Below are 140,568 nucleotides of genomic sequence, written 5' to 3'. Positions count from 1 at the left end.
GGTTAACATATTGTAAAGCTAAAAAATCCATAATGATACCAAAAAAAAAAAAGGTAACATCATGTAGTCTAAAATGAAAGTGAATAGAACGTATTTCCGCTAAACCTTATTATTCAATCATATTTTTTTAAATAAAGAAATAAATTTATTTATTTTTGGCTGCATTGCTTCTTTGTTGCTACGCGGGCTTTCTCTAGCTGCTGCAAGCGGGGCTACTCTTCATTGCAGTGAGTGGGCTTCTCATTGAGGTGGCTTCTCTTGTTGTGGAGCACGGGCTCTAGAGTGCAGGCTCAGTAGTTGTGGCACATGGGCTTCAGTAGTTGTGGCTCGCAGGCTCTAGAGCACAGGCTCAGTAGTTGAAGCCCGGCACTGTTGTTTGTTGACTGCTCCTCCCTTGTCTCTGCATCTCTTCCCTTCCCTGATTAACAAGTGTTTGAACCTGACCTCTAGTACTCAGGGAAAGTCAAGAAACGGGGGACACAGAAAGGCTTTCATGCTCAGGGGCCCCATAGGGTCCTGCTCAGTTTCAGTCCCACAGATTAAAGGCTCAGTCTCACAAGACTGTCTCCACGTCAGCTGCCAATTGAAAGTCTGAGTTGTTACTTGTGCTTCCGAATGACTGGCTGTAAATTGGAGGTTCCTATCACCCGTTTCCTGGGTTCAATCAATGTGCCATACTGGCTCACAGAATTCAGAGAATGTTTACTTACATTTACCAGTTAATTACACAGGATATTATGAAGTATTCAGATGAAGAGTGTCACCTGCAAATTGGCACTCGCCATCTACCTCTAGAAGGATCAAATTATGAGCTGCTGCAGGTGCTGACATTTAACAGCCCCCTGAAAGGAGTTCAGGGTGGAGAGCAGAAATGAGGCACTCTGTGCTCTGGGAAGAAAACTGGCAGAACAGGCCTTCAGATAGTTAGATATTTTCAGGAGCCGATTTTATGAGCCCAATTCTTGCATCTCCTCATACCTAGAAAAGCACTAAAATCCTTCATGGTGACGTCTGCTCCTCGTGACTAGCAGAAACCTTCTGCCAAAAAATACGTGCTGGATTGCATGTACTTACACTTCACCAAAATCACATATATACTGACCTTCCCCCTCACCTCTTTGGAGCAGTTTCTCAGAGCTATCTGAAATGCTGTCTCCCGGGCTATAGTCCTCATTTTGCCCCAAATCAAACTTAACTCACAACTCTCACCTTGTGCATTTTTTTTTCTGTCAACAAGAGGTACATAGATAGGGCAAGGTCTGGAAAGATCCTAAGAGCAGAAACCTCTGTCTGCATGGAACTGGGAGGCACCACACTCTCCAAATACGGAAATGATCATCAACCTGGAAACTCATCAAATCTCTTTGTTCCAGAGTTTTGTTTTGCTTTTTTTTTTTTTTTTTTGGCTGCATTGGGTCTCCGTTGCTGCACCCGGGCTTTCTCTAGTTGCGGCGAGCGGGGTCTGCTCTTTGTTGTGGTGCACGGGCTTCTCATTGCAGTGGCTTCTCTTGTTGCGGAGCACGGGCTCTAGGTGCACGGGCTTCAGTAGTTGCAGCTTGTGGGCTCTAGAGCGCAGACTCAGTAGTTGCGGCATGCGGGCTCAGTAGTTGTGGCGCACGGGCTTAGTTGCTCTGCAGCATGCAGGATCTTCCCAGACCAGGGCTCGAACCCGTGTCCCCTGCATTGGCAGGTAGGTTCTTAACCACTGCGCCACCGGGGAAATCCCTGTTCCAGAGTTTTTGTACAGTTTAACCTGTAGCTCCTCCTTGCCCCAACCTAGAGGTCAGTGGGTAGTGCTAAAAGTGTTAACCCTCTAATCGTTTGGTCTGTCTGGTGACCAGCCCCATCTTTAGGCTATCCGGGGGCCGCACCCTGAATCACTTCACTGGCATAAATTTAGGTGTGTCCCAACGGGCTCCTTATGAATAACAGACATTCCTACCAGTCAGGAAATTCCAAGGGTTTTAGGAGATTTTATGCCAGTCTTGGAGACAGAGACCAAGTAGATTTCTTATTAAATCACCCAGCCTTAGAAAACAAATACAAATGGTTATTTAAAAATTTATAAGTAGTTAGGTATAGTTGAAACATAAAGGTATATGTGGGAGAATAGCAGAAAAAAGACTGACTCTTAGGGAAGGGAATATATGTGGTTTCTAAGAGCAAAGACTTCAGAGCCAGAGTGCCTAGTTATAAATCTGGTCGATATCACTTACCAGCTACGTGTCAGCCTAGGCAAGTTATTTTCTCATTTAATAAAATGGGTTCTTTGTGTCTATCAGACTCGTTAGTAGTTAATGCATGTTAACTGGTAGGGTAGTCGTTTTCCTTAAGCGGCTCAGTTTAACACAGTGTTTAATAAATGTGTATTAAATAAATTGTATAGTATAGATGAAAAGAATCTGAAATCTTTCTAAAAATTAGTAATGTTAAAACTTCAATTCTGACAGCCACAGGTCCCTTTTTATTTTATAGTAGCCGTAACTTCAAGGCCTTGAACTTTTTGAGATTCTAAGAAAGATAACTTTAAAGACTCCTGGCCCTGCTAGAATTTTTCATATTCTCAGGGATGTACACTTTCTAAGAATACTTAAAATTACATCCACTTAAATTTAGGGTATTACCTTTGCCTTTGACTTGAGGCTATATTTCGAAAATCATTCTACCAACATTCTCCTTGAGTCAGAAAATGCCTTCTAACTGGTACATTTATGTTTAGTTGTTTTTGTATTGTTCATGAATAAAATATATGAGTAAATATGATTGAATAGGGACTTCCCTGGTGGCGCAGTGGTTAGAATCTGCCTGCCAGTGCAGGGGACACGGGTTCGAGCCCTGGTCCGGGAAGATCCCACATGCCGCAGAGCAACTAAGCCGGTGTGCCACAACTACTGAGCCTGCGCTCTAGAGCCCATGAGCCACAACTACTGAGCGTGCGTGCTGCAACTACTGAAGCCCGTGCACCGCAACGAAGGGTATCCCCCACTCGCCGCAACTAGAGAAAGCCCGTGCACAGCGACAAAGACTCAATGCAGCCAAAAAAATAAATCAATACAATAAATAAATTAAAAAAAAAATAAAGAAACAACAGTGTTGCCTTGGGACAGGATCCTGGCTCCGCCTCAAGGGGTACACGTAACAATATCTTTGAGCTCTTCTGAAAACCCCAACAAATGGAAGATGTTAACTACTTGACGAAGTAGTCTTCATTCCAGAGAGGAGGTCACAGTTTTATATCCTCGAGAACCACAGGTCATCAGGAGACAATCTGAGGCCAGATTAAGGGATGCAGGCCCTGCACACACCCTGATCCTTTATCAGCAACTCCACCCTTGAAGCATTGCTATAAAACTCCTCACCAAATCCCCCTAGGCTGGGACACACAGTTTTTGAGGCACAAGCCCGCTGTGGCCCCCTTTGCCTGGCAAAGCAGCAAAGCTACTCTTTTCTACTTCACCCAAAAGTCTGTCTCCGAGATTCCATTCGGCACTGGTGCACAAGAGGCCAAGTTTTCGGCACCAGGATCTGATGCTAGGATCAGGTAGACAGTGCGGGACACTGTCTACAAACAAGTAGACAGTGCGGGACAGTTAAACTGGTAGGGTAACCAGTTTGTGTCAGCTGAGAATTGGAGAATTGCTTGGTGGTGTGGAAAAACACACATCAGAGGTTGCCATAACATTACACCAGACTGGGTGGCTCAAACAACAGAAATGTATTTTCTTGCAGTTCTGGAGGCTGGAAGTTCAAGATCAAGGTGTTGACAGGTTTGGCTTCTCCAGAGGCCTCTCTCCTTGACTTGGAGATGCCAGCCTCTTGCTGTGTCCTCATACAGCCTTTTTCCCTGTGTGCATGCATCCTTGGTTAACTCTTTTTGAGGGTCTAAATTTCCTCTTATGAGGACATCAGTCAAACTGGATTGGGGCTCACCCTAAGACTCTCATTTTAACTCCATAACCTCTTTAAAGGCTGTTTCTCCTAATACAATCATATTCTGAGGTACTGGGAGTTAAGACTTCAACATGAATTTTGGAGAGACAATCGAGTTCATTATGTCATGCTTCTATTGGAGACTCATTCTTTTGTGCTCTTCTATCTTGAATATCCTTGCCAACTGGCTAACTCCTGGTCAAGATCTAAGTAGATATAATTTCCTTTGTGCTATAACCTATCTCAAAAATACCTATGTGTATCCTTAGGACTGCTGAATATCTAAACAAGCTATAACCTAATTAGCAAATTACATAACATGATTATAGAAAAGATAAAGGTAGTGATTCATAGAAGTCTCAAAAGAAGGTCCCTTAGATAAGAAAATTATTTTAGGGATGTAGGTGGGTGGGACTTCATAAAATGGATTTTAGGTGATCCAAGTTCCTTTATTTCCCGAGAATCATTTCTTAAAATATTCAAAGATCACAACTATACTAGCATCCTTGAAGCTTTTTAAATGATAAAGCATAAAGTCAATATAAAAAATGTAAAATCAGTTTTTTGTCTGTTTAGATGACACCATCCATCTCTGAATCTGTCTAATCAGTCAACCAGCTCTCTCTGTTTGACATTAAAACACGAACAAACAAACAAAAACTCTAGTAATAGTCTAGGCTAGTCTGCTTTATTGGTAAGCACCTACTGTTGAGGATTTGTTACTCTTACTCGTTAATGTTACAGCCTATACTCCTAATCTAAATAGGTGTCTTGAAATGTATGCTTTTGGTCAATATTTTATGTCTTAGAACATCTCTGTTTATATGTCTAGGTCTGTTGTTAATGTTAAACTGGGTATAGTAATCCCCCTTATCTGTGGGAGATATGTTCCAAGACATCTAGTGAATGCTTAAAACTGTGAATAGTACCAATCCCTCTGTATACTGTGCTCTTTCATATACATACATATGAGTATACAGTGTGCATACGATAGACAAAGGCCTGATTCACTCCCTGGGTGGGACGGAGGTGGACAGCACAAGATTTCATCATGCTACTCAGAACAGCACACAATTTTAAACTTACAAACTGTTTATTTTTGGAATTTTCTATTTAATACCTTCAGGCTGCAGTTGACCGTGGGTAACTGAAACCTCAGAAAGCAAATAAAGCAAAAAACAGCAAATAAAGCAAAAAAGCAAATAAAGCTAAGTGTATTTAGCATATACAAGTCTATTACCATACCATACCAGATTATTGTGTGTATTACTTAATATATTCTGAACATCTGAAAAAGTGATGAATAAATGTTTTTGAGAGAGTTGAATAAATAAATGGTAATTTCTAGAGAGTAATTTCTCAGGATTTGACTAGGACTGAGCATAGTTTTAATTGTATTTATAGCCTGACTGTCTCTAAAAAGGATATGTTAACAAACAAAAGAAGAGTGGCCTGTATAGCTGATTCACTTTGCTGTACAGCAGAAACAAACACATTATAAAGCAACTACACTCCAATAAAAATTAGTAAAAAAAAGAATAGTGGTCCTGTATTTCTTAAACACAAAATACTCATTTGATGATGGAAACAGGTGGTTAAAGTTTGATATTACTCACCACTAAGATGATTAATTCCCTCCAGACTCATTCTATAAGTCCAGCATTACCCTACCAAAACTAGATAAGGACATTACAAGAAAAGACAGCTAGCAAACCAGTATTTCTCATGAACATAGATACTAAAATCCTTAAAAAAAATTACCAAAATTTCATAAAACAATGAATAGAAATAATCATACATCATGACCACCTGGGATTTATCCCAGGTATGCAAAGCTGCTCAGTATTTGAAAATCAATGTACTCCATCACATGAACAGGCTAAAAAAGAAAAATCACATGATCATATCAATAGATACAGAAAAAGTACTTGACAAAATCCAAAGCCTATCATGATAAAAACTCTAAGTGAAGTAGGAACAGAGGAGAACTTTCTTAACTTGATAAAGAACATCTACAAAAAAAACCAAATCAAAACAAAAAAACCATGTAGCTAACAACATACTTAAATGGTTGAGAAACTCAGAGCTTTCCCACTAAGATCAGGAACAAGGTAAAGTTGTCTCCCCTCACAACTACTATTCAACATTGTTCTAGAAGTACTAGCTAATGTAATAAGACAAGAAAAGGAAATAAAATGTATATAGATTGAGAAGGATGAAATAAAACTGCCTTTGCTTGAACGTGACATGATCGTCCATGCAGAAAATCCAAAAGAATTCACAAAAAAATTTCTATAACTAATAGACAATTATTGCAAGGTTGCAAGATACAAGGTTAATATACAAAAGCCAATCACATTCTTATATACGAGAGATAAAAAGGTGGAATTTGAAATTTAAAAAGCAATATCATTTATATTAGCATCCATAAAAGTAAATAACTAGATAAAAATCTAACAAAATATGTACCAGACCTATATGAGGAAAACTACAAAACTCTGATGAATGAAATCATAGAACTAAATAAATGGAGAGGCAGTATACGTTCATGGATAGGAAGAATCAATATTACCAAGATGTCTGTTCTTATCAACTTGATCTATAGATTCAGTGCAATCCCAATCAATATCCCAGCAAGTTAATTTTTGGATATTGAAAAAGTGATTCTAAAGTTTATATGGGGCTTCCCTGGTGGTGCAGTGGTTAAGAATCCGCCTGCCAAACGTGCAGGCGACACGGGTTTGAGCCCTGGTCCGGGAAGATTCCACGTGCCATGGAGCAACTAAGCCTGTGCACCACAATTACTGAGCCTGCCCTCTAGAGCCAGCAAGCCACAACTACTGAGCCTGCATGCCACACCTACTGAAGCCTGTGCACCTAGAGCCCATGCTCCACAACAAGAGAAGCCACTGCAATGTGAAGCCCACACACTGCAGCAAAGAGTAGCCACTCGCAACTAGAGAAAGCCCGTGTGCAGCAACAAAGACCCAATGCAACCAAAAATAAATAAAAAGAAAAAAAATCCTAAAGTTTATATGAAGAGGCAAAAGACCCAGAATAGACAACACAGTACTGAAAAAGAAGAAAAAAGTTGGAGGACTGACACTACCTACCCAACTTCAAGACTTACTGTAAAGCTTCAATAATCAAGACATTGTGGTACTGGTGAAGGAATAGACAAATAGATCAATGGAACAGAACAGAGAGCCCAGAAATAGAACCACATGAATATATAGAGTCAAATGATTTTTGACAAAGAAACAAAGGCAACAAAATGGAGCAGAGACAGTCTCCTCAACAAATGGTGCTAGAACAGCAGGACATACACACACACACAAATTAATCTAGACACAGACCTTACCTTTCACAAAAATTAACTCAAAATGGATCATAGGTCTAAATATAAAACAGAAAACTATAAAACTCTTAGAAGATAGCAGAGAAGAAAATCCAGATGACCTTGGATATAGAGATACATTTTTAGGTACAGAACCAAAGGCACAATCCATGAAAGCAATAATTGATAAGTTGGGCTTTATTAAATTAAAAATTTCTGCTTTCCAAAAACACTGTCAAGAGAATGAGAAGATAAGCCACAGATTGAGAGAAAATATTTGCAAAAGACACATCTAATAAAGGACCATTATCCAAAATATACAAAGAACTCTTAAAACTCAACAAGAACACAACTAAATGTTCTTTAATCATAAAAAAACCCTCAACGATAATAAAACAAACAACCTGATTAAAAAATATGCCAGGGCTTCCCCGGTGGCGCAGTGGTTAAGAATCCACTTGCCAATGCAGGGGACATGGGTTCGAGCCCTGGTCCAGGAAGATCCCACATGCCGTGGAGCAACTAAGCCCGTGTGCCACAACTACTAAGCCTGCGATCTAGAGCCCGAGTGCCACAACTACTGAGTCCACGCACCAAAACTACTGAAGCCTGCGTGCCTAGAGCCCATGCTGTGCAACAAGAGAAGCCACCACAATGAGAAGCCCGCACACCGCAACAAAGAGTAGACCCCGCTCGCCGCAACTAGACAAAGCCCGCACACAGCAACGGAGACCCAACGCAGCCAAAAATAAATTAATTAAATAAATTAATTAAAAAAATAGGCCGAAGACCTTAACAGACACCCCACCAAAGAAGATATGTTGATGGCAAATAAGCATTTGAAAAGATGCTGCACTCATATGTCATAAGGGAAATGCAAATTAAAACAATGATGAGATACCACTACACACCGATTAGAATGGTCATTGAAACACTGACAATACCAATTGCTGGCAAGGATGCGGTGCAATAGGAACTCTCATTCATTGCTGGTGGGAATGCAAAATGGTGCAGCCACTTTGGAAGACAGTTTGGTAGTTTCTTACAAAACTAAACATACTCTTACCATATAATCCAGCAATCTCACTCCTTGGTATGTACCCAAAGAAGTTGAAACTTATGTCCACACAAAAACTTGCACACAGATGTTTATAGCAGCTTTACTCATAATTGCCAAAACTTGGAGGCAACCAAGGTATCCTCCAATAGGTGAATGTATAAGCAAACTGTGGTACATCCAGACAATGGAATGTTATTCAGCACTAGAAGGAAATGAGCTATCAAACCAGGAAAAGACATGAAGGATCTAAGGATCCTTCCCTAATGCATCCCTAATGCATGTTAATAAAATAAAGACGCCAATCTGAAAAGGCTACATACTGTATAATTCCAACTCTATGACTTTCTGCAAAATGCAAAACCATGGAGACAGTAAAAAGATCACTGATTGCCGGTGGTTGAGAGTGGGTGATGAGAGGAGGGATGAATAGTTGCAGCACAGAGGTTTTTAAGGGCAGTGGAAATATTCTATATGATACTGTAATGATGGATATACATGTCATTACCATTTGCCCAAATCCATAGAACGTACAAGACCAAGAATGAACCCTAATGTGAAGTCTGGATCTTGGGTGATTGTGATGTGGCAATGTACACTCATCAATTGTAACAAGTGTACCACTCTGGTGGGAGATGTTTTTAATGGGGGAGGCTATGCATTTGTGGGGGAAGAGGGTGTATGGAAAAAAAATCTCTGTACCTTCCTTTTAATTTTGCTTTAAACCTCAAACTGCTCTAAAAAAAAAAAACCTTAAAAAAAAATTACCAATTCCCTATACAAGCAATTTTCTCCAATCTTGAAAGCAGAAGCTGTGCTCATTTCATTTCGTATCTCTTCCTCCAACACCATTTCCATCACCCTCTCAATACTTGGCACAGTTCATTATTTAGAGTATTTTGGAGGAATTAAATAATTTCACTTTGGAGGAAGACAGTTCTGTATGGAAGAGAATGTACTGATTGGACATAAACTCTTATTGGTAAACCACAATGGCAACTAAAAGTTTATAATCTGTCTCTTGTCAATTTCACCAACACAACTCACCTTTTAAGCCCTACCTAATCAGTTAACTAGGCTTGCTCCTTGTCAATTTTTAAATGAAATTCAATTATTAATTTCTATTGAACAATTAATTCATAAGAATGTCTTATGAAAACAACAATGAACTTTGCTGTTTAATACCATACCCCAAAGTTCTTTGAACATATGCCCTTATTTAGTACTGTCTCTTCAGAAACTTCATTTCATGCTTTTAAGTCTGTCGTCAATGCGAAGCAATTTTTTTTGGATCAAGTACTTTTTTTTTTCTTTTGGCCACACCCCACGGCTTGCGGGATCCTAGTTTCCCAACCAGAGATTTAACCTGGGCCCACAGCAGTGAAAGCGCGGAGTCCTAACCACTGAACCACCAGGAAACTCCTTGGATCAAGTACTTTTGAATACTTGCAGAAATTAAATTGATTCTACCACACCATAGCATCATGTTTATTATACTTATTGCTAATAATCAATAATAAGTCAGAATATGCTCTAAACAATAGCTAGGAAGATAAATAGGTCATTATAGTTGACAAAGGCAGAGCTGAAGAAAAAGGAAGAACCAGGTTACTAAGAGGGGGAAGTGAGTGTCTATGTCACAATTCAAACCAAGGAAAAAAAAACAACAACCCACTACCTTATACAACAACTGCCCACAATTCAGCCCCAAACTCTCTCCAGTGCCAACAGACACCCCACCAAAGATATTAAATGGAAAGTTCCAGGAATAACTCATAAGTTTAAAACTGCATGCTGCTTTGAGTAGCATGATGAAACCTTGTGTCATCCCGCTCCGTCCCACCTGGGGAGTGACATGCTAGACTAATTCTGAAAGTAAGCAGCACAGAGAAAAACCTCTGGGTTTATATAGAGAGACCCTCTCCAGTGTTTTCATAACTGGGCTTCTTCCAGGATTAGAGCCAAAAGAGACTCTCTCTCCTTGCTGAGCATCTTAGTGCTCCCCTGAAATGATCACCCACCACTGAAGCAGAAGCTCCTCTCTGACACCTCCCCTTACTGTGCTGCCTTCGGCAGGAACACAAATATCCTCCTCACTCACTGTTTACCTTTTTTTTTTTTTTTTGCGGTACGCGGGCCTCTCACTGTTGTGGCGTCTCCCGTTGCGGAGCACAGGCTCCGGACGTGCAGGCTCAGCGGCCATGGCTCACGGGCCCAGCCGCTCCATGGCATGTGGGATCTTCCCAGACCGGGGCACCAACCCGTGTCCCCTGCATCGGCAGGTGGACCCTCAACCACTGTGCCACCAGGGAAGCCCTGTTTACCCTTTTTTAACACCCAGCAGAGACTTGGCACTATTAAGCTACCTATTTCCTCTTATTATCAACACTAGGACGAATAGGTAAGGTGAGAGAATAATTACAGTGTAGTGTAGTTGACTGGGCAGAGGATTAGAAGTCAAAAGAGTGAAATCTGAGTCCCACCTCTGGAACATGAAGCATTTAGACATTTGAACTGGTCATTTAACTTCTCTATATCTCAATTTCAGTATTTAACTGGAGGTCATAATATCCAGCTCAAAGAATTTTTGGGATAAAGAAATCAGATAATGCAAGTGGAAAGAAACCTGATAAACTCTAAAGCCCTAGCAAACAGTCATTTAGTCAGTCATTTATGCATTTTTCATCAACTGTTTATTGAATACCTACTGCATGCTAGCTACAGTTCTAGGCACAAGCTATATGAACGTCGCTAAGACAATGTCCCTCTCCTCATAGGGCTTAAAATTTAATGCAGAAGGCCTGTGAGAGGTTAATTTTATGAGCCAGCCTGGCTGGGCCACCATACCTAGATATTTGGTCAAGCATTATTCTGGATGTTTCTGTGAGGGTGTTTTGTTGTTGTTGTTTTGTTTTGTTTTTCCCCCCGGCTGACAGGTTTATTGCTGTGGGGAAGGGGACAGATGGCTCAGGAGCTCTTGGTGGGATGGGTCCGCTTCCTCGGCACCATCACAGGCTTCTGGCTGCGCAGGACGTTGCTGGCTCTGCAGAGGGCGGCCGTGCGCAAATCCGGGCGCTACTTGTTTCGGATTATGTGCCAGATGCTGGTGAGGGTGGCCCGGGCCTTCTTGTTGATGCTGGTCCGCACGTAGGAGGTGGCCAGCTTTCGCGGGCTGGATCTCTGCTTCGTGACCGCCACGACCCCTTTGCCGGCCTCCGCCGGCTCCACGCCCACAGTCTTGCGGTGAATGAGCTCATTGTAGCGGAAGGAGTTGCGGCCCTTCAGGTTATTGGGCTCGGTTGGCACATCTGCCTCTTCCTCTTGATCAAGAAGCTGGAGCAGTTCTGCACGACCATCCGTTGCAGATGCGCGGACATGGCGGCACCTCCTCTCGTTGCGACGGCCGGAGATGGAAAGAGCGGGGTGTTTGGGGATGAGATTTACATTGAAGTGATGGATTTCGAGTACAGCTGGTTGTCTTCCATAATGTGGGTAGGCCTTGTCTAATCAGTTGAAGACCTAACAAGAACAAAGGAGGGACACCTTCCTCCCCATCCCAACCCGGTCCCCCGCAAGAAGAATTCTACCAGCAGACTGTTTTGGACTTCAGCTGCAACGCCGGCTTTCCTGAGGCTCTAGCTTGATGGCCTTTGTACTTGAACTGCAGCAATGGCTCTTCCTCGGTCTCCAGCCTGCCAGCCCACCCTGCAGATTTTGGACTTGCCAACTTCTATAATCACATGAATAAATCCCTCAAAAAAAATCTTTTTCTACCTACAAGTGTCCCCTGCTTTTCGAAAGTACACTTTATGCCACTTCGCTTTCATGAAAGATACACAAACATTAGTACCTGTTTTCAGTAACCAAAAGAAATCGGAAGAGGATTTGCACTTTCAGGGAAAAAGGTGAAAAGTGAAAACAGCATTAAGTAAGCATTTGTTTTGCAAGAGCCATTATAGAGGCAGCAGCCAGCCCCAGCTTTGAGAGCGGCGCTGCAAGTTCCTTCCCCAGGATTTACACTCAGCATTGCAGCGTCAAGCTGCCATAGTTTTGAACTACGATTCTGAGCATCTCTGCTTTATCTTGATTTACTCTGTGCACCCGTCAGCAAGATGTGTCCTAAGGTAATTGCCTCTTTGTTTTATGCCATTTCAGCTTAAGAAAGGTTTCATACGAAGGCTGTACTTCCGGATAACTGGGAAAAAAACCTGTATTTGCACATTCTGTTGGTTCTGTTTCTTTGCAGAACCGTGACTAATACAGATCTGGGTACCAAGAAGTGGGGTGCTGCTATAACAAATACCTAAAAATGTGGGTAGAGGCTGGAGGAGTTTTGAGACACACGCTAGAAAAAGCCTAGATCACCAGGAAGAAATGGTTGGTAGGAATATGAATGATAAAGGTGATTCTGGTGAAGTCTCAGATGGAAATGAGGAACATGTTATTGAAAGTTTGGGGAAAGTTGATCCTTGTTATCAAGTACCAAAGAACTTGGTGGAATTGTGTTTTGTGGAAAGTAAACTTTGTGATAAAATAGGATATTTAGCTGAGGAGATTTCTAAGCAAACTGTTAAAGGTATGATTTCCCCTTGCTGCTTATAGTAATGTGAGAGGAGAGAAATAAATTGAAGGAGGAATTGTTAGGCAAAAAGGAACCAGAAATTGAGGATTTGGAAAATTCTCAGCCTATCCATATGGCAAAAAACAAGAAAGCTTGCTCCGGAGAGGACACCGTGGGTATAGCTGGAAAATCATTTGATAAAGGGATTAGGAGTGAAATTCCTGGGTTTAATCAGCCATCTCAGCGGATCTAGCAATAGAGCTGGTGTTACACCAGCAGAAACACTGCCAGACTAGACTAAAAGGTGAAGAGATAAGACAAATTGAAGGAAGGCTATCAGACCTCTGAGATTCCACAGGATAGGGCAATCGATCTATCAACATGTGTTTTCCTTTAAGGGAAGAGTGACCCTGATTCATGATGGTATCATGGGAATGATATCAGAGAGCTGCCACTCCCACCACAGACCCAGAGCACACAGGCCATTAGGGCAAGGCTCTCTCCTCCTCAGTTTCAGTGGGTTCAGGCCAGTGGCCAGGGCGGAGGGAGCAACAGGGCCACCTCAGTGGGCCTGGAGGTCAGAGCACTGAGCCAATGAGAATTATTTTTGAGACTTAAAATTTAATGGAATATTGATTTCATGGATATGACAACAAAAGCACAGGCAACAAAACCAAAAATAAACAAATGGGACCACATCAAACTTAAAACTTTTGCTCATCAAAGGACACAATAACAGAGTGAAAAGGCAACATATGGAATGGGAGAAAATATTTGCAAATCATATATCTGATAAGGGTTAATATCCAGATTATATAAAGAACTCATCAACAAAATAATCAAATAAACTGATTAGAAAATGGGCCAAGGACACGAACAGGCATTTCTTCAAAGATGATATAAAAATGGCCAACAAGCATATGAAAAGATGTTAAACATCATTAATCATCAGAGGAATGCAAATTAAAACCACAATGAGATATCTCTCTTCAAAAAAAGAGAGAGAGAAAAAAAAGAAAAGCTACCATCAAAAAAAAAGAAAAGGAAAGCTACCATCAAGAAAAAGAAAGAAGGGGCTTCCCTGGTGGCGCAGTGGTTGAGAGTCCGCCTGCCGATGCAGGCGACACGGGTTCGTGCCCCGGTCCCAGAGGATCCCACATGCCGCAGAGCGGCTGGGCCCGTGAGCCATGGCCGCTGGGCCTGTGCGTCCAGAGCCTGTACTCCGCAACGGAAGAGGCCACAACGGTGAGAGGCTCGCGTACCATACCACAAAAAAAAAAAAAAAAGAAAGAAAGAAAACCAGAAAATAACAAGTGTTGGTGAGGATGTGGAAAAATTGGAACTATTGTGCACCATTGGTGGAATTATAAAATAGTGCAACTGCTATGGAAAACAGTACGTCAGTTCCTCAAAAAATTAAAAACTTCTAGGTACTGAAAGTATTGAAAGCAAGGGCTCATAGAGGTATCTGCACACCCATGTTCACAGCAGCACTATTCACAATAGCCAAAGGTGAAGCAACCCAAATGTCCATCAGTGGTTGCATGGATAAATGAACTGTGGTGTATACACACAATGGAATAGTATTCAGTCTTAAAAAAGAAGGAAATCTTGTCACATCCTACAACAGGATGAACCTTGAGGGTATTATGCTAACTGAACTAAATTAGTCAAAAAACACACTGTATGATTCCACTTAAATGAGGTGTCTAAAGTCATCAAACTCATAGAAACAGAAAGTTGCATGGTGGTTGCCTCTAGCTGGTGCCAGGAAGAAAAGGGGACCTGTGGTTTAATGGGTACAGAGTTTCAGGTTTTTGTTTTTGTTTTTGTTTAATTTTGTTGAAGTATAGTTGACTAACAACGGTGTGTTAGTTTCAGGTGCAGAGTTTCAGTTTTGCAAGATGAAAAAGTTCTGGAGATCTGTTTCACAACAATATGAATATACTTAACATTACTGAACTGTACAATTAAAAGTGGTTAGGATGGTGAATTTTATGTTATGTGTTTGTTACCACAATAAGAAACAGAAGGGAAAAAAATCTAATGGAATTTACCTTGCCAAGTTTTGGATTTGTTTGGGCCTCTTCACCCCTTCCTTCTTTCCGATTTCTCCCATTTTGGAAAGGGACTGTCTATCCTATGTCTGTCCTACCACCGCATTTTGGAAGGACATAAGGTGTCTGCTTTCAGAGGTTCACAGCTGGAGAGGAATTTTGCCTCAGGTTGAATCATACCTCAAGTCTCACTCACACCTGATTTGGATGACATTCAGGTGAGACTGTAGTTGGAATGGATACTGGAATGGGTTAAGCCTTTGGGGACTGTTAGGGTGGAGGTAATTGTACTTTACATGTGAGAAGGACATGAATAGGGGGGCCAGAGGGTGGGGTGTTACAGACCGAACTGTGTCCTCCTAAAATTCACATGTTGAACCCCTAACCTCCAGTACCTTAGAATGTGACTGTCTTTGGAGACAGGGCCTTTGAGGAAGTGATTAAGTTTAAGCGAAGTCATAAGAATGTGATGTAATCCAATGTGACTAGTGTTTTTATAAGAAGAGAAAGAGACACCAGGGGTGTGCACACAAAGGACAGGCCTTTTAAGGACACAGCAAGGAGGCAGCCACCTGCACGGAGACAGGTCTCAGGAGAAAACAGCCCTGATCTTGGTCTTCCAGCCTCTAGACCTATGAGAACATAAATTTCTGCTATTTAGGCCACCCAGGGACTTCCTGGAGGTCAAGTGGTTAAGACTCCACACTCCCAAAGCAGGGGGCACAGGTTCAATCCCTGGTCGGGGAACCAAGATTCCTGCATGCTGCTGTGCGGAGTGGCCAAAAAAAAAAAAAAAGCCACCCAGTCTGTGGTATTTTGTTATGGTAGCCTTAGCAGACTACTACAACAGACAACAAACAAACAAACAAATACATAATGTCAAGTAATGATAAGGGAGCACCTGGAAGAATATATGAGCAAGGTACGGTAATAAAGAGCTGGGGAGGAGGGTTATTTAAGGCAGGGTGCTGAGGGTAGATCTCAGCAGAGATGACGTTTGAACAGAAACCTGAATGACGTGAGGGAGCAATTCTTGGGAGCGTTTGTGAGAAGACTGTTCCAAACGGAAGGCATTCCAAACACAAAGACGCCAAGCGAAGGATGTGCTCTTGGCCTGGTCCCAAAAGACTGAGGCGCAGGAGTGCAGTGAACCAGGGGCAGAGAGGATGGAAAAACTGTTGGAGAGAGAAGTAGGAGTCTGATCACGCAGGGGCATGGTAAGTGATGGCTTGGATCCTGGATTGTACTTTAAATGCGACGAATCCAGGAAGCTGCAAAGCCATTTTAGGTTTGGGGGTGAAGGAGTAACCTTAGTTGATTTATGTTTTTAAAAGGGTATTTGCTGTTGAATGGAGAAGATGAGAGAGGACAGCAAGAGTGGAAACAGAGACCAACTAGGAGGCCACCGGTCCAGGTGAGAAATGATGAGGGCTTGGACGACGGTGGTAGTAGTGGCAGTAGTGAGTCGTTGTATTTGAAATATATTTTCGAGATACAACCAACAGGAGTAACTAACTGGATGTTGGGCATGAGGAAAAAAAAAAAGGAGTCAAGAATGATCCTAAGGGTTTTGGCCTGGGTAACTGGAGTTGCCATTTACTTCAGTCAGGAGAACAGAGAGAGGAGGGGTCAAATCAAGAGTTTTGTTTTAGACATGTGAAGTCTGAGATATTGTTAGGATACTCACTAATAATAGTACACTAATAATAGAACACTCTCCTTGTTTTCCCCGGATTCTGGCAATATACAGGTACAAAAGATATGGTTCCTGCCTTTACGGTCTCATGGAAGGGGGTGGAGAGTGTCATATAAACCAATTTTTTTTAATTAATAGGTTTTATTTGGGGGGAGCAGTTTCATGTTTACAGAAAAATTGCTTAGAAAGTACCCATATACTTCCTCACCTACCGTATTATTAACATCTTGCATTAGTATGTACATTTGTTACAACTGATGAACATTAATTGACATAGCTTAGTCACCCGAAGTCCATAGTTTACATTAGGGTTCACTCTTGGTCTTGAACATTTTACAAATTTGGACCAGTCACCCATCATTACAGTATCATATGGAATAGTTCCACTGCCCTAAAAAAACTCCAGCTGTTCATCCCTCCCCGCCTCATCCCCCACCTCCAATTCCCGGCAACTAGAGATCATTTTACTCTCTACACAGTTTCGCCTTTTGCAGAACGTCATATAGTTGGAATCATACAGCATGTCGCCTTTTCAGACGGGCTACTTTCACTTACTAATGTGCATTTTAGGGTCCTCTATGCCTTTTCATGGCTTGATAGCTCATTTCTTTTTAGTGCTGAATAATATTCCATTGTCCGGGTATACCATATTTTATCTCTTCACCCACTGAAGGACATCTCGGTTGCTTCCAAGTTTGGGCAGCTATGAATAAAGCTGTTACCAATACTCATGTGCAGGTTTTTGTGTAGATGCAGCTTTTCAACTCATTTGGATAAATACCAAGGAATGTGATTGCTGGATTGTAAGCAAGTATTTTAAATGTCAATTTCTATACAAGGGCCAACAGGGAACACAGACTATTGCTTGCAGGAAGCAAAGAGCTTTCTTTGAGGTCCTTAAGTTTACTCTAGCAATGCTCTAAAACTATAAATGTCCTTCCTTCTCTGTATTACTATTAGTCTGACACTATCACCAGGATACCCCTGCCCGGCTCATTTACAGGAAGGCAGCCACTGAATAGCGATAACTGAAGGGCTCATGCTGACTCACATCCACCTTTTCAAAAAACCGTAAGCAAGTGCCAATCTATTGATGACGGAGGAAGCAAAGCCACTTTTCAGTACGTTTCATAATTAAATGTCTATGTTCTTTAAGCAGTGGTCTTCCCTAACTTTGGTGAGCCCAACTCCGCCGAAAAAAATCCATCAAGTTCTATACGAAGAAAAAAGCTACTGAAGCTCTAGGGTGGTGTTTATTCATATGGGGTCTAAGATGGACCAGGCAGGTATACAGACCCCCTAAAAGTAAATGCAGATATTGTATTTCAGTGTACTTTTCTGAGGGGTAGGGGGACCATAATGAGCTCTTATCACAGTCCCCAAAAAGTGCAAGATCAGAAAACAGCCAAAGGAGCTGCCAAACCTTGGGTGTGTACGAAGGGGGAGGAGAAGAATCTGACCTCCCCTGGGTCATCAGATGAACAATAGTGTGGAGACCTCCGGCATTGTCTGCTTTCTCAGTGGTTCACCGCCCACTCTTAGAGAAGGTCTGGGCTCTAATTCCCTCCTAGCAGGGGGGAGGGCAAGAGTCCAATGCCCTCCTGGAGTGCAGGAATAGTGCTCCCTATTACTAAGGTACCTTAGCAAGAAGTAAAACCAATCCTCAGAACAGGGCGTAGTCTGAACAGGCTAAAAATCTTCACCTTCACGCATACACTTGGTCATGGTAATATTTTAGCATTGCCTTTAGCAACTCAAAGAGGAAGAGCTGTGAAACAGTAAAGGCAAAGGTCTCTCGAGCTAAACTTTGAATCGTGAGATCTCCTCATTAAAACTGTCCACACTATATGCAGACGACAGATTTTGTCCAGTGCCAAGCAGGTGCCACATAGGGTTCTGGCCACTGTCCTTGTAACCATTCTATGTCTCCCACATATGCTTCCTTTACAAGCGCCATGTGGTCTTTCTGTGTAGTGAAAAATCGGCTTCCCTAATTTACACAGCTTTCTTACGAATAATTGAGGCCATTCGGACTTCTTGTTTTCAGCCTCAAATTGAATCAGGCAGTCACAGAAATATTTGGATGAGGCGGGCCCAGAAACCCAAGAATCTCTTCTGGTCTGTGTCTACCCAGTAGGTTAGCCCCGCCTGCCCGCGTTTTTTTTAGGAGGCTGCTACGTAAGAGAGTGCAGACGTGCTTCATAGACCGTAGACCGTCAGGCAAATCTCTGTGGCAACCAGTTCCATCACTCAAAGCTGACCAAAGTCTCCCCACCCTTTATACTTCTGCTTCTCCCCTCCTCCAACGGAATTTATTTCGTGCTAATGCTACCCAGGGATGCAGGCAGTATCTTTATCTCCCCTGTTGTGCTGTTTTTCCTCATCCTCTTTGCCTCTCCTTCTCCATTGGACATGAATCTGCACGATCCCGTGGTGTAAAGCCCTGAGTACTTCTTCCATGGTGGGATGCAGATTTATTGAATGAATGTGTACTTATTTCAAAAATGTGTGCAACGAACGAGTGTTTACTTTGATGGCGTGACCCTATAATCTTATAACTGTTTAAGTGTTCAAATCGGGGGGAAGTTACTTTGATTACAATCACAGTCTAAATTCTTTAAATATTAAGTTCCAGGTGGACTTTTTAATCCAACTTAATTCCAATTACACATAAATGGCTGTTTTAAGCTACTTGTAAATAAACAAGTTTATACATGCTTTTACAAAATTAAGAGGAGCAAGATAATCCATTAAATTTCATACTCTTGACAAGTGGCCCTTTAAGAGCTTTGAGTCTTAGCTTGATATTCTCGGGCCAGCTTCCTCTGGATACTATTAATAAGCAGAAACAGATCAACATACTGATAGCGAGAAAAGAGGAAGAAAGACAAATGGCCTGAAAAGCCCACAATGGGATATAGATCTGGGTTAATTCATTTATGCATTTGTTTACCTCTGCTATGTTGCCAGGCCCAGTTTCAGATACTGGGGATATTGTGGTGGTAAGAGAATGCCAGTCCCTGCTCTCGTGGAGCTTAAATTCAAGTGGATTGGGGTCATGTACACGTTTTTACTTTCTTTAAAAAATTTATTTTTGACTGCGTTGCGTCTTCGTTGCTGCATGTGAGCTTTCTCTAGTTGTGAGGAGTGGGGGCTACTCTTCGTTGTGGTGCGCGGGCTTCTCATTGCAGTGGCTTCTATTGTTGTGGTACACGGGCTCTAGGTGCGCGGGCTTCAGTAGTTGTGGCTCGCGGGCTCTAGAGCACAGGCTCAGTAGTTGTGGCGCACGGGCTTAGTTGCTCTGTGGCATGTGGGATCTTCCTAGACCAGGGCTCCAACCTGTGTCCCCTTCATTGGCAGGTGGATTCTTAACCACAGAGCCACCAGGGAAGCCCAGTTTTTACTTTTTATTTCTATTAAAAAATTTTTGGCGGGGGTGGGTTCCCTGGTTAGGATTCAGCGCTTTCAAGGCTGTGACCCAGGTTCAATCCCTGGTCGGAAAACTGAAATCTCACAAGCTGCTCAGGGCAGCCAAAAAAAACAAAAAACAAAAAAAACAAAATTCCTTTAAAGCAAGTGTAGCTAAGAGCATGGATTCCGGAGCCAGGCATCCTGGGTTTCAATCCTAGCTCTGACACTTGCATTGTGTGATTTGGGGAAGGTCATTCAGCCTCACTGTGCTTCTATTTCCTCACCTGTAAAATGAAGGTAATAATAGAGTCTACTTCATAAGATTCATTATGAGAATGAAATCATTTAATATGAGTAAAGTACTTAGAATAGTGCCAGTATATATTGTGTCACCTAAGTGTTTGTCAAATTAAAAAAAAAAAAAAAAGAAACAAATGTATCTATTTAATTTCATAGCAGAATACATATGCTCAGAGCTACAGAAGCTACTGCAGGTCATGAATTCAAGCCTAGATCCCCATTTTTTTCCAAGAACCTAAAGACTTTCCAAAGATTCTCCAGTTACATGGGAGAAGTTCAAACAAATCATCACAGAACTATTCTCCCCTATAGTAGGAGTAAGAGGTTCTTGATAAACTGAAGATGTTTTTATTACATGCCTGGTTCTTATCAGGTTACGTCACTTACAGTTCACAACAATAGTTTAAATTTATTATTATCATCCTCATTTGCCATGAGAAATCTATAAGTAATTTGTTCAAGGACCCACGATTTGGGGCAGAACTAGCTGTCTGACTGTACTATAGTATATTCCTGTAGATTAAGAGACAGATACAGCCAATGTAGGTTCAGAAAAAACTATCTAGGATAGCCAGTGTTTTCCTGTTCTCACCCCCTACCCTTGTCCTCCTAGAAATGGGGCCTATTCTTCCTCCCTTCTTAAGCAGCTGATCATAAACAGGAAGCATAGCTGGGTGCAGTAAGTCTGTGGCTGGGGATAAGTGGCTGTAGACAGACATCCTCCTAGGTGGAGCCTACCTGAGGGAAGAAGCACTCCTGCTACTTATAGGGTTGTCTTTGTCAACAAGAAACATCAAAAGGAAAAAAAAAAAAGAGGGGTATCCTTCAGGAATAATGGATTTGGGGAGCCCAGTGCCTGCTTTTGCACCACCCATAAACTAAGAACATTTTTACATTTTTGGAAAAAAATAAAAATAACAACTATATTTCGTTGACTTGTAAAAACTATATAAAATTCAAATTTCAGTGTCCATAGGTAAAGTTTTACTGTACACAGCCATGCTCATTCATTTATACAAGGGCAGAGCTGAGTAGTTATGACAGAGACTCTATGGCCTGCAAAGCCTAAGATATTTAGTATCCCATGCTTTACAGTGAAGTTTGCCAACTTCCGAGTTAGGCAGTTGATGAATCAAGTGGAATAGGGCCATAAAGTTGTAAAAACCCACAGTATAGGGTTATACTAGGCCCAAGTCAGGGGAAAGAATGGGATGGGGCAGTGCAGCAGGAGGAGAGGGTGAAGAGAGAGAGAATGGAATACATCTGGGTGGGATACAGACATCCCGAGAAGTCAAAAACCTCTGAGGACTTCCTGTTAGAGAATGCAACAAAGTGGCCCACCAAGATGGAGATGCAAAAGGCCGGAGACTAAGCAATAGGAAATTCTCCAAATTTCTCTCACACCACATAATAGGGACTGGGAAAAACACTTACCAAGGTTGACTGTGACGTCCCAAACTGGCTCCCTAGGTTCACCCAGGGTTGATCTTTTTACTTATCTATATAGAAGCACAGTATAGATATTATTGGGCTGGCAAAAAACTTTGCTCGGGATTTTTCATAAGAGCTTATGGAAAAACCGGAACAAACTTTTTGGCCAACGCAGTATCACACCTAAATCCCTAAGCAGCTACTCTGAACATGGCACTGCCCTCCAAATATTTTTTCCATTTTATCGAGATATAAGTGACATACTGCCCTGTATAAGTTTAAGGTGTACGGCATAATGATTTGACTTGTGTACATCATGAAATGATTATCACAGTAGGTTTTGTGAACATTGATCATCTCAAATAGGCATAATGATTTGACTAGTATACATTATGAAATGATTATCGCAGTAAGTTTTGTGAGCATCGATCATCTCAAATAGACAAAAAAAATTTTAAATAGAAAAAAAAATTTTTTGTGATGAGAAGGCTTAGGATTTAGTCTTGTATAACATACAGCAGTGTTAATTATATTTATCATGTTGTACATTACGTCCTGGTGCTTATTTATCTTATAACTGGGAGTTTGTACCTTTTGACCGCCTTCATCCAGGTCCTCCTCCCTTCACTCCCCGCCTCTGGTAACCACAAATCTCTTTTTCTATAATTTGTTTGTTTTTGAAATATAATTGACTTAGACTGCCCTCTTTTAAGGAGGGGAAAACTCAGGACTGGATTAAAGAAGTGGCTAATCGAGTGGCTAACTTAGTGGACTGATGGATGATCTCCAAATGCAGTCTTCCTATCTTCCTTAGCTACATGTCATTTTCTGTGACCCCCAAAAAGGTGGCAGTCACACTGCATTTTATATCAGTGCTGAAGATGGTATAGGGAAGAGGGCTGGAAGGATGGCTGAAGTGTACAGTGATGCACTGTGAGACTGTTGCCAGGGATTTCTGTGTCTTCTAATATTCCTTTCTACAGTTGGTAAGTGGAAGTCACAAAAGTTGGAAACTGGAGCCAAAATGTTACCACCTCCATCACCCATTTACCTAATGAAATCATGTGTGAAGAAATGGGATGCGGAGACTAGTAGAGAACAAGGACCTTAGTGGAATCAGGTCCCTCGATAAATCATTACAAATAGAACACATTATTAAACCTAGATCATTAATTTGCTTATTCTACACTTACTGATTTCTATCACTGCTTGCTGCTGAGTCGTATTTTAAAACACACTATGGGAGCCTGTTTTAAAAAATAAAGTCAATCTCTACATAATTTTTTAAAATCCTGCAAATTCTATAATATCAATATAAATGATTGTTCTAATTAATTTCTTCGCAAATTCAAGATTTTAATGTGGCACAATAGGTGTGTTTAAAGTAGAACACGTTGAATTTTCTAATGATTAACTTTCTACAATATGTCGGATGCTGTTTTGAAGACACATATATTATTGGCTGATTACCCAAAGTCCTAAAAAGTTTACATGAAGGGGCACTACCAAGTTCATAACTAAAATATAATGCACAAACAGAATGTCATGATACATAAATCGCCTCGTTTTTTAAAACGGGGCGCTGGCTTATTTTTCTCCATGGTACAAAAAGAGAAAGATAAACACCAATAGAGGAATGTATTTACATCTCAACTGAAGGGAAAATGAATGAGGCAGGAAAAGAAGAGTCCCAGAATTAGAGTTTTTTCCACTTTCCTGGTTTCTCCTCTCAAGCACTTCTTCAGCCATGGTAGCGCGCCAAACAACTCCCCATTTGCCTGCAACCTGCTTTTTTTTTTTTTTTTTTTTTTTGCGGTACGCGGGCCTCTCACTGCCGTGGCCTCTCCCGTGGCTCCGGACGCGCAGGCTCAGCGGCCATGGCTCACGGGCCCAGCCTCTCCGCGGCATGTGGGATCTTCCCGGACCGGGGCACGAACCCCTGTCCCCAGCATCGGCAGGCGGACTCTCAACCACTGCGTCACCAGGGAAGCCCCCTCCGTTAATTCTTAACTGCTCTTCCCCTCCCAATCTTGAAGCGTCTTTCTCAGCGACTTATTCGTTCTAAATCACCTCTTCTCTCGGTACCAGCTCTCTCCCTCTCCTGCACTCACATCCCCCCATCCAGTTTCCAAGCCCCCTTTCCCCTCACTTGCTCTCTACTCTCCTTCTTCTAAGCCCACCACTCCGCCCCCGCCGGCCTCGCCCCTGCCAACTGGTATCTCTCCCTCCTTGGCCAAAATTGGCCCGACGAAGAGATCAAGAACAGACACACACGGAAAACACACGTGCGTGCAGTGACCGTCTGGGGCGGGGACGCACGGCCGGGGGCTGGGCAGGATGCTGCACCGGGGGCGCTGTGCCTTCTCGCACGTCCGCGCCTGCTCCCCGCCCCCGGCCAGATGCTGAGGAGGCCCGGCAGGCGCGCCAGCCCCGGTCCTCGGAGAAAGCTGTAATTTCCTGAATCTGAAGCATCTCTAGGGAGATGCAAAATGTTCCACAAGGGTTCTGCCTCTAGGGCAGGTTTTTGTTCTAGGCAACTAATCCCAAACCGCCCTTTCAGCGCCACTCGGCAGTGTCCGTCTTCATCCCCCCTGCTCCTCGACCTTACCCCGACTGTTTAGCCTCGGGTCTGGTCTGGTCTTGTTTTCTGTTCTTTGCTCTCCCCTTCTGCCTCCCTTCTCCCCTCTTCTCTTTTCTGTGCATATTGCACATTTCACATTACCACACGGACTCGGATCTTTACAAAATCGTCCCGTTCTTTACGTACCTGCAGCGCCCTGACTCTTTTTTTGAAGTCAATTTCATTTACATGCTGGGTGTCCAGGGCGACGACTTTTGACAGATATACGCGCCCATGCATCCACCGCCGGACAGATTTGCATCTTACAAAGTGTCCTCAGCACCCTGATTCCTGCTGCACTTCCTGTCATTTTTTAATCATACTGTATAGTTTTAGTCTCACGCATTCACCTTTTTCATATATCGGCAAATATTTATTAAGTACCTTCTATGAAACAAACACCGATGTTACAGAGATTAAAAACTACAACTACTCAATTTAAAAGGGAAGGCAGTATAATGCGACTCATGCTTTCTGCTCTACTTCCACTTATGTATTTCTGATCATCCCCCCACCCCCTGTTTAGATCCTCAGACAACTTGGTCAGCTGTCTAATCCTTCCTGAGAAATAAATGACTTCTTTCTTCCTAAGTTTTCTCTTTTCCTGAGGAAGGCTGAAGGTGAAGGAAGCGCACTAGACCCGGAACAGCTGCTGAGGAGAAAGCAGGGTGGGAAAGCACTAAAATGGGGAGAATGCCCTGGAGGTGTGGATGGAAGGCTTAATTAGAGTGGGAATTGTCACAGGCACTGTTCCCAAACAAATAAAGTCTGAGAATGCAGCTGTAAAGGCTACTGGAAGGCTCTTTGGGCAGGGGGACAGGATGTAAGTCCCTGGGATAGACTCATAAAAGAAAATGTCAGCATATACCATTGAGTTTAATCAGACACATTTAGAAAAGATGGGAAAGTAGGCTACTGACCAGAGATGAAGAAAATTTGAAGACCGCCCCCGTCCCTAAAGGGTATGCTATTTGGCGGGGAGGGTGAAAAATCAATCTAAGAAAAGTAGGCATGGGAATTCCTTGGTGGTCCAGTGGTTAGGACTCCACGCTCCCACTGCGGAGGGCCCAGGTTCAATCCCTGGTCGGGGAACTAAGATCCCATAAGATGCGCAGCCACAGAAAGAAAGAAAGAAAGAAAAAAAAATACGGAAAGAAAGAAAAGCAGGCATAAGGACACAAAGGTGAAAACTAAGAAAAAAAGGAAGGAAAAACAACAAGAAGATTGGTTGCAATGTTGATGTAAACATAGCCCTCTTCCTGAACCAGTGACACAGGGCTTCCACTTCCCTTTACTGTCACATGTTGCTCAAGTCTAGAAACGGAGATGTCTGACCACCAACTTCAAGCGAGGGGATAACCTCTAGATTCATATAGTAGATGTTCAAATTACAAAACCGAGCCTCTTAACAGTGCTGAGCTGTTGGAGTTGAAACATTTAAAAAAAAAAAAAAGAATTTGCCCTCTAGTGGTGTTAGAAGTGAGGGTGAGTTCTTTCTTCCTTTTATGTCTTTTTCTTTCTTTTTTCTGCTTTACTTAAGTATAAAACACAAACAGGAAAGCAGGTAAAAATGGGTTAATGTTAAGTATACAGCTGGGTGGGCAGGTAAAAATGGGTTAATGTTAAGTATACAGCTGGGTGGGCAGGTAAAAATGTCTTAGTGTTAAGTATACAGCTGGGTGAATATTTACATCCATATTCACCTGTACAGTACAACCACCACCCAGATTAAGATCCAAATTCTAAAACACTTCTAGCTCCCTAGAAGGTTTCCTTGTGCCTGTCTATAGCCTCCCTCCCCAGAGGAACCCACTATACTGACTTCTATCATCATTAATTTTGTTGTTCTTGATCTTTATGTAAATGAAATCATATAGTATGCACTCTTCTGTGCTAGGATTTTTTTCTTTTTCACTTAACATAGTGTCTATGAGTATTACGTGGTGTGAATCAGCAATTCATTCCTTGTTACTGCTGAGTAGTATTCCATTTGTGGACATACCAACTTTTATGTATCCAGTCTCCTGTTGATGTACACATTCACACTACTCCATTATTGTTTTTAGTTTTGAGCTATTATAAAACATCCCTGTCATTTGCCATACATATGAATTCTTTTCTCTTGGGTGTATACTTAGGAATTGGGTTGCTGTGTTGCTATTTTTTGGCAATAAATAATAAATGCTAAATAAAAACAAGTGAGTGACATCTCTGTCTTAATATGTGTATGGTATTTTCATAAAAATCTTTTATATACATTGTTTTAATTGATCTTCAAAAATTTTTTTTGTGAAGTAAGAAGGGTAGGTAATGCTGTCTCCATTTTACAGGTAGAAACTGAAACAGGGAGATTTAAATGCCCAATTTAAAGTCATAAAATTAATAAGTTATGAATTAGGACTGAAAACCACATTTCTAGTCCTAATTTATGACTCAAATTCATTTTTCCTTTTCTCAGATATAGAAAACTGCTGTTTCTTATTGTTTTTATTAGATGTTATCCAGCCTCACGTGAATGGAGAGGTCACCCAGATGTCCGGGTTTCCTGAACTGTCCCAGTTCAGCACAGAAAGGCCCTGGGCAAACTGGGATGGTTGGTCACTCTACAGAAGAAAGAAAGGAGTCCAATGGGTATCACAGCTTGCAGCTGGGCACAAAAAACCAAAACCTATCTGAGTTAGCTCGTTCACACTCCTCCATTCCCAAAGAAAAAGATACTTTTAATCAAAGAGCAATGCAGTATCCACACATTTATGTACCATGAATGTCAGTTGTGTTCCCTGACTCTCGGAATCATCAGACTCGTGTTACTCAAGTTGTGGACCAGCAGCGTCAGCATCTCCAGGGAGTCCGTTAGAAATGCAAATAAAAACCCTCTACCCCCTCTTACACTCCCCTCTCTCCTGACCTAAGAATCCCAATTTCTAAGGGGTGGAGTTCAGGAATTTGTGTTTAACAAGCTCTCCAGTGGGGGGTCAAGGGAAGCAATGGGAAAGGGAGCTCAGGTTTGAGAAGTACTTATCTAGCCCATTTCCTTTACAGAGACATGGATTCTATCTGGTTTTAAAGGTATCTCTGGGCAGAATAATTCCATTATCTCACTGAGTAAACTTTCCTTATGTAAAACAAATCCCATTGTTGGTAAAATCTTCTTTCTTGCTTATTAAATCTCTTATCTACCATTCTGGTCCTAATGAGAATGTACAATATCATTTCACAGTTGACTTTTGTTGTCCTTTTCTAAGGCCATTCCAATTGTTCTCCACTATCCCTTAAATTATAGTGTCCAGGGCATTCCCCGGCAGTCCAGTGGTTAGGACTCCACGTTTTCACTGCCGAGGGCCTGGTTTTCATCCCTGATTGGGGAAGTAAGATCCTGCAAGCCTCCCAGCATGGCCAAAAAAAAAAAAAAAAAAAAATTAAGGTGTCCAGAAGGAATCCTAGTGAAAAACCCTAGTACATCTAAAGAAAGACCTCGTGGTTCCAACGTGAATATTCATGAATCTTTAAGAAAATCACTTTTCAAGGTACAATACACTCCAAACCACACAGGTATAAAAATCATAAAGCTTATAAACAGAAAGAAAGAGTTAATCTGGATCACAAGAGAGGGAATAAAAGATGACAAGCCTGGCAGAATGAAAAACAGGACGAATTTACTAGCTGGGGCTGGATTTGGGCACCCAGTATATGTTCCAGTAGGAGTTTGTGTAGTTTGGCTGGCATCCACCTACATAGTTTGTCTGTACTCTGTTTCAGGACTCAATCCAAAAGGTCACCCTCCAACTCCAACCCAGCTTCTCCCTGTCCATCTGATTCTAGGCTCTCTCTTCTTTCCCTTTCCCCTCATTCCTCCCCAGAGAGGGGTTGCTATGGGGATGGGACCACAGTAAGCCAACTGGTAAAGAAAAGCAGTGACAGAAGCAGAGTGGGAGAGTACAGAGAGAAAAATAAAAGACTAAGGCAAAAGGAAAAGGCACAGACATAGATGAGACTTCAGACAGTCAAAAGAGGAACTGCAGGGACTCCCCTGGTGGCACAGTGGTTAAGAATCTGCCTGCCAATGCAGTGGACACATGGGCTTGAGCCTTGGTCCAGGAAAATCCCACATTCCGTGGAGCAACTAAGCCCGCGAGCCACAACTACCGAGCCTGTGAGCCACAACTACTGAGCCCACATTGCCACAACTACTGAAGCCCGCGTGCCTAGAGCCCATGCTCTGCAACAAGAGAAGCCACCACAATGAGAAGCCCGCGCACCACAACGAAGAGTAGCCCCTGCTCACTGCAACTAGAGAAAGCCTGCGGGCAGCAACGAAGACCAACGCAGCCAAAATAAATAAATAAATAATAAATAAATAAATAATTAAGAGGAACTGCACAAGTGATAAGATACCATAAACAACTTACAGAAATGGATGGAGACATACAGCCCACAGTTAGAGGAACAGAACAGAGGCATTAAGGCAATAGACATAAGCAAACCCAGGGACCTGAAATATATGTAGAGACACAGAGGGGAAAGACACAGTCATGTCTTGAACCAGATCATACAGGATTCTGGAGGAAACAGCTGCAGACAGAACCTTGCTAAGAACAGAGACCGTTCCTGGGAAGTGTTTATTTATTCTCATATGCCTCCATGAGTCATTTCAATTTCCAAGGAAGGGACCAGCAGGAGGTTATAAAGAGGATATGGTTACTTGCTTACTTCTGTATTGTTTTCCATTTCCTTTTCTGACATGTATGAAAAGGAACCTCCCAAAGACAAGCAAAAGCTAAGGTCTTTCCCTTTGACATAACCCTTTTAGTCTCTTGACTGTTCCTCCATCCATCTCAATATTTGTATCTCAAAATTTCTACAGTTCCTTCTCTTTCTGGCTCCTTTGTCTTTTCTTTCCATTTCCCCAGGTTATAAGCCACCATCTTCAGGCTCCTTTTGTCTCTCTGATTCTCTTTTCCAATATCTCCCTGTACCTGAAGTCATACTTGTCCCCATATCTTAGCCAGAAACTTTGCTTCTTCCAAATCCAGTCTCTATTTCTGCCCCTTAGCTGCATTCTTGGACCTCTCAATCTTTGGAGAAGATAACATCTAATAAAAACAACAGTTTTCTAACTCTGAGAAGATTTTAATTTTTTTTTAAAGGCAATTTTTAGAAAAATTATAATATATACATACATATATGCCGAGAGAGCCTACAAAACCGCACAGTACTCTGCTGAACAGTGCAGAGCCCCCCACGTTCCTGCCGTCGGCTTGATTACAATTTGGCCCATGGAGGGCACCGGAAAAGAAAGTGCTGAAGGAAGTCAGAGAATTGAGAGACTTTATTCATGTGGAAACAATCCAGAAAGGCTTCTGAAGTTAGAATCTTCCAGAAGTTAGAATTTGGAATAGCTCTTGAAAGATGGGTAAGATAAGAGGTAGGCAGAGATTAGAGAAGAGCATCTCAGGAAGATGGGATGGCCTGGGCAAAGGAACGGTGCTAGGAAGTCTGTGCAGAGGATTGGGGAAGAGTGCTTTGTCCAATTTTGCTGAAGAGTAGGGTCCTTACAGGAATCTAGTAAGAGAGAACACTTTTCTAAAACCAAGTTCAGGCTCTGCTGCAGCAGTCTTTGAATACTGGACATGCTACTTTGTTTGTTTGTTTTTGCGTTATGCCGGCCTTTCACTGTTGTGGCCTCTCCCGTTGCGGAGCACAGGCTCCGGACGCGCAGGCTCAGCGGCCATGGCTCACGGGCCTAGCTGCTCCGCGGCATGTGGGATCTTCCCGGACCGGGGCACGAACCCGTGTCCCCTGCATCGGCAGGCGGACTCTCAATCACTGCGCCACCAGGGAAGCCCTGACATGCTACTTTGAGTGTAAGCCCTTAGTTGAAGAATAAAGCAAAATCTTACCGCATTTTTTCCCTTTTTTACAGCACCAACATACCACTTGTACTCCAGAGACACCAAATGCATCACTTTTATCTTACATGCTTTGCCACAGCTAAAATATAGTCTCCCCACTCTGTGCTTCTTCTAATTTCCCCTCTCCATTTCATCCCTCCACCCCAGCTCTCAACCCCAAACTCTGTTGCTTCATTTCATTATCCTATCCATTGTTTCAGCCAGAAGGCTTTCTAGATAGAAACCAACTTGGTACAGTGGCAGAGAGCGTTTTCTGCAAACAATCTTCTCTCACGTATATTTTTAGAACAATGACAAGGTTGGAAGTTAGAAGACCCAGGTAGCTGCTCAGACTATGGCATTAACTTGCTGTGCTATACACTATGCTAATATTAGTTAAGTAGTTAAATCTGTGTCTCAATTCTCTAATCCTAACAGGTAGTCTTAAGGCTGAAGGGGAAGGAGCCCAGCTGATTTACTCTCTGCCATCTCAAACACACTGTCTGTACAAATACTTGGGGATTCATGCATGCAGAGCAATTATTACCCCATGGAAGAAAGGAGATCAATTATGTAGATATTTTGACTACGAATTAGGTATGCACTCATCATTTCTCTCTCAAACACACACTTGAAATTTCCAAATGTTTAGAAGTTTCCCTGGTTCATTTTTGTGCCTGGTACATGTAGACATACTCAATGAATATCTGAATGAATGAATGAATCTCTAGCTCTAGAACACAAAGGTATTGGGGAAGGCTTATTTTTTGCCACTAGATTCTGAGTGGTATCACAGTTGTAATTTGAAAACTTAGAAGCATCTGAAAAGAGCTACCTAGTTGTTGTTTCTGGGTATGGCTAAAGAAAGAATTTATTGCTCCCCTTGCACTTCAGAGTTTCCATCAGCCTTTGCTCCTTTCAGGTACCCTGAGAGTGAAGCTATTTACCCCTGTCTCACTAGTCCCTCTTTGATCTTGACAGCTGCCATCAATACCAAGAAACAAAACGGCCCCAGGAAAAGACTGGAGCTGCTCCCAGCATGGAGCACATGCAGTAAAAAGCATTCCTCTTGGTGCCCACACCTTGGCCTCTAAGTACAGCCAGTGACAGGACAGTGACTCCGCCTCCGCCTGTCTCACTAATAGCAAACTAGTGAACATGTCTGCACAGCCACGTCCCAGAATAGCCACATGCCTCATTGGGGCACCTGAAAGATAAGGAGAACAGAGCTTCTGGTTTAAGTTGTGTTGTATTTATCTAGTAGAAAAGCAGGATTGTTCCTCTTCTCAAGAAACATGACCTTACAGATGGAAAGAATGAGCAAAATATGGGGAAGAGAAAGGAAAGGCCAGAAAGGTCAGTGAGATAAATGAGACCGCGATTTTACTCTATTTATAGTATTTATTTATTTATTTTGGCCACGCCTCGAGGCTTGCGGGATCTCAATTCCCCAACCAGGGACTGAACCCGGGCCCTTGGCAGTGAAAGCACTGAATCCTAATCACTAGATCACCAGGGAACTCCCTGATTTTGCTTTAAATGAGAGCATATGAAAATAATGTCCAAATGTGATCACTGAACATTGTTAATATTCTAAACAGGATGGAGACTGAGAGCGGTGACAGAAAATTGGGGCTCTGAAAACATTTTCTTAGGTGAAAAAAAGTTGTGCTTCAATATTGTCCCATTAAATTATAGAAAGATTGTTAACAGATGGTTGGCATGAGATAAAGGGAGAGTGCAGTGATTAGTTGGAAGCAGAATTAATTCATTAAGTTTAAATTGTGTCGATTTTTTTCATGTAGGTTTTATTAACCTTTTTTTTTCAATGAGGTTAGTAAACACCATCAGGGAGATACCATGGTCCAGGGTTTGTAAATCTAGGTACTACTGGCATTTGGGGCCAGATAACTCTTTGTTACTGGGGCCTGTCCTGTGCATTGTGGGATGTTTTGCAGCATCCCTGGACCCTACCCACTAGATGTAGGTGGCATTCTCTTTGCCACAAGTCATAGCAATGAAATAAGTCTGCAGAAATTACCAAATGGCCCTGGGGAGCAAAATCACCGCAAGTTGAGAACCAGTGCCCTAGACTGAGAAAATCTCTAAGAAGTTCCTTTCGTAAAGGACTGAAATACCTTACCCATCTGGAAATCAACTATTTGAAAAACTCACTTAGTTTGAATATAGATTAGAAAAACAAAGTAAGGAAAAAAAAATTTCTCACTAGAGTTCAAAGCTTTACTCACAGAATGGCTCAGGTGGCCCCTCTCAGAAAGCACATACTCTCTCTCCATTTTAAGCTATTATAAAATATTCCAAACATACAAAGCAAACTGTTAATATCTGATACAAAGCATAAGTTGGTTATTTGATTTTCAAATCAACAACAGATTAGGAGAAAATTAGAAGAAATGTCGCATGCCTCAGGCAGGGACCCTAACACATGAATGACAAGACAGAACACAGACAAATTATAAAAAGTGAACATATTTCTGAAAGAATAACAAATCAGAGGGAAAACAGTCCCACATTTTGGGTGTGTTATTCAGGTCACTTTAGTCCTTGGCATCCTACTTTAAAAAGGATGTGACCAGGATGTTGAAGAATCTGGAAACAAGGTCCTGCAGAGCAGCTGGGGAAACTAGGATTATTAGCGTAGAGAATAAAAGACATTAGGAGAGAGCACACTAATTTCCTTCAGACATTTGCTGTGTTTCCAAAAATATGTATTTTTCAGTAACCTCAGATGGAAATGGGCATCATATTTATACTACACTTATAATCATCTCAATGTAATAGAAAGAACTTGCTGGTAATTAGAGCTATCCAATACATAATAGGCTACCTTGAAAGGTAGTAAGTTTCTCACTGCTGACTTACTTCCTGATTTCCAGAGTCATAGATCTATAGCCTGTCTGATATCTGCATCTGAATGGCCAAAAGGCATCTCAAACCAAGCCTAGCCAGACAGAAGTACCGGTTTCTCTTCCAACCCCCCAAATCTTTTCCTTCCTTACTCTCCTCCATCTAGTAAACATTATTACTATTCACCCCTTTGCCAAAGCCAAAATGCTAGGAGCTATGCAGGATTTCTCTCCCACCTCCCACATCTAATCCAACAGCAAGAACTGTCAGCTTTACGTCCAGAATCTACCCAGATTCCTTCCACTCTCCTACCTCCACCGCAGCACCCTTGTCAAAACCATCAAAATCTGTCATTTGATCTGCTGCAGTACTCTCTTAATCAGTCTTACTGATTTCATTCCTATTCTTCTATAACTCATTTTTCACAGAAGTGTCAAAACTGTACCTGGCCTCTACCTCTTTTTCCTGCCTTACTATCTACCACTATTCCCTTGATTCATTAAGCTCTAGCCATAGGAGGGTTGTTTAGTTTAGTTTTGTTTTGTTTTCCTGTCTTTCTATTATATCAAGTTCACTTCTGGCACAGGACTGCCTGGAGATGTCTTCACAAGGTCTTCAAATGTCTGAGCTTCTTGTCATTTAAGTCTGAGCTCAAAGCCTCTTCCTCAAAAAGGTCTCCTTCACCAGGCTATCTACGTTGTCCTTCGACCCACTCACCATTTATCACATTTCTGTTTTAATTTTTTTCATAGGTCTTATCACTATCTGGAAATATTTCTTTGGTTATTATCTGACCCCATTACAACAGGGACCTTGTCTATCAACATTATTTGTCCCATATACTTAACATCTAGAAGGAGCCTGTACATACTAGACACTCAATTAGTATTTGTTGAATAAATGGATAAGCAAATAATAATATAGATAAACTGGATTATTGTTCCTCAATTTGGTAAAAACTTGGATTAGATGATTACAGATTGCTGAACATTATTAATATCTCAGTGAGATGGGTGACTATGAATTTATAATGGTACCATCCTCTTCCAGGTTGTGTTTATTTTTTTTAGCATCCTGGGGGTAGTATCAAAGAAGGCTAAACCAATTCTGGGGATTTTTCAGGTGGGTAAAACACAAGGACTGTTAGGCAAGGGACTCATTCAACCAAAAGCATTTACCTTTGGAGGGTTAAGTACAGGAAATGACATCTCTCTGCAGAAGCACTGCTCAAGGTGTTAGGGTATGGAGAAAATATTGCATTCAGAGAAATAAACCTTTTCCCAGCCTCTTCAAACCCTTGTTTTCCCCATTTACCCAGATGACCAGACTCCATGCTTTTTCAGAAAATGTATTTTGCTAATTTTCATTCCTTACCCTCACTTTACCTTTAATCCATTCCTTCTAGAATCCTGCCTATTTTAGAGGTTTCCATCCTCCTCTCCATATTTTATCCCACCCATGCTTCAAGACACTGTTCTGTCCATTATTCCTGTTTCTGCCTTAAGTTTCTCACTTCCTGCTTATCTATCCCTGCTGCCAAGGGATTCTAAAGTACCACCATCCTGAAGCACTCCCATTCTTTCTATACCTCTGCTTCCCATAAGGTACTCTGTCCTTCACTGTCAAAATCCTCCAAGGAGTGACCTACACTCTGTTTCTTTTTCTTTCCCTCCCATTCAACATCAAGTTATTTCAGAATGTCTAGTGGTCTCACAGACGTTCAGCCCTCTATATGAAATTACGTACCTGTTACTAACAATATTTTTGGTGTGACTGGAATTCTTATTTATTTTATTGAAATAATGATTAATCCTATGGCACACCTTTGTGAGAAGGTAGCTTCTCCCTGAAAAAAGTGGACATTCCCATATCTAGAGAAAAGAGGTGGGTCCACAAAAAGAAAACCAGAACTCTTACACGTATGTATAAGGAAACTTGACCTTGCTCCCTTAGACTTTGAGTTTAGAGGTGTTTGAGAACCCTCCCAAGAGGTACAAGGTGACGCCGGCCTCTGACAAATGGAACTAGGCCAGGAGCTTCTCAGGAAGATAGCTCTGTAATGAATCACCTCGCTAAAAGTAAAACATCTATTACTCATAACTCTTGTAGTATTCTTTTTCTCTTCTTTTATCTCCTAGTCTTTAGAAAGTTTTGCTACAACATTCCAGGCTTATCTCAGCTGTGTTAAGTACTGGAGTATGCAGCCACAATCAAAGGAAAAGAGAAGCATTCGGCCTTCCTCGTGCTCCTTCCCTTAGGCTACCAAGATGGTAGTTATAGTCTTTAGCAATAATTTCCAAGGCACACATGTACTTTTTGCTTGAAGGTTCAAGCACTCTTCCCCACATTCCATTGCAACATCTCTGTTGAAGCTTCTTCAGCTGCAAAAAACAGGAATGACCTAACTGCAGAGCCAGTGACCTCCTTGGCTATTATCCTAATCAAATTCTCTTCAACATTTAAATTGCTAATGAGCTCCCCAACCTCCCTCAGCACCCACACCATTCTCTAGGTAGCCTTCTCAACGTCTCTCATTCCTAATTCTACTTCTTTTTCATTGATTCTTCCCCCTCAGTGATTCTTAAACGTCAGGTTTATCTCTGACCAGATTCTCGGTTATCTCAACTTTTCCCACAGAAGAAGGGGACTTCCAAATCTATGGTTTTTCACTCCATTCTTTTGAATTCCAAGCCAAATGTACAATGGCCTGTCATGAATCTGCACATGAACATCCTGTAAGTATCTCAAGCTCAACATGCCTCAAACCAATCTTCCAAAGCTGCTTCTGCTCTTCCTCCTCTAGTTGATTTGCCCACACTGGTTAATGGCATTACTAGTTATCTAGCTCCCAAACAAAAATTTTTCACTCTTGTATCTCCTTCACCTTCCAGTTGTCAAGTCCTTTCAAGTCTGCTTTCAAAAAATGTCCCTCAATCCCTGAATAGTTATTGACAAAATCAAATCTTGTTTTGAAAAGATGCTGTTAACAATTGGCTATCCACAAGCATAAGAATGAAGTCGGATCCCTTCCTCACACCATAAATAAAAATTAACTCAAAATGGATAACAGATCTGAACATAAACCTTTCCGACTTGAGTTAGAAAGAGCTTTTGTGATATGACATCATAAGTACAAGTAACAAGAGGAAAATTAGATTAATTGGACTTCATCAACATAAAGATTTTTGTGCTTCAAAGAATACCACCAAAAAAAGTGAAAAGACAACCTATACAACATGAGCAAACATAACTCATATACCCGATCAAGGGCACATCCAGAATATGTAAGAATTTACAACTGAACAAAAAGACAATACAATTAAAAAATGGACAAAGGACTTGAACAGACATGTCTCCAAAGAAGGTATACAAATGACCAATAAGCAAAGAACACATTCAACATCTTTAGTCAATGAGGAAATGAAAGTCAAACTCATAATGAGATAGCACTTTATAGCCACTAGAATGCTGTAATAAAAAAAAGATACATAATAACAATTGTTGGTGAGGATATGAAGAAATTAGAACCCTCGTACATTGCTTGTGGGTATGTAAGATGGTACAGTGCTTTGGAAAATAGTTCGGTAGTTCCTCATAAAGTTAAACAGAGTTACCATATGACCTGGCAGTTTCACTCCAATATATATACCCAAGGGAACTGGAAGCCTATATCCACATAAAAACTTGAACAAGAATGTTCGTAACAGCATTATTCATAATAGCCAAAAATGGAAAAAACCCAAATGTCCATCAACTGGTCAATGGATAAACAAATGCAGTAATAATCATCATACAATGAAATATTATTTGTTCATAGAAAGAAATGAAGTATTAATACATGCTACAACATGGATGAACCTTGAAACATCATGCTAAGTGACAGAAGCCAGTCACATTAGGTCACATATTTTATGATTCCATCCATGAAATGTCCACAACAGGCAAATCTATAGACAGAAGTAGTTTACTGGTTACCAGAGGCTGGAAGCAGTTAAAGAGGAATGCAGAATGACTGCTAATGGTTATGGGGCTTCTCGTGGGGGTGATAAAATGTTTTAAAATTGATTAATGGTTGCACATGTCTGTGAATATACTTAAAAACCCTTGAACTGTAACACTTTAAGTAGGTGAACTGTATATGTAAACTATATCTCAGTAAAGGTGTTATATTAAAAAAAAAATCCCTCAAATCTGTCTTCTATTCCCCATGCTCATAGCCACTGCCTCAGTTTACAGTGAATAACTAAATGGTCTCATTCTCTTAAATTTCCTCAACATCTCCTCCCCACCCACCTATCATATACCTCCATATAACTATAGTTGTCTTTTTAATACAGATCTGTTTTAAGCAAAGTATATGTGAATTATAAAGGATAAAACTTATACTTCTAACCACATAAAATTAAAACTTTCTATTGTGATAAAACATCATCAAAACCTTTTTTAAAGAAAAACTGGCAAAAATGTGTGAAAGCCATGACAAAGTCTTCGTTTTCATAATATACAAAGAGAAAGGAACAATAAAATAAGAACCATACAGGGCTTCCCTGGTGGCACAGTGGTTAAGAATCCGCCTGCCAATGCAGGGATAGGGGTTTGAGCCCTGGCCTGGGAAGATCCTACATGCTGTGGAGCAGCTAAGCCCGTGCGCCACAACTACTGAGCCTGCACTCTAGAGCCCGTGAGCCACAACTACTGAAGCCCGCGCGCCTAGAGCCCGTGCTTCGCAACAAAAGAAGCCACTGCAATGAGTAGTCCCCCGCACCGCAACTAGAGAAAGCCCGCATGCAGCAATGAAGACCCAACGCAGCCAAAAAAAAAAAAAAGTTGTATTTTTATCACTGTAGCATGTTCACTACTGAGAAGGCCTTTCCTAGTCATCCTTCCTATGAAGCTCCTTCTCTTGCAGTTGCTGGGGTTTTTTTGGCCGCTTGCAGGACCTTAGTTCCCTGACCAGTGATTGAATCCTCGACCTCGGCAGTGAGAGCTCAGAGTCCAGACGCCAGGGAATTCTCTGTTAATTTCTATTTTAAGTGTTCGCTGCTTCCTTCAATGCTCAGCCTGAGATCTGCAGGAGAGTGGACTCTCCATAACTGTAGAATAAATCAATGGTGTAGCTATTGATGAAATACTATGTAGTTGTTAAAAAGAATGAAATATAACTATATATATTGACTCGAAAATATGTCTAGGTATATATTTTAACAATAATACATATGTTCATTATTAAAAAAAATTTAAATACACAAATCTAAAAAGTAAAAAGTTAAAGACATACACTGCATTCCTATTAAATTTCAAGATTAACCATTATTAAAAACTTTGGGGGTGTGTATACACACATATGAACACACATGTTATATATGTATGCACATTATAGAATACATATGCATGCTCTGTTTGTATACATGTATAATTTTTTGTTTATTTATTTATTTTTATAAGTCCTTGTCTACATTAAAAATTTTTTTTAAATTTATTTTTGGCTGCGTTGGGTCTTCATTGCTACACGAGGGCTTTCTCTACTTGCGGCGAGCGGGGGTTACTCTTCGTTGAGGTGCACGGGCTGTTCATTGCGGTGGCTTCTCTTGTTGCAGAGCACGGGCTCTAGGTGCGGGGGCTTCAGTAGTTGCAACACGTGGGCTTAGTAGTTGTGGCACATAGGCCCTAGAGCACGCGGGCTTCAGTAGTTGCGGCGCATAGGCTCAGTAGTTGCAGTGCATGGGCTGGGCTCTAGGGTGCCTGGGCTTCAGTAGTTGTGGCTCGCAGGCTCTAGAGCACAGGCTCAGTAGTTGTGGAGCACAGGCTTAGCTGCTCTGTGGCATGTGGGATTTTCCCAGACCAGGGATCGAACCGGTGTCCCATGCATCGGCAGGCGGATTCTTAACCACTGCGCCACAAGGGAAGCCCCCAAAACAGAATATTGATCACTCTTTTTAATTTGTCGCATCTCCTAGGTAAAATAAGATATAATTTCTATGTGCATTAATATTGAAGTAGTAAAAATATGAGTACACATGCCTCACATTTTTGGTGTAGTTGATAATGTTGTGTGATCTGCCACCCCATAGAATATACACAACATTACTTCAAAAAAGGTAGTGGTCAAAAGTATGGTTAGAATGATGTCATTCCTTATAAACAAACGAGTTATACATAAACACATAAACAAACGCACATGTGCACAGGAAAAAACACGGAGCATTACACCAAATGATTAACTCTGGTGAGTAAGATTATAGAGACCTTTCACTTTATCTGATATCTATTTTTCTGGAATAAGCTTAAAAAAAAGAAAAAAGAATAAGTATACATTGTTTTCAGTGAAAAATACTTTTAAACACAGATCTGATTATATCACTGCTGTGCTCCAAACTCTTCAATGATTTGTTGCCTGCAGAAGAAAATTCACATTGATACAGGAAGCACTCAAGGCCTTACCCAATTTCATTCACTCCTATCTAATCTGATCACACAAAACACATCTGTACTCTTTTTATTGTGATTTTCTCTGCCTGAAATATGGTTATTTACCTTTTCTGCCTGTTGCCATACCTCTGAGGCCCAGCTCAAATGTCCCTCCACTTGCGTTCTCTCCAGTCCTCAGGAACAATTAATTATGCCCTCCTGCGTGCTTACACAGTATCCCCCCCTTATTTTTTTTGCAGTTCTATTATAGGACTAACCATAATCTTATGTACTATAGTTGAGTGCACATATGAATTCCTTTAGAGTCCCTTTGTTTTCTTCCGGCGCTCAGAACAGGGCCTAGATTACCAGGATTGCAGTTCCGAGGGGGAGAACAATAGGCAATGTCACTACAGAATATTAGACTTATGGGACTCATAAACTCCCATGGTGACACCACATAAGATTGTGCCAATTGTGTCTGCACACCCAGACTACTATTCACGTCACGGTTTATGCCAATAGCGCCTTCCTTCCCCCAGCCCAGCCGTGCCTGATTTCCAGTCTTGCATGGAGGACCTGAGGGAGAAATAAAAAATGCACAGGAGGAAGGGGTGTGGTATTGTCCAGAAGGCTTCCCCTTTGAGAAGGTAGGTTGAGAAAGACCTGAAGGCTCCGTGGTAGTTGCCCTGACAAAGTAGGAGGTAGGGAGATAGGAGAAAATTGTGTTCTAGGTTGAGGGGACAGAGTGAGAATGGGCTGGAAGGTTGGACTATGGTGTGTTTGTGATCCTGCAAAAATGTCCACATGGCTGACCTGTAGGGGGCCAAGGGATGAGAAGAAGCTGGGAAGTAAGCAGGGATCGTATCACAAATGGCCTGATATGCCAGGTGAAAGAGTCTGGACTTTAGTCTGAGGACCACAGAGAGCCAGTAGGTTAAGTACAGTAAAAACATGAACACAGATTTTAGAAAGATTACTGATTGTACTAAAACTAATTAGGAGCTTTCTATAATAGATGACAATGGCTTGAACTGAGGTACTGGCAGGGGGCTCAGAATATCAGGTATCAAAAGGACTTAAAAAGTACTTTTAATGCAAACCTCTGCTCTCAAGGAAATTTCCTTGAGAGGCAGATCTTATGATTTTCTGTTTGATTTTATTTTTCTGAAAATACAGATGGGAAAATAAGGCATAGAAATAGTTGTGACAAAGCAGGAAAAAAAATACAAAACCTGTCGGTGGGGTATTCATTCAGTAAACGTCTACTGATCAGCTACTACATATTGGGTCCTAGGCACAATTCTCCGTATACCATAGAAAGACATATCGAGGCTTAAAGCGACTGCTAAGCTTCAAGATATGTGCTATCTGATCATGGAGAAAGAACATTTCTGAGTGCTGGGGGCCCTCCTTGTAGGATAAAATCTTTTAGAAAATATTTCAGCTATTTCTCAGTTTGTTTCTCTAGAACAGAGGCAAGGTTACATACTCATTAGATGATCAGGTGATCTTCCTTAGCATTCCTCACGTTGAATCGGGTTTGGAAGGATAACCTTAAGTTTATCCACTGTAAGAAGGCTGTGTGGATTGACCTTCCCTTCTCTTTCTCCTGTGTTGGAAAGAACTATTCCTCCTCCGACTCGCCACAGGTTTTTTTTTTTTTCAACTTGCCACAGTTTTTACCAGGGGGACTTCCCCACGTTGGGGGCACGTTTATTTTCATCTTGAACGGTTGCATTTCACTTTCCCTCTCCTGCTTGCCTTTTATCACCAACCCCGTGGAGCCATAGATAACACTTTATAATTTGAGAACGAAAGATATTTGGAATGTTAGGTACTCAGACAAGGAGAGATGTCTGGGACAGAGCATAAGCAGGAAAAGGGGAAATGTGAGGTAGGTTGACATCTCCTGGCAGTAGGTGCGGGAGTTCCCATCTCCAAAGACCTCTCATTGCCTGGAGACACTGGTTCTTGCTTAGGATTAAGTTAGGTTCTAGAAACTCTAAGAATTAGATCATCTCTAAGGTCCCTTCCAGTTTTAAAATTTTACAATTCTCGTAAGATTTCCACAACATATCTTTTCACAAGGTCAATTTGTAAAGAGAACGAGATAATTCTTAATTAATTAAAAGAATTAATTAATTCTTAATTAAAATTAGGATTGAGGACCTGAGACTCATAGATAAATCTGGAAATAGAAGTTACATTTCTGGGATCTCCTACAGTTCCTTCAGTGGATTCCTACAAAAGTTATCCAAAACATTAACAACCTTTTGCCTTTAACTTTTGGCCCCTCTTACAATCCAAACACCAGTAAAATAAGGAGTATTAGCTAGGGAATTTGTTTAAGTTGTGCAATGTGTTTTGAAGAAAGTAATTTATTTTTAATACGTGGGATAAAAGAAACAGGTAGAGTTGTCAGATCTAGCAAAAACAAAAAAATAAACTAATAGAATGCCATTAAATTTGAATTTCAGGTAAACAATGAATAATTCTTTTAGTATAAATATGTCCCATGAAATGTTTGGGACATACCTATACCACAGAACTATTTCATGTGGCAACTCTCAACAGGGAGCTAAAGTTCTGTTCCATCCCATGGGTTGTTAGGAGGATTAAATCAGAAAAAGTGGAGGAAGTGCCTAACACAATAAATAAAAGTTCTTTTTGCTTTCCCCTTAGGCTGAGGAATATGATATTGATAATTTTCAATCATCCATGCATAGACTGAAAAAAAGTTCAACTCCAGTCACCCTGCATACTTCTGGTTCATTTTTCCCTGCTGTCCATCTGTCTTAGCCACAGAAATGAAAAAAAAAATACTCAGTATTGGATAAAACATATTTAGAAAAGTAAATCTGCTAGTGGCTATTAAAAAGTCATAAATTGGGCTTCCCTGGTGGCGTAGTGGTTGAGAATCCGCCTGCCGATGTAGGGGACACGGGTTCGTGCCCCTGTCCGGGAAGATCCCACATGCCGTGGAGCAGCTGGGCCCGTGAGCCGTGGCCGCTGAGCCTGTGCATCCGGAGCCTGTGCTCCGCAACGGGAGGCCCGGTGCCGCAAAAAAAAAAAAAAAAAATGTGTGTGTGTGTGAGGTGGGGGGTACATAGTTTTCCAAAATTATTTTCTGAGTAAACAAGCCAAAAGGGAGATCACTGCTTCTTTCTTTCTGTGTTGCTCTGGCACCCACCTTCCACCCTAAATCTCTTCCTTTCTCTGTGGTTCTATTTCTTATACCCCATCAAAGCCTATTGTATGGAGACTTCCCTGGTGGCACAGTGGTTAAGAATCCAGTTCTTCCTTGGGGCTTCCCTGGTGGCGCAGTGGTTAAGAATCCGCCTGCTAATGCAGGGGACACAGGTTCGAGCCCTGGTCCAGGAAGATCCCACATGCCACGGAGCAACTAAGCCCGTGCACCACAACTACTGAGCCTGCACTCTAGAGCCCGCGAGCCACAACTGCTGAGCCCTTGCAGCACAACTACTGAAGCCCGCGCCCTAGAGCCCATGCTCTGCAACAAGAGAAGTCAGCGCAATGAGAAGCCAGCGCACCGCATGAAGAGTAGCCCCCGCTCGCCGCAACTACAGAAAGCCTGCACAGCAACAAAGACCCAACGCAGCCAAAAAAAAAAAAAAAAAGGCTTATCATGAACAGCTTCCTTTCCTTTTACCTTCTCCCTGACCTTTTGCCTAAATGTTCTCAAGTTTACTCTTCTTTTGCCGATTCATTGCTAGGACAGCACTCTCAGGCCTAACTAGATACACCAACCCATCACTAGCTCACCTCATCTGGACTCAGCTGGATTCTCATTTCCAGCCCCTGTAAACCCACAGGACCAGGAAGGGAGCCCCAAAGGCACACATCGCCACCTGGCGGCCGATTGCTAACCAGACGTGGTGACACCAGGACGCTCCCGGTGACACGGGGACAGGCCTGAAGGCAGATTGGCAAGAAGCACCAGTCGCCGATGGAACTGCCAGGGTTGGCTCCCTCTGCTTGGGTAACAGCATCTTCTCTGGCTGGAAACATCCTTCCAAATCTGTTTCTCTCAAAATTCATTTCATCTTTCATAGTCCAGTGTAAATGCCGTGATCCCTTTTTCTGACCTTTCGAGTTAGAGGATCTCACTCCTCTACAAGTCCCAGAGTGGGGTCAGCATTTCATTATAAGTCAGGAAGCTCCACATTGCCTAATCCGAACTATTTCTCCTCCTCTAGTGCCTCAAAGACTCAGGTCCTTTGAAGTACATGCCATCAGGATATTGCAATCTGCTGATCTCCTGGGCCACTTCCCCTCATTCCCTGGAAATTTAAAAACCTGACTCATCCTCTTGGTTACACAACTCCTGCTGTCCTCATTTCTAGTGACTTCGTCATCCTTGGACACAATTCATCCCATGAGCTGGCCTCAGTGTCTTATCCGCTCATTTCCAATCATCTTGTTTTCCAGCCCACCTTAGTCACTTATTCTCATGGTGACACCCTAGCCCTGGTTATTAGTAATAAATGCACTCCTTCCGAAACTTCTGTTTCTTGCATCTCACACTGATCGTTATCACCTCTTCAACAATTTCTGGACTGAAGTAGGATTTTTAAGCTATTGACTCTATCAAGTTTTCACTGCCATCATCCTTCTATTTTTACTTTCCATACCTCCCAACTGAAATTGTTTGATTCATCACTTTAAACGCTCCTTTGCATAAACCTGCGACTCCCTAGCACTTCTCTCCCTCCTGCTGTATTCCTTGGTAAAATCCCAACCCTTGTTAAGTCCAGTTCTAATTACTCTACTTGCTTGCATTCACTAACTAAGTAAACATAACTGGAGAAAGATCCACAACCGTGCTAATTGGTCTCACATTAAATTAGATGATAATCTCAAGTGGGCTCTCCCGTTTTATTTTCCCAAATCGATTCACTCCCTGTTGTCCAAGAAAACAGTTTCACACCTTTTCCTCTCGACTCAAATTTCCAGGATCCCCTGTCCTTTTTCACACTTAGCTGATAATCTCATTTCTTATTTCTTTGAAAACTAAAGAAATTTCTCATCTTCCTACTTCCCTACCAAATCGAATTTAACTGAATCAGTATCCACACACTCAGTTTGCTTCTTGTTTAAATAGACTGATTGTCTAACATCTCCTAAGGCTAGCCCATCCACCACAGAACTGGATCCCTTTACCTCTGACCTTACTCAAGAATTTTGTCCTAAAAGCATTCCCCTTATATCATCAAATTTTCCTTTTCTACCAGATCCATATCATAATGTCTCTTAACAACACTCTCCCTTAGATAAAGACAAACTTCAGAAAAGTAGATACTTCTGGCATGGCAAGAAGCTAGAGGAGAATCTTACAATACGTACAAGATTTGATTTCTTAAGCAGGGTGGGTATCAAGGTGTTCATCTGCGAAATTCTTGCCTTGTTCACAGAGACGATGCTGAAGGCGAAGGAAGCAGCGCTGAAAGGCATCCACACGCTGCGCCTCTGAAGGCAACCCAATATCCCTGGAAGGGCGCCCCCCGGGAGAAACGAGCTTGACCACTATGCCATCATCAAGCCCCCCGACCTGGGTCAGCCATGAAGAAGACAGAAGACAACAACATACTTGTGTTCATTGTGGAGGCCAAGGCCAACAAGCACCAGATCAAACAGGCTGTGAAGAAGCTCTGTGACACCTACATGGCCCAAGGTCAACTCCCTGATCAGGCCTGATGGACAGAAGAAGGCCTGTGTCCGACTGGCTACTGACTATGATGCTTTAGAGGTTGCCAACAAAATTAGGATCATCTAACCTGAGTCCAGCTGATTAATTCTAAATATAAAATTTTTCACCATAAAAAATTCTTATAATACATCCATTCCTTCAGAGTAATGAAAGAAATAGTTCTTCTCTTGACCTCAAGTCCCTTCTCAAGGTAAGCGCCCCTTTAATGTAAATTCCTCCAATTCCTCAAACCATTCTCTATTAAACCTATTCCAATTAGGCTTTTGTCCCTCCTGCTCTGTTTGAAAGAATCCTATCAAGGTCCTCAGCAAACTCCATCTTATCAAATCCAAGGGTCAATTCTCTATCATTCTAACCTGACCACTCCAAAACATCTGACAAAACTCATCACTCTCTCCTTGTTCGAGTAAATTTCTTCCCTTGGCTTTTCATACACCAATTTGCTCTGGTTTCTCATTTATCTTACCGCCTTTTATCAGCATTTCTAAATGCTGGAATGTTCCCAAAGTTCAATCCTTAAGACACTTTTCTACACTCACTCACTCCCCGGGTTCCCTCCTCCAGGCCCATGGCTTTAAATACCATTTACATCAAATCTCAGACTCCAGTTGGACCTGGCCTTTAGGTGGTGGGCTAATGAGAATCTCAAAGCCAGGAGTGCCCCAGGCTCCTGGTCTCTCCTCTCCTAACTTGTTCTTCCTCCAATTTCCTACCTCAATTGCTTAAGCTAAAAAATCAAGGAACTAATATTGACTTCCGTATTACTCTTGAACCCCATGCCCAATTCATTAGCAAGTCCTGCCTGTTGAATCTAGCAGTTTTTACTACCCCTTACTACCACCGTTGTCCAAGTCACCGTTATCTCTACCAATACAACAGCAAATAACTGATCTCTCTGCTTCTACGTTTGCCCCCTACAGTCCATTCTCCCACTCACAGAAACAGTGATCTTAAAAACATAAATCTGCACTTACTTGTCCCCTGGTCGGAATCCTTCCAGTGGCCTTCCAACATATTCAGAAAAAAAAAAAAGGTAAGCATCTCATCATGGACTACCGGGCACTACGTGATCTGCTCTGGGCTGTCTCCCCACCTCACTTCCTGCCACTCTTCTCCGGATGCACCACACTCCTTCCCTGCTGTTCTTTGAATGCATGGGCCAAATGCACCCTACCCCGGTTTTGGTTTTCGTTAATTTTTTTTTCCTTAACTTTTTGAGATAATTATAGATTCACAGGTAGCTAGAAATAATACAGAAATCCCGTTATGTTCCTCACCCAGTTTCCCCTAATGGCAACATCTTGCATAACACAGTCACAATATCACAACCAGGGAACTGATACTGATAAGTCTACTCACCTTATTCAGATTTTGCCAGTTTTACATACACTCACTTATGTGTGTCTGTTTAGTTCTACGTAATTTTTTTTTTTTTTCGGTACGCGGGCCTCTCACTGCTGTGGCCTCTCCCGTTGCGGAGCACAGGCTCCGGACGCGCAGGCTCAGTGGCCATGGCTCACGGGCCCAGCCGCTCCACGGCATGTGGGATCTTCCCCGACCGGGGCACGAACCCGTGTCCCCTGCATCGGCAGGCGGACTCTCAACCACTGCGCCACCAGGGAAGCCCAGTTCTACGTAATTTCATCACTTGTGTAAGTTCTTATGACCACCATCCCGGTCAAGATACAAAATATCAGTAGCTCTATCAGAAGGATACCTCCGAGGAGGAGGAGAAGGCAGAGGAGGAGGAGGAGGTATGCGGGTCTCTCACTGTTGTGGCCTCTCCTGTTGTGGAGCACAGGCTCCGGACGCGCCGGCTCAGCGGCCATGGCTCACGGGCCCAGCCGCTCCGCGGCATGTGGGATCTTCCCGGACCAGGGCACGAACCCGTGTCCCCTGCATCGGCAGGCGAACTCTCAACCACTGCGCCACCAGGGAAGCCCCCTCGTGCTTCTTTTTATAGCCGGTCATCTCTGGCCCCGAGTCCCAACCGGTGGCAACCCTTAATCTGTCCTCCATCTCTATAATTTTGCCATTTAAAAATGTATATATAAAGAAAAACAAAAGAAAAAAATGTATATAAATGGGACCTATTTTAGTTTGGGCTGCCATAACAGAGTAGTATAGACCGGGTGACTTAAACCACATTTATTGCTCACAGTTCTGAAGGCTGGAAGTCCAGGATCAAGGTGCTAGCATGGTTGGGTTCTAGTTAAGGTCCTTTTCCTGGTTTTCAGACAGGCATCTTCTCACTGTGTCCTCACACAGCAGAGGAAGACTGAGTTAGTTCTCTGGCTTCTTATTTATTTATTTATTTATTTTTGGCTGCGTTGGGTCTTCGTTGCTGCGCGCGGGCTTTCTCTAGTTGCGGTGAGCGGGGGCTACTCTTCATTGCGGTGCGTGGGCTTCTCATTGCGGTGGCTTCTCTTGTTGCAGAGCACGGGCTCTAGGTGCGTGGGCTTCAGTAGTTGTGGCTCGCGGGCTCTAGAGCGCAGGCTCAGTAGTTGTGGTGCACGGGCTTAGTTGCTCCGCGGCATGTGTGATCTTCCCGGACCAGGGCTCGAGCTCATGTCCCCTGCACTGGCAGGCGGATTCTTAACCACTGTGTCACCAGGGAAGTCTGTCTGGCTTCTTTTTTTTTTTTTTTTTTTTGCGGTATGCATACCTCTCACTGCTGTGGCCTCTCCCGTTGTGGAGCACAGGCTCCAGACGCTCAGGCTCAGCGGCCATGGCTCACGGGCCCAGCCGCTCCACGGCATGTGGGATCTTCCCCGACCGGGGCACGAACCCGTGTCCCCTGCATCGGCAGGCGGACTCTCAACCACTGCGCCACCAGGGAAGCCCTGGCTTCTTTTATAAAGACACTCATCCCATCCATAAAGGCTCCATCCTCATGACCTAATTACCTACCAAAGTCCCCATCTTCAAATACCATCACATTTGGGATTAGATTTCAACTTACGAATTTTGAGGGAACACAAACATACAGTCCATAACAAGATCACATAACATGTAACCTTTTGAGGTTGCTTCTTTTCACTTAGCATAATTTCCTTGAGACCCATCCAAGTTGTTGTATGTATCAGTAGTTTGTTCCTTTTTATTGCTGAGTAGTATTCTATGGTAGGAATGTACCATAGTCTGTTAACCTTTCATCAACCTAAGGACAATTAGGTTGTTTCTAGATTTTGGCTCTGACAAATAAAGCTGCTATAAACCTTCAAGTACAGGTTTTTTATGATTACGTTTTTATTTCTCTGGGATAAATGCCCAAGGCTGCAATTGCTGGGTGATATGGTAAGTGCATGTTTAGTTTTGTAAGAAACTGTCATATTCTATACCAGAGTCGTTGCACGATTTTATACTTTCACCAGTAATGTATGAAGGATCCAGCTCTTCTGCATGCTTGCCAGAAAATGGGGTTATTATTTTTCATTTTAGCCATTCTGAAAGGCACGTGGTTATACCTATTGTGGCCTTAATTTACATTTCCCTAGTGGCTAACGATGCTGAGCATCCTTTCATGTGCTTGTCATCTGTATAATTTCTTCATTGAAATGTCTGCTCAATGTCTTTTGCCCATTTTATTAACTGTTGATTTTTTTTAGTAACAGCTTTATTGAGATATAACTCACATATTATACAATTCACCATTTAAAGTGTACAATTCAGTGGTTTTTAGTATATTCACAGGGTTGTGCAACAACCACCATCATAATTAACTGTAGACACTTTCATCACGCCCAAAAGAAAATCCTTACCCGTTAGCAGTCACCCTCCGATTTCCCCCAAACTCCCAGGCTTAGACAACCACTAGTCTACTCTTTACCTTCATAGATTTGCCTACTCTAGACATGTCATATAAATGAAATCAAATAATATGTGGTCTTTTGTGACTGGCTTCTTCTACTTAGTACAATATAATGTTTTCAAGATTCATCCACGTTGTAGCATGTATCGGTACTTTATCTCTTTCTATTGTTAAATAATATTCCATTTTAGGGAATTCCCTGGTGGTCCAGTGGTCAGGACTCTGCGCTTCCACTGCTGACGGCTGGAGTTTGTTCCCTGGTTGGTGAACTAAGATCCCGCAAGCCACGTGGTGCAGCCAAAAAAAAAAAAAAAAAACTTCCATTTTATTGGACATACCACATTTCATTTATCCGAGCATCAGTGGATAGACATTTGGGTTGGGTTGTTTCCACTATTATGAATAATGCTGCTATGAGCACTCAAGTCAAGTTTTTGTGTGGACATATGTTTTCATTTCTCTTGGGTACACCTAGGAGTGGAATTTCTGGGTTGTAGGGTAATTCTATGTTTAACTTTTTGAGAAACTGCCATCTGTACCATTTTACATTCCTACCAGCACTGTATCAGGGTTTCGATTTCTCCACACCCTCACCAAAGCATTCCAGTATCTGTATTTTCAATTATAGACAACCTAGTGAGTGTGAGGTAATATTTCATTGTGATTTCCGATGTGCATTTCTCTAATGGCTAATGGTACTGGGCATCATTTCATGTGCTTATTGGCCACTTTTATATCTTCTTCTGAGAAATGTCTACACAGATCCTTTGTCCATTTAAAAAATTGGGTTATTTGTCTTTTTATTACTGAATTGTAATAGTCTTTATATATTCTAGATACAAGTCCCTTATCATATACATGATTTGCCCAAATTATCTCCCATTCTGTGCCTTTTCATTTTTTTTTAATTAATTAACTTATTTACTTATCTTTGGCTGCACTGGGTCTTCGTTGCTGCGCGCAGGCTTTCTCTGGTTTCGGAGAGCAGGGGCTACTCTTCGTTGCGGTGCACGGGCTTCTCATTGCGGTGGCTTCTCTTGTTGCGGAGCATGGTCTCTAGAGCGCAGGCTCAGTAGTTGTGGTGCACGGGCTTAGTTGCTCTGCGGCATGTGGGAACTTCCTGGACCAGGAATTGAACCCATGTCCCCTGCATTGGCACGCAGATTCCCAACCACTGCGCCACCAGGGAAGCCTCTCTTTTCACTTTCTTGATGGTGTCCTTTGACGTCCAAAAGTTTTTAACCTTGATTATGTCCAACATATCTATTTTTTTCATTTGTTACTCACACTTTTGGTGTCATATCTAAGAAACTGTTGCCTAATCCAAGACCATAAATGTTTATATCTATGTGTTCTTCTAAGAGTTCTATGGTTTTAGCTCTTAAACTTAGGTCTTTGATCCATTTTGAGTTCCTTTTTGTATATGGTATGAGGTAAGGGTCTAACTTCACTCTTCTGCAGGTGGCTATCCAGTTGACCCTGTAACATTTGTTGAAAACACTATTCTCCCCCATTGAATGGTCTTGCCATCCTTGTTGAAAAATCAGTTGAACACGGATGCATGGGATTTATTTGAGTACTCTCAATTCTATTCCATTGATCTATATGTCTAACCTTATGCTAATACCACACTGTCTTGATTATAGTTTACTGTTGAGTTTTGTTGAAAGGGCTTTTTATTTTCTAGATGCAAGTCCTTTGTCAATATGTGCTTTGCAAATATTGTTTCTGTGGCCTATCTTTTCACTCTCTTTATAGGGTCTTTTGCAAAGCAAAAGCTTTTAATTTTAGTGAGGCCCTATCTGTCTATCTATCTATCTATCTATCTATCTATCTATCTATCTATCTATCTAGGCCTGTGCTTTTGATGTCAAGCCTCTGCCTGTTTCTGTAAATAAAATGTCATTGTAACACACCATGCCTACCTCCTTACATAATGTCTGTGGCTGCTTTAGTAGCCATGTTGAATAGTTGTAACAGAGACCACATGGCCCACAAAGCCTAACACAGTTACTATCTGGCTCTTTACAGAAGAGGTTCTTGACCCGCTGCTCTAATCTGCTAAACCTTTACACTCCAGGGCCCTTACACACTCCCTCTGTCTGAAACACTCTTTCCTTGGATCTCCTTCTCACGGCTGGCTCTCCAGTGTTATTCTGGCTTCTGCTCAAATTTACCTTAGAGAGGCCTTCCATGACCATATTATTTAGAATACGCAACCCTCCCCATCGTTCCACCATCAACTCCCTTACTTTATTTTTCTTCATAGAATTTATCACTTCCTTCACTAGAATAAGCTCCATGAGGGCAGTCTCAGGCACCAACAGTGCCTGTCATATAATATCACTCAAGAAATACTTGAATAAATAAGTGAGTCACAGAGAACTATGTGGAAACCACCTCTTTCCAGGAAAAATAACTCTATTGATATTTATTATCCCATAAACTATTTTGTCAGAGGAACAATACTTGAATGAAAGAACAATAGGTCTGATTCCCTTCATGAACTGTATAATGATGTTTATGTGTCATTTTACCTCCATGGCATTCCCTAACATATCGAGCTAAAGAGTTACCTACGGCTGGAGAGCAAGGATGCTTGAAAGTCTTTACATTTGGTTTCTAACTCTGTATTCCTTCCTGATCTCTTGAGCCTGAACTGAAATTCAATGGGTCGATAATAACGTAGGTTATCTGTTTCACACTACAATTGATTTCTCCTGATTGCTCTTGAATTCTGAACCTCTTGATCTGTCTGTAGGGGAACAATGTAGAACAGAGGAAAGGAAAGAGAGCTTCGGCATAAAGATACTGGTCACAGGCCAGCTCTAGCACTAGTTATGTGACCTTAAAAACATATCTCAAGATCTTAAACCTTGTTTTCAGATAGTAACATCTGCCTCACGAATAAATGTATGTAAATAATAATTAATTCCCAATTATTTAACATCTTCTATATGCCAATGTGAGATTATATATATATCTGTCCCCGGTTCCTGGCATAGAGCTCTTAAAACCCTTGTAATTTCCTGAGTCATAAGAACACTGGGAACATCTCTCATTCTAATAATTGTCTTTGACCAGGTCCCTGACACAGGGCTCCTGAAACGCTTGTAAATTCCTAATTGATAAGAGCACTAGGAACATCTTTTGTTCTGATGAGGTGAGTGTCGATGGGCTCCTGGATGGGGGCTGGTCACCAGCAAGACCAAGCTGTGATTAGAAGCTTGGAATTATCAGCCCACTCCTCGTCCTCCAGAATGGGGAGAGGGGCTGGAAATGGAGTTAATAATTGATCATGTCTGTGTGAGGAGGCCTCCATAAAATCCCAATAGTAGGAGGTTTGGAAAGTTTCCAGGTTGGGAAACACATCACACCGGGAGGGTGACGCACCTCAACTCCATGGGGACGGAAGCTCCTATGCTCAGGACCCTCCCAGACCCTGCCCTATGTATTTCTTTATCTGGTTGTTCATCTGTACCCTTTATCATATCTTTTAATAAACTGGTAGACATAAGTGTTTCCCTGGGGTCTGTGATCCATTTTAGCAAATTAATGGAACGCAAGGAGGGGGTCATTGTAACCTCTGATCTATAGCTGGTTGGTCAGAAGCACAGGTGATAACCTGGGCTTGCAACCAGCGTCTGAAGTATGTGTGTATGGGGGTCGGGACAGCAGCGGTCCTGTGGGACTGAGACCTTTACTTCTGGGACCTGGTTAGACAGTGTCAGAATTGAGTTAAATTTTAGGACATCCAGTTGGAGCCACAGAGAATTGCTTGGTGTGCAGAAAAACTGAGATTTTTTTCCTTTATAGCCAAATACTTTGCTAAGTGCTGAGAATATATTATCTAATTTAATTGTCACAATAATCAGCAAAGATCGATGTCATCCAAAGAGTTAATTATAGTGTCTGGCTAATAGGTATAAAATACGACAAAGTTTCACAGCCATTTGCATCTGGCTGGGTCAAAATGGCCTTGTCAAAAGTAAAATGACTGTTTTTTTGTTTTTCGTCTTTGTTGGGGTACAGTTGATGGAAAATCACTGTTTTTAATGCCAGTAACAACAGCAACAACTATCTTAAACCTTTGCTTATCCTTAATTCCCACTAAAATTCTGGGGACTCTGTCGTTTAATTTCTCTATTATTGAGATGTTTCGCAGGCACGTACTTCTTTTTTAATAAAACCACCACCACGACGGCGATATACGATATCTTAATAATGATAAGGTTGGCATAATTAGGAAGCCCACAAATAAGAGAGGTAGACTACCCTATGATTTTTGAAATGGAAAAACACAGTAGTATACAATCTTAAGTAGTCAAATCTAATTATTAAATAATTATGCAGCAGGGGGAGCTCGGTGGGAGCTGGGGTGGACAGGAGGCACAGTGGCTTTGCTCACCATTGGTAAAGCGTTGAACACATTTTAAAAAAGGATCACTCCTTGATTTCTGTGTCTCACACCTTGTCCTCACAGTGTTTCCACCAATGTCTTTCCAAAATAGCCTTAACAACTATCATGTAGACCTACCATCTTTAAAAATGTATTGACTTTTAAGATTTTCCAAAAGATGCGATGTTTTGGAAAATGTGCTAAGGAAGAGCAATTGCCCGCCTTGTTCTTCCCCCAGCTCTGCTTTCCTTAGTTTGACCAATAAAAAAATTGGGAAAGAATCTGGCAGTCTGATAAGACCGCCATTCAAGATCCCAGTGAATTCCCTGAGAACGAGCTTATTTAAAGTCTTTCTGGATAGATCACATGGGCTAAACCCTTGGCTTCAGGCAATATGTGATTTAGTCACCAGGTGAAGCCTACCCTGTCCCCATCCCAGGCCAAAGGGTCATAAATTCTTTAGTATCTTTTTGTGACTCTTCATCACAGTGCTTTGCAAGGAATATGACTCAGTAACACTTTAGAGTCGGCTCTATAAGAAGAGTTCTTATCATGGTGCAAATTCAGCTATGATTCTTCACACCTATATAGTCATGGCAGTTTTTAAGGTAATTCCCTCTCGTCCAGTTGTGTATAATTTTACCGAGGCCTGTTTGCAATTACAATGCTGAACATGGATATTTTATCATTTTTATTATTCTTGATGTTAAAGCACAAAATGCCACACATGGCAAATACTAATTAATTGTGAATAAAAATAATATGGGAATGTACCGAGTCTACTGGCTGCAATAGTCTCTCCCACCACCACTTATGTAGGTCTGCATTAATAAGACAACGAAAGTTTAGGGAAACGACAGGTATTGAGATTACTAACATAACCATGACAAAACAAGCTGATACCAATCTGACATAAATTCTTAATACTCACATCCTGTTTGTTGCTCTCCATCTCTCTGCTATACTAAGAATTGACTCGCCCTCCAATTCTTCTTTAAGGTACTGCTTCCTGTAAATTGTAATTGGCTAGTTATTTATTTGCTTTATCTACTTAAGCTCCTTGAGAGATGAGGCTGTGTCAGCCCCCCGACCCACTGGCACACCAATAAGTACTTGTGGAAGTAGGTGAAACCTCATATAATTCTAGTGTCTTAGATTAACTCAATTCTGGGGTCCTCAACAAAGCTCTTTCCACTTGTTCAGTAGCCAGTGGGAAGAATTTTATCAAGTAAAGGGAGAGAAAACGGAAAGAGCTGAACATGGTGCAAAATGGAACCTCTATATTTTGAGTCATTGCTCTTCACCAACTAGCACTGTTTCCCCATCAGCAAAAGGAGCAGGGATTAGGCGAACTTCTGTCATAAAACTCTGTGATTTAATGTGGCTTATTTTGCCATATAAAATTAATAAAATATTTGAAATAAACCACCTCCTCACAGCTTCACCTAAACATCATCAGTGAGCTGCAGTAGAGTCAGAAATCAGGACTCTGCTTAACCAGTTATCAAGTCCGAGTGTTTCCTCCTTGACCAGCTCTCCTGCCTTGGATGCGTAGTTGGGGATCAGCTGAGATGTATGGTGAAACACTAGTATTATCTCCTGAGTTTATTAGGAGGAAGGGGAGAATTAGGACAGACCATTCCTTTGACTATTCCACAGCCTCCTTATTATCCTTTCCTTTTCATTTCTCTCTGCAGCCCCTGCCCCCCAGTGTCTCTCCTTTCCTCTGTCTGCTAGTTCTTGGCTTCCAGGTCATCATCATTCGGGGAGAAAATAAAAACCAAAAACCTCTACAACTCTTCTAACTCAAATAAATATACTTTTCTTTAAAAGTAAGGTGCTATACTTGCAGTGAATGAATGAATGAGCCATAATTTTCTAAGGAAATTCCAATTTTCATCTTTCAAAAACCTACAGAGTTATCATTTGCATAGCACTTAAACTCCTGGTAGGTATCTTTCAAGGCCAGCACAGTTCCCTTTGCCTGGATGGTTTTTCTACAGCTCTCATTTTCTTCAGGTCTTTGGTCAAAAGGCACTTCCTCAGACCCATTCCTTCCCCCACCTGCAATTGAATATGCCAGTCCCCTCCCCATTTCTTACTACATATTTTCTTCATAAGATTTATCACTGTCTGGCATTTTCTTACACATCCACGCATTTTCTTGTCTATCCCTTCCCTAGAGTATAACTCCAGGAAGGCAGGACCATTGCCCACTTCGTTCACTGTGAGGTCTCCAGCACCTGGAGCAGGGCTCGGACACGGTAGGTGCTCAGGAAATAACAAATATTCTCTCAAGTACTCTGAGGCTACGTGCTAGTTTCTCCTGAGCCCTAGGACCCCCTTCTCCCTTAGTCCCGCCCAACCGTGAGTCACCACCCACCTCTACCCGAGCCCAGCTCGGAAGCTCGTCCTCCCGCCTGCCAGCCACAGGGACAGCGCTGCGCACCCACCACCGGGACCGGGCAACTGCGGTTGGGCCCGGCGTCTCCGCTCAACCGCCCATCTCCGGGCTCACCCACGCCTCTCCGCTGGTCCCAGGAGGCCACGCCCGGGGGTGACAGCGATGCCGCCACTGCGCTTCCGCCCGCCCGGCTGCGCGGCCGTTAGGACCCCCCGCGCAGCTACGAGATGCCCAGGATTCTGTTTTGAACGGTCCGTTGATGTGGGAAGAAAACGTGACTCGTGGGTCCGGCTGCCTCCGTTAAGCAGGACGCAGGCAGCCACCCCTGGCGTGAGCAGGGGTCGCGCTCTTGAGTCCGCACAACCGTTGCCCCAGTCCTACTCCTCACGTTCGCGCCAAACTGACCGGCCGGGCCGCAGCCCACCTCGCTCCCACCCGGCGCCCAGGCATCTTCGAGAAGAGAGCGGGGAACGCTTTACGGGGAAACGGCTCTGGGCCCCACCATCCTTGATGCCGCCGTTAAGAGGGTGTTAACATTTCTGCTTTAAGAGATACCGGTTCCCTCTCAGCGCCTCCGCGCCCCGGGGATGTTGCCCTCAGACAACTCTGCGGGGTGGGCCGGGGTCGAGGCTGAGAAGGCAGAGGGCAATTTCTAGTGGTTCTTTTGGACCCGGTGGCTCTTTTCTAATGAAAAGCCCCAAATGTCTTTCCTTCCACCTCCTGGAAAGGACTCTTTAAAATTTGGGGTTAGGAGTAATAAAGGTCGTCCCGCGCTGCCTCGTGGGTGCTGTCCAGGGGAGTGGTTGGTGGGCAAGAGAGGGACCGGTGCTTTGGAGATTGTTCTCCCCTTTGTCCCCTAGCTAACTTGGAATTATTTAGAGCCTCATAGTGATAGCATGGCCTTTCAGCAAGGGCTGAGTCAGTAGTGACAAGGTTTTTTTAAAAATGTCTGCATTACACTTCTCAAAAGGGAATATTCCCAGTGAGCAATAAACTCAGGAAAAAGGTATGCATCTGAATTGGTCATATCAGGGAACTCCAAATTAAAACCACAGGAGATGCTACCGTACACCCCCTAGGATGGTTAAAATGAAGGAGGAGGAAAAGGAAAGAGAGATAGAATGCCAAATACGGGAGGCCAGAACTTTCATACGTCGTTAATGGGGGTACAAGTTGATAAACTGGCGCACTTTGGAAAATATTTAGCAATATTTATTAAAACAGAACATGTGTATATAATGGAATGTTACTCAGCCATAAAAAAGAATGAAACAATGCCATTTGCAGCAACATGGATGGACCTGGAGATTATCATATGAAGTGAGGTAAGTCAGAGAAGGATAAATATTATATGATATCACTTATATGTGGAATCTTAAAAAAATGATAGAAGTGAACTTGTTTACGAAACAGAAATAGACTCACAGACATAGGAAACAAACTATGGTTACCAAAGGGGAAGTGGGGGGGATAAATTAGGAGTTTAGGATTAACATATACACACTACTATATATAAAATAAACAACAAGGACCTACTGTATAGCACAGGGAACTATACTCAATATCTTGTAATAACCTATAATGAAAAGAATCTAAAAAATATATGTATGCATACTGAATCACTTTGCTCTACACCAGAAACACAACATTCTTCAATAAGAAACACAACTATACTTCAGTAAAAATTATTTAAAAAAAACCAGACAGAACATATGCCTGCCCTATGACCCAACAATTCCACCCCTAGATATATACTCAATAGAAATGCATACACACGTTCATCAAAAAATAGGTATTAGAATGTTCATCTCAGCAGTATTCATAACAATGCCAGACTGGAAATAATCCAAATGTCCTTTAAGAGAAGAATGGATAATTACATTGTGTTATATTCACACAGTGAAATATTATACAGCAATGAGAGTGAATGTGCTATAGCAACCTGCAATTATATGGATGAATCTCACAAAGTTGAGTGGAAGAAACCAGGTAGGTTCAAAAACAGGCAAAACTAAGCTGTGGTGTCATAAATCTAAATCTGTGGTTACCCTTTGGGGGGTTGTGACTGGGAAGGGACACCAGGACTTCTGGGGTGTGTTCTGTGATTTTGTCGGGGTGCTGTTAACTTTGTAAAAACAATAATCAAACTGAGCATTTTTCCATATGTGTTTTACTTAAAAATCTTTTTAGTTAAGAAAAAAAAGGGACTTCCCTGGTGGTGCAGTGGTTAAGAATCTGCCAGCCAATGCAGGGGACACAGGTTTGAGCCCTGGTTCGGGAAGATCCCACATGCTGCAGAGCAACTAAGCCCTTGCGCCACAACTACTGAGCCTGCGCTCTAGAGCCCGTGTGCCACAACTACTGAGCCTGAGTGCTGCAACTACTGAAGCCCACACACCTAGAGCCTGTGCTCTGCAACAAGAGAAACTACCGCAATGAGAAGCCTGCGCACCATAACGAAGAGTAGCTCCCGCTTGCCGCAACTAGAGAAAGCCCGCGCGCAGCAACGAAGACCCAACAGATCCAAAAATAAATAAATAAAATAAATTTATTTAAAAAAGAAAAAAAAGCCTTAACTATTATTAATTTGTCCAAGTTCTCCTCTATTCAATTCAACATACATTCATTTTATAGTCACTATATTAGTAAATAAGGCACTAGGAGGCACTGTGGAATCCTGGAATGATGTCTCTGCCTCCCAGGAGTTCATCATCTAGGAGGTGTTACAAATAAAAGTCATTGCTTGGGCGTAGTCTTTAATACTATACTGTTAGGGAAGTCCAAAATAATTCCCTTGGAAGAAAGTTGGGGAAAAGAATATGCATCTATGCAGAGTTTCTGAGTTAGAAGGGCTCTTAAGAGGCTCATGATTTCTCCGTGGGCAGGGACCAGGGTAATCAACTGTCTCACTTTCCCCAGGACTCAGGGGTTTCTCACAACAGGGGACTTTTAGTGCTAAACCCAAGGTAGTCTTGGGCAACCTGGTATGGATACACTCTAGCAGGGGCTGAGCCTGATTCATCTTTGAACTTGTTGAAGTTTCCAACATAAAGTCTGGGACATAGAATTGATTAATAAGCTCAATGAATATTTGTTGAAATGGGGGAAAATGTTAACAGAAATAAAGGCACCTGTTTATGTGATGCCAGTGGCTTTTTGGGAGCAGGAATTGTGCAAAATATGGGTTAGGGACAGGTTGAGGAGGGCTTTGAATGCCAAGCTGAATAGTGTGTTTTATATTTTACTGGTAGCCATGGAATGCTTTTGAACAAATACAGTGACATGAAAAAAAATCTGTGTTTCTCCTCATCAAATCTGGGTCACTGAACAGGACTAGATGGCCTAAGTAGGGTTGGCATAAGTCTACAAGTTGAGGTCCATGTAGAAGGTTATTAGGAGTCCAGAAAAAAAAGTTAAATAATAGACTTTCAGACCCTTAAGGGAACTAAGAGCTTCACTAATCTAATGCCTTCCTTATTTTTTTAAAAAATATATTTATTTATTTATTTGGCTGCATCGGGTCTTAGTTGTTGCATGCGGGATCTTTCATTGTGGCGCATGGGCTCCAGAGCGTGTGGGCTCTCTAGTTGTGGAGCACGGGCTCTAGAATGTGCGGGCTCAGTAGTTGTGGCCCGTGGGCTTAGTTGCCCCACGGCATATGGATCTTAGTTCTCAGACCAGGGATCAAACCTGCATCCCCTGCATCAGAAGGTGAATTGTTAACCACTGGACCACCAGGGAAGTCCCCTTCCTTATTTTTTAAATATCTTTTCATATTATAGTAGTTCCCTCTTATCCACGGGGGATACTTTCCAAGACCCTCAACGGATGTCTGAAACCGCAGATTGTACCCAACCCTATATATACTATGTTTTTTCTTATACATACATACATACACATGATAAAGATTAATTTATAAATTAGGCACAGTAAGAGATTAACAGCAGTAACTAACAATAAACTAGAACAGTTGTAACAACATACTGTAATAAAATGTATGTGAATGTGATACCATGACAGCAGCCAGCTGCCGAGTGAGTAATCAGCATCAATAAACCGGACCAAGGGATGATTCCCATCCCTGGCAAGACGAAATGGGATGGCTTGAGATTTCATGATGCTACTTAGAGTGGTGCGCAATTTAAAACCTGTGGATTGTTTATTTCTCGAATTTTCCATGTAATATATTTTCAGACAGCGGTTGATCGTGGGTAACTGAAACCTCAGAAAGTGAAAGTGCTAAGAGGGTACTACTGTATATGTTCCTTTTACAAACTGTTTCTTCCATACCTTTTTTCCCCCCTCCTTTCTTAAATGTTAATATTTATCTGTAATACTAATTTTAGTTTGCAATAAATGAAGGCCCAGTGGTAAGGTGACTTGTCCAAGTTCATTCGGCAGGTCCTAAGCAGGTCCTGGCGTTTTTTCTGATTTTCCTGATGCCCAAGAGGCTATGACTCAGTGTCTCATGTTCTCACTCATCAAGATGCCAGTGGTTTATCTTTACTCACTGGAGGGCGTGGGCCTGTGGTGAGGAACAACAGCAGTTTTTTTTCCTTGAGATCTAGGTCTCTTCAGAGTTCTTTTTTTTTTTTTTTTTTTTTTTGCGGTATGCGGGCCTCTCACTGTTGTGGCCTCTCCCGTTGCGGAGCACAGGCTCCGGACGCGCAGGCCCTGCGGCCATGGCTCACGGGCCCAGCCGCTCCGCGGCATGTGGGATCTTCCCGGACCGGGGCACGAACCCGCGTCCCCTGCATCGGCAGGCGGATTCTCAACCACTGCGCCACCAGGGAAGCCTCACAGTTCTTTAAGTATATGAATTATTAACCTAAAAATAATATTGCATGTTTCCACATATTCATTTAACATTACTAAGAACAAAATGCCCTTTTCTCTCATAAACACAATTGTTTTTAAAGGTTCTAATGTGTTTTTGTTGATTAGAATTGTAGTTGTAATCCTCCCGTCATACATATAATATGCAGTAATAATCAAATATCTGATACTAAAATAACTTACTGATAAATTCTAATACTGAACACAGAATAGTTCTATCTCTACTAACAATAAAAAGCAAAACCACTTAGTTTATCTTGGAAAATTTAAATTCTGGCCATTATTTTACAAGTTAGGAATCTGAGTAGTCCAACTATGAGATGCCTTTCTCATTGTAGAAGTTTGCTCTGTCGACGTGCGTTTGTTTTGGGATCCCCTCTTTTTCCAACCATCCCTGCATATGACGCACTTTGGAGATGCAACCTTGAAATTGCCCTCATACTGTGCCCTGGTCAGTATTCTGGACCCAGCCTCCAAATTCCAGCTTTTGCCCCTCAGCCTGAGTATATTTGTGGAAAAACACCCCGTGTGCCTTCCCCCCAGTTTCATAACCCACTGATATCAGGGTGTCCCCTTCTCCCATGCTCATGCTCAAACCCTCCTCGCCCTCCTCTCACGCGGCGGGAACTACCCAGGTGACCACCACGCCAAAGGTTCCCCCAGCCGAGTAACCGACGCGCCGGAAGCCTAGACAATTCTTGAAAAAAATTTTAATATCCTCCCCCTCCCTGGCCCCACCCTCAATCCCACTTTGGCATAAGCAAGATATACCTTATTATGCTAGAATTATTTACAGCCTAGTAATAATTTTCCCATGGTACTTTTATTATTGCAAATACAGCTGCCTCTCGTTCCTCCTCTTATTTCTAAACTATGGCCATAACGATACTGAAGGGCTAGTATGATATACTCTCTTGTAAACTATCTGGCCTAGGAGATCCTGGAAAATCATAAAAAGATGGGATCACTTTGGATGAACAGAAGTTACCTGTTACTGAATCTTGACCCATAGCCCTTGCAGCTCTGCAGTGGGGACAGTTATAATACTGATGGGAAGTCCTTATTCTGGTCCCTCAATTTCAAAGCACAATTTTTAGACAGTGTTAGAGCTTTGCTGAAATGTAGCTGTAAGAAAAAGTCTGGACTAGGAAAGGAAAAAAAGGTCCATTTGTGCTGGGAAGCAAGGGAATTCCATAATTTACAGTATAGATGGCATCTCTCAACACTCTCAAATAGTCCTTCCTACCCTGGAATTGCAGATTGTAGGTTAAACACCTTATTTTTCATTCACTGGATGTAGAGGATATCTCTTCTCCAATTCCATCTATCTTTTCAATTTTCCTAGGAAGGTAGGTTGAGGGGAAATCTACTTTCAAATTTTAAATGCCTCAGGGTGTTAAGGAGAAAATGGTAGCATTTTCACAGATAGGTAGCTTCCTAGGTAGATCTGTGGGAGCAGATTTATCTTTCAATTTATGGCTGGAAAAACCCAGGTGGTGAGTGTGAAAAAACCCATTTTTCCAGGATCATAAAATTGGCATATATACCTTTAAAAACATATTTTAAAGGTCTGGCATACTTTGTAAAAGTCTTCTCATTTTGGTTCGGTTCATAACCTGCCATGTATCAGACACTGCTAGACACTGGATATGCAACGATGAATAAAATACACTCCATATCCAAGCAGTTTTCTGTAATGTGATTAATGCCCTTCCTTCAGACAAACTTTTACAGTTTCCTTCACCTCCCCGCAGCCTCTCCAATTATTTTGTGAATGGTTTCTTTAGGAACCCACCTGCTAGGATACTGTGATCCAGGGTCAGTCCTTAACTTTCTGTATGAGAACCTCGGTTTCCCCATCCTTCCCTAAAGGCAAGGCTAAACCCCACGCTTTTCCTTTCTTCTGTCTCTTTCATCCTTTTAGTATAAGTAAATGGGAAGTCTGGGACCAAAGGCTCATATGAATTTAATTATCACGTATATTTTAGAAAACCACGGTAGCCGCTAACTTCGCTGAGTAAACAGGAAACTATCGATCCCACGCAGGAAATGGCCTTGTTTGAGGGCAACGAAGGTTTCGCGGATTTCCCTTTCTCCTTCAGTTCCCTTCTAAACTCATTTCCGGGTTTCAATCCATTTGGTCCTTCACTACAATAGCAGACTCCGTCTCACTCTTCCCAATTCCACCGTAGACATCGTCTTTGAGAGAATGGCCAATTGGCCCTTCCCTTTCGTGGACATCTTTACGCCTTGTTTTACATCACGGCAAATCCCAACCAATCAGTAGTTGGGGTGGGAGGTACTAAAATAATCTTCACTTCCTTCCCAAACATCCGCCTCTCGCTTGCGTCATCCTGATAGATTACATACGTAGCCAATCAACAAGCAACCTTGGGCCCGGCCTACCTTAAACCCAATCAATTAAAATGAAGACGGAGAATTGGGCGGAGAATGGAAAACTTGCCCCCTCTTTTGGAAATGGTTTGAAGAGGTGCGTCCGGATCTCTTGAACTTAACAATTTTCGACCAACGATCACTGCATACTGCGTGTCTCAAACGCCCCAGTTCTGTTCCCCTTCGACCTCACCCCAAGATGAGCCCCACCCCTCATATCCCTCCCCCCGCTCGCCCCCTATTTCAGTAGAACACATTCCCATCCTGAATCATCAGGAAAGGATCCAAACCCCAAAGGCCCGTGTTTTACACGTTCCTCCCCGCGCCGGTAGAGTAGGGGGAAGGGGAGACCCTGCAGACCCCGGCGCCAATCTTTCCATTCAGTGTGTCTCTCCTCCCTTCCCCACGTTCCCGGGTCGGAGCTGACACGGGAGTGGGAGGAGCCGAGGGCCTGCTCGGCTTGGGGAGAGGCTAACCCTTCTTAAGGTGGCGCAGAGCTGTTAGGTGGCTGGGCCTCTAAACAACTGGGATGTGACGTCCTCCTGCCTCCCTACTTCGCTTCCCACGCAGTTTCTCGTCTCTGGTCCCCTAACCTTAGTCCTAGTCTTATTTTTAGAAAGAATAAACAGGTTAGGTAGGTAAACTAATGAAACTTACAATAATAAAGTTATGTAAAAGAAATACAAACCACGGAGAGAACTTTTCCTTTACGATGTAATCTCTTCTTCTGTGTTCTATTCTTTTCTTCCGAGATTACCTTTTAAAGTAGCCGCTAGAATTTTTCTGATGCGCAAATGTGGGCTCAGATTTTGTCTGATAAATATTTTTAAGTGAATCATTTGTATGTTTGTTTATTCTCTCCCCACTAGATCTGACGACAGCCTCTAAAGGAATCAAGAACCCTTTGCTTAGAGGTTGCGGGCTACCTCCTAGTCCTTTTACCGAGGGTTCCCTGGAAGCTGGAAAGGCAGAAGTGGTATATCGGGCCGCCTTGCAGTCTTGCCTCTAGTTCAGTCTTCTCAGTTGTAAAATGGGGATACCTTCTAGGTTTAGTGTTAGTACTAAAAGACTTCGTGTAAATGAAAACACACTGTGATCTGAAAGGTGTAAAACAAACATTAGATAATATAAATATAAAGCATGTAATAGTAGTAAACATTTACGGAGTCCTTACTATGTTCCAGTACTTTTAAACAGTATTTTAAAAAAACTATTTATTTTGTAAAATTTCAATCATATGCGAAAGTAGAGAGAATAGTATTAAAAAAAGACAAATGAAAAAAACCCACGTTGTAATAAGCAACACTTGGCTAGTCATTTATTACCTATACCCCTCTTCCTCATCACTTGGTTATTTTGAAGCAAATTTCAGGCTTTTCATGCCTAAATACTTTAGTATGCATCATGAAAAGATAAATATCTTTAAATAATAATAACACAATTCTATTAACATATCTAAAATATAACAGTAATTCTTTTATATCACCGAAGTCAGGATTGAAATTTCACCAATTGCTTGATGTTTTTTCCAGTTGCTTTGTTCAAATCAGGATCCCCCCAAATGTCCATACATTGTATTTGACAGATATGTCTCTTGATCCATACAGATTGCATTTGGTTGCCTTGTCTTTTAAGCCTCTTTCAATTTCTAGGTTACTCTTCCTTCGTGCACTTATCTAAGTGCATTCCATGCATGAAATCACACAGTCCCTCCCCAACACTATGATGTAAGTAATATTATTATCCCCATTTTACTGATGAGGAAACTGACTACCAGATCAGTTAAATGACTTAAGTTCTCAGTTATTGAGTGTCAAAGCTGGGATTTGAATACACAAATTTTATCCACTATACCATGTTTCATATAACACACAGGTCTTTCATAAGTGCTTCCAAAATATGTATTGTGGCATATTGGTCACCAATAGTATGAAGAAGCATTTCGCTCAAGGTAGACTAGCACTCATGAAGAATTATATAATATGTTCTATTATTGAGAAGGGTGAATCTTGTACATTTTTATTCCTTGCATGTTTCAGTGACTATATTTTTATTCTACTCCATATCACCCTCCTTAATAGAAAGTAAATGGAAAATGAATGCAAGTGCTTCTCCCTGTCTCAGGGAAAAAGCAAAACAAAACTAGCTTATCGGTTTCTTTTTTTGATTTAAAAAAATCTCATGAGCAAAAACCATACAAATGCTAATTATAGATATAGTAGAAAATGAGGTAAATTATAATAATCTTTAAGCTTACATCTTTGGTATATATCCATCTATGTGTTTGTGTGTATGTACATACACAAATATATACATACACATACATATATATTTAAAAAAGCAACTATATAATCATATTATACAAATTGTTTTTTCTTTTTTTTATAAGCATGTTAAACACGAGGTTTATTTTAACTATGAGTCCACTATGTGCTATACTGACAGTAGATACAGGGCCAGAATAAGGTTGTAAATATTCATACACGTGTAAAAAAACTACAACTTACACATACTTTGTTTACTTGATTGAAAGCCTTGTGGTACATAAAATGCTTTCTATAGTTGATCTCAGCTTTGTTCCCAGCGAAGTGAGTTGTATCTGGGTTTTCTGTGCTCAAGACTGCTCAATTGCTGCTGCTGCCGCTGTTGGTTGGTTTTCTTTCAGGATCAAGGTGGGTACTTTCATATAAAATCTTGTTTTAAATTCCTTCTCTGTCAAGTCTTTCCTGGATTCTTAGCTTTGCATAATTATACCTGCAGTGGAACCAGCAACCTAGCCACCAAGATAAATCCTCACACTTCAGCGTCACATGATCTTCTAATTCTACCTTCCCCTTCCCGGGCTCCCCGTGATCCGGCGCATCCGCCAAGGGGACAGTCTCCCTACAAACTTTTTTAACATGATTTTCTCACTGGAATATATTTAGATACATGAAAAAAAAATTCGTTCTTTAAAATAATACGTGACTATTGCAAATATCTAAATGGTAAAGAAGACATAAAAAGAAAAACAGTTCCTCTCTAATTCTACTTCCCAGAGTTAAATAAAATTACTCATTTAAAAGCTAAGTAGTATCCTATTATGTAACTGTAGCATAGCATGTTTAATAGTTACCTTATTAGGGATATTTATCTGATTTGCTACAGTTATAAATAATGCTGCAGCAAATGTCTTGTAGATGTCAAATAAGTTCTTGAGCTTTTTATTTTTCTCAATTTCCAGGAAAAGAGAGTCTAATCCTTCCCTAACTTTCCCATTTTTAGTACTTTGACCTCTCTACCCCTGCTCCTCAAATTTCATATACATAACAAATGTCAAAAAAGGGTTGGAAAAAGAAACATAACAAAACATGTAACACATAGCAAGAAACATTTGATGCCAAATTATCTGTGTATGGGAGAATGAGTTAATGTTTCAAAGAGGAAGGGAAAATACAGTCTTAATCCTGGATATTGCAAGGGTGGAAAGAAAGAAAAGGCTCAATTGGAATTTACTGCCTTTAATTACATTTAAAGGAATGACTTTTAATTCTGACAACTCAGGAAAATGGAATATAAGTTAAGAGTCATTTGGATTTTGGATATGTTAATTTAAGTCCTGACTTTGCTTCTTACTAATCATCTGTACTCAGAAATAGTCAATGCCTCTGAGTCAGTTTTCTCATCTGTAAAGTAGGTTTAATAATAGTGCCTTATGGGATTGGGAAAAATTAAATGTGATAATGCATGTATAGCTGAATTCCTAGCACATTGTAAATATAATGTAATTTATATATATATAGTATTAGATATTTAGCTAGAAGACAAAAAAACCCTTTAATATCTAAATGTGAAATGTAGTGATCAAGCTGTAATCCTGAGTATGCATTCTTTTTTTTAGCAATTAAAATATTTCATGGATAATATTTTTGCTTTCTTATTACTTTATGTGACAGAAAGTAGAGTACTTTGAGAAAAGTTTAATAGGCCAGAGGCTGAAATATATAAGAATTTGCAGAGGAATAATATGATTCCAGGAGCAAAAATGGAAAAAAATGGAAAAAAAACGCCTCATGGCGTTTTTTGTCTTTGGGTGAGGATTATTCTATAAGGGGCAGAGGATGTGAACATTCTATACTGTGACCTGGTTAAGATTTGTTATAGAATTGTCAAGTGAACTGAACAATATATTTTTTTGAACAATATCCTTTATCCTTTGTATACTGTACAGTTTAAAAAGCATTTTCACATAAATGAGCTCATTTGATTCTTGCAGCAGCCTTATTGGGTGGGCAGGGCGAGCATCAGGATCTCATCTTCGCTAACCAAGATTCCATAGAACGAGGGCCTTGCACAAATTTATAAAGCTAGATCTTCTGATGTTTAGTCCAGAGTTTTCTCCGTTGCACGCTCGTTTTTCCCTTTCTACACTCAGTCATTCCACAAGCATTTACTGAACTCCGGGATGATATCAAGGTAACAGACTAACTTCGGCCCAACCCCATACCCCTTTCAAAGCTATCCCAGGGGAAAAAGAAGCCCATCAAAGACATTCCTGAGAAAACCGATGTTCATCTGCGTGTAGAAGACAATGAAAAAAGGTCAGTGTGGCAGAATTAGCGTTGAACTGAAATTGACAGTTCCTGCGGCGCGAAACAGGGACTCTCCCGACAGACAGCAGGGGGGTGTCATCTCGTGTGGATGGCAAGCTGCACGGGGCCAAGTGGCGGGGTGGCGGCCGGAGGGCAGCGAGCGCGGCGTGCGTCCCCGGGGCCGCGGGAGGCGCGCGGCGTGTCCCCAGGGAGCGCGGGGCCAGTGGCGCGGCTCCTCCGGCGCAGCTCATCCCCGGCGGCGCGGCCCGCGGCTCGGCTCCGCCCGCTCCTCCTTAACCCGCGCGGGGAGGCGGCGGCGGCGGCCGGCCGGGCGGGCGGGGGCGGGGGAGGAGCGCCGAGCGCGGCGCGGAGGCCGGGGAGGAGCCGGGGCCTGCAGCGGAGCAGAGCGGAGCCCGAGCCCCGGCCGAGTCTTGACACCGTCCGTCCGCCTCCTGGTTCCCCAGGAGCCCGGACTGGCCGGAGCCCGAGCGGTGGAAGCGCGGGGAGTGCCACGCGCCGGCGGGAGCGGACGGGACGGGACCAGAGAAGAGGCGCGGCCGCCGCCGCAGCAGTGACGGGCGTCGGGAGCCGCGGCCTCCCGGCCCCAGCTGCCCAGGCCAGCTCCGGGAGAGCGGGGAGTACGAGAACCCCACCCTCGGGGGCGCCCCAGGAGCGGAGGCGGGAGCGGGGACGGGAGCCACCTCTCCCCCGGCCGGAGAGATGACCCTTCGCGTTCGGGCGAGGGAAAGAAGAGACCTCTCTAGGGGACGAGTCTCTTCTTCCTAGAGGCGAGGAAGATCCCTGTACCGGCCCGGGGATGGAGCTCCCGAAGTAGAGGGGTTGATCCTTACCAAAGGCAGCGAGTGAGACCGCCCCGGCGAGCCTCCACTCCTCCAAACCCACTCTCCTCAGCTCTGGACTTTTGAGGCATAAAGGAAGGGGGATATGCCTATGGAGTAGACACCCTCCATCCCACCCACAGGGGAGAGGACTCCTTTTACACTCAGCGGCAGAGGACACTCCCGGGAGAGAAAAGGACTCAGCTCTCAGCCTTTCAGGAGAGGGGAAGAGCTCCCCCCAACTTCCTTGTACCTAGACGGTGGAACAGGGCAGAGCCCCTCCGCTCAGATCTCCAGCGGACAGAAAGAGCCCTCCACTCCCGACAGATTCAGTTTGGGGGGGAGGGGGACTCCCCCAAGGGGGAGGAGACAACTCCCGGTTGGGAGAGGCTCCTCCCCTCGTCCCCAGGGTCACCGGCCGAGTGTGGGGACTGTGCCACCTTCCCCAGGTGGGACCGCCTTCTCCTCCCCCTCCCCCCGCTCCTCCTCAGGGGACCCAGTTCCCCTCCCCAGCTTGGGGGGCTCAGCCAAGTACAGGAAGAGCCACTGAGGATGAGACTCTTCATCTGCCTCTGAAGAGGGGAGTCCCTCCAACCCCAAACTCCAGTACCAAGTGGTCCTGTCCTTCTGCTGGGGGAGACTTGGAGACAGGTCAGTGCTTGCTTTCTTTCATCTTCTCTCTGTCATCTTTAGGTACTAGTGGGTGTAGGGGGCTGAGATGGTGACTCTTGGGTTTCATTACTGGGGAAGGTAGAGTAACAACTCAGAACCTTCTGGGAAATGTGTTCTGAAGCTACTGGATTCAAGCCGTCATCTTGCTGCAGAGGCTCTGAGAAATGGGTTTCTTAGTGTTGGGGGACTAAAGGGATGGGATTCATTTGAGGTCCCTAGGGAAGTGTATGTTTTCATGCTGAGGGCAAAAGGATATCAGAAAACACCTGCATCTTCAGCACTCCATCCACACAGTGGAATAATGATGGCAAGCCACATCCCAGCCAGACTCCCGTGCCACTCTCCATCCTTGGGCCTTTTCATGCAGAGAGTGGGCTCCCACTAAAGTCGTGGTGGCATTTGGTGGCCTGGCCTTGTCTGGGGCTTCCCTTGGTATTACATTTTCTTACCTGTAACCCTAGGTCACTTAATGTCCACCGGAGCTGTTCTCTGCAGCCCACTGTGATTACTGCTCCCTTGACAAGAAAACCAGTCTGTCTCCATTCACCCTGCCTCCAGCACCAAGAGGCCACAGGGAAAATGGGGATCCCATTCCAGGGGAATGCCAGCCCTGGGTTGAAGTTCTTCCCTAATGTTGGCCGGGTACCACTGCCCCAGTGCCCTACACCACTCCTGTCTTGCTGACGGTTCCCCAGGAGAAAGCAGATCCTGGAGAGGAGGAGAGGAGGGTTGCTGCCTAGCCTCCTTCCAGTCTTGCATCAAAATCAGTTGACTGGGGCTTCCCTGGTGGCGCAGTGGTTGAGAGTCCACCTGCCGATGCAGGGGACACGGGTTCGTGCCCCGGTCCGGGAAGATCCCACATGCCGCGGAGCGGCTGGGCCTGTGAGCCATGGCCGCTGAGCCTGCGCGTCCGGAGCCTGTGCTCCACAACAGGAGAGGCCACAACAGTGAGAGGCCCGTGTACCGCAAAAAAAAAAAAAAAAAAATCAGTTGACTGCCAGGGAGATTTGAGCCCCCAAGGAGTTTCCTTTCAGAAAAGCACCTAATAGTCTCACCCTCTGCCTCCCTGTTCCTTGTTCAATTCTGGGTCTCTGGAACCTTGTATGTAAGTTTTCTTTCATAAGATAATAGCAGGAATCATCAAAGCCCAGACTGTCCAGAAAAGGCAAGAAAAAGGTGCCAGGAACTCCTTCTGGCTGAGCCTGGGCTGTGGGTTTAGTAGTGCTCTGCCTTTCAACCTGGGATCCCTAGCTGGGTGCCTGCTCTCCTGCCTCACCTTTAGGAAATACCTCGTCTCCTGTAAGGGGCATTAGACCCCACAGAGAGTCTAAGTGGGAGGCTTCATCTTATCTGGGTTTTGATGTTTCCTCCATTCTCTGTCCGGGCATTGGGTGGACTGAGTCTCTAAGTACATCCACTGGGTCCTGGAAGTTACCTGTTAGTCGTGGTCAGTGAGACAGGGCTCTAATTCAGGTTTGTATGGCTGTGCTGTAGAATGATGTGCGTCTGTTTCTTACTTCAGGTGGATGTGGCTCTATCCACATCCGTGCAAGGTGTGGAGACAGGTACGTGTGTGCTTTTCAGACTAAGCCTCCAGTTACCTAGAACTGTGCGTTTCTGGTAGGCCTCTAAGAGCAGGTGCCCCTGTGTAGGAACGTGGAGAGGGTGCTGGTGAGAATGCCCAGCTGGGAGGAAAGGCTTGGCCTGCGCTGTCCAGTGGGAGCCCTCATGAATGGCTGCATGAGAGTCATCCCACGCAGCAGGGCAGCCCAGTCTCAGGCTAGGACCACTTCTTCTAGGACTGATAAGAGAGCTCCATTTCGGATGTAAATAGCATGAGGATCCTTGGTTCTTAACTCTAGAACTCCCTCCCCCATTTTTTGAAAAGAGCCAGCTCTGTGGAACAGCAGACTGTTTCTCACAAAGTACTTTACCAGATGCTGGAATGCTACTTGTTGAATGGCTCCGAGCGAGCTGGACCACAACACCTGCAGGTGTCTCACTGCCGCACAGTGTAACTGGCCCTGCTGGGACTGAGTTTCCCTAGTTCTCCTTGCCTCCGTGGAATCAGTTAGAAGCATATGGCTATTGATTTGGAGTAACTATGACTTAGAAGGTGCTACTTTCCAGATCATGTCTTATGACTAGACCTAGTTCCCCCGGAAAAATAAGGGATGATATTCCCCCATTTCTTCATCCTGGGGAGTTTACTAGTCCTGGCATTGGTCGGTCAGTCCTGGGGCGACACTCCCCCCAAAGGAAATGTTTGAGATCCTGACATCCTGAAAACTATTGAGAACTCAGTGCGGGTGTAAACCACTGCAAGTTCGCTACTTCCAGGCTTACCTGGATGGTCTGTCCATTTTCTAATTTTCAATTTCTAATATTCTCCTTTTTTTCTCATTCAAAAATGGTAATTGCTATACTTACATAACACTAGTGCTTTAAAAATTTTAACTCAAGGTAATCCTCCCAACCACCCTATGTAGGTACGGTTATCACCTCTGTTTTCCAATGGAGAAACTACAACACAGAGAGGTTAAGTAACTTGCCTGAGGTTGCACAGCCAGTAGGTAGTAAAGCCAGGATTGAAACCCAGGCAGCCTGGCTGGTAATCGGTAATGTGGCAGACTTAGCCACTGCTCTATTAGTTTCTGCGTTATGTACAGAGCAGGAAGTTATCATTCCTTAATGTCTGACCTTGGCACCATACAGAGAACAATTACTGACCTTTCAGAGAAAATGGGAAGAAAACTGTGCCTATTATTTTGGGTCTTACATGTCTCACCCAGGATCAGCCCCCGCCCCCCCCCCCAACATAGAATGTCTTTCTGTTCTTCTTTGCCTTTCTCCCAATAGTGTGGTGTTCATTAGACGTTCCATGGATGTGATGGAGCCTGCCCTTTGGCTGCCTTTCCCAGTTTCTATGGGTATTTCCTTTCAGTCTTCCAGCTCGAAGAGAAGAATGTAGCCTGACTCAGGTTCTGCCCCAGCCCAGTGGCACGAGGCCCACCTGCTGGGTAACTAGGTTGGTTGGACTGAGAAATGGAAGTACCTTTTGTGTGCCTTTCTAATAATAGCCCTGAACATTAGCCGGATGCCATTATTTTGGGGAGTGTGGCATGTGGGGCAGCCACTGGCTCTTTAAGCTTCTTTCACGTGCCTCCAGGCATGAAGCTTGGACAGTGTTTATGACTGCATCCCTTTTATTGATAGGGGGAAACTGAGGCAGGAAGATTTCAGGGAGCAAGGGGCGGTTCGGGACCTTTAGTGAGTTAATGTCAAGGTTCGGAATAGAATCAAGGAACCTCATTCTCTGAGGTTCCACACACTGGGCTGCCCTTCAAGAATGGGAAAGTGATGGGGGTGAGGAAATGGGATGGGTTTAGGGAGAATGGTGCTGAAAGATCACAAGGATCTTTCGCTGCGTCTATCGGAAGATATTTTGAGTGCTGGGGCGGTATCTGGAGGGCTGGCTGGGAGGGTGCTGGAGAAAGGTTAAATTTAACCTCAGTGTCCTAACCTGGTACTGGGGAAGTGCTAGGGAAGGGCATAGAACAAGTAGCAAAAGGCCAAGGGTGCTTCGCTTTCCGGAATTCACGGTGATTGGCACTGCCAAATGGGTTCTGTAAACCACGTTGATTGTACGCTCATGTCCCTCCCTGTCCAATGTCTGGAGAGTTTCAAATGAAATGTGCCCTGAAGGCTTCTGTGTACTTAAGGTGAGACTTCCCAAGGAGCTTTAGCGGGAGACAATAGGGAATAGGGTAAAATTCCTTACAGACCCAGGAGAACCCTGGTCATCGTGAACCCGCTCATCGCCATGTCACCGTTCAGCTGGGATAACCCAGCTACAGGACCAGGTGGCTGCCCATCGCACCCTGCTTTACCCCAGAAGCTGTGCTGCTTTGACTTAGTAAAGCGCTAGGAGGTCTGAGGCTTCCTGGAATGCTTAAATGTCCCTATTAGTTTCCAAGTTTCCGTGGTTTTAGGGCAAGATGGTGGTGGTGGGATGGCAAGGAGAGTGGTGGGGAGAGGAGCTAAGGATAAAGGGGAAACCCCATCGTGGTGCTGTTTCTGAACAGGGACTTTAAAGTTTTTTCTCCTGTCAAGCAATTCTTGGGTTGCAGTTGGGTCTCACGCTGCCCAAGCCCCCGAGGCGCTAAGGTGTTTCCTTGAGCCTTCGGGAGTGGGCGTGTTGCTGGCGAGCGCAGGGCAGGGGACATGCGCGTGCTTGCAGAGACTGCGTGGGTGGGGAACTTGGGGAATTGGGAGATGAGTGAGAATGCTGACCCTTCGGAGAATGTCTCCAGGGGAGAAGAGTCTCTAACTAGAAGAGGGAGCCAATAGCCTGAAAGATGTGTTGGAGGCGGAGACTGGGGTAGGCAGGCTTATCTGCGATTGAGCTTCTAACTACAGAGTGTGTGGATGTGTGTGTAGTTGTATGTAACGCTGGTGCGTATTATCTGGGTGTGGATTTAGAGGTTATATACGGAATAGGTTTTCTGTCCAGGATTCTGAGGCATGTTAGCCTTGGACGCCTCGATGGACCCTCAGCAGGGGTCCGAGGAAGAAATCCTAGCTGGAATCTGGCCGGCTGTGCAGGCACGAGCCGGTCAGGCAGCAAGCGCTTGGGGGGTGGCTGGCATCGACCCCAGGGGAGAGCCAAATGGCTACCAAGTGGTTCCTGCCAGCCTTTCCAGATTCTGCGATACAGATCTCACCCACCGTTCTTCACCTTCCCCCACCGAGACGTCACTCTAGCTGCACCTCTCCGCCTGCAAGAGCGCCCAGGCTGCGTGGGTGGCAGCCGGGCGTGCAGACAGCAGGCGTGGGCGGGTTGGCAGCGTCAGGAGTTTGCATGGAGGTGCAGCGAGCGTGCGTGCCAGGCCGGGAAGGAAGGAGAGAGGAGGAGGGAGGGAGAAGGGGAGCTAGCCCTTAGCCCCAGAGTGGTTATTTTTAGCCCGGCGATCTGATTGTTACCGGTGAGCGCGCAGCTAGGTGTCTCCCTGGCTCAGTGCAGCAGGGCAGGCCGAGAGGTGGGAGGGCCTTGCCAATGACTTCTTCCTGGTGTCGGTGTCTGTGGGCGGGAGCTCGCCAGGGGGAGCTTTAAAGGTGCCAGGGCAGCTGTGCTCGGGCTCCGTTCGCTCTGTGTGTGACTCTGTGCCCTATGGGTAACGTTATGCCGTGTGTCTCATTGCGATCTCTGGTCGTGAGCCGCTGTTGATGTGTCCGTCTTGCATCTGTGCGTGGCTGGTCGTCACATGTAACTTATGTTGGGAACTATGTAATATGCCTCATGTGCACGCGTATGTGGGATAAAGAGGGTGAGCACTGGTATGGAACTGACGTGAAACATCTTTAAAAGTGTTGGTGTGCGCTTCATTAGTGTACACTTGTGTTTACTCTGTTTTTCTTTGCACATTCACCCGTGCTATCTATCTGTGGTTGTTGAATGTAAATATAATAAGCATCACATAATTGGAGAATAGACTCTAGCTGATTTTACGTATTTATTTTATTTTTAAAATTTATTTCTACATAGTTTAAAAAAATTATGTTATAGGGCTTTAAGTGAGAAGAATTGAGGGAATAGCTCAGTTTGGTGGGCGGTTTGATCTGCTTTTTAGTCCTGTGCGCAGGGAGAGGCCTCTTGGCCGTGTTCCACGTGAAGATGTAGAATAAGTACCAGTCTATCACCTGGTAGGTGGCTGGTGACATATCCGTTTGGGGGTTCTGGTAACACCTGGTCGAGGGCTATCCCAGGGGAGGAGTCTTCTACGGGAATTAGAGTGGGAAGAACCTCTCCTTCCCTTAAAGCCCTAGAATTTGTCTATTACTTGCCACCAGTAACCACAGGTAATATTTGTCTATTCTGTTTTCCTCTTCTCTACAGAACCCAGAAGTACCATGGCTTCTGACCTAGAGAGTAGCCTCACCTCCATAGACTGGCTCCCCCAGCTGACCCTCCGGGCTACCATTGAGAAGCTTGGGAGTGCCTCCCAGGCTGGGCCTCCAGGCAGCAGCCGCAAGTGTCCACCAGGCTCACCCACAGATCCTAACGCCACCCTGAGCAAAGATGAGGCAGCCGTCCACCAGGATGGCAAACCCCGATACAGCTACGCCACCCTCATCACCTATGCCATCAACTCCTCTCCAGCCAAGAAGATGACCCTCAGTGAGATTTACCGCTGGATCTGTGATAACTTCCCCTATTACAAGAATGCTGGCATTGGTTGGAAGGTGGGACGGCTTCTATACCCTGAGATGATTCTTAGCCTTGACAACCTTTTCCTCTACTTTTATTTCTTCCTATAACCTGGTCCAGTTCACTCTGAGCGTCTCAGAGTTGTGTGAACTTAAAAATCTCAGATCTCCCATCCGTCACTTTTTTTTCCAGAGTTGAACAACTTCCGTAAGGTGTATCGGGGACACGCCAGGGATACCGAGCCACTAAGTATAGTTATGGGGGCAACAGGATGCTGACGCTTATCAGACCCTCTTATCCTCTGGTTCATTTCACAGATATTTATTGCCACTCTGCTCTGTTGAAGTCACGTGCAGAGCGTGGCATTGCTCCATCCTACCTAGAGGTAGCATCTCGTCAGGTTTGCAGAGCTTCATTCCACATAGTCAGCATCTTTTGAAAAATTGTGTACGAAGAAAAAGAATAATATAATTAGGTTCTTCCCCAACAGCTCATCCACCATGCAAGGAAGGAGAGGATAAGTTGTTTGGCTGGAGATAAAGGAAAAAGGGGCCTCCTCTTCCAAGCAAAGAAGGAAGACTGATATTCTCAGTCCTTTGGAGCAATCACTCGCTTGCCAGTTGTTGAGTAGGAATGGGGATTTAATGTAGGTCTGTCACTCTTTAAATCACCGGCTGACATACAGACCAGATGATGAGCTGGAGACTGTTGAAAGCATTTAGTGTTTCCTTTAGAAATATGTTCCTCCTAGCTGCCATAGCCTCCACCCACCTCATCCAAGACATGGAGCAACAATATTTCTTTCCTCCAAGTGTGACCATTCCATGGGCTGTTGAGAAGACAAAGGCAAAGTGGGCCTTGTTTCACTCATAATTTATATTTTGTTATCATTCACATCATCAGTTTTTGCTTTTTTTTTTTTTTCCCTTGGCCACACCACTCGACTTGTGTCATCTTAGTTCCCCGAGTAGGGATCAAACCCACGCCCTTGGCAGCGAAAGCTCGAGTCCTAACCACTGGACCGCTGGGGAATTCCCACATCATCAGCTTTAAAACATTGTTCTTTCACGACTGATAGAATGAATTAAGTAACGGGGCAGATGTGATTTTTTTTAATTGAAGTATAGTTGCTGTACAATATTATGTAAGTTATAGGTGTACAATATAGTGACTCACAATTTTTAAAGATTATACTCCATTTATAGTTATTACAAAATATTGACTGTATTTCCCATATTGTACAATATAGCCTTACAGCTTATTTTATACACAGTAGCTTGTACCTCTTACTCCCCTATTCCTATATTGCCCCTGCTCCCCTCTCCCCACTAATAACCACAAGTTTGTCCTCTATATCTGTGAATTTGCTTCTTTGTTGTTTTATTCCCTAGTTTGTTGTATTTTTCAGATTCCACATGTTAGCGATATCGTACAGTATTTGTCTTTCTCTGTCTGACTTATTCCACTAAGCATAATGCTCTCCAAGTCCATCCATGTTGCTGCAGATGCAAAATTTCATTCTTTACTATGGCTGAGTAGTATTCTGGGGTGTGTGTGTGTGTGTGTGTGTGTGTGTGTGTGTGTGTGTGTGTGTGTGTGTGTGTATGCACACACCCCACATCTTCTTTATCCATTCATCTATTGATGGACACTTAGGTTTGGGCAGATGTGATTTTGAGGCATTTATATAGAGGCATTTATATACCTGTTGTTAGTTAGGTGGAAAGATGGAAAAACTATATAATCAGCTTTCTAGAAGCACCTGATAGTCAAATTTACAGCCATTACCTCTCATCAATTTAATTGCTTCCTTTTTCTTATCTCATTGCTCTTGCTATCTGATAGGTAATTTCCTCCATCAGTATAGTTAAGAGGTGCTTTGTTCACCCTGATACTTGAACTTTAGTGTGTGTTATATCCCTTTGTGTCCCTCTGGGCACTACTGGAAAATTTTCTGCTTTGCACGATGCTCAAATCTAACTTGCTTCTCTGCTTCCCCAGAATTCAATTCGGCACAACCTTTCTCTCAACAAGTGTTTCCGGAAGGTGCCCAGACCTCGGGATGATCCTGGGAAGGTGAGATTCTGCTGTAAGCGGTGAAGGGAGGGGAGGAAGGAGCGAGAAGTGGTTGACAGCTTAGAGTCCTATGGCTGTTTTAATTACCCAGAAGAGGAAATCATGTTAATTAGAGAAGCAGCTTTATTTTTTTCCTCAAAGGAAGAGCTTGGTTATCAAGCTGGTGGGTCCCCATGAGAGTGAATGACTAAGGAAGACTGAAATTTTTTTTAAATAGAAATATTTATTTAAAAAATGGACCTTGATGCCCCCTTTTTTGTGCATGGTGCTCTTTCTAGGTGTAAAAGGTGGGCTTAATAACCTTTGTAGGAGTTTTTCTGTATAAGAATCCCATGATTTTACCTTCAGAAGGGAGACGGGATCGATCATCCTCTTTGTTTGACAGCTGTGGAAGCTGAAGTCCAAGACACTTTTGCCTCAGATCACGTGGAAGGGAAGGGTTGGTCTGGACATTTCCAGCTCTTTGAACTAGATGCTGTGTTCTGTCCCTCTAGAATGATCGAGGCCTCAGTGAGCTGTTAGGACAAATTTAGTCCTCAAAAATAGCTGGTACCCTCAGGATTGCAGTCCTGTGAATTTACAGTCATTTTTCTTTTCTTTCTTTTTTTTAAGGTTCCAGATAGATGATCTTCTTTAATGTTAATGTTATTTATTTATTTTTTTAAATTGAAGTATAGTTGAATTTCAGTCCAGTTATATTTTAAAAAATATAACTCTTATTTTATGTGAAAATCCCTTCAAATGTCTACTTTTCCAAAGGTGGGAATTTCCGTATATAATGATTTTTTTTTTTCTTTATGGGGATGGGTTCTTCTTCTAGGGCTCTTATTGGACAATCGATACCTGCCCTGACATCTCCCGAAAGAGAAGACACCCTCCCGATGATGATGTAAGTCTCCACCTCAATGAGATGCCATTTATGAGCCAGCTGCTCCTTCCACATCTTTGCCTGCTTTTTCAGTCATTTCCTAAATTTGGGGCCAAGGTCAAATACCAGCAGGTGTGGAACCATTGGTCTTGGGAGGATGTTTAGCATCTGCTTATAGATTTCTCTTCTTTCACAACCCTCAGCTATCCCAGGACTCACCAGAACAGGAGGCAAGCAAGAGCCCACGGGGAGGCGTTCCAGGGAGTGGAGAAGCCTCACTGCCTCCCGAGGGGAATCCTCAGATGCCACTTCAGAGCCCCACATCTATCGCCAGCTACAGCCAGGTAGGAGGTGGAGGTGGCAGGGGATATAGGGATGGATGGATGGATGGATGGATGGATGGATGGATGGTTGAATAGATTCATATATCTGTTGGTTCAAAATTATGTGTTGAGAATCTGTGCTATGGTAGGCAGATAAATTGGGAAAGAAGGAGAAAGGGAAAGAGGGAAGCTGAGAGAGAGATGGAGAGAGAGAGACGACAAAGTTTTAAGAAAGATCAGGAAAAAAAGTGGTGAGAAGACAAGAAAGAGAGCCAAAAAGGTTATGAGAAAGGAAAGATTGACTATGGATGTAGCACAGGAAAAGGGCGAGAAGCTACAGCAAGATAGGAACGAATGAGAAGAGAAGGAGAAAATGATGCTCACTCATTGAAAAGGTGGGAGAGGATGAAGAGGACAGGCAGAGAACTTGGTGTCCACTAAGGGGTTGTATTGGTCCCTCACGTAGGACATGTATCGAGTCTTTCTTACCTCTTTCTGCAGGGCACAGGGTCTGTGGATGGCGGAGCAGTGGCAGCAGGGGCTCCAGGCCGAGAGAGCACCGAGGGTCCCCCTCCCCTGTACAACACCAACCATGACTTCAAATTCTCCTACTCAGAGATCAATTTTCAGGATCTAAGCTGGTCCTTCCGCAACCTCTACAAATCCATGCTGGAGAAGTCCTCTTCGTCCTCTCAGCATGGTGAGTCTGGAGTGCGGAGGGGAGCAGAGACGTCCTTGGGTTTTTGAACAGATGGGGACATTCTCTTCTTTCCCTCTTTTTCTTACTTGTAACACAAGGAGAGGTTGATCACTGGTCAGGGAAAGCATGTCATGAGCCACAACTGTGTGGAGTCAGAGCTCTTCTGGCTTAGTTCTGAAGGACAGCTGTTTCAAGAGGCGAGCTGGGTCATTAGTTTCAGTAAGTGAGTTGGAGGAATCCCCCATCTGTTCGAACTAAGGGCCATGATTTTATGGCTGCCAGCAAGTCATTCTGAGGATGGCCACTAGGGGACAGCAGTAGTTTCCTTTTCCTAAGAATCCCTGCGTTTCACTGTGAGAACAATTTAATTTTATTTTTTAACGTATTTATGTTAATTTTAATTAGGAACAATTTCAAACAGATGCAAAAATAGAGAAAATAGTATAATAAACCCTCATGTTTTCATTGCCCAACTTTACCAGTTACCGATATGTTAAGCTTGTTTTGTTTACCACCCAGATTTTCTTTAAATGGAGGAATTTAATGCACATCGTTCTACTTGCAAATACTGGTTCAGTATGCATCCTTAATGACGAAGACTTTTCTTTTAGTTATGCATTGCCATGATGACTCCTAACACAGTAAATAATGCTTCCTTAATATCAGTTTATATCTCATCCATACTCAAATTTCCCAAATTACCATAAGAGAATGATTTGAAGCCGTTATTGGGAGACTTTTTTTTTTTTTGCGGTACGCGGGCCTCTCACCGCTGTGGCCTTTCCCGTTGTGGGGCACAGGCTCCGGACGCGCAGGCTCAGCGGCCATGGCTCACGGGCCCAGCCGCTCCGCGGCATGTGGGATCCTCCCGGACCGGGGCACGAACCCATGTCCCCTGCATCGGCAGGCAGACTCTCAACCACTGCGCCACCAGGGAAGCCCCTAACCACTTTTTATCATTCCATTAATCTCCGGCCGCCTATCCAAGGCCACTGGACAGAACAAGATCTCATGATTCACCTAAAGTCCTGACTTCATCCCTACCTCTAAATTCTTTTTAAAAATTTAGGGGAATTCCCTGGTGGTCCAACGGTTAGGACTCCGCGCTTCCACTGCAGGGGGCGTGGGTTCAAACCCCGGTCGGGGAATTAAGATCCCGCAAGCGATGTGGTGTGGCAAAAAAATAAAAAGTAAAAATAAAATAAAAAATAAAAATTTAAGAAACAGGAATCACAGAGCACTGAACCAGACAATCTCTCAAAAAGTCTCCCAATAGGGGCTTCTCTGGTGGCGCAGTGGTTGAGAGTCCGCCTGCTGATGCAGGGGACACGGGTTCGTGCCCTGGTCCGGGAGGATCCCACATGCCGCGGAGCGGCTGGGCCTGTGAGCCATGGCCGCTGAGCCTGTGCTACACAACGGGAGAGGCCACAACGGTGAGAGGCCCGCGTACCGCAAAAAAAAAAAAAGTGGTTAGGAGTCACTTTGGGGAAAATTGTCTTAATTGTCATTAATTGTCTTTTATATCCCAGGGGATTCCTATCTAGAGTTGTGTTGCTAGATTGCAGCATTCGCTTGAGAAATGAGTCCAACTCAGGTGATTTGGTTGATTGGAAGTAGGGAGCTTGGAGGGCTCCCAGAAACAAAGGGAAAAAATCAGATGGAGCAAGGACAGCAGAGAGTTCACTCAAGTTTAATCACGGCTGAAGGCTGAAAGCCCGGGTCTCCATCTCGAGCTCTTCCCTGCCCCATCTGTTTGAGAAATTCATCCGTCCCCACTCTACTGCGTACCCAGACTCCGTTTTTCGTAGTGACTGCAAGAGGCAGAAGCGTGTAGGACAATAAGGAAAAGGAGAGAACAGAGGCCCATGGCTTTGTTTTGTTTATAATTTGCTTTTGGAACTTTACCTGATGTCCGATGTCTTTTGAAACTGTGATTCCAGGACTACATCCCAGATCCTTGAAAAATAGCATGAAAAGGTGCATGCTGACCTTTTGGCTAAAATTTCAGCGGTTGTCGGTGCTGTCGAGGGCCTCCGTCTGTCGGTTACCCCTGCCGGGGCGGGGGAGGAAGGGGGCCCAGGGGACCCTGCTGTCCCAGAACGTCCCGTCTCCAGCCAGTGGACGTCCTGAGTGATGCGTTGCCCCGCTCACGTACCCGCTTCCCCCCCCCCCGCCCCCGCCCCTCCCCGCAGGCTTTTCGTCTCTCCTGGGGGACCTGCCGCCCTCTAACAACTACTACATGTACCAGCAGCCGCCGCCGCCGCCTCCGCCGCCGCCGCCGCCTCCGCAGCCGCAGCCGCAGCCGCAGCCGCAGCCGCAGCAGGCACCCGCCCAGGGCCCCTCCAATGTGGGCGGTGCGCCCCCCCTGCACACCCCAAGCCCAGATGGTTGTGCCCCACCAGGGGGGAAGCAAGCGGGGGCCGAGGGCTACGGGCCGCCCCCTGTGATGGCCATGCACCCACCCCCGCTGCAGCACAGCGGCTACCACCCTCATCAGCACCATCCCCCCACCCACCCTGCCCAGCCGCCGCCGCCGCCGCCACAGGCACAAGGCCAGGCTCCCATCAACAGCACTGGCTTTGGTGAGTAGGGAGGGTGCAGGGAGACCCTAGAGGACTGCGGGCTGAGCCCCCTGTTCTGACTCTGGCAGGAGGTGCGGCTGGTTAGGAAGTTTAACAGTGGGTCTTGTAGCCTCTCTCCCATGAGAGCTTGTCTGAGCCACAGAGTTGCTGCTTGGAGCTCTGTATTAGAGAATTCTTGGATAAATTGGGATGGTTTTCCATATTCTTTTGCCCATGAGCTTGGCTGTCTGTAATTAAAGCATCGATAGCTTTGTTTGTCCTAAATCTCCAGGGAGGGAGAGTCCAAAATTATCTCGGTCATGCAGCTGATAACCTACGTAGACACAAGAATCTTGCATTCAGTAGTCAGTCTGCTGTCAGTTGGCGGCTCTCTTGCCCCTCACTCTGTCTCATTACCACGCCCCCCTCTTTACAGCCTTTCCTCCTGACTGGTGCTCCAATATTGACTCCTTAAAGGAAAGCTTCAAGATGGTGAACCGGCTCAACTGGTCCAGCATTGAGCAGTCACAGTTCTCAGGTTAGTGATCAAAGGATGGTGCCTGGAGGGAAGAGGGATATAGCGGAAGTGGAAAAACCCAATGGAAACCAGAACCAGGAGGGGATGGTTAAGTGAAGCTTGAGGATGGAGGATTTCATGTTACACAAGGTGGATAATATTGATGCTCTCTTCAAGTTAGTTTTAATTAATTTCTGCCTTAATGCAAAATACGACGGTGATTTATTCCACTGAGTTTTATCTTCAGGAGAACAAGACTCTCAGGAATTCATCACCCTGGACCACTATTTTGTAGTTTTGTCACCATTTACTGACACTGTGACCACGGCTAATTCACTCAGTCACTTTGAAACTTATTCATCAGAAAGATGGAAATTATAATAAGAATTTACTAAGGAACCAAATGTAAAATAGATAGCTAGTGGGAAGCAGCCGCATAGCACGGGGAGATCAGCTCGGTGCTTTGTGACCACCTAGAGGGGTGGGATAGGGAGGGTGGGAGGGAGATGCAAGAGGGAGGGGATATGGGGATATATGTGTATGTATAGCTGATTCACTTTGTTATACAGCAGAAACTAACACAACATTGTAAAGCAATTATACTCCAACAAAGATGTTAAAAAAAATTTAAAAAAAGAAAAGAATTTAGTAAGGAAGAAATGGAATGAGAGTTTGAAAATGTAGGACTCTAACGGATGTCAGTTATTGGTAGCGCATATAATCAGCAGTGTTGATTGGCCATCTAGTTGGAGCAGTGAGTTGGGCATAGAGCCGCTAGGGGCATTGGGGCGTCTGCAAGGCTAGCCTTTCTTGCTGCTCTGTTTGCAGAGCTGATGGAGAGTCTGCGGCAGGCAGAGCAGAAGAACTGGAGCCTGGACCAGCATCACATTGCCAATCTGTGTGACTCCCTCAACCACTTCCTCACTCAGACTGGTCACGTGCCACCACAGGGGGGCTCCCACCGGCCACCCGCCCCCGCCCGCATTGCTGATTCCTGTGCCCTCACTAGTGGCAAGCAGGAGCCAGCCATGAACCAAGGTACCGCACAAAGCAGGCTGCCAAGGAGGTGGAGACTGGATGATGTAAAGGAAGGGGGACGAGAAGGGCAGAAGGGAACTGAGAAACATCAGCTTATGAGCAGTGATCCAAATGCCAAAGAAATAGACCGTATGATTCCTTTTAGATCTTGATCTGGGAGGTCAGGGTTACTGAAGAAAAGGGAGGAGAAAGTCCCTGTTCCAAATTTGTGTCTCAGTAACCCTTCCCTGGATTGTAATTAGGTGGAGTTGTGATTCTCTACAGTTATATGGTCTTCAAACTGGTGAAGTAAGAGTCAATGATCACAGTTCCATATTTGTCATCCTTCTGATAGCTGTGATATTGAACTCCACTAGTATCGGGTCCCTTTGTGCCCTAAGTGGTGAGGACTGATAGCTTCTGCAGAAAGCCTTGATGCCCACAGGAGCTACAGAACAGAGCAGGGAAGGGAGAAGAGATGAAGGGGAGGAAGAGTACTTTTTTATCCCTCTCTGTCTGACTCTGCTTCCTTGAATACGATGGTCCCACTCACTTAACTCTTGTCTTGCTTTGGCAGTGAACTCTTATGTGCACCCTCAAGCCCCCCACCTCTACCCGGGTCCATCACCAATGTACCCACTTGCCACCCAGGACTCAGCAGGATACAATCGCCCAGGTAAGAACCAGGAAGCTTGTTTCACCACCAGCGAGTCGTTTGGCTTTGCTATGGCTCCGAACCTGCATTCTTGGCTCTTTTGCCTGCACCTGCCGGGAGGGGGTGAGCCTTCCTGATTCTCAAGGCTGGAGGGTGGTCCACCTGCTGGGGAGGTGTATGTCATGGGAGACTAAAGAAGACCGACTTACTTTAAAATGAGCTCGTGCCTGCAGTGATGAAAGGAAGTAGAAGCATGGCTATAAACAAAAGATAGACGTGTAGAACATTTATGCCTGGCTTCGGAATCTAAGTGGGAGGTACACTCAGACAAATGACATGAACATGTTATGCAAATGTACCTGCTTTGTGCCCACATCTGCTTTCTTGTCTTCCTGACCTCTAGTATCAGGGTTCTGGGATCGAACTACCTCTGATGGTGAGAGTAGGTGGGGAGACCCTAAATTGCCATAAATACTACAGAACGAACAGATCCTTCACCTTTAAATGCATTTGAGAAAAATCACTGTTATCATGCTGCCTAACCGCAGTGTTTTCAATTTTGGAGGTGACGTTCATCTCTTTGTCCAAGTTTTCCTTTTCCGTGCGATTTGTATACAAATTTCTGTATTGCTATTTCATGTAATAGTATATTCTGTATGTTTTTTTTGTCATTATTATGTAGTCTTCCTAAGTATAATTTTTTTTTCTTTTTTTTTTGTTTTTTGGCCGCGCATCGTGGCTTGCGGGATCTTAGTTCCCCGACCAGGTATCACACCCGGGCCCTTGGCAGTGAAAGCGCAAAGCCCTAACCACTGGACCGCCAGGGAAGTCCCCATGAGTATAATTTTTAATGGCTGCATACTGTGACATTGCCATGTGGCCTAGTTTACTCTGAGTCTTTCCTGAGATCTCACTGAAGTGGTGGCCGGAAACAAAAATAACTCTGGGCTGATAAGGACCATAGTTTCCCCAGACCTTCCCCATGGTGGTGTTTGGGGTTGACGACCATCCGTCAAGATGGATAGAACGGCTTCCCATCCACTCTCCTTTTAATCTCCTTCTCTCTTCCCACAGCACACCACATGGTCCCTCGGCCGCCAGTTCCACCTCCTGGGGCCAATGAGGAGATCCCCGATGACTTCGACTGGGACTTGATTACCTAGTGCATCTGAGAGCCTGGCCATCAGCCCAGGGCTGGGTGGTGAAGTCTGGCAGTGGGGAAAGCACAGTCCCAGCCCATCCCTTCCGCCCTTGCCTGTATATAGATATATATCCTCTTTTTTTTTTTTTTCTTTCTCTGCCAGAGAAGCCACCGCAAGATGCTGCCGAAGATAACCCCCTCTTTTCTGCCTCATTCTTCCTCTTCCTTCTTGTTTTTTTCCTAATTCTTTTATTATTATTCTTATTATATTATTATTATTATTATTGGTTATATGCTGTCTCCGGTCTCCTGTCCCTCCACCATGGACCACGTCCACCTCTTGCTAATTTAAAATCATCTGGCTGGAAGGTGAGGCCATGAGAGCCGCAGAGAAGGGTCTCAAACTTTGATTTCCTTTTCGTTTTGGGAAAGTCAGCGCTAGTCCCACCTTTCAGCCCCACGTTGTTTTCTGTGGGTATCCGTTGGATCCAGGACTGGAGAAGCCACGTTATCGAGTAGAAGGGATCTAAAACACTGCTTGGCAACCATGAATTTGCAGGTTTTACTCAATGGTGCTAATTTTGTCCTCTGAGCTCTTCCTTGTCCCTTTATCTCTCCAATCCTACTTCTGCTGACCCTCATTCCCCATCAAGGGTGAGCGTGATGGTGGTGGCAATAAAATCCTAGTGGAATAGGAGGTCTGGGTTGGGTCGGGTAGAATATCATAGAGGGATGATGGAATATAAGACAGTCAGAAATTGCGTCTGTGCTACTCTGTCAGATAAACTGCCATTGGCTTATTCCTGGCCTGTTCTCTGTAGGAGCTAGAGTCGGGCTTAGCCAGAACTCTGCTTCTCTGGTGGAAATGAGGACAACTCTTCAGCGTAGGTTCAGCTTTTTGGAGATGGTTTCAGTTGAACCATTTTGACTTTTTAAACATCATTTTCTCTGGAAATCAACTGTGGCTTTTATTTGCATTTACCAATTATCCTTTCACCCCCTTATCTCATTCAGCAAATATTATTTTGTCCTCCTTTATTTGTCTACTCATCTCTTCCACCCATGGTATTTTCTTCCCCCATTTTCTGGCATTCTCAAGAAAGGAGAGTAACCCATTACTCCTTGTAGTCTCACCACAGCCTAGGGCAAGACGGGAATCTCTTTCCCACCCATCATAGCAGAACCAAACCTACACTACTGGTGGCAGGAGGGTGCGGGGAGGAGAGGGGAGCTGGCATAGACGTGGGTGGAGAATATTTCAGTTATTTAACAATGTAGGCAAATGCTTCTCTTGGAATCCAGATCATTGGGGCTGAGGCTTTGGCAATCAGGCTTTTGAGGGGTGAAGGGAAATTGGTAGAGGGGAATAAGTAACCTAAAGCAAAGAGTTCCATGAGGGCCAAGGGAGACCGCCCCCGCCCAGAGAAAGGTACAGGGATAACTTAACCTCCTTTAACAAGGAGTGGCCATGATTTATTGCTGCAAAGTACTTAGTGTATATTTGATATTAATCATTGAATCTTAGTCATGAGAGGGGAGAACAATTTTACTTCTGTTTTTATTTTGCTGAATGTTCACTTTCTCAAAGCTGCAGGACAAAATGTACCGAATGGACAAGGCCACTCTCTCTGTGATTTCTGCTTTGTGTTCATATTCTTTTATTTACCCATGCTTTCTGCTCTCCTGCTTGTCCCCCTCATCCGCCCCTTCCTTTCTTTGTAAGGGATGCTATATGAGTTTGTTGAAGACGTCCAGTGAGGCTGAAGTCAGGGGGCAAGAAAGGGCAGTTAACTAAACAGCACTTTATTTCTTTGAAGTTCTTTGTAAGAAGTAGGGGTGTGAGTGGTGTGAATCCCCCATGGTGTCGGAGGGCAGTTAGTGGGGTTGAAGTATGCCGTAAGATTTCCCCTTGGGGAAGGGAGAATTTCTCTTGAGGGTGGTGACACGCCTTTGCCCAGTGTCCTTATCTGAGGCGTGTCTTCCTTACCCTTCCAGTCAAGGTGCCTCCTACATACAACGTCCCATCTGTTCTCCCTAAGATTCCCCTTGACAAATCATCACTCTTTTCTAAACCCCTTTTCTACCCAGATCCATACAGGATTTGCAAGGGTAGACTAAATCAGACATGTAAATGTCTCTTGTTTATATTTCATCTGTGTCTTCTGAAAACGAGGGTCATTAAGAACTCTGGCAGGCAGCCGGAGTAACTGAAGTCTGGGGCTAGGGCTGGAGATTGGCCGTCAGGCCTTCTGGGATTTTAGCTCCTCTCCACTAAACCCAGCCTTGCTAAATGGCACAGGACAAACCTGACCCTCTTTGGGCCTCGGTTTCCCCTACCCTCCATGAAATGGAAAGAATCCTACTTTGTCTTGTTGGTCCAGCATTGCTGGCCGTGAAAGTTTTGTCATTGTTGTTGTCTTGGGTGATGTGTGCGAAACTGCAGGAGCTCACTGCCTAAAAGAGGAAGTAAGGGAGAAAGTGGAGGAGAGGGATGGAAGGAGCAATTCGTTGGTATTGATCCGCCCATCCCTGCCTTTCTCTCTTCAACCCCCACGTTTCTGGTTTGGTGAGTCCTTCATACCACCCATAATGCTTTGCATTGGTGCAGGCTGGGGCGGGGGGTGTATGGTCTCACAAGTTGTTGTTGTTTGCATGCTTTCTTAATAAAAAAAAAAAGAATGTTTATGGTTTTATCTTCCTGGCGCTGGTCTTAAATTTGTTTTTGCCAGGGTAGGAAAAGAGAAATGTGAAAGCATTTGTCTTCTATTGCCCCCCTCACCACCCCTCACTGGGTTTGATTAGTTGACCCTGACATTCTTGGTAAGATTGATGGGAAAAAAGAATTAAAAGCATGCCTTTAACATTCTTTTTTTCAAATGCTATTAAATATAGCGAAATATCGTTGGGAGAGGCAGTGCCCCCTTGCAGCTTGATGTGTGGGCTAAGCCATCTTGCTTGCATTCTGGGATATTGTAAAGATTAAAGATCCTACAATTTGAGGAAGACTTGGGTCCCCCTCTGGGACTCCCAGTGAACACTTACAGGTACTCGCCAGAGTTTTTCATTGGAAATGAGGGAATTCCAATGGTAGGGATTTCTTCAGAATACATTTCCAGGGTAAATAGAACTCGCAAAAGGAGTCCAGAAATGTCAACTATTGAACTATTGAATCTTTATAACTATGCCAGAATCATTCACCCTGGTATCCTATACAGTAACCCTAGAAGTTAGGGACTTATACCCAGGGTCCCATGAGAAATGTTGGAATTTCCAGAAGCCCAGCTAATCATCATTATAGTAAGCCTACAGCTACCCACTATGAGATTTATATTTGCCGTATGTTTAGAGGTTATGATATATTCTGAGAGTCAAACAATTAAAAGGATCCATGAATCTCTCAGCCTTGCAAGGAAACATTCAGAAATAAAGCATTTATTCACATCAAATATATGATCAGATTAAATTGGAAGGTAGCATGGCAAATCTCACATCATGTCAGATATCATTACTGCACAACTGAAAGCATTCCTAGTGATTTGACACTTTTCCCACATAGTACTTTATAACTTATTTGTAGTCCAGACCCTCCCCTCAACCACTGAACAAAGGATAGTGCCTTGTAAAGTCTAAGACATCTCATTTTCTATTTTTCAGATTAAATCACTGTACACAGATGAGGCTATGTTGTAGTACAAACAAAACCTGAAAATTTAGAGGTTTAACACATAAAACTTTATATACAGAGAAAAATGAGGTGATGGGGGTTTACTAATGTTTTCTGAAAAAAATGAAAGAAAGAGAAAGAGAAGGGGGGTTGGAATGGGTCGACAAAGTAGAAGAAAATGTGTGATCGTGAACAAATTTAAAGGATGATGGGTAATGAATATTGGGATGCTGAATAAACAAAAAATATGAATGTGTTTGGATAAAAATCGTCGTCTTTCAAAACAAGAAGTCATTTTATCACGTCTACGAAAACTTAGCAGCATAAGGTCATGACTTAGAACTATCATGGTGAATATCAGAGGAAACATCTAAAATCGTTTCAAAGGTTATCCCTGGGAAGTGGGAGTGGGAGGAAGGAGGGGCTGGGCAGAGTGGGGCAGGAAACCTGTTAGATTTCATTATGAGCCTTAGGTTCTCTTTAAGTTATGTGCATGTATTACTTTGGTAAAGATAAAGATTAATTAAAAAAAAAAACCCGAAGATATATCTGGTAATTACGGCATGAAAGATACACACCTACAGTCATGTTTTCTTTTAAAGTTGGATAACGTGCCCAGAGGGTACTCAGTTACATTGCAGTGAATTCAAGAATTGCTGCCCTATCCTCCACCATCTTTCTCCTTTCATTTGAAATGAGTTTCTTGGAAAGTACCAATGTGGAGCTAGAGGAGGGGAGTAATTTGCATCTTATGAAACTATTGGTTATTAGAGGCATAAAGTCTGGAAGAAGATTTAGAGGCAGGGGAGGAATAAGGGAATTAAGGAGCTTAAGAAAAGGAATGAAAGAGAGATGATTCTATCAATAGGCAGATAGAGCAAACAGAGGGAAGAGAGAACTCCCCGAACTGTGGCTTACATACTGTTTCATGAGAAAGTCTTTAGATGCCTAAGTAGTCTGTCTTTACACAATAGACGCTTATTTAGTTGTAATAATGGAAACTCAGAATTCCTACGTCCTGTATCCAGGAGTATTCCAAGTTGCAGGCATCTGGCATTGTACTCTGCTCCAGACTCAGACTCATAACTCCTTGTTTTTATAGACTTTCTTTTTGCACCTTTTTTTTTTTCATTTAAAACTATCACCACCACCATCACCACAACAAAGCCATAGAATAAATGATCACCTTTCACTCAGGTAGGACTAGAAGAAATGGTTTTAACTTGAATCTGGAAGGAAATTAGAAAGAAATTTAATGATGGAAACATTTTAAAGGAGACTGCCTTCGCATTTATTTCACGTGGCTTTGTTTGAGATAGAAATAGACTAATTTTTACAATGCTTCCCAAATTTAGCATTCATCCGAAACAAGGGAGCTTGGGAAAACACTGTCTGAGCCCCACCCCCAGAGACTGATTCAGCAAGTCTCTGGTGGGGCTGGAGAATTTGTATTTCTATCAACTTTCCAGGTGATACCGATGCCACTAGTCTGGGACCACACTTTAAGACCCTCTGGATTGATTCTCTGACAGTTTCTGAAATCCCCTGCTCCCTATCTCTGTCGTCTTTTTAGAAATATGATGCGCTGGGTGAATGCCTAAGAACCTCTGGTTGGGTCAGCTGCTCCATATTTTCACACAACTGTACTGATACTGTTTTTTTCCAAAGAGACTTTGTTTGGGGGGCAGCTGGTAGAGTGTGTCAAGTCCTCACTGAAAGCTGCCTCCAGAATTCCCTGCATGGACTGTTTTGCTTTTTTCCTAAAATCTTTCCCCAGAAGGGCATAGAGGAAGGGATTGAAGCAACTATTGGCAGATGCTAAAGCAAGAGACACATGGTCCCAGGACAACAGAGCTTCCCCAAAGGGAGTTTCTGGGTCAATAAACAGTAAGAGGGTTCCAACAATGTGGTACGGAGCCCAGCAGACGAGGAAGACAGCCACCACAACCATAGCCACTCTCAAGGTTTTGCTCCGAGACTTGGTGAAGCGGCTCCAACGCATTCGGAAGAGAATGAGGCTGTAACAGGCCACCATGAGGATAAAGGGTAACAGGAAACCCAGCACTAGCCTAGTGATGGTTATTGCTACCTGGGGTGCTGGCACTTGATGGCCATATGCAAATTGGCCGAAATCATCATCCTGGAAATCTTCCAATAGCTCCGATGTGTATGAGGAGTTGCCGGAGGCACTAGCGAAAAGGTCTAAATCAGCAGGAAGAAAAGCATCAGAGTTCTCCAGTGGGTTAGTTCTGTGATCTTCAATGGGAAAATCACTGGGGATTGTAGCTGAGAGCTCATCAGCTGGTTTAAATACATTATAATATGGATGTTGAACAGATAATCTAGCTGAATCCGTAGGGAGTGAATGTCCAGAAGTTCTTTGAGATATTTGAGAACAGAGGCCAGCAGTGGCTGCCCAGGGACAAGCATTTGTTTGTTGAGAGAAAGAATCTAACCTATCATCCATTTCTTCAGGCAGCTCAACAATGGAGTTGTCAAGAGACCCGTTTTCCAGTAGATCAAAGTTGAAGTCTGAATAATCTAATGATCTGTAGAGACCAAAATTGTAGCCACACATACTATGGTTGTCTATAGTGAATGTTTCCCGGTATATGAACACAGGTATGCACATTACAAAAGCCACCACCCAGATACATCCACAGATAGTTAAGGCTGCCCCCACGTTGCGATGATTCTGGCACCAGATTGGCTTGAGTACCAAAAGACAGCGGTCCAGGCTAATGGCGGTCAGCAGGAAGACGCTGGCAAACATGTTGAGGACAATGGTGGAGGGGATGAGCTTGCATAGGAACCAGCCGTAGGGCCAGCTTCCTTGGAGAGCCAAGTGAACCAGGGAGAAGGGCAGGGAGAGGCAGCAGAGAAAGTCAGCCAAGGTGAGATGGAGAAACCAAACGGTGCTCACACTTCGTTGCATCTTTAGGCCAGCCACCCACAGCACCAGCCCGTTGCCTGGCAATCCCAGTAGGAAAGTGAAACTGAGAATGACCATGGAGAGGATTACTTGGGGTTCATCCCAGGGCTGTGATGGTACGTCAGTTGAATTGGTCTCAGCAGAGAAAGACTCCATTGCTAAACTTTTATAAAAATATAAACAAAAATGTTAAAACTAACTTAAAAAAATGCATATTCTTAGAATTCTAACCTCCCCACATAAAGATGTAGAGTCACAAAGACCCTCACACTGTTTTAGTTTTATTTTCTGACTTCACATTGGATTACACAAAAACATTCTCTGAAAGACAATCTAAAATCTACTATATTGACATAGAGAACAGACCTGTGGTTGCCAAAGGGGGTGGTGGGGGAGGGGAGTATTGGGAGTTTGGGATTAGCAGATGCAAACTAGTGTATATATAGGATGGATAAACAACAAGGTCCTACAGTAGAGCACAGGGAACTATATTCAATATCTGTGATAAACCATAATGGAAAAGAATATATATTTATAGCTGAGTCATTTTGCTGTACAGTAGAAATGAACACAACATGGTAAATCAACTATACTTCAATAAAATTAAAAAATTTTTTTTCTTTTTTGGCCGTGCCCTGCACCGCCTGTGGGATCCTAGTTCCCCGACTAGGGGTCAAACCCAGGCCCTCGGCAGTGAAAGCTCAGAATCCTAACCCCTGGACCACCAGGGAATTCCCTCAGTCATGTCTTTTAGATACAACCTCATTTTTTCCTTTTGCTGTCAAATTTATCAAGAGTTGTTTTCCCTCTTTGCGTTGATTTCCTTACCACTCATCATTTCTTTCTTATTTGTTTTTTATGAGTACAACTCGAGAAAAATAGCTTAATTATTGCAGAGACAGAAATCATTCACGGAGATAGGGAATTCCCTGGCGGTCAAGGGGTTATGACTCCACACTTCCACTGAAAGAGGCGCAGGTTCCACCCCTGGTCGGGGAATTAAGATCTCGCAAGCCACTTGGCATGGCCAACAAAACAAAATAAAACAAAAAAAGAAATCATTCATGAAGAAACTTAGAAAACATAAGCAAGCAAATATAAGAAAATAAAAATGTCATATACCACTAGTCAGGGATTACTATTTTAGTATCTTAATTTACATCCTTCTGGATCTTTTTTCACATACATACATGTATACTATATGTATGTATATTTTTTGTTAAGCAAAATTTAACAAAATTAGATTATACTGTGCATATTGGTTTAAAATTTTTTTAAATTGTGGTAAAATACATATAACATAAAACTTACCATCTTAACTATTTTTAAGTGTACAGTTCAGTAGTGTTAGGTATATTTACATTATTGTGCAGCCAATTTTTAGAACTTTCTCATCTTGTAAACCTGAAACTCTATACCTATTAGAAAACAACTCCTCACTTCCCTTTCCCCGCAGCCCCTGGCGATCACCATCCTACTTTCAGTTTCTATGCATTTGACTCCTCTAGATACCTCATATAAATGTAATCCTACAGCATTTGTCTTTTTGTAACTGGCTTATTTCACTTGGCAAAATGTCCTCAAGTTTCATCCATGTTGTAGTGTGTGTCAGAATTGTCTCCCTTTTTAAGACTGAATAATATTCCACTGTATGGATGTACCACATGTTGTTTATCCATTCATCTGTCGATGGATATTTGAGTTGCTTCCACATTGTAGCTACTGTGGATAATGCTGCTATGAACATGGGTGTAAATGCATATTGTTTTATATAAACTGCTTTCTTTTACACTTTTATCAGTTAGCAGTCTCCACATTATACAGTAAGATTGTAGCGTAAGGAATACTCAGACTTTATCCATTTTTTCCAGCTGTCCCCAAAACAATCCTTTACACCTGATTTGTCAACAATTATATCCAGTCTAGGATCACACTGCATCAGGATGTTTCTTAAGTCTCTTAATGTAGCATTGTTTCTCTTCTTCAAGGATACTGGCTTGTTTTGGGGTCTGTTGTTCTCACCACTCACTTCACAACCCTTTGTAATTGGTCTTCTGCCCCATCATGCTGCTAAAACTAACTCTAGATAACAAACCCAAGCATCTTTTTCTCTGTCTTTATCCTCCACAATATCCATGTCATTTGATACACTGGCTTCTTAACACTTTCTTCTCTTGGCCTCTGTGACATTACCCTTCCCTGATTTTCAACATTCCCATAAACATACCCTACTTTATAGCTTTCCTGAACAACTCACTATTCCAAGTCAATACCATTTTCTATTCCTTGGCTATGCTGTTTACTTCTCTATGGAATTATATCCTCCACCTTAACCTCCTCTTTCCTCCATTCTTAATCTCTATCTGTTGAAATCCTAGCCATTCTTTAAGATCAAGCTCACATATATCTTCCTTGAAACTTCTCTTATAATCCCAGTCATAATCTACTTCTTCAGCCTCCTATTTTTGGGTGTGTGTGGGGGGTTGAACTTCTTTTCATATTCTCTGTGCAATGACGCATTTCATCTTGTACTATAATTCTTTTTGTGGCTGTCTTATCTATCATTCTGGCCTTAAGTTTCATAATGGTAAAAAAGAATCTTGTTCCTAAATGCTCGTTCCACAGAATTTAGCACAATTAAAGATTACTTGAATGGATAGATGCTCATTTTGGGGGTTAACTTTTTTTCTTTTTCAACTAAGTGAAAAATTCTTATGCTTGTCCATTTAATCCAGTAAGGATGCTGTCTCTTCTAACTTCCTTTTTTGTTTTCCAGTTCCTAATTCTTACTGGCTGTAACAGCATTTTATGTTTCCTTTTGTAGAAGTCCAAAATACTGTGTGACTTGAAGCTGTTCTGCTGAGTTTACAAGCTGCCATAGGGATTAGCAGAAGTTAAAATAACTAAGACAACAAAATACTAAAAAAGAAGTGATTCTCATTCTCCGTTCGGTAACCTTGCTTATTCCAATATTCAAGTCCTGTCAGGGTCACTTCCTTCGCTTTTGTGTGTGGCAGCTAACCTGATCCATTGTCCTACACACATATTCACGCATAGACCCATAAAATATTGAGAGACCGATAGTCATAGAATTCTAGGACTGAAAGGAAAGTTAGCAATCATCTCTTCTTGTCTCTATTTTTATTTTGTAGTTTTGGACACTGAAACTCAGCAAACTAGGGGACTTTTACATATTCACATATTCACAACTAGGAGGGTTGTCATATCCTTGGTCCAATGACTGTCAGACCAATACTCTTTTTACTACAAATAATCACATAACTGAAAAGCCTTTGGTATTGCTAATAAAGGGAAAGGCACCAAGAGCCGCACAATAATAAAGAATAATAAGGAAGTGATAACGATTGAAAAGAGCAAAACTCCAATACAAAGAAATTGAGTCATCTGGCGTGAGCTATATTTTAAATATTACATAGTATCTGTCTTGAAATGAAAGTATATATGAATCAGAATCTTAAAAATCTTTCTGGGCAAGATAACATTTTATATTTCAACAAGTGTGTTGGCTGAAAAGTACCTCAACATTTTTTTTAGTTTTCAATACTGAATTGACCAACAAGTAATTAAAAAGATAAGTAAACTCCTGAAACCAAAATTCAACTATGATAGGGAAAGAAAAATAGATTCCAGAATCAGGACTAATGATATGATGACAGAATCAGTAGCAATAAGGAATGAGCAAAATAAATAAATAGGAGAAATGGAATGAGGAAAAAATATATATATATTAAGAAAAACTAGGCAGGGGCTTCCCTGGTTGTGCAGGGGTTAAGAATCCACCTGCCAATGCAGGGGACACGTGTTCGAGCCCTGGTCTGGGAAGATCCCATATGCCGCAGAGCAACAAAGCCCGTGCGCCACAACTACTGAGCATGCGCTCTAGAGCCCACGAGCCACAACTACTGAGCCCACCTGAAGCCCACGCGCCTAGATCCTGTGCTCTGCAACAAGAGAAGCCACCGCAAGGAGAAGCCTGCGCACCGCAGTGAAGAGTAGCCCCTGCTCGCTGCAACTAGAGAAAGCCCACGCACAGCAACAAAGACCCAATGCAGCCCAAAATAAATAAATTTATTAAAAAGAAAAAGAAAAAATAGGCAATCGATGATTTGGAAAACAAAACTATTGGAGAAAGCTGGAATCAAAGGTGAGAAGGAGAAACAGCCAGTTTAAGACAGGGAAAAATGATGTAAAAATTCAATATTAGTTCCAGAATGAAAATATTAAGAACAGAGGTAAATAGAATGTGGAATATTTAGAAAAAGAAAAAGGTGGACATGGGAATAAAGCAAAAGAAATAACAGTTGGGGAAGGAATAAGGAGAAATAGAAAATAATGACTCTCAAACCATTATCAATAATGAGCAAAACAAGCTGGGCACAAGTCTTCAGGTGTATCTAGGTTTCCTTACCAAAAACCCGAGACAGTAGCTGAAGACTTCAGCATGGATCTGGAGGTCTCCACAAGTCCTGTCTTGACCACAGTCAAGTATGTTTAGGAAATTTGCTGAGCACCTCCTCTTTCCTCTCTCTCTTCGTTTCTGATGATAAATGAAACCCAACACTTTTGACAACTATCTGACTCCACAGAAAGAGTTTCAAAGTGAGTCATTTCTAAATGTTTCATGTAAGAAAAGTAAGAAAAACAGAAGTGGGAGAGCATGGTTCTCAAAAATTTTCTGCAGGACACAGAGTATGCTTAGAGAGAGAGTACTTTTTACATCAGCTTCCCACTTTATAGGTTTTTGGATTTGCTTTGTTTTGGAAATGCACAAAAATGATCCTATGGTATGTGAGACTGGGGGTGGGGAGTAACTGGGGGGAATGACCTGCACAACCCCATGTAATGAATTTCAAGTAATATCTCTTATATGCTTAATATGTGTCAAAGAAGTTTGTCGTGCAAAAATCAGATGAATTAAACTATGTTCTAATCTCTAGAGATTCACAGTCTGGTGAGAGTATGTACCCATACAACAACAACAAAAAACACCTGTAATACAATTCAGACTATAATGATAGAAATAGCAGTAGAAGTAAAAGAGTAGAAAATAACATGTAGGGGTGTATTTAGCCTGGGGCAATCTAGGAAAGTCTTAAGGTAGAAATAAGGTCTGGGCAGGTTCTTCAAGAATTATGGGACTTCTCTAGAAAGAGGTGACAAGCTGTTTACTTTTACTATCTTTATTATTATTATTTTTTGGGCCATTTCAGGGCATGTGGGAATCTTAGTTCCCCGACCAGGGATTGAACCCCTACCCCCTGCAGTGGAAGTGCAGAGTCTTAACCACTGGACCACCAGGGAAGTCCCCACATCACACTTTTTAAATTAGTCTATATTATACCATTTAGTCAATTATTCCCCTTTTCATGGATATTCTGTTTTTATCAAATTTTAAAACAGTTATAAACAATGTTTCAATGAGTACTCTTGCATTCTACATATCTATGAAAATTTCTGTAGAATAGTTTCCTAGGACTGTAATTGTTAAATCTATGTATGTGAATTTACATTTTTGAAAGGTATGGCATTTCCCACTAAAGAGACTCCACCAATTTACACTTCCATCAACGGTGGCGAGGGTATCTATTCCATTTGCAAAAGGTAAGGTCTTTATCATTAAGTTCAGTATCATAAACAAGTACTCTGCTCTTAATATAGACATTATACTTTGCACTGTAGGAGATGCAGAAGCAATGAAAGATGTAAATATACAATTATAATTGAGTAAGGGCTGCTAGCAGGGTAGTCCTGGGAACATGGAAGAGGGAAAGACATTCTCACTGAAACAAACATGAAGATAATGCACTGAAGAGATAACACTTGAGCTGGGCTTTAAGGCTGGGTAGAAATTTGACAGACACTAATAGTGCTATAAAATAATTTATCTGTCTCTCTGCCCTACTAGACCAAGAGTTTGTGCCTATCTCCAGAGCCTACTACCATGCCTGGAATAATACATGTCTGGGGCACCAATGAATGAATGAATGAAAGTTTGGTTGAAAAGGATGTTGGCTTTTGAATATAATTCAAAGAATTAATTTGAGTCTTTAAAGTTGTTTCTGGTGTGGATCCAGTTTTACTGATGCCTCTTTCTCTAAAGATTATACAGCAATTAAAACCAGTTGGAGAACTTCCAGCTGTATTACTTGGATTTTCAGATCAGGAAGGAAATTACTGAAAACACCTTGTGAATAGGGCTCCTATTTCTAGATGGCTTCTGTCGCTTCTTATAAAGTACTAGTTTTATGGTGTAATGTGGAAAACTTGGGGGGAATTTATGTGATTCTCTTCTGTTTTGTTCCTTTTTAATATCTAATTACAAGTTTCTAAGCAGAGATCAAATGCTTTGGCAAGAGTGAAATTTTGAATATATGTTGCAAACACAGCCATATTAAAACATGTTATGAGTCACTGATTAATTCTACATTTTCAATGATGGAAATCTGTAGTCATTTGGCCGAAATAAAAATTTTAGAATTGTATAATCTCTAGCCTGCTCTGTCTGAGAGAATTAAAAATAAACATATGACAAAGTTTCTGTCCTTAAGGACTTTGACGAAAAATGATTAGATTCATTATTAGACCAAGTATAAATATACTCTAAGTGAAAAAATAACCAAATGCCAAAAACTATGGATGACATAGACCAATGCTACGGCTAGTTAGCAAAGGACAAATCTGATGAACCTGGTGGAGGTTAGAATTAGCTGGGAAATTTTCATGGAAGAACATTCTTGTGAAAACTGCTCTAGATTAGGAATCTGAGTTCTAGTTTTAATCATAACTAAATACTTGACCTTGGGCTGGATGCTTGACCTAGAATTTTTTTCTTAGATGTAAAATTAAAGGGTTGGCTTGCGTGATCTTTAAGGTTTCTTTTACATCTAACAATCTATAATTCTCCCATTTCAAGTAGGGGGAAAACACACATTAAGGTGGAGGGAAGCCCAGCGTGAGTGAACGACACAGGTAAAGTGGTCTGGCTGGAGTAAAAAGCACACAGGGAGCAATAGAAGATGCGTAGAGCCTGAGCTTGAATCCCAGCTCTGCCACTAATTGTGTGGCTGCACAGGAATTTTTCAGACTCTGTGTTTTCATTTCCTCACCTGCAAAACAGGGATTGTGTCAGGTTTTATTTATTGATACTCAGGCCCATTCCCATTCTTCCTTATTATTTCTCTAAGTGAAGCCTGGGTACTGCATTTCCGAGACTGCCTCTCAGGCAGGGTCTGCCTAGGCTCTGCCAGAGGGGCATGTTCATGTGCTCTTGGAAAGTGAAGAGAAAAGGGAATCATTGCATTTGATTCTTTTTCTTGAGATTAATTTTTATTGGAGTATGGTTGATATACAATATTGTGTTCATTTCTGCTGTACAGCAAAGTGAATCAGTTCTACATATACATGTATTCACTCTTCTTTAGATTCTTTTCCCCTAGAGGCCATTACAGAGTATTGAGTAGAGTTCATTGTGCTATACAGTAGGTCCTTATTAGTTATCTATTTTATATATAGCAGTGTACGTATGTCCACCCCAATCCCCCAATTTATCCCTCCCCACCCTTTCCCCCTGGTAACCATAAGTTTGTTTTCTACATCTGTGACTCTATTTCTGTTTTGTAAATAGGTTCACTTGTACCATTTTTTTAGATTCCACATATAAGTGATATCATATGATATTTGTCTTTCTCTGTTTGACTTACTTCACTCAGTATGACAATATCGAGGTCCATCCATGTCTCTTCAAATGGCCTCATGTCATTCTTTTTTATGGCTGAGTAACACTCCATTGTATATATGTACCACATCTTCTTTATCCATTCCTCCGTTGATGGATGTTTAGTTTGTGCAGAGTTCGCAAATATGTTTTAAAAATAAAAGAACAAAACCATAAAATAGAATAAACATTAAAAATATTAAAATATAAAAGAGACAGATTGAAAGGGGGATCATTTATTTTCTGGCTCCTTCAGCAGCAGACCACTCTGGTGGGTTTCTGTAACACAGATGGCAGGTGTGACCTTGGCAGCTGCGGGCAACTGTGGGCTCTGGCAGGATTACTGGTTTCAGCAGCAGCTACAGCCCTGTGAGTATTTCTCTTCCCATTTTAGGGAAGTACCTTCCTGAAGTTATATTATCTTCTCCCCCTTTATTCCTCTAGTCCTTCCAACACTTTTGCAACCAAGTCCTTGTATTAAATACCTTGTTTGAAATACCTACAATGGTTTCTGTTTTCCTGGCTGGGCAATGACTGTCGGGGAATATTCACTGTACCTACTCTATAGGACTGCTAGGAGTAAATAAATTAATACATGCAAAGCACTTAAGACACTGCTGGCACATAAGCATTCAATAAATGTTAGCAGTTACTAGGTCAAAAAACTAATGTGGCTTCCAGTTGCCTATCATATCAAAACTATTCTCCCATCTTGGACTCTTAGAAAATAATTTACAGAATGTTCCCTTTACATTGTTAAGTTACATCCTTTCTGTCGAATCAAATTCTAACCCACAGCCCTCAGGGATGTAGATCTGACACACTCTCTACTCCCTATAGTATAGCTGCCTAATTACGCACATAGTTATAATAAAACAAGGAGCACAAACTGAAGAACAAAGTCACCCAGAAATTAAAGTAATTCAGTCGAAAGGTAAATAAAATAAAACAAACAAAAAACTGTTAATCCAACCATAATAACAAATATCTGATGAACTGATGCCTGGATCTTGAAAGAATCCAGCCAAATTTGGCATGATGAATCATTCAAATCTGAGTGGTTTAAAGAAAATTTAGCAAACTTTGTTTCTTGTATTGATTTATTGATGATTGATTTTCTAGTATAATAGGTATCCACGGCAGTCAGCCAAGGAAGGGAGATTGAAGGGGAAGTAAACTGAGTGTTTCATGAACACCCTTTGTGACTTTAGTTCCATGAAACCCAAAATGGACCAGGGACTAGGTTTCAGTTTGTGTTTATCTGATCTAATAAGAAGGCATAAGAAAATTTTGTAGGGGGGACAGAATTCAAGATTATCGAGGGGTAGATGGCTCTCATAAATGTTTTAAGTGTAGATAAATTTTTGAGTAAATTTTGATGGATTTTTTAGGTTAGCTATCCTATTTGTGCATTATTTAGAAAATGTCTTCTCCATTTCATTTATCCTTTGCCTTTTCTTCCCCGTTTCATTTCCACTAGAATGTGGGCAAAGAAAGTGGTGATACAAAATGATGTTGGGTTGAAAACCACCCAGTTTTTCCTTCTGTGCAGGGAAAACCACAGGTCTCCACCTCCCATGTGTCTCCTTTACTTTCACACAGAATACTTCACTTCTGACACTTGTGGTCACCAAATGTGTGTGTTTTTTCCCCCTACATCAAACAATTCTGCAACATCAGCTGGGTGTCCTACAATTTAACTCAATTCTGACACTATCTACCTGGAGATAGCATCACATCCCACAGGTTAAGGGCTGAGTTCCACAAGACTGCTCCCCACTTCAGATGCCAATTGCAAGTTGTAGATCCCCAGGTTACCCACAACTTCTCTCTGTCTTGGCTACAAATCAGAGGTTCCCATGACTTTCTTCCCCTTGGATTCGATTATTTGCTAGAGTGGCTCACAGACTCAGGGAAACATTTATTTAGGTTTACCAGTTTATTAAAGGATATGATAAAGGACACAGATGAACAGCCGGATGAAGAGCTACATAAGGCGAGATCTGGGAGGGTCCTGAGTGCAGGAGCTTCTGTCTCCAGTAGGGTTGGGGTGTGTCACCCTTTCTGTACATGGATGTGTTCACCAAACTGGAAGTTCTCTCAACCCCATGTTATTGCGATTTTTTTGGAGGCTTCATCACACAGGCAAGTTCAATTATTAACTTCATTTCCAGTCCTTCTCCCTTCTCAAGAGCATGGGGGGTGGGGCTGAAAATTCTAAGCTTCTAATCATGGCTTGGTCTCTCCCGAGCCCTTATCCAGGAGCCATCCAAGAGCCCACCCAGTCACCTCATTGGATCAAAAGACACTCCTATCACCAGGAAATTACAAGGGTTTCCCTTGTGTCAGAAACTGGGGTCAGTGACCAAATACTAGAACAAAAGATGCTCCTAATGCTCTTGTCACCTAGGAATTTACAAGGGCTTTAGGAGCCAGGGGCACAGATCAAGATATATATATTTCCTATTATAAATCACAGTAGCACGCATACTCATTTCAGGTGAAATGTTTTTTTCTACACTGGCCATATTTGTCAGTCATTTAGGGAAAAATGGTGTTAGAATGGTAACTCCATTTTAGTTATTATGTTCTTTGTTGTGCAGCTTCTGAAATTCTAAAACGGCATGTGTCTATGTTTATAATTACCTAAACAAACATGATCATTCTTGTTTCAAATATAAATTAATATTAATAATAGTGATAACTTACACGTTGAGGACATCTACCAGACACTGTGCTGAGTGCTTCATCGGCTGCATGTTATTTAACTCTAACGACACCCGAATGATGAGATAGGTACTAATATTAGTACCTCATTTTCAAAAAGGACACTGAGATGCAAAGAGGCTAATGAGTTATCCAAATTCACACCACTATGTAAATGGCAGACTTAGAACCAGACAGCTGGCCTCCAGAGCCTATGCTCTTAGCCACCATGCTGCCCTGTGAATTTTAATCCGGTCTACTGTCTCCATGTTCGTGGAAGTTATGTTCTATAATGTCACCAGGAACACTGGATTAGCAGACACTGGACCACGCTAGGGGATGTATGGGGTTGAGTTCTGCCAGCCTCTGGTCACTGCATTTTGGTCAAATGATCAAATTTTTTTGCCCTCTGCACCCCTGTTGCTGCGATCTCCTCCGTGGCTCTGAAGCTTGCCCCCGCCCCGCCCCACCGTCTCTGCCAGTTGAGGGGCTTCCTAGTGTGTGGAAACTTTTCCTCCTTCACAGCTCCCTCCCAGAGGTCCAGGTCCCATCCCTATTCTTTTTCTCTGTTTTTTCTTTTTTCTTTTGCCCTACCCAGGTACATGGGGAGTTTCTTGCCTTTTAGGAGGTCTGAGGTCTTCTGCCAGTGTTCAGTGGGTGTTCTGTAGGAGCTGTTCCACATGTAGATGTATTTCTGATGTATTTGTGGGGAGGAAGGTGATCTCCACGTCTTACTCCTCCGCCATCTTGAAGGTCGTCCTGGGAAACCTTATTTTATATTGTTGATTCATTAACGTTGACCTCTCTGCCAACAGCCCTATAATTCATGCCCAAACAAGATGAACTAACACATATATAGCTCAGCCTTCTTGTGCTTATGGACACTATATAGCACTCCAGCACTATGCTTAGGGGTCATTTTGAACAGCAAAATCACCAACAAAAAGTACGAAAATGTGAAAAACTTGGCACTAGATAGGCTGTGTAAAGGATGCTTGTTTACAATAAGAGAGATGAAACAAGAAGGCAGAGCGCCACCTGGATTGACCTCAGCTGATGATGTACTTGTCTAGGTGACTCAAATTTTTTTGCCACCCTGTGCATGTTAGGGAGTGACTGTGAATGTTGCTTTGGGGGTTACAAATAAATTTAAGCAAATAGGCAAACTCACAGATATTGGAGTCCATGAATGAGGAGGATCTACTGTACTTGCTAAAAGTTGTATATTCTTTTTTTTTTTTTTTGGTACGCGGGTCTCTCACTGTTGTGGCCTCTCCCGTTGCGGAGCACGGGCTCCGGATGCGCAGGCTCAGCGGCCATGGCTCACGGGCCTAGCCGCTCCGCGGCATGTGGGATCCTCCCGGACCGGGGCACGAACCCGTGTCCCCTGCATCGGCAGGCAGACTCTCAATCACTGCGCCACCAGGGAAGCTCAAAAGTTGTATATTCTGTCCATTCACTGGATAGAGCTGTTAGGGCAGAATTGCATATTGGTTAAGGACCCGGGCCTGGAGACACATATCTATGTCTGTCACTTGTGACTGTGGACAATAATTACTTAATTTCACAGCAGGATAACAATAGTACATATCTGTTGTTAGGATTAATAATATAATGCACACAAGCATGCAGAACAGTACTTAGTACTTAATAAATGCTACTCTTTACTATAATTCAACCAATAGGCACAGGAATACTAATTACTCATGCAAACATTTAAATATAAGGTATAAGCAGCTGTTATGTTTGTATCAGAAATGTAAGGATTTCTCTCCTGACACTTAAATATTGGATGAGCAAGTCAATGAACTTTCTGTATCTCAGCAATTTTTTTTAATGAAAATGGGGATAATGCTACCTATGGGCAAGACTGTTGTGAAAAATGAATGAGATAGTGTATATGAAAACACTTTGTAATCTTAAAGCTGCTATGTAAATATCAGGTAATATTATTATAATTATTGTTATACAAAATGTTTATTGTTGAAATCAATAACTAAAAACTTAGTTGATTCACATAGCACCTGTTAAATCTTATTGCGAGGTATATAATCCATTTGAAAGAGTGTCTATAATAAATATGTACATTTTAAATAATAATAAAATGACTACCATGAGCTTACCATCCAGTTTTAGAAGTAGAATGCTACCCGTATCTCTGGAGCACCTCCTGTGCCCACCCTAATCACCTTCCTGAACCCCGCCTCCCAAGAATCCACAACTGGGAATTTTGTATTTATCATTTCCTTACATTTTAAATATGGCTTTTCCATTTAACTGGCTACCCCCAAACAATACAGTTTTAGATTTGTCTGTTTTTAAACATTGTCCAAATGGACAATTTTGTTTTATCTTTTGTTAAACTTACTTTTTTCTTCTCCTAAAATTAAGTTTTTGTGATCTATCCATGTTGTCCATAGCAAGTAGTTCATTCATGTTCACTATTTACACCATCCTGTTGAATGAATACAGCACAACTGATTTGTCCTAATGATGGACATGTATTTCCAATGTCTCACTGTTATAAATGATAAACAATGCTGCAGTGAATTCTTAACTATTGCACCACCAGAGAAGCCCTGTAGATCAGTCTTTTTAAGAATTTCATATAAATGGAGTCATACAGTATGTACTCTTTTGGGCCTGGCTTTTTGTTGTTGTTGTTGTTGGGTATAATGTTTTTGAGATCTATCCATGTGATTGTGGGTGTCAGTAGTTCAATTTTTAAAATTGCTACCCCTGAGTGTTAGTATTTGATCCTCTTTATTCCTATTCTATTTATTTTATTACTATTGTACGTCAATATGACACTATTACAGGGATGCACCACAATTTGTTTACCCATTCACCTGCTGATAGACATTTAGTGTTGTTTCTAGTTTTTGACCACTGTAAAAAAAACACTGCTCTGAATATTTGCATATATGTCTTTTTGTGAACATATGTTTTAGTTTCTCTTGGGTAAATATTTCAGAGTAAAATGCTGGGTCATGTGATAAATGATATATTTAACTTTTAAGAAAATACAAAACTATGTTTTCCAAAATGGTTGTGCCATTTTAACTCCCCACTACCAATGTATGAAAGTTGCTCTGTATTTTTGCTCCATATTCTTGCCAGCACTTTTTGCTGTCGTCAAGTTTTCTTTTAAGCCATTATATTAGGTGTGTTGTGTTATCTCATTGTAGTTTCATATATATATTTATTTCTTGTAACATCTTTTTCTGGTTTTGGTATCAAGGTAATATTGTCTTATAAAAATTAGTTGGAGGGGCTTCCCTGGTGGCACAGTGGTTGAGAGTCCGCCTGCCGATGCAGGGGACACGGGTTCGTGCCCCGGTCCGGGAAGATCCCACATGCCGCGGAGTGGCTGGGCCCGTGAGCCATGGCTGCTGAGCCTGCGCGTCCAGAGCCTGTGCTCCGCAACAAGAGAGGCCACAACAGTGAAAGGCCCGCGTACCGCAAAAAAAAAAAAAAAAAAAAAAAAAGTTGGAAAGTGTCTTATCTCTTCTTTGTTTTTAGAGCATTTGTATGGGATTTACATTATTTCTTCCTAAAATGTTTGATCAATGATGAAACATTTTGGGCATGGAGGTTTGTTTTTTTGTGGGAAGGTTTTTAGTTATAAATTCAAATTCTTTAACAGGTACAGGGCTATTCAAATTTTCTCTCTCTTCTTGAATTATTTTTGGTAAATTGTGTACATCCATTACCACTTAAGTTATTAAATTTGTTGGCATAAAGCTGTTAATAATATAGAGATGTGGAAGTTCATGTTTCATTTTATAATTTCATATTCTCTGAATTTTTTGTAAAGTTCATGTAGGGTCCTTACATTGGGGGGATTTGGGGAAATGGCCAAGTTAATAAGTTAAATGATTGGACTTAAGCAGAAATCTTTTATTATTCAACAATTATTACTGCCTACTATGTGAAGGGCAATGTGCTGGGTGCTGAAAAAGCAAAGTTCTTGCCTTTATAGAGCTGATGGTTTAGTGGGAGATATTTGAAGAATAATAACACGTTAGATACAATGAAAAGGTATAACAGAAGCAAGTGGAAGCATCAGAGAAAGTTCATCTAAAGGACCTGGCAAAGTCACAGGAGGAGGTACAATTTGAGCTGATATGTGACCATATTAGTTGGCCAAATTAACAAGCTAGGGGAGAGTGTTTAAGACAGAAGGTTTAATGCATGCAAAGATATGAAGAATATGAAGAACATGGACAACTCAGGAAACCTTAAGTAGTTGAGGATTACTGAAATTTTAAGTGAATGTCTGCTTTAAAAAAAAATCTTGGATCTCTTTTATGGCCTTAATATCTATATACTTATACTTATTTATTTACTATATATATTATACACACACACACCTCAAAACATCCTATAGTAATGTATGCCATTACCCATTTTCTGATAGACATTCATGCTGTTTCCATTTTTCACTATTACAAACAATGCTGTAATAAACATTATTGTACATACCTTTTTGCACACATTAAAAACTTCTCTAAAATAGCTATTTGTGGATTTGCTACATTGAAGGTTACCTACAATATTCTGATCAATTCTAAATTTACCTTCAGAAATGCTGTACGAAATTACCTTCCTGCTCACAGTGTACGAGAGTAGCTGATTCCCCACCTCCTCATAAGGGCTAGATATTATGATTCTCTTTGAATTTTAAGATATCACTTTGCTACGCAGGGTAGACAAATTAGAGACAGGTTTCCAACCAGTCAACATAATGAAGTGGTGAAGATCACCGCTGTTGTAGTCAGACAGCCTTGAGTTGGTATCTCGGTTTTCCATTTGCTGTCTGTGCTACTTAAATCAATTAAGTGATGGAATGGTGGCAAGTTTACCTTTGGAGTGTACGAGGCATGTGTTTATGGAGACAGTAGAATCTATCATTATAATAAGACTGGGAGCAAATATTGGCTATTAAATAGTTCATGGTGCTTTCCCAATGGGTCAGGAATGAGTTGATCCCATTTACAGTTTAACACGGGCAAAATTTCCAAAAAGATAACCAGAATGCACACTGAAAGTGTGGCAGACTATTTCAACAGGTGCCGTTCTCGAAACTGAGATAAAAAGGTGTTATAAAGCAATGGATCAGGCTGGGTGGCCATTTCTGAAGTTTGGACTCTGGAAGGTTAAAATCCACCACGCCTGTCTACGCCTGGGTCATACAGTTTTTGTAGGTATCCAATTTGGGAATACCGACGGGCGGATTCCCCTTTTCTGCTTGGAAACTACGGTTTCTAAGACACGTCTTAAAGTGACTCTTGGAAAAAAGAAACTCGCCCGAATTCTCGGAAGCCCGGCACCCTCCCAGAGCTCTGCGGGCCCTTGCCCGGAGCAAGATGGCGCTTTCCCTCCTCGCTTCTCGGGGATGGAGAGCTCCTTAACGAGAATCACTCACTTGGAGGCCACCCTTGCCCTTACCCAAGATGGTGAGTCGCGCAAACTCACCGTTTCCAGGTTTCAACATGGCTTCCCGGACCCGCGGCACCGGAGGTTAATCTCAGGAACCCAGTGGAACTCTCGCGGAAGTAGCGTAAACGGAAGTTGTTGCGTAACGCGATTCCCCGCCTCCACGTTCCGCCCCCGTGCTCACGCCGCGCCCCCGGCTGGGCGGTGAGCAGAGCCAAGATGGCGGCGGAGTTGGAGTACGAGTCTGTTCTGTGTGTGAAGCCCGACGTCAGCGTCTACCGGATTCCGCCCCGGGCCTCCAACCGCGGTTACAGGTACTAACCCCGAGGTACTGCGGCACGCGCGTACCCGGTTGGGGCTGACACTTTGCTCCTCAGTAGCACGCTGCCCGTCCCTACCACTGCCAACTCTGGGTTGTCACCTTGCTAGGCTCCCCACCTGGGTTGTTGTCACTCTGTCCTCCTGCTCTTCCCCCACTCTGGACTGCTGTCATCCTTGTTTCCGCCGCTTAAAAAAATGACCATCCTGCATCCTTCCACCCCTCCTCCCCCGGATCCCTCTGGGTTACCCCTCTGCTCTCCATCCGTTTCCAGTCGTGTCTGCTCCATCGCCAGTCACCTTTCCTTCGCTCTTCCCTGCGTCCTTTAGCTTGTCACCCTCATCTTCCCCTCGCTGTCTGTCCCCGCCCCCCATTTCCAGTACCTCGTGCGTGTTTGTGGGTAATCATTGTGTCGTTGGCCCCTCTCTGGATGAGCTAATTTGTCTTTTGTGCTGTTCCGTCTTGTCACCAAATCTTATCATCCACCGTATGGTTTTTCCTTTCCGGTCTTTTGCCAGTGGGCAAAGGTTATGATCGTAAGTTTTCCAATGGTTGTCCACTCTGTCTCTTTTCAGTGTTTTCTTGGTGCTACTATAGTATTTTCAATCTTTCTTCCCTACCTCCTTCTCTCCACTTCGCCTATAGCTTTTACTTCCAGAGTTAACGCAGCATTTTCACTGGAGGGCTGACTAACCACCTTGTAATCCAATGACTGGGAGGGTCTGAGTATGCTGTAGGAAGTCACCAAGTCATGTAGTCCAAAGAGTTCACATGTAACTCACTGGATTGCATGTTAAAAAATATGAGTATGAGCCCTCGCAATTTTATAGCTGTATGATTTGAGAAAAATCTCTTAGCCTCTCCAAGCCTCAGTTTTCTCATCTGTAAAATAGAAAAAAAAAAAAGGTAATAAAACCCGCTCTAGCTACGTACCTTGTAGAAGTTTCTAGAGGGTTAAATGAAATCATATAATAAATGTGAAAAAGAATTTAAGATAAATTTCCTAAAAAGAATTTAGGAAAACAGTAAAGCAGTATATAAACATGAGATACTGTTTTGATTTCTCTCTCTGACTCACATCACCATCATGATTTTCCTCTTGGCATTTCTTACTACCTCGGCTGAAAAGTTATCCTCTCCCTGTGTCCAGTGTTTTGCCACCTTATCAGGGGTTCATTCATCATGAATCAGTATCTTTCTGCTTGCTGACCTGTGCACTAGACCCTGTGGGTTGTACCTTTTGGTAATTTCAAGCTTTCAATCAGACCCCAAATTGACCATGAATAAGACTCTACATGCTTTTTGATGGTAGTCACAGGTGCTAACATGTGTGCGTCAGTCGAGAGCTCTCCTTCTTTGGTGAGCCCTCCTTGACCCTCCATTCTGGCCTAGGTGTGCTCTTGGTGCTTCCATGGCACCTGAGCTTGTCTCTATCACAGAGCTCTTCCTTCTGCATTCTCATTGATTGTTTGGTCTCCCAGTTCTCCAGACGAGACTGTGAACAACTTGAGGTCTTTTTAAACTTTATATTCCTAGGGTCTAGCACAGTTTCTGGTACATAGTGGAGACTCCGTAAATGTTGACTGAAAGAAATTAGTAGATTACACTTAAATTAGCATTGATTGAACTGTGAAATAAGGTAAAATAGCTCATGACCTCCAACTTTACGCGTTGAGACTTCCTAAAGGATATGATACACGTTGAAGTGAGGTTCTGTTCTTTTTCTTCTACTGCAAGCTTTTTAAAAGCTTGAAGCTTCTCTCACCCGTCTGCTTTCTCTGTCTTCGCTTCTGGTTTATCCTTTATCCTTATGTCAATTAACTGCATTGAGCCATCAAAGCAATTTCTTAATTTTCCTCTTTTACCCTTTTTCTTGTTGTCATTCTGTGTTTTCCATGCTTATTATTGACATCTTATCCTACAAGAGGCTTTTTACATCAACCACTCTTAGTCAGTGAAGAGAGCAGAACTGAGTTTGAATTGTGATTCTCATTTATTTGCTGTGTTACCTTTGGCAAGTCACTTAACTCTTCTCAACTTTAGTTTCCCCATTTATAGAAATGGATATAATATTACTTATTTTGTGAGATCCTCTCAATTTTCACAAGAATGGGCATAATGCCTGGAACAGGTGCTTGATAAATATTACTTTTCTCCCTTTTTGTCTGTGTCCATTTTACATTATAAGCCTGATTTGTTCTCCAGGCTGCCATTAAAGGAAAAACGGGACTTTGTAGGAAGCAGGAGAAATGCTTTCTTTGAGTGACTAGTAAGATGAGAGGGAATGATTGACTTTGATTCACCTAGCATAAGCTGTTACTTCCCAGACTTGCACTGACCAGACTTACGGAATTTAGGTTGATGCAAAACTTATAAATGATTAGAAAATGGTTTCCCAAGCTATAAAACTTTTTAAAATTCATCATTACCCTCCTCCTCAGCTAAATCAGTATTAAACCCTATAGTGTGGTTTAATGTAATGAAAAGAATGCTGGACTTTGAAGTTAGGGATTGTTACTTAGTGTGTTATTTTCTATTTCTTCATTTAGAGAGAGGTGGTAGACTTTTCATGCCTATTCCATATGGCTGCTATAAGATTTATTGCCAAGGTAGATGAAAATTTGTGAGGTTGGTTTAGAAGATCAGTAAAACCAAGAGTTCCTCAGGCTAGGTCAGGGGAGTGGGAGAGGAGGTAAGGCTCAGGGCTGAGGGATACTGCTGCCATGAGTATCCATTCATTTACTGAGGATTTGTTAAATATTGTCCACCAGACACACAAATAAGCTTAGGAACCTGTCCAAAGAAGCGTGTCTCGTAGGCTTGTTCCTAATATTTTCAGTAGCCCATTTACACTATGTCTAGCTCATGGCGGTATAGTGGAATAAGTAATGACTCATTAAAAAAATTTCATAGACAAGGACCTCTAGAGCTTGCTCTAGTCTGGATCAGATTCAGGTACTTGAGGGTCTTTGAGGCGGGACATCAAGAGAGAAGGGCGCGACAAAGATTTTATCTTGTAAATCCTATTCAGAACTTGTCCTAATTTAAATTTTCATTTCTTCCTTTCCACCATTTGCTTACCATCTTGTGAAAATTATTTTAATTCAGATATACTTTATTGTTACCTTCCTAACCTGCAAGTATTAGTCTTTAGGTTCTCAAGGGATGAGTTATTTTATTTTATTGTTTTTTAGGGATGAGTTATTAATAACTTTTATTTGCCCTCCCTTTTCCACACTGCTGGCAAAACAAACTCACAAATACAATGTTTTGTAAAATTGTTTCATGTTTAAATAATATCTTAGATTTCATTCAGATTCATTTATAACACAGAACATAAGGATTCAGTGTTTGTACTGTTTCCATGGACATTGTATCTCTAATCCACATGTCCTTCCTGAAGTCCAGATTCATATATTCAAACGCATACTCTGTATCTCCTCTTGAAAATCTGTAAGACATCTCAGACTCAGCATAGCCAGAACTGAACTCCTGATCTTTCTTCCCAGACTTGCTCTACTTGTAGCCTTCCTCATCTCAATTATTGGCAATTCCTCTGTTCAGGCTAAAAACCTTGGAGGCATCCTTGATTTTATCTTTGATGTCTGTCTTTCCCTTCTACCTCAAATCCATTCCATTAGAAAATCCTGCTTCCTTACTTTAAGTATATCCACAGTCTAGCCACTTCTGCTCCTTTCTCTTCCTAGTCACCATTGTGACTCTCCTAGATTAGCACAGTAGTCTCTTAACTAATCCCCCTGCTTCAGTGTTCATATTGCTGCATCTCTGCTATGATGGCAAAGTAGTCCTTTTAAATTAAAAGGGAGATCATGGATCATGTCACACCTCTTCTTTTTTTTTTTTTTTTTGGCGGTACGCGGGCCTCTCACTGCTGTGGCCTCTCCCGTTGCGGAGCACAGGCTCTGGACGTGCAGGCTCAGCGGCCATGGCTCACGGGCCCAGCCGCTCCGCGGCATGTGGGATCTTCCCAGACCGGGGCACGAACCCGTGTCCCCTGCATTGACAGGCGGACTCTCAACCACTGCGCCACCAGGGAAGTCCCTTCCTTCACATCTTTGCTCGCATTTCACCTTGTTAATAAGGCCTGCCTTATTAACCTTGACCACCCTTTTGAATGCTGCAACCTGTTCATTCTCCCACGACCCTCCCAATCTCCCTTTTCTGCCTCTGCATTTTCTTTTCTTTCTTTCTTTTTTTTTTTTTTTTGCGGTACGCGGGCCTCTCACTGTTGTGGCCTCTCCCGTTGCGGAGCACAGGCTCCGGACGCACAGGCTCAGCGGCCATGGCTCACGGGCCCAGCCGCTCCGTGGCATGTGGGATCCTCCTGGACCGGGGCACGAACCCGTGTCCCCTGCATCGGCAGGCGAACTCTCAACCACTGCGCCACAAGGGAAGCCCTGCATTTTCTTTTTACCGTAGCAGTTATCACCTTCTGAGTTGTTAATTATTTTACTTATTTATTGCTTCTTTTTTATTATCTATCTTCTGTTAGAATGAAAGCTTCATGACGGCTTTAAATTTGGTTCCCTCTTGTATCCCAAGTACCTAGAACAGTACCTGCAACTTAATATACACTCTGTAAATATTGGTTGAATTCAGTGAAAGGTAATATGTTTAGGGATTTGGGAGGCTTCTGTACCTAATATATTTCACTTAGTAGACCTTGTTGTTCCCTGATCAGCAAAACACTATTATATAAAATACCATCTACGGTACTATATAAAATAGTGTCATTGTGATAAATTTTTAAATTGCTTTTTTTTTTGTACTTTTTACTTTTATTGATGCTTTTTGGACTTAAGTAGTAACATTTCTTCTATTTGCTTTGGACTGTGTGTAACATGAGGCATCTGTATAGAGAGAATCATGAGTTAGTCTTTTGATTATTTAATACGTAGAAAGAGTAAGCAATTCAGAAGAGGGAAATAGAAATATGGCAAATGATTCTGCGTAGGTTTTTAGTGTATTAAAGACGTGGACCCGAGGCCTGAGGCTTCTCCATTTTCCTATCCTAGGGCATCTGACTGGAAATTAGATCAACCTGATTGGACTGGTCGTCTCCGAATCACTTCAAAAGGGAAGATTGCTTATATCAAACTTGAGGATAAAGTTTCAGGTAATCTGTGCTGGTGACTCTCTAACATATTAAGGATATTGGTTTGGTGTTCTTTTATAAATACCTTCAAATTGGGGACTGGCATGGAAATACTTGTTAATTGAGTTTTAAATTTTGCTTCCTTTGCTCAAAGAAGTCTTTTCCTTACCTGTCAGGGGAGCTCTTTGCTCAAGCACCAGTAGAACAATATCCTGGTATTGCTGTGGAGACAGTGACAGATTCCAGCCGCTACTTTGTAATCCGGATCCAGGATGGTACTGGTAAGGGATCAGGGATTTTGAATGGGTTGAGATTAGGAAAATAGTTAATGCACTTCAACAGAAGTGTGCCCCAATGCATTTATCTTACTTCAGTTTACTACATTTTTCCTCCCCTTTGTCCAGAGTTAACTCTAGTTGCTGAAGGAGAAGGATTAACATGTTTGTAATAGATATGAGCACAGGTTTCAAGATGTGGTTATTAAAAGTAGACGTAAATAAATCAAAATGTTTATCTAACCAAAGAATTGACACATATTGCCTGTTCATTGTTGTGGTGGTTTTTTGTGGGACTGTCTTACATCATCTGTGTTTATGGCAATCATCTTTTCTCCAATCAGAGGCTGGCAAATTTTTTCTGTAAATACACAGATAATAAATATTTTAGGTTTTGTGGGCCAAATGATCTCTTGCAACTACTCAGTTCTGTTGATGTAATGTGAACGCTGCCATGGGTGGTGTGTAAACAAACTGGTGTGCCTTTGTTCCAGTGGAACTTTATTTACAGGAACAAGCTCTGGCAGCATTTGGCCCATGGGCTGCATGCAGTTTGCTGATCCCTGGTCCAGGAGAAAATATTTCACATTCACAGATGTTATCTAGTTAGGGTAAATATGACATTGATATTTTCATTGGATAGAGTTTGCGCTAAGGGATACTTCCTGTTCTGAAGATTCCTGTCTTTTTCACAGGGCGTAGTGCTTTCATTGGCATTGGCTTCTCAGATCGGGGTGATGCCTTTGACTTTAATGTCTCTTTGCAAGATCACTTCAAGTGAGTGAAGCCTGTCTTTATTTACCATGTTAAATGTTTGGGGAGTACTGCTCCTCAGCTGAGTGGGCACTATCTCTTTTACCTCCTGGTTTCTTTACTTGGTAAACTAGTTCACGTGAATATAAATCTTCCCATTCACTCTGTTTTCTTACATTATATTTGTATCTATTCTATCCTTTCCTTATAGCTAGAATATGTTTTTAATCCCTTGTACAGTGGTTTGAGATGGGGCTTTTGTTTATGCCTCTGGGGAATTTGCCCTTGCTTTTAGGTGGCTGAGGGAGGCATAACAGTAGCAGCAGGGCTGTCTGTGAGCTATGTGGGGAGTTATGTGCCAGTGTTGTTACTCCATGTAGCTGACATGTTTTGTGCCTGTTGCAGTATTTCTTCAGCCCGTTCGATTTTGGCTCAGCTGTGGTAGACAGCACCGTGCACACTGTCGGCTTCCTACCTCAAGGGCAGGCTTTTCTGCCTTAGGACTTCCTGAAATTGTGGAAGGCTACCCAGTTAGCAAGGGGGGCAACCTGGAAGGACTGAGGGATTAACACCCCCTCAGGGGCCGCCCTCAACCGTGGGGGATGGGAATTGGTGGCTGAGTGCCCTCTTTTGGAGGGACAAGTTTAATATGCATTTTGAATGGTTCCTCAGCGGTATTGAACCCCAGTTGCCCTCTCTTGGCTTTTCTTCCTTTCCTTTCTCACATCTCATGTTCCCTTACTCTACTTTCTGGAATCATGTTTCACATAAATTAGCTACACTCAAATTTGTGTGTCAGACTCCGCTTTCAGGGAATCCCAATTAAAATAACTTACTCTTTTACTGAAGGTGGGTAAAGCAGGAATCTGAGATTTCCAAAGAATCTCAGGAAATGGATAATCGTCCCAAGTTGGATCTGGGCTTCAAGGAGGGGCAGACCATCAAGTTGAGTATTGGGGTGAGTATGGTTCCCCCCACCCCTCCTTGTATTTCCATAAGCCTGTGACTTATTCTTTTTCTTTCTCTCACTCTGCTGCTTTTTTTTCTTTTGTAGAACATCACAACCAAGAAAGGAGGTGCTTCTAGGCCCAAGACTACAGCGGCTGGGGGCCTAAGCTTACTCCCACCCCCGCCTGGAGGCAGAGTCACAATTCCCCCACCGTCCTCCTCAGTTGCCATCAGCAATCATGTCACTCCACCGCCCGTACCAAAATCCAGTCATGGAGGTACTGATGCAGGTAACTGTCTCTAGCACTTCAACCTTGAGAAATCATATCTTAGGGTTTAACTGGGTAACACCTGTTTGCCAAGGAGAGTGTTGATGGTTTTGCTGTTAAATGGCACTTGACACTGACAAGGTGATTCTGGAAACCTCTAGCAAGGCATTGAAGATTTTTAGTGAGCTGAGAGTCATGGTTCTGGGTGGTTCTTTGGCCGAAAATGAGTAGAAATTGAGAAGACTGTTTCCTTCATTGTACCTTGGTGAAAGAGATGCTAGTGGGCCTGAGAGTCAGATGGGACAAGATTTTGGTCATGGCTCTGCTACTTTTTATCTGAATGTGTTGGCTAACATTATTTAATTTCTCTGAGTCTCAGTATCCTTACCTGTAAAATGGAGATGTAAAACTACCCTAAGACTGTGAGGGTGAAATGATGTGGTGGCACCTAGCCCAGTTCTTGGAATATAGTAGCCACTCAGTGAATGTCACTTCTTAATCCGTTTCATTTCTTCACAAGGGCCATGAGAGGAAATGAGACGACATCTGTGTTTATAAGTACATTTTCGTTTTTCTTTACTGTCTGGTGGGAAAAAAGAATAGATATAGTTACTTCCATTTAAAGGATGACAAATTAGAACTTGGGAAGGAATTTTCCTAAGATTAGAGAACCTAGTATTAGAATCTGGGAGTTTTAAGTTATATCATTAATTAGTTAATTATAATTTAATACAATTTAAGTTTTAAATTATATCATTAATCATTTGTAATTGATTGCTAAGAGCAAACCTTCTCCTTCTGGAATTTTTGAGGTAAAAGTGGTTACAGGCTACTTCTTTTGGTAAGTGTTGCCAGAAGGCACTAAGGATAGTATCTAAGGTTTATTTATTTTTATTTTTTAAAATTAAATTTGGTAATTGTAGATTCACATGCAGTTGTAAAAAATAATACAAAGGAATCCCACATACCCTTTACCCAGTTACCCTCAACATTTTGCAAAATTGACACCATCTCCTCATCTTACTTAGATTTCGTCTGTTTTTTTTTTTTTTTTTGGCTGCATTGGGTCTTTGTCGCTGTGCACGGGCTTTCTCCAGTTGCGGCGAGTGGGGGCCACTCCTCATTGCAATGTGTGGGCTTCTCATTGCGGTGCCCTCTCTTGTTGCGGAGCATGGGCTCTAGGCACGCAGGTTTCAGTAGTTGTGGCTTGCAGGCTCTAGAGTGCAGACTTAGCAGTTGTGGCGCACGGGCCTAGTTGCTCCGCGGCACGTGGGATCTTCCCGGACCAGGGCTCGAACCCATGTCTCCTGCATTGGCAGGTGGATTCTCAACCACTGCGCCACCAGGGAAGTCCAGATTTTGTCATTTTTACGTATTCTCATTTGTGTGTGCAGTTGACCCTTGAACAGTGCAGGGCTCAGGTGCACTGACCACTTCCTCCCTGCTCACCCGCGCCCCCCCCCCATGCAGTCAGAAATCTGTGTATAACTTCATAGTTGTCCCTCCGTATCTGCGGTTCCGAATCTGCAGATTCAGCCAACCACAGATCACGTCGTACTATAGTGAGTGTTCTTTGAAAAAAAATCCCTGCGTAAGTGGACTCATGCAGTTCAGACCCATGTGGTTCAAGGGTCGGCTGTAGTTCTGTGCAGTTTTATCATGTGTCGGTTCCTGGATCCACCACCGTGGTCAGGATACTGAACAGTTCCACCACGACAAGGATCCCTTGTGTCGCCCTTTATAGCCACACCTCTTTGCCTCTCCCCACGATCCCTAACCCTCAGCAATCAGTCACTAATCTGTTCTCCATCTCTAATTTTGTCACTTCAGGAATGTTACATAAATGGAATCATATAGTATATAACCTTTGGGATTGACCTTTCCCACTCAGGATGATTCCCTTGAGAGTCATCAAGTTGTATATATCAACAGTTTGTTCCTGTTTATTGCTGAGTAGTATTCCATGGTATGGATGTACCACAGTATGTTTAATCATCACCCATGGAAAAGCATCTGGGTCGTTTCCAGTTTTTGGCTGTTACAAACAAAGTCACTGTGAACATTTACGTATAGGTTTTTGTGAGAACATAAGTTTTTGTTTCTAAAATTTTTATTATGTTTCCCCTTTTCTTATTTCTTCTCTTACCTTGTATTCAGATATCCTTTTAGATTTGGATTCTCCTGCTCCTGTAACGACACCAGCACCAGCTCCAGTTTCTGCAAGCAATGACTTGTGGGGTGACTTTAGCACTGCATCCAGGTATTAGCATAGGGAAACCAGTGTACTCTCAACCAGGGTATCGATGATGTGTGTACAGTCAAATGAAGTCTCTGATCTGGGAAGGCAGGGCGTTTGTAGGTCATAGAGTCTTCAGCAGGAATTCTAGGTAAGCAGGTATAGGAGTGCTGGGGATGGTGGGTAGCAAAGCTGTAGCGTGAAGCTTGAGTGGAATATCTCAGGCCTTAATAAGAATTGCTGTGGAGTATAGTTTCAGGAACTCTGGGCAGAAATTTCTTACTGTTAGGGCTGGAGTCCCTATCCTAATATGCCTTTGGCTATCTCTCTGCTCTGTCTTGCAGCTCTGTTCCAAACCAGGCACCACAGCCATCCAACTGGGTCCAGTTCTGAGGAGCACGGCAGGATGTTAAGGACAGACTTGAAGAATCAAAATGACCTTGAGGGCACCCATCTGTGAGGGGAGCTCGGAACCCCTTCCCTCCCCAGAACCAAAATTACTGAACGGTTGTTTTCATAGCTTCTCCATTGCGTTCAGGCTGGTGTGTCACTCCCCGGTGTTGTTCCTTGCTGTACAGCCAAGAAAGTATTCTTATCTCCTGTTCACTGTCAGGGCAGGGGAATAGTGAGTCTTATGATACTTGTGGCTATTGCAGGGCTCTAAAGGCCAGGGTCTCTTTGGTGGGGAAATAACCTCCAACATCTGTAAAATTTTCTCCATCTTTAAATTCTTTAACTTCTTTCAGAATCATCTCATGACCCTTGTGTGCCTCTTTGTGAAGCTCTGTTTAGCAATTTCAGGGGAGACAAAACCCTCAGAACTTCCTTTTCCATTAACTGAAGACTCTAAAAATGGACAGACTGATCACAGTGTTTACAGATTCAGAATTTTGATAGGGGTAGGTGTGAAGAAAGACCTGTTTCCTGGGTCTCTGCTATATATCCTCCCTCAGGCTTGTCTTATTCAGTGAACATCCAGTGCTGGGTGCAGCCCCCTGACCCTCTAGTGCGTTTGCATGTGTCCTCCTGTGGCAAGAGGGTTGTGTTGGTGGCGCCCCACTCTCCTTTCGTTGACAGTGCAGCATCTCTGATCAGCGGGTGTCTCTTGGGTGAAGGAGGTTCAAGGGACTATGTTTCCCTACTTATTTTCTAGAGAAGCAGTTACTTTCTTGCAGCTCCATCTAGTTGCTGCATTTGAAGCACAGCGTTACTTTGTAATGGCCCCATTATTTGTCCTAAAGTTAAAGGGTTTAGAGTTTTTAACCTAATTTGTAGAGCAGAGAGGTTGAAAGGACTTAACTCTTGTTCAGTACCCACATTGCCTTGCTGCCTGGGTATCTGGCTCCTTTTCATACACAGTTATTTTTTCAGTCCACCAGCTCTTCAACAGAAAGCTGCTATTACATGTACCATCGTTTATGAAGCAAGCTGGAGAGCCATGACTTTAGCTGTGGTAGGTTTTGCCCAAACGCCGGCTGCAATACCCATCACCAGGAGTATCTCAGAAGCAAGTTGCCCCCCACCACTTCCCCTCTCTCTGCCCACCATTCCTTTTACAATGCTGTGAAGGGGTCCCGCTCTTAGATGAACTGGCACCAGCTATTTTGTCTGCTAAGGGGCAATTCTGAGAGTGAAACGGGAGGATCTCACTTCTTCCCTTAGCACCTATTTGGATGGTACCGTCTGGCTGAAGGGAGTCCTTATATATAGTTTCAAAATAGATTCTCTCTCTTGGATTTCCTTCTTGACTCTTTTTAACTTTGGGTCCATTTTTTTTTTTTTTTTTTCATTGCTTCCCGTTCCAGGCAGCTCTATTCTTGCAGAGCCATGACAGGACATTTAAAAATTCCAATAGAAAACACTAAAAAGAAAGCCTATAGAATCACTAGTGACTAACTGCTGGGAGCCTATTTTCTCAATCTTCCTCTATGTTGTGTTCTTTGTATTCTCAAGATGATAATATATTATGTATTTGAATTGCTGAAGAATTGAAAATGAAGTTTCAGATATATGTATATAGAGCATATGTATGCTGTATTGGTGCAATAATGGTAATTAAAAATACGGAAAGAGGTAGTGTCTCTTTTATCTTTCTATTTGCCTGTTTCATTATCTTTTTTATTTAATTGACCCAATATAGGTGGCCAGTAGGTAATAAAAGGACAGTTTATATCTATTACTCATTTTCAAGAAATGGAGGTTTTAAGAAGTTAAGGCTAGACCTCTGTCCTCATGTTTCTAAACACACAGAGTCTCCTTGTCGAGATCATTTGTATTTATTATTTATTTACTGGTACAGTTAATTTCATTTGCTTCAAATTATCTTTGTGATCTAGGCCACCTTTCATATCCCAGAACTATGGTCAGCATAAATGAAGGGAATCAACGCATGAGATAGAACTAAAGTGAGAGTCATAGACTTTGGAAGCCAGAAGGATCTTGGAGTTCTCATTCAGTGATTGTCACAGGAGATGAATCAGAATGATACGGGTACTTCTTTTTTTTTCTCTCTCTTTTTTTGTTTTCAATTTAAAATAACATACTGCTCTCTCCAGAGATTCTGATACACCTCCCCCATTCGCCCTCCCAGGGAAGGGCTTGGATGGCTTCCCCAACCACGGCCTTTCTTATCATTACTGAGGTTGTGAGGCACTATCATGGATAAACTTGTATCCTAAACTGCAGGGGGGTTTTTGGGTAGAAGATGCAGATGATAATTTTTCCAGCTCAACCCCCTTGGTTAGACATTGACATCTGCCTTCACGGTTGTCATGTGAGCTTATTACTCCTCACTTCCTCCATTCTGATAACCTTCTAGGTAGTTGGCTTGCCTCCAGCTTTCTCAGCCCTAGTTCAGCTTACGTGTTGACACCAGAATAACCTTCCTGAAACCAAACCCTGCTCATGCCCTTTCCTCCCCTACTCATTGGTTACCTTTAATAATTTTCCTTTGCTTACAGATTAAAGTCCAAAGTACCATTTCATCCTCAGCTCTCAGTGTTCCCTTTCACTCAGTCAGCTCCCGCACACTAGTCATTCTGCAGATGCCATCAGCAGCATGGGCATTGAGTGCTTGCGATTCCCTCTGCCTGGAATTCCTTCCCTTCTCTACCTGCCTGGTGAAATCCTTCCCATCCTGGAAAGTGCTGCTTTGTGAAACGTTACTTATCCCCTCAGTCTGAAAGGTGATCTCCCTTGTTATTGGGGGTTGCTGTTGAAATTCTCACTGGTTTGTGGGCTCTTTGATATAAGGACCATGTCTTCATTTTTATCTACTCAGTATTTTCCTTATGCCATAAATATATACTTGTTGAATTAACAGTGATTTCAGTGAAGAGGGACCAGAAATCAGAAAGTTGGGTTTTTCCTTTTTTCACTCATTCTCATTTTGATTGTTCCTAGCTACAGGACGTAAGTATTCCTTATATGCTTTGTTATAGTTGCAGAAGGTCTCATTTATATGCTCCAGGGTCAGTTAATATTTGGGCCCAAGAAAGTAGCATTGAAGACAAATTTTACTTTGGTACATAGACGCTATGGCCTGGGAAAAGGAAAACTGGATATCATGTCGCGCAGCTGCTGATAAATCTGGTAGCTTAGTGTCTGATCTCAGTTATCAGAACTGGCTAAGATTGCACTTGGTTATATTTAGCTTTTTTTTGGCTTTTAAAAAAAATCATTTCTGTTATTGCCTCTTAACTGTACATGAGGAAAATACATATGGTTTGTGACTAGAACTCATACTCAGGAGCTCCCCATCCATCACATATTCTCTTGAGAAAGAAAGGAAAAAGGAAGAGGATTACATTTACTTGCAAGTCCCTTCAGCCTGGGGAATGTATAGGCTTGGTATGGTTTTCACAGCAACCATGGTTGAAACCATGTCGTGTGACGTTTATTTCAGAATGAAAATTGTCATTTTCAGTCCCTTTTTGAAAGTTACTAAGATATGGGGGTGGTGTGTTTTTTAAAAAGCTCTAGTATACTAAAGTCTACGTCTCAGGAGTGAAATAATTGTCCTTTGAGACCTCATGTTCTGCCCTATCAATCTAAGACTAGCGTCATCCCCTCAGTTACACACAATGATGCATTAAGACCGACCATGAAGGTTGCTGTTTGCTTTTTAGTATTTTCTTTTGTCTTACGTGTGTTCTGCCACTGCACCTAACAGTAAAAAAATGTCTTTGAGGCAATTTCTGTGAACGCTTTAACTAGCTGCATAGCAGCATGGGACCACTAGAGGACGGGCTCCCCCTAGCAACTCTAGCACAGTGGTAGCAAATACTGCTCAGATTTCCTGGTGGCAGGGGAGACGCCTAAAGACATGAATGAAGACTGTCAAGGGACATTTCATCTATGGAGTCTAAACATGTACCTGACCCGAAGTTTGTTGGGAATGTAGAAAAACAGCTGTTTGGGTAGGTGGAAAATGAAGAACAGAATAATACTTTCTTCAGACTTTAATACTTAAATAAATCTTTGAATAGGGAATACACTTACTGAGTTTAATGACCCCCCCCTTCCCCAGTCCCACCAAAATAGGTGATTAATGGGAAGTAAAGAGGAGTGGTTATGAGCATGAATTTGGAAAGAGACAGACTGCCTTGGCACAAAAGTTTACTCTGCCACTTACTGGCTTTTTGACCTTGGATAAATTAACCCTTATTTGCCTTGGTTTCCTCATATGCAAAATGAAGATAATAGTTCCTACTTTATAGAGTTATTGTCAGAATAAAATAAAAATTTAAAGTGCTTAGAACAAAGCCTGGCATATGGTAAATTCTCTGTTAGTACTGCTTCTACTACTGCTGCTTGGCTGGCTATCCTAATTCTGCCTATTAGGATTGCAATAACATGGTAAGAATAAGGGCAAAATGATGAGATCCTTTCCTTTTTTAAAAAAAATTAATTTTTATGGGGATATAATTGACATATAACATTGTAAATGTTTAGGTGTACAAAATGTGATACATTTATTGCAGTAATCGGAGTGTTAGCTAACACTTCTGTCGTGTAATTGTCATTTCTTTTTTGTGGTGAGAGCAACTCAGATCTAATCTCTTAGCAACTTGGAAGTTTGTAATATAATATTGTCTATACAGGCATACCTCATTTTATTGAACTTTGCTTTATTGCACTTCGCAGATACTATGCTTTTTACAAATTGAAGGTTTGTAGCAACACTTCATCGAGGAAATCTATCAGTGCCATTTTTCAATAGCATTTGCTCACTTTGTGTCTCTGTGTCATGTTCTGGTAATTCTCACAATATTTCAAACCTTTTCATTATTATATTTGTTATGGTGATCTGTGATCAGTGATTTTTTTTTTTTTTTGTGGTACGCGGGCCTCTCACCGCCATGGCCTCTCCCGTTGCGGAGCACCGGCTCCGGACGTGCAGGCTCAGCGGCCATGGCTCACGGGCCCAGCCGCTCCGCGGCATGTGGGATCTTCCCGGACCGGGGCATGAACCCGTGTCCCCTGCATCGGCAGGCGGACTCTCAACCACTGCGCCACCAGGGAAGCCCATCAGTGATCTTTGACGTTACTACTGTGACTTGCTGCAGGCTCAGATGATGGAAAGCATTTTTTAGCAATAAAGTATTTTAAAATTAAGGTATGTATGTTGTTTTTCAAGGCATAATACTACTGCACACTTAATAGACTACAGTGTAGTATAGACATAACTTCTGTATGCCCTGGGAAACCAAAAATTTGTGTGACTTGCTTTATTGCAATATTCGCTTTATTCTGGTAGTCTAGAACTGGATCTGTGATTTCTCCAAGGTATGTCTATAACGACTGTACTATGCATTAGATCTCTAGAACTTATCTACTGGTTGAAAGTTTGCAACCTTAAACTGCATTGCCCCAATTCCTCCACCTCCTAGCCTCTGGTAACCACCAGTCTACTCTCTGTTTCTATGAGTTTGGCTTTTTTAGATTCCACATATAAGTGGTATCATAGAATATACTATTTGTCTTTCTCTGACTTTTCTCACCTCGCATAATAACCTCAAGGTCTCTCCACGTTATTGCAAATGGCAAGATTTCCTTCTTTCTTATGGCCAAATAACATTTTCTTGCATATGTATACCACATCTTCTTTATCCATTCATTGCAAATGGACCCTATGGTTGTTTCCATACCTTGCTATTGTGAATAATGCTGCAATAAACATGGGAGTGCATATATCTCTTCAATATCCTGTTTTCATTTCCTTTGGATATATACCCGGAAGTTGAATTGCTGGATCATATAGTAGTTCCCTTTTTAATCTTTTGAGGAAACTCTGTACTGTTTTCCATAGTGGCTGGACTAGTTTTCATTCCCTCCAAGAGTGTGCTAGGGTTCCCCTTGATCCACATCCTCACCAACACTTGTTATCTCTTCTTGTCTTCTGGGTGATAACCATTCTAATAGATGTGAGATGATATCTCACTGTGGTTTTGATTTGCATTTCCCTGATGATTAGTGATGTTGAGTGCGTTTGCGTGGGAATGGGTCCCAAGCATCATTCTTGCCAGCCTGGGCCCCAACCCCAGGACTCAGAACAGTGTGAATTAGAAATGGTTTCTTTGTGGTCTTGAGTCACACTGAGTCAGTCAACTGCTTGTGACTCTAAAAAAATGATCTTTTGGCTATTTGTATGTCTTCTTAAGAAAAATGTCTGTTTAGTTCCTCTGCACATTTGAAAAATTGGATTGTTTTTGTTATTGAGTTGTATGAGTCCTTTGTATATTTTGGATATTAACTTCTTATCAGATATATGGTTTGCAAATATTTTCTCTTATTCCGTAGGTTGTCTTTTCTTTCTTTCTTTGTTTTTTTGATTGTGTCTTTTGCTGTGCAGAAGCTTTTTAGTTTGATGTACTCCCACTTCCTGATTTTTGCTTTTGTAGCTTGTGCTTTTGGTGTGATATCTAAAAAATTGTGGCTAAGACCGATGTCAGGGAGCTTCCTCCATATGTTTTCTTCTAGGAATTTTATGGTATCACGTGTTAGTTTAAGTCTTTAATCTATTTTGAGTTAATTTTGGGGAGTGGTCTAAGATAGTGGTCCAATTTTATTTTTCTGCATGTGGTTATCCAGTTCTTGCAACACATAGTTTTGTTGAAAAGACTGTCCTTTCTCATTGAGTGTTCTTGGCTCCCTTGTCAAATATTAGTTGACTGTAAATGCAGGAGTTTATTTCTGCACCTCTATTTAGTTGCATTGATCTATGTGTCTCTTTTTCTTTTTTGCGGTATGCGGGCCTCTCACTGTTGTGGCCTCTCCTGTTGTGGAGCACAGGCTCCGAACGCACAGGCTCAGCGGCCATGGCTCACGGGCCCAGCCGCTCCGCGGCATGTGGGATCTTCCTGGACCGGGGCATGAACCCGTGTCCCCTGCACCGGCAGGCAGACTCTCAACCACTGCGCCACCAGGGAAGCCCTATGTGTCTCTTTTTATGCTAGTTTTTTAATGTTTTAATTATGATAGCTTTGTAGTATAATTTGAAATAAGGAAGTATGATGCCTCCGGCTTTGTTCTTTTTTCTCATGATTGCTTTGGTTATTACTTTTTTGTGGTCTTTTGTAGTTCCACACAAATCTTAGGATTATTTTTTCTATGTGAAAAATGCCATTGGAATTTTGATAGAGGTTATGTTGAATCTATAGCTGGCTTGAGTAGTATGGACATTTTAGCAATATTAATTATTCCTATCCATGAACACAGGATATATTTCCTTTTTTTTTTGTTTTTTTTTTTTTTGCTGTACGCGGGCCTCTCACTGCTGTGGCCTCTCCCGTTGCGGAGCACAGGCTCCGGACGCGCAGGCTCAGCGGCCATGGCTCACAGGCCCAGCTGCTCCGCGGCATGTGGGATCTTCCCAGACCGGGGCACGAACCCACGTCCCCTGCATTGGCAAGCGGACTCTGAACCACTGCGCCACCAGGGAAGCCCTCAGACAAATTTTTAACTTTTCAAAGACTTGGATATGTTATTTGTGAAGGTGGGAAGATAATAATACATACTTCATTTTGTGAATATTATGCAAGTTAACTTCTGATCAGTACTTAAAACAGTGCCTGGCATATCAACAAATGTGAACTGTCATTGCTTTAGAGGTATTTTTTAAGTAGTGCTCCAAGGTTATTACAGTTAGCATGAGCTGGTACTCATATTCTCCCGGGTGTATTGCTTGGGTTATTTACATTAACTTTGTTTGACTGAAGGAATTTTTTAAATCTCTCTCCACAAACTCTCTGTAGCAGTCTAAATCTTTGTGTGTGTTTTTAAATAAAGTATTTCATTGTTTGATAAATCCCTGAAGTTATTTCCTACTTTGGAAACTATTGATATTGTCTATCTTCTTCATTAATGTGAAGGGCACATGGTTTTGAGCTGCCATAACTAGTCTGTAAAACAAGCCATATTTGTTTCATTCCCTTGTTTATAATGGCTATCTTCATAAAAACGGAGTATTGAGTAAGATGCCTGTATTTAAATTTTCTAAACCAATATGAATCCTTCTTGGAAGCTAATTTTAAAATATCTTATGCTTGTTGTGCTTAATTGACAATCATTAAAATGGAGTTCGTTAGTCTGTAGTGAATACCTGTTGTCCTCCTTTAAATGCTGTACATATATACCTCTTTTCCAATGCATGCAGAGTCTATTCCTTCTTTCTAGAAGATGTACAGAGCTGCCCAGTGACTTGAGTATGCCATCGACTTGCTAATTTGGAATTTTATAGCATTGCATCAATTCATGGATTTTAAACATTATTCTTGGTTGTCTTTTAAAAATTTTTTTTTGCAGTACGCGGGCCTCTCACTGTTGTGGCCTCTCCCATTGCGGAGCACAGGCTCCGGACGCGCAGGCTCAGCGGCCATGGCTCACGGGCCCAGCCTCTCCGCGGCATGTGGGATCTTCCCGGACCGGGGCATGAACCCGTGTCCCCTGCATCGGCAGGCGGACTCTCAACCACTGCGCCACCAGGGAAGCCCAATTTTCAGGATTTTTAAAAAGGGAGGGACAGAATGACTGGTAATCCTGGTATTATTCTCATAAATGTTAGTTGGATATTAAGTAGTGAAATAGTTATGCAATCTGTTACAGATGACATACATGGTGTAACTAATTTTCCTTTCAGTTTTCACATGAGGGGTCACCTGGAATTGCTGTCTTGTGGGCTGGAGAGCCTTCCAGTCCAACTGCTGTTTTTAATGACAGCAAGATGTGGGCTCAGAGTGAAAGACACTGTATGGGGACAGGGGCTCATCTGGCCACCATCAGCACAGAAGCTGAGCAGGTATGTTGAGAGGCTTACATCCGTTTCTCTGCTGGTTTGAATCTCTTTGCAGAGAAAGGGGAATTTCTGTGCTCTGCTATGCATCTGTGCCTTTGCTTCATCTCTTCCAACTACCTGGAAAGACTTTTCTTCCTCTCTCATTTTTCTTCACATGGCCAAGTTCTTCTGGTCTTCCCAGATTTGATTCATGTGTTATTTTCTACAGAAAACTACCCTGACCACCTTCTCTGCTCCATCTTTCCTATTCTAGTTTGGAGATACTTCCGTGGTACTTTGTGCATCGTGTGACCATGGCACTTACTTCAGTGTTCCCATGAGTCCTACTTTGTAGAGGGCTGGAGCCATGCCTTAAGCATCTTTGCATCTCCAATGGCCTTTGCAGTGCTAGGCACACTTAGATAGGTCCTGATAAATATTTCATGAGTAAGTAAATAAATGAATGGTTAATCAGGATTGAAATAGCTTCTCAGAATAGAGCACAGGAAAAATAATTCAGAAGTATGGTTGTCATTCTAAAAAAAAAAGAAAATCTCAAGGTAAATTCAATTTGAACTGAAATTTATTTCCTCATGTAATATATTTCCATATATGTACGATACCATGACTCAGATTCTATTCTTGGTTAGTAGGGTTTCGTGGAGGATTCTGTTTCCATGGCTTTGCAACTATAGGTTCACCAGCTCCTGAATAAAATGGAGTTTAATGAAATACACAAACAATTGAAGAAGGTAATTTTAAAAATAAAAGTTCCTAGAAATCCAATCCTATTAAGTACTGCGCTAAGTGATTTGCAAGTTGATCTCACTTAATCTTCACAGTGACTCTATGAAATAGTGGAGTCATCCCTTTTGGAGTTGAGAAAACTGGGATTTGGTGAAATTAAAGCACTTGTTAACATTGTGGAATAAACGCCAGAGGGGGGATGTGAAAACAGATCTGATGCCAATGCTTTTGTGCTTAACTAGTACTTTATTTGACTTCTTTCCTCTGTTCCTAACATAACAGCTATCACCTGATAAAGGCAAATATACTTATAAAAATTCACATTTTTATGCAGAACGTTATCACTCAATTTTTGGATAGCGATTTTCATATTTCCTGGGACTTACAGATGAGAACCTTGAAAGCCAGTGGCATTGGGTGGACAAGACACCATTGAACCCACAGATGGTGTGAGTATACTGACTGGGGCAAAAGAGCTTTATAGGCAAAGGTGAGAAGAAGACAGCAAGCAGAATTTATTTTGGGGTGGAGTATACCAGTGTAAGAAAGCTTACTCGGAATAGAGCATAGTGTGTTGAGTAACCTCTATACTAGTAGACACTACGCTTGTGTTGGTCAGTGCAGCTCTAAATGTTTCACTAGGAACATTTTCTCTGCCTTGTCCTCTGGCCTCTACCATACACACCCAACATGTATAGACACACACACACACACACACACACACACACACACACACACACACACACACACACACACACACACACACACACACACACACACTTCAGATTCTGGCCCGAGGGTGAACCCAACAACTACCAGAAAGAAAAATGTGTTGTCTTTGTTAATGACAAAGACAAATGGGCCTGGAATGATTTTCCTTGTGACTTTAAGACAAGTAGGATTTGTAAGATACCTGGAGCAGCATTCAACAAGAAGCCTAGGAAGGGGTCCCTGTTATGAGGACAGAAAAGAAGAACCAATTAGACTAGGGAAGAATGTACATGCATCGTGGGAACAGAGAAAACATTCTCAGTCATAGAACATTATGGCCGTAGTTATTCTTGTTTAATTCATTCAAGATAATGTGCTTTTGTGTAGTGTTTTGGTGGAAAAAATCATATTTTTCTGTGAGAATCAATTTTCATTAACTTTGCTTTCTTGATAGTATTTCAAGGTATTTACTTTTCAGTTAGTGTGTATTGATTAACGTATCTAAGAGTAGCTTGAATGGTGAAATCTATAAGTCATTGTTTCCTCTGCTTCAATTCTTAGCTCTTAAAGTTCAAAGGTGGGATATTCCTACTGGTAGTGGTGTATCATTGTTTTTAACCCAAATATCACAAACTCTTTAAAGTTTTTAAGCAACATTTTTATTGTCTGATGCTTCATTTTTTTTTTTTTAATTTATTTATTTATTCATTTATTTTTGGCTGCTTTGGGTCTTCATTGCTGCGCGCTGGCCCCCTATAGCTGCAGCGAGCCGGGGGCTACTCGTTGCTCTGCAGCATGTGGGATCCTCCCGGACCAGGGCTCGAACCCGCGTCCCCCGCACCGGCAGGCAGACTCCCAACCACCGCGCCACCAGGGAAGCCCCTGATGCTTCATTTTCAGACTTCTTAATAGTATGCCATTAGATTGAAATTCCACGAGCAAAATATTTTCTGAATAACAGAATAGAATATTTAGAATTATGGTATTGCCCAGGTAGAAAAAAAAGTCTATTTACCTTTTCAAAAATTTACTTCTTACTCCACTTTAAAAGTCTTCCCATAGTGGGGAGTCTCAAGCTGACTTAATTTCTTTTTGAGTGGAAAAGTCCATTACAGGCCACCTTTACCAAACTCCTTTACTTCTATAGCTATGGACACAAAACCCTTGGGAAGCCGAAGAGCTCACCTTCACATGTCTAGTGTATGACAGAAACAGGACTATGGCCCAGATCTACCTTTCATAGCAAGTGAAATGTGTTCCCTTTGGTATTATGGGAGAGTTACTGGAGGTGCTGTGGCCTCTTGGCTAAAAGGTAATAGTTCTTAATTATTCTTGCAACATTGTATTAGTGTTTCTGTATTTTTAATTTGAATCAGAAAAAAATTATATTTTCAATCCATTTATGTAAATTGTTAGCAAGCTTCTTTAGAGCTATAAAGCTGCAGTTCAAACTAGCAAGGAAATCATGGCTTTAGCAACCTGAAGTTATGCGTTTGCGATGTGTGTAGTTTTAATTGTGAAGCAGTCACATCCAACATCAACAAAATAAGGCTGTCTTCTTACATATATTCATTTTGCTGACGTTTCCTGCATCCAAGCTAAAAAATTTCAAGTGACAGCTTTTTAACCTAACTTCCTTACCACTATTTTTTTTTTTTTTTTTTTGCGGTATGCGGGCCTCTCACTGCTGTGGCCTCTCCCACTGCAGAGCACAGGCTCCGGACGCGCAGGCTCAGCAGCCATGGCTCACAGGCCCAGCCGCTCCGCGGCATGTGGGATCTTCCCGGACCGGGGCACGAACCCGTGTCCCCTGCATCAGCAGGCGGATTCCCAACCACTGCGCCACCAGGGAAGCCCCTTACCACTATTTTTAAAAACAGTATTTATTCTGTAAATTAGTGATCTTGTAAGTTTGGAATATTAGTGTTTGATTGATTATGTGTGTGTCTGTGTGTGTCTGTGTTTAAAGCTGATACTTTTAACTGAAGTAGCACCAAGTGACTTTAACTGTGTTAGCCATAAATTACATAGCACAAATCTACAAAACTTGTTGAAATAAATTTATGTAAATGATAATAGGCTTGTATAGTTAATATTATCCATTTTTCATTTGTATAAGACTGTATTTAAAGATTCAGTTGTCAATAAAATATGACCTGTTTGTGATTTTATACATCTGTGTCTACATCTATACCTCTAATCTATTTCTCCCCCTGCTGATCATTTTTCATTCCCTCCATGGCTACCATCACAGACCAAGTTACCATCTCTTACCTGGATTATTGCAATGGCCTTCTGATTGTTCTCCCTGTTTCCACCCTTGGTCCCTTTCTGTGTATCCTCAAGTCTCATGGCACCTCTCCTAGTCTTCACAATTTCTTTAAGACAACTGATAGTAATTTTATAAAAATAATTGCCTATTTCTTTAGGACATTGCAATAGTTCTAGAACTTTGAAACGCTTAAAAAATCTAAACACTTTTTATGTTTGAAAATGTAATGTATGTGTGCATTAAAAAGGCAAACAGTAAAAAACATTAATAAAAGTATAAGGTGAATCTCTCATTCACCCTGAACCCCTAAATGCCTCTTCAAAGTAACTATGATTATCGGTTTCTTATGTGTATATCTATACATGTTATATTTCCCCCCATGCATTCACATGCAAAAACTACCTAGCTATGCCCCATCCAATGAATGATTTTAGGGCTATATTGTTGAGAAAGGAAAAGGGGGGTGGGAAGAAGAAGAAATAGGAAAGCAAGGAGAATGTTTTACTTGATTCCTTATCATTTTTCTTTTAGGGACCCTTCAGGAAAAAGTTTTTTGTGGTAATCTATAAGGCCTATAAAATTCTTGAAGTTCAAGAGAAATTCTTAAATTTCACCTCAATTTTTTTATTTGTTAAATTCAAGTAAAATTAAATTTAATGTTTTAAAAGACTCATCTGTTGTATGATTTCTAACTATATCAACTTGGGATTTGAATTTTTTTCACTTTCATCTTTATACAATTGTGCTCTGTAGGAATTTTTAATAATAAATATGTATCATTTTTATAAGATGTAGTACAGTGATTTTTCTTTTTTAAAAAATTGGGGACCCCAATGGTAATAGTATTTAAGTCATAACAGTGGTTTATTTGGGGAATATGGTCTTGGGAATATGAATGATTAATTACTCTTTATTTTTTGCAACTTTTTGGGTTTTCCGGTGCCTAAGTATTTATGTAGTCCTATAAAATACGATATTTAAAAACAGTCTCAATTGGATGATTTCCTTCTCAAAGAAGAATTTTCCTGATAAATAATTTAGGTTCTAATGATCTTTACTTTGGCAAATAAACCCTTAACAATTGTTTCTTTTCTTGCCAAACTTTGAAGGCAGAGTTAGTTGTATAACTTAAATTATAAATGGTGAAATAATATACATTAATATTTTTATATCTTTCAATATTAATGTAAGATAATTATAGCCACCTGAAATACAACAACAATGAACAAAAAAATGTCCACATGTTTTTCAGTGTTTCCTCATTGATGTTTATGAGATGAAAAAAAGAAATTAGAAAGTTGAAGATATTTTTATTGGATTACTTTCAGGTTGAATGACTTTTGTTTTAAAGGCATATTGATTTCAAAACCACAGATTGTCACTTATGCCTAAGAGAAATAAATGTTTGTAAAGAAAGCTAATATATAGGGCTTTCCTGGTGGCGCAGTGGTTGAGAGTCCGCCTGCCGATGCAGGGGACATGGGTTTGTGCCCCGGTCCGGGAAGATCCCACATGCCGCGGAGTGGCTGGACCCATGAGCCATGGCCGCTGAGCCTGCACGTCCGGAGCCTGTGCTCCGCAACGGGAGAGGCCACAATAGTGAGAGGCCCGCGTACCGCAAAAAAAAAAAAAAAAAAAAAGAAAGCTGATATATTATTTTCACTTGTTCAGTTGAATTTTCCCATTCAGTGATTACGTGTTAATTCCAATGATTTCAAGGGTCTCTTTATGGTGCTGTGTGCAAGAAACATGGTTATAAAACTTCCATGTTATTTATATATTCTTGAATAATCTTTTCAGTATTGATAGAATATTATGCAATAAATGGATAGGCTTGAGACAGGAAAGTGTCAAGTTGACTGTTGTCTTAGAATAATTTGACTATTGGACTCTGGTTCTGGCTGAGCAATAGATACATTTGGGTGCGATCCAGTTAGTCAATGGAAGAGAATAGAGAGGAAATGGAGTTTCTGAGATGAGTAGACTGGATGACAGTCTCTTTGGAGCTGAAGGTTAGCATGATCTTTGTAAGAAGGTGCAGTGAATGCCTTTGGCCGGAAAGTCCACACCAGTCTTTTAAGCAGGAATACGTTTCATGACTTGAAGAAGTTTCCTACTTATTATATAGGAGAACATAGGAGATATGCTTAGGTAGGGAGTGAAAAACAGGATGAAATTGAGAAGAGAAGACAGACTTTTCAGGAACTAAAAAGAAGACATGACACAGAGCCTGATTTCGAATTGTTCAAGGCACTTTCCAAAATCCTCTTCTTTGCTGGATTTGGTGCTTGTTCTGTGTCCCTGTATTTTCTTACAAATACTCATAACTGAAGCAAATGTACCAAAAGGAGAAATACTCCTTTCCCCCCCGCCCACAACATTGCTAGAGAAGCTTGGTAAATTCTGAGAAATCCCGAGACTGATGTAGAGAAAAATGCACTTCTGTCAATATCATGAATTATAACATTCAAAACGATGTATTTTTATTTACATCAAAGCGACAAACACTTATGAAGTCCTTATAAAGTGCAATGCACACTTATGTTAGAGTTGTGCGGCTGTGATTATCGCTTGTTCCTTCTCATTTATACGTTTACATTGTGCCTTCTGTCTTGGTGATTTTTCTCTGTTCAACTATTTCTTTCTGGCATTTCACAAATCCGAAACATATTGAAGAAACAGGGCATATCATTCCAGTTTTGCCTTGGATTTGAAGAGTCTCTTATGGTGGCGCAGTCCTCCACTGTAACTATGTTGTTGGGCTCTCCTATATCCCAGAAGCTGAAAGAGAGGGACATGGGAGATTTACAAGAGGTAAAGTGACCTGTAAACTAGGCAAATTACATTTGTGTTGTTTAACTTCACAACAATTTTGTGAGGCAGGGATTATAATCTCTTATTGATAAAGAAAAGGAATCTCAGAAAAGCTAAACCATTTCTCTAAGTCACAGAGTTTGTGAACAGTGAAGTTAAACTGGACCTTTCTGACTTGCTGTTCTGCGATGATGTCTCATGGCTTTAGATCCAGAATGAGATGTTATGGGAAGGATTGATATCCTGATGGATTTGTTTCCTTCATACTCATATATCATGTCTGCTCCCTTTATTCTACAGTTTGTATTCACTGAGGCACATACTTCAGTCATGTTACAGTGCTATAGTGAAACAATGTGTTAAAGGATCAAAGCATCCTACTTTTACTCCGTAAGAATCTGTTAGCTTTCTCAAATCCCTGTTTTTGTCTCATTGATTGCAGTTTGTGGGCATAAGACTACGAATTCCACTCTTCGTCTTGCATGCACTTCCAATGAATTAGTGCACAATTCTAAGCCTCTTCTCATTTCATCTGTTATTTCCCCTTTATTCTTGATCTAGTTCCAGGAGATGGGAGCAGTAGATCCTTGTACTTCTCTTTTCTGTCTTCTACATCAGCTCTTTCCCTTCTTGCATCTAATATCACCAAGAATGGACTTGAATATACCTCCTGGACCAGAAGGAAGTTCTGAGGACTCTCCTCAACGGTGGTCTAACTTTACAATTTGGGCTAGTGTTATAATTCTACTACAAGAAGGAAGTTACCTCAGAGACTTTGTGAAAGGTGTACCATCTACCCATTGCCACTGACCCTCAGTCACCTGGTCCGTCAGTCCAATATAAAACTCTTTCCTTTTAGGTTTCATACTGTAAAGGAATTCCTATGGAAGATACACACAAAATATGAGGAGATCAATTATCCCAATTCTGAACAAATGTTGAACGTAATTGTTATTAAAAGAAATAAAGTAGGATCTAGACTAGAGATGACAGAAAAATGGGCCTGAAATGGTAAGATCATAGAGGATTACCTCCTGATTTGTTTACTGTGGTAAAACATACATAACATAAAATTAAACCAATGAAAAAGAACCTTCAACAGAGAAGGAGGTTCTCAGTAACACAGTCAAAATTTGTCTACTGTTATTGGTAGCCCAAAACATTACAAATCATAGCTTAAAGATAATGGACATTTTGCTTGCCCTCTTTCACATGTTTATAAACATACTGGTCATTCTAAAATGAAGTCCCAACCCTCTTTTTTCCTGCCTTACTAATTAAGGAACTGAACATGGAAGTTCCTTTTTTTCTAGTTTCTAATGAAACTACAAATGAAACTAGTAATGAAAATAAAGTTGGTATTGACTTACAGAAATGATAAGAACAGCATGTATTTCAGTAAATTCACTTAACAAATAGTAACTGTGGGCCAAATACAGTACACATGTATGGAAAAAGGGATGTGTCCTGTGAAGGGTGTTTCATTGGCACTGGAGGAAGCTGTACTCCAACTACCTGCTCCTCCTGTGTGTTGATAACCACCAGATGAGCTCCCATGTTCGAGCAGTTTTTTAAGCTTGCTGTCCAGGTCATGGTGTTAGTAGAAAAGAAATAGCAGCTGGATTGAAAATGTACCCAGTTCAATGGACAGCAATTCTTGACTGAACCTAGAAGGAGAGAAGTTTCTGTGAGAGTCCTCACAGAACTGGGTAAGTTACAGAATTGGGTAAGATAACAGAAACCTTCCTCTGAGCCCATAAAGTTCCTCATTTATCGTCCGAAGCCTTGAAACCCCTGTTATGCTACTGACATGGAACCCTATTATCTGTTCATAGACTTCCAAGTTCAGAGGAAAATTATGCATTTTATCTGAGTGACCTCGAAGCAACCACCTCTCATGTTGCCCAAACAATGTACCCTCCACAGAATCTCCAAACTGGTTGTCCAGATGGGCTACAGTTCTTAGACTTACAGAATTTAAGTCTTTGAAGTTTATGGGAACCCTCCTGCACTGTTGTTGAGAATGTAACTTGATACAATCACTATGGAACACAGTACGGAGGTTCCTTAAAAAACTAAAAATAGAACTACCTTATGACCCAGCAATCCCACTACTGGGCATATACCCTGAGAAAACCATAAATCAAAAAGAGACATACCACATTGTTCATTGCAGCTCTATTTACAGTAGCGAGGACATGGAAGCAACTTAAATGTCCATTGACAGATGAATGGATAAAGAAGATGTGGCACATATATACAATGGAATATTATGCAGCCATGAAAAGAAACGAAATTGAGTTATTTGTAGTGAGGTGGATGGACCTAGAGTCTGTCATACAGAGTGAAGTAAGTCAGAGAAAAACAAATACTGTATTCTAATGCATATATATGGTATCTAAAAAAAAAAGAAAGGTACTGATGAACCTAGTTGCAGGGCAGGAATAAAGATGTAGACATGGAGAATGGCCTTGAGGACACGGGGTGGGAGGGGGCAGCTGGGCGAAGTGAGAGTAGCATCGACATATACACACTACTGAATGTAAACTAGTTAGCTGGGGGAAGCAGCAGCATAGCACAGGGAGATCAGCTCGGTGCTTTACAATGACCTATAGGGGTGGGATACGGGGGGTGGGAGGGATTCTCAAGAGGGAGGGGATATGGAGACATACGTATGCATTGGCTGATTCACTTTGGTGTACAGCAGAAACTAACACAGTATTGTGAAGTAATTATACTCCAATAAAGATCTATTAAGGGCTTCCCTGGTGGCGCAGTGGTTGAGAGTCCGCCTGCCGATGCAGGGGTCACGGGTTCGTGCCCCGGTCCGGGAAGATCCCACATGCCGCGGAGCAGCTGGGCCCGTGAGCCATGGCCGCTGAGCCTGCGCATCCGGAGCCTGTGCTCCGCAACGGGAGAGGCCACAGAGGGAGAGGCCCGCGTACCGCAAAAAAAAAAAATCTATTAAAAAAATTAAAAATAAATAGTACAGTCTCTCTCAATTTAATGGTGAGGAAATTGTAGCCCAGAGAAGGAAGTCATTTTCTACTGTCATGTAGCATTTTGCTAAGACTTGGATCAGGAGTATATGCAAGAGTATAGGGAGCATACTTCTGAGGTATTTCCAAATTTCCTACTCCATGCATTTTTTTCTCCTTCACCTCATTTTGGAAGCAGGTGATGAATGAAAACAAAAAGTGCACTTCTGGGAATAACACCTTCCACTTCTAGATTGACTCTTCAGACATATACCTCAAATTTATTCTAAAAGTTTGCTATAATGTCTGCAAAGTGTCCTGCCCCAATGCTAATTGCACTTCCAAAGTTTTATTCCTGTCCTCTTACCAACTCCTCATTATTCTCTGACAGTACAGGCAAGATTTTGCATTTAAAAGGACCTAACTCGACTACTTTGTTTATCCCCAAATCAATCTAGAAGCCAGAAAATGTTGATGTGTAAATTTAGCTGTTCAAATTTGATTACCTAATCCATCATTATAGCAGGAGAACTCCGTGGAATTCTCGAGTGGCTGGAACTTTTTCTCATCACAGAGCTGAAAGGTGTGATATGACACTGTAAGGAAAGGGGCACAGTTAATGTTCATTACTCTTGATAAAAATACATTATATCATCTCTGTAGTTATAAAAGTACCAATAATTATGATATTTCCTTACTATCTACTTTTCCTTCAGCATGGAGAGGAACCGAGGTTTACTTACTCAAAGAAGAGAGAATTCACATTTCATGGTTTTCCTTATTTATGAAAATAAACGTACATTTTTTCAGGCCCAAAGACCCAAAGAAAACAAATGTGTTTGCGCTCTCTCTTATGCCAAGTCTAACCTCTCAAACCTTCCTTCCAAGAAGTGATTTGTTGTGCCTCTGGCTAGGATCTCAGGGCAGGGTTACACTAATGACAAGGGTACGGGGGTGTGGGTGGAGGACTCAGGGCCACTAAGGAGATAAAAGATGCGTACCGTGAAAAATGTGTCACAGGTCACTGAAATTTGGTAACAGTTTTATACTGGTTGGGGTTTCTGGCTTGAGATAAATCGGGGGAAAATTGGAATAGAAATACCCTTTGTGGGAGAAGAGAACTCACAGGCAACAAGGAAGAATTCACTCCTAATATTCACCACGGAGCTTGAATTTGACCTTCAGAACTCACCAACACATCTGGTGATAAAACAGGCACTCAGTAGCAGGATGCAGAGCCCAGCAACGGTCCATAAGAACACTTGGGAAGAGAAGCATCCTCTTTCTGGAGAAAGACATAGACATGGTCAATCTTCCCTTAAAATCTACAAAAGAGATATAAGAAATTCCTATTACCTTGCTTATCTCCTTCCACTTGCATTGTCTATATTGAGTAATTCTCAAACTTCAGCATGCATCAGAATCATTTGGAGGGCTTGTTAAAACACAGATTGTGGGGCCTCACCTCCAGAGTTAAAAATTCAGTAGAGCTGGTATGGAACCAACAAGTTCCCAGGAGCTGAGGGTGCTGCTGGCCTGGGGACCACACTTAAACAACCACTGGAGTAATTCATTACAAACTTTAAGACTCTGACTCATAGACTTGGATAGATTTGCAGTTTTTCCTTTCTAACTCTCCCAGATTTCTCCCCTTCTTTCCCTATCTTTCTCTCTCTCTTTCTCCCTCTCACTCTTCCCTGATTTTCCTGTCTCTCTCCTGCTCTCCTCTTTTCAGTGTCTCCTTTACCAAGTCCTTTGTAAGTGAGTCAGATAAAACATTGATGATCTAGGAGTTCCTCTCCTCCTCCCTCCCAACACACATTTTACCTACAAGGAGAGAGTGAGTTGCAGAGATGTGAAGTGACTTGCCCAATGGGACACAATGAACTATGGAAAGGGTAGCTTTCCCTAAACTCAATCTCCAGCAATCCAGTCTTCTAACATCTAGTCTTCTAACCATCCTCTTTTATTTCCCTCTCTTTCACTCTCTGTCTCTCCTCTTTTACTCTACTGGATATTTTCTATTGTCCTATCCCCAACGTATTTAACATCTCTTCCACAAAAAGATCTATGAAAGAAATGGGATAGTTGCAAATTTTACCTGTGCTTTGTGATGCAGATGATTTGGATGAATCCATTCTTTCTCTTTCTGTCTCTCCCTCCTCCTCTCTGTCTCTCTCCTCAGTTTCTAAGTATAAGAGTGTTTTGTTGATAAGATTCAAAGAAAAAGAATCTTTAAGGATGAATACTTTAACTGTATTTTAGGAAGTTCAACCCTAAGACTTAAGAAAATTAACTTGCTCTGTGGCTGTGTGTTTAAGTCAGGATTTCCTTTATTGCATAAGGAGGGCAAGGGAGTTTATTGGGCAGCAAATCAGTCTCCTCATTCCAGGAAACAACAAAATGGGGAAATGATAACATTTTAAGTACCAACAAAACAGACTGACCTTAGGGAGGTATGAGGGGCTTAAAAAATATTGTTTTATTTTGGTCGATAAAATGTTTCTGCTTTCTTCCAGACTTAACTCATCCCTAAAATTTTCCTTGACACCCGTGGAGCTTACCTCTGCACTCCCAATTTCACTTTGATCTCTTTTTTTAAAAATTTTTATTGGCGTCTAGTTGATTTACAATGTTGTGTTAATTTCAGGTGTACAGCAAAGTGAATCAGTTATACATATACATATATCCACTCTTTTTTTTTTTATTTTTAAGATTCTTTTCCCACATAGGCCATTACGGAGTATTGAGTAGAGTTCCCTGTGCTATACAGCAGGTTCTTATTAGTTATCTATTTTATATATAGCAATGTGTATATGTCAATCCCAATCTCCCAATTTATCTCTCTTCCTACTTATCCCCTGACAACCATAACTTTGTTTTCTACATTTGTGACTCTACTTCTGTTTTGTAAATAAGTTCATTTGTACCCTTTTTTTTAGATTCCACATATAAGTGATATCATGTGATATTTGTCTTTCTGTGTCTGACTTACTTCACTCGGTATAACAATCTCTACATCTATCCGGGTTGCTGCAAATGGTATTATTTTGCTCTTTTTTATGGCTGAGTAATACTCCATTGTATATATGTACCACATCTTCTTTACCTATTCCTCTGTTGATGGACATTTAGGTTGCTTCCATGTCCTGACTACTGTAATTAGTGCTGCAATGAACATTAGGGTGCATGTATCTTTTTGAATTATGGTTTTCTCAGAGTATATGCCCAGGAGTGGGATTGCTGGGTCATATGGTAGTTCTATTTTTAGTTGTTTATTCACTTTGATCTTTACTTTTACACATTCATTAACTGAAAAGGAGACATACCATTTGGCACAGAGCTGGGCACATAGTATATGTATTCATACCTTAGTGATGTGAATTTCTTTGCATCTGTCATGTTTTTCCTTCCTCTTTCATTTGCAGGTCTTAAACAGTCTATTATTGTGGATTTATATGTCTTTTATCGAGTGGTGAGCAATAGGCTATTTTACAGGTCCAACCCGGTTGAACAGCCTCATGTAGCATGACTACGTACTTTGAAACTCAGCCCAATTTCTTACATCATAACACAGCTTCTGAGGCTTTGGAGGCTCAGTAGGAAGTTTAATTCTATTGTTCTGGATTATTTGGAGGTTTTTGTTTTATATTGTAGCCTATTTCTCCTAATGGGAAAAATGAATTTGAATGTCAGAAGAAGCAATTTCAATTAGACATTAAAATATAGTGCCTTTCTGGAAGATTAGCTGGATATAGTAATGTCCCATTACTATAAAATACTTAAGAATAAGATCAACTGGTCTCAGTTGATTTAAATTCATGTTCGTTTCATATATATATTTATAAAATATTTAAATTCACATTAGTTATATATATATATATATATAAATATATAAAACCTGGTAATCCCCACACCCGATGACTCACAGACTTGCTATGTGTTTGAAAATATCCCTGTTTTCAAAGGGACTTTTTATTATTTCAGTGTATTGGTCAATTCTCTCTGCATTCTCCATTTAACAGTTACATAGATTAATTAGAGAATGTTTAAAAATTATACACGTTTATCTTGTAAACATATGCAATTT

General features: G+C 42.2%; 4 protein-coding genes, 1 long non-coding RNA gene and 3 pseudogenes across 11 annotated transcripts; 3 read left to right on the top strand and 5 right to left on the bottom strand.

Moving 5' to 3' along the window:
* Positions 1 to 11,020: 11,020 nt before the first annotated feature.
* Positions 11,021 to 11,709, bottom strand: LOC137202746 (large ribosomal subunit protein eL28 pseudogene; annotated as a pseudogene).
* A 34,448-nt stretch (positions 11,710 to 46,157) lies between these two features.
* Positions 46,158 to 56,351, bottom strand: LOC137201594 (uncharacterized). The gene is made up of 3 exons (XR_010932246.1): positions 55,892 to 56,351; positions 54,440 to 54,517; positions 46,158 to 46,302 (listed from the first exon to the last, which is right to left on the bottom strand). It is a non-coding gene; the product is annotated as an uncharacterized lncRNA (long non-coding RNA).
* Positions 56,352 to 61,028: 4,677 nt separating this feature from the next.
* Positions 61,029 to 61,337, bottom strand: LOC137202745 (acylphosphatase-1 pseudogene; annotated as a pseudogene).
* A 6,199-nt stretch (positions 61,338 to 67,536) lies between these two features.
* On the top strand, positions 67,537 to 87,983 carry FOXJ2 (forkhead box J2). 2 transcript variants are annotated; one of them, XM_067695629.1, is made up of 12 exons: positions 67,537 to 67,722; positions 68,696 to 69,203; positions 75,121 to 75,467; positions 77,434 to 77,508; positions 78,329 to 78,397; positions 78,580 to 78,720; positions 79,201 to 79,399; positions 81,592 to 81,981; positions 82,397 to 82,498; positions 83,306 to 83,515; positions 84,072 to 84,170; positions 85,224 to 87,983. In XM_067695629.1, exons 3-12 carry the CDS (start codon positions 75,135 to 75,137, stop codon positions 85,310 to 85,312), a joined length of 1,707 nt encoding a protein of 568 aa, XP_067551730.1. In that variant the 5' UTR covers positions 67,537 to 67,722; positions 68,696 to 69,203; positions 75,121 to 75,134; the 3' UTR covers positions 85,313 to 87,983. The 2 variants fall into 2 exon arrangements, with proteins under 2 accessions (XP_067551730.1, XP_067551731.1); XM_067695630.1 differs by lacking the exon at positions 67,537 to 67,722 and adding an exon at positions 68,075 to 68,351.
* Positions 87,984 to 88,693: 710 nt separating this feature from the next.
* On the bottom strand, positions 88,694 to 108,794 carry C3AR1 (complement C3a receptor 1). 6 transcript variants are annotated; one of them, XM_067695634.1, is made up of 4 exons: positions 107,806 to 108,794; positions 103,499 to 103,796; positions 99,608 to 103,095; positions 88,694 to 92,049 (listed from the first exon to the last, which is right to left on the bottom strand). In XM_067695634.1, exon 4 carries the CDS (start codon positions 92,040 to 92,042, stop codon positions 90,588 to 90,590), a length of 1,455 nt encoding a protein of 484 aa, XP_067551735.1. In that variant the 5' UTR covers positions 92,043 to 92,049; positions 99,608 to 103,095; positions 103,499 to 103,796; positions 107,806 to 108,794; the 3' UTR covers positions 88,694 to 90,587. The 6 variants fall into 6 exon arrangements, with proteins under 6 accessions (XP_067551735.1, XP_067551736.1, XP_067551737.1 ...); XM_067695635.1 differs by having other exon boundaries at positions 99,608 to 103,086; XM_067695636.1 differs by having other exon boundaries at positions 99,608 to 99,727.
* On the top strand, positions 95,702 to 130,065 carry LOC137202709 (uncharacterized; annotated as a pseudogene).
* On the top strand, positions 107,922 to 119,755 carry NECAP1 (NECAP endocytosis associated 1). The gene is made up of 8 exons (XM_067695638.1): positions 107,922 to 108,080; positions 113,122 to 113,222; positions 113,378 to 113,482; positions 114,172 to 114,253; positions 115,079 to 115,187; positions 115,284 to 115,467; positions 117,604 to 117,706; positions 118,027 to 119,755. The coding sequence occupies exons 1-8, from the start codon at positions 107,986 to 107,988 to the stop codon at positions 118,073 to 118,075; spliced, it is 828 nt and encodes a 275-aa protein (XP_067551739.1). The 5' UTR covers positions 107,922 to 107,985; the 3' UTR covers positions 118,076 to 119,755.
* A 3,082-nt stretch (positions 130,066 to 133,147) lies between the features above and the next one.
* Positions 133,148 to 138,797, bottom strand: LOC137201590 (C-type lectin domain family 4 member E-like). The gene is made up of 6 exons (XM_067695628.1): positions 138,580 to 138,797; positions 137,671 to 137,763; positions 136,985 to 137,074; positions 135,016 to 135,167; positions 134,266 to 134,381; positions 133,148 to 133,467 (listed from the first exon to the last, which is right to left on the bottom strand). Exons 1-6 carry the CDS (start codon positions 138,614 to 138,616, stop codon positions 133,317 to 133,319), a joined length of 639 nt encoding a protein of 212 aa, XP_067551729.1. The 5' UTR covers positions 138,617 to 138,797; the 3' UTR covers positions 133,148 to 133,316.
* Between the last annotated feature and the right edge of the window lie 1,771 nt (positions 138,798 to 140,568).

This window comes from Pseudorca crassidens, chromosome 11 (genome assembly GCF_039906515.1).
Source record: "Pseudorca crassidens isolate mPseCra1 chromosome 11, mPseCra1.hap1, whole genome shotgun sequence".
In the NCBI taxonomy this organism is placed as follows: Eukaryota; Metazoa; Chordata; class Mammalia; order Artiodactyla; family Delphinidae; genus Pseudorca; species Pseudorca crassidens.
This window is presented reverse-complemented; position numbering and strand designations above follow the sequence as displayed.

What these genes read in the sequence shown, in the direction of transcription:
- C3AR1 (XM_067695632.1), bottom strand. Translation starts at nt 96,350, where the DNA reads ATGCTGAAGTCTTCAGCTACTGTCTCGGGTTTTTG. An exon ending in GCTACTGTCTCGGGTTTTTG is followed by an intron (nt 92,050 to 96,315) that starts GTAAGGAAACCT and finishes TTTTTATAAAAG; the next exon opens with TTTAGCAATGGAGTCTTTCT.
- LOC137201590 (XM_067695628.1), bottom strand. Translation starts at nt 138,616, where the DNA reads ATGGATTCATCCAAATCATCTGCATCACAAAGCACAG. An exon ending in ATCTGCATCACAAAGCACAG is followed by an intron (nt 137,764 to 138,579) that starts GTAAAATTTGCA and finishes GTCTTTCTCCAG; the next exon opens with AAAGAGGATGCTTCTCTTCC. An exon ending in TTTTATCACCAGATGTGTTG is followed by an intron (nt 137,075 to 137,670) that starts GTGAGTTCTGAA and finishes CTTTCCTTACAG; the next exon opens with TGTCATATCACACCTTTCAG.
- NECAP1 (XM_067695638.1), top strand. Translation starts at nt 107,986, where the DNA reads ATGGCGGCGGAGTTGGAGTACGAGTCTGTTCTGTGTGTGAAGCCCGAC. An exon ending in TCTTTGCAAGATCACTTCAA is followed by an intron (nt 114,254 to 115,078) that starts GTGAGTGAAGCC and finishes CTTTTACTGAAG; the next exon opens with GTGGGTAAAGCAGGAATCTG. An exon ending in CCATCAAGTTGAGTATTGGG is followed by an intron (nt 115,188 to 115,283) that starts GTGAGTATGGTT and finishes TTTCTTTTGTAG; the next exon opens with AACATCACAACCAAGAAAGG.
- FOXJ2 (XM_067695629.1), top strand. Translation starts at nt 75,135, where the DNA reads ATGGCTTCTGACCTAGAGAGTAGCCTCACCTCCATAGACTGGCTCCCC. An exon ending in GACACCCTCCCGATGATGAT is followed by an intron (nt 78,398 to 78,579) that starts GTAAGTCTCCAC and finishes CACAACCCTCAG; the next exon opens with CTATCCCAGGACTCACCAGA. An exon ending in CTATCGCCAGCTACAGCCAG is followed by an intron (nt 78,721 to 79,200) that starts GTAGGAGGTGGA and finishes CTCTTTCTGCAG; the next exon opens with GGCACAGGGTCTGTGGATGG.